Raw genomic sequence first — 142,088 nt, 5'->3', positions numbered from 1 at the left:
GGGGTGGGAGAAGACTCCAAACCTCCCTCCACCCGCTCATTGTAGTGTTGATGCATATGTGTTCTAAGGTGCAATTAAAACCCAGGAGGGCATGGAGCTACCTGCCAAGGAGCAGCAGGTAAGCGCATAGTCCCTCCTGCTTCCCTCCGACTTCATCATTTCTTCACTACCAGACACACTGGACCCACTACAGTTCGCTTACCGTCCAAATCGTTCCACAGACGATGCCATCTCTCATCTCCTCCACACATCACTCACTCACTTGGACACTAGAAGGGGGAATTATGTTAAAATGCTCTTCATACACTACAGCTCTGCATTTAACACCATAATTCCCTCCACACTCACCACCAAGCTGGAGCATCTGGGACTCAGCTCATCTATGTGTCAGTGGATCTCCAACTTCCTAACTGGCAGACCACAGGCAGTAAGGATGGGCGGACATGTCTCAGCCTCCACCACTCTCAGCACTGGAGCCCCCCAGGGGTGTGTTCTGAGCCCCCTGCTGTACTCTTTGTACACATATGACTGTGTGGCCACTACCAGCTCCACCACCATCATCAAGTTTGCTGACGACACCGTCGTGGTGGGCCTGATCTCTGATAACAACGAGACGGCCTACCTGAAGGAGATTAGGAATCTGGAGAACTGGTGCCAGAGGAACAACCTCCTTCTAAACGTCAGTAAGACAAAGGAGCTGATAGTGGACTTCAGCACTAAGCAGGAGAGGAACTACCAGACCCCCGTCATCAACGAGTGCCCAGTGGAGAGAGTGGACAGCTTCAAATACCTCGGAGTTCACATCACGCAGGACCTGTCATGGTCCTGTCACATCAACACCGTGGTGAAAAAGGCCCGACAGCGTCTCTACCACCTCAGACGCTTGAGAGACTTCCAACTGCCCTCCAAGGTGCTCAGGAACTTTTACTCGTGCACCATAGAGAGCATCCTGGCGGGAAACATCTTAACCTGGTTCGGGAACAGCACCATGCAGGACAGACGAGCTCTACAGAGGGTTGTGCGGTCAGCTGAGCGCACCATCCGCTCCGAGCTCCCTGACCTGCACTCAATCTACAGCAGGCGGTGCTGGACCAAGGCCAGGAAGATCGTGAAGGACCTCAGCCATTCCAACAACAGACTGTTCTCTCTGTTGAGGTCAGGAAAGCGATTCCGCTCCCTGAAGACCAACACAGAGAGACTGAGGAGGAGCTTCTTCCCGCAGGCGATACGGTCTCTCAATCACACCACCACACAGTACTGACCCACACATATGGTTCTTACACACACACTGGACTTTCTGGACATTGTTTTTGCACAACACTGGTCACTATATTCTTCATTTCCGGTTAATACTTGTACAGCTGCTGTTATTGTGTATATATTTATTTATATTTAGATTTCTTCATACATTCTTATATAGTTCTATATTGTGTATTGTGTATTTTGTTGTACAGTTATTTTATTTTCAACTTTAATTTATATATTTTATCTTATTCTCCCAGTTAAATTTACCCTTCATTCTAATTTGTGTTGTACAGTTATTTCATTTTTAACCTTAATTTATATTTTATTCCTTCCTAGTTAAATTTACCCTTTTTAATTTTTCATATTTATTTCCTATCTTATTCATAGCCTTTTCCTTTTTTGTTTTCTTTAGGTCACGAGCAGTTGTCCAAGCATTTCACTACATATTGTACTGTGTATGACTGTGTACGTGACAAATAAAATTTGAATTTGAATTTGATTTAGAACAAGCACTTTGCAATAATCTAGAGATCTCAGACCTTCCATTTATCAGCTCAAACATCCAATGACATGAATGCTTTAAAAGCATCAACATCAGCGCTTCTCTGACAGCATGGTGGGAGTTTCTAAAATTGACAGCGTCTTCATTAATCCCATGCAAACGTACACCTATCTGGAACAACCCTGATATATTACAAAACAATAATATGATAAACTTTTCAGATTGGAGTGGTAAAGGAATCAAATATTTAGAACATATACTAGAAGGAACAGAATTTATTTCATTTGACAGACTAGTTACACAATATGGGATCAACAAGAAAAGATTTTTAGAATATCAACAAATTAAATCCATAGTAAAAAAGAAATTTAAACCGGGTCAAGTTGAACTACAAACACCACCAAGTGTGGTTCAATTTCTTACTCTTAAAACCCCCAAATTACTATCCAAAATATACAGAATGCTTTCTAAAACAGATGAATCAATATCACTTCCTATTGCAAAATGGGAAGCGGATTTATCAGTTAACTTAGACCTAAACTTCTGGTCTCAGATTTGCTTAAAAACCTTTCATCTAATTAGAAATCCCAGTCTTCAATTAATTCAATACAAAATATTACATAGAGTGCACTATACAGGTCATCGGATGTTCAAGATGGGCTTTACGTCTACCAACAACTGCTCATACTGCCAAACCAATTCACCGGACAATTATATCCACGCTCTTTGGTTCTGTCCACCAGTTCAGAAGTTTTGGCGCGAGATATGTGAAGACTTATCAAAGTGTCTGAAATGTAACATTCCAACTTCCCCCTTAGTGTGTTTGTTGGGCAGCTTAGATAATGTCACTTCAGAAAAGAATATCGCCCATATGGTTTTCACTGCCCTATGCATAGCCAAGAAAACAGTCCTCATGAACTGGAAAAATAAAAATAATCTTAATTCTAACCAATATAGAAATTATCTATTAGATTACATTAGTCTTGATACAGCCTCTGCCACCACATCAGATCAATTGCTCTGGGCTCCTTTGATCAGCTCCATCACCTAGTGGGGGTGGGGGGTCATAGTTTGGTCCCGCCTTCACTGTTGTGATTGGTGTGGGGGTAGGGACAGGCTTAGGGTGTCGGGGGGTTCCCCGGAGGCATTTTCCTTGGGGGGCTCAACCCGGGGTAGCGGTCATGTCCGGTTAGGGGCTCTGTTGGCTCTCAGGTGACTGTTTCCTCGCGGCTGCGTGCAGCGGGACTAGGGGAGGGTCTGTGCTGACGGACGTGGGTTACTGACCTGGTAGCCTGGCTGCCCCTGGGTGGGTCCGGGATGGGCGTGAGGTTCTGGGGGCGCTCCGTCTCTGGGCTGGGGCCCGGGCCGGGCCTCGGGGGCTTGGGTCCTGGTTGGTGTGTTGCCGGGGTTGTGGGCGGGTGGGTGCATGGGGGCCCAGCCCTGGAGCAGGGTGCCGCCGGTGCATCGAGCCACCTGGGGGGCTCTTCAACTGGTGGGGAAGATTGTCACATCTTGCAGGAGCTTTCCTCTCCTCAGGGGCTCTCTCTACAGGAGGGGGAGATACAGGAGAGGTGGAGGAAGATCTCAGCCTGGGTGTTTACTGTCTTATGTAGTCTGGAAGAAGAGTGGATGGTGGGGTGGGTGCAGTTTTCTCTGTGGTGGGGTTGGGTGGACTGTCCTGGGCTCTGTGGGGCCGGGAGGCGCTGCTGCGCTGGGCCCCGGTCTGGATGGGCCTGGGTCCCCTTTCCCTGGTGGGTCGCGGAGTATGGGGGTGCCTACTGGGGTCAGCGGGGGAGCTGGCCCCAGGGAGGGGTCACTTGCCCCTCCCTTCCTTCCCTCCCCATCTCCAGCTGCCTCCCTCTTCCCGCTCCATCACAACCACCCACACATGCAGGACCTTGGAGTAGGGGTATGTCACCAGGGTGCAGAGGAGGCAACCCCCCCCCCCCCCCCCCCCGTCCCCTTCTGGCTGCCCCTGCCTCAATTTTATCCCACAACTTAGACATTCACATTACTCACACTCTCATTACACATACATATAGGATCTTGGGGGTGGGCACGATACACGGAATCCAAAGTACCATCAGGGTGTACACCCCACCCCTGGCGTCGTTGCCCACCTCTCAATGTTAAATACACGTAGACATTGCAGCAGGAGGGACCATGCGCTTACCTGCTGCTCTCTGGCAGGTAGCTCCATGCCCTCCTGGGTTTTAAATGCACCTTAGAACACACATGCATCAACACTACAATGAGCGGGTGGAGGGAGGTTTGGAGTCTTCTCTCACCCCCATTCTCTGCGACCTGCTGGAGCGGGGGGGCTAGGAGGAGGAGTTGGCCGTCCGACTGCGGTCTGGAGTGTGGGGCCTCCCTGCTGCTGCGGAGTCGGGGAGGTCTGCCTCCCCCCACCGCAGGGAAAAGGGTAACACCACCTGGGTCTGGGTGCAGTTCCCCCCCTCCAGGGGCAAGGGTACCTAGACCCGGGGCTTAGAGTACGCTTGGGGAGTGTGATCGTGTGTACAGCGTCTCTTTATGTCTGTCTCCACGTTGGTTGAGTGTGGAGTAAGTGTATATGAGAGCATGAGGGTGGGAATGGATGTTTGTATATGTGTGTGCCTGTATTTCTGTGTCTATATGTCAGGTTGGGTGTCAGGCGCCACCTCTCTGGGGACATCTTAGGCCCTCCAAGGTATGGAGGCCTATCTCCCCCTACCACCACTTCCCCTGCCAGTGGCGGACTCCCTCAGACGTCGGTGCGTTGGTGGTTCTTTGTGTCCGGGGATGGGTGTCCAGGTACACACCGGCTCACTCCTTGGCGGCCGCTTATCGGGGCCTGGAGCCTGGGGCTTGCTCGGGCCACTTCGGAGGTGGGGTGCCGTCGGCCTCTCGGCCTGGGGCTCGGTCACTCAGGCACGGCTGGCTGCCGGCGGAGCTCACGGGCGCGTCACTGCAACTCCCCCTGGCTTCTGCTCCACGGGTGCTGAGTGAGCCCTCATCTGGGACTCTCCTCAGCTCTTTCCGGGACAGTGGCGCAGCTGCCCCTCTGTTGGTCTTTCTTGGTCTCTTGTGTTCTGGGGGCCTCTGGATGTCTGGAGTTTTGATCTCCTCCATACCTGCTTCATGCCCTGGAGGACGGGGCTGTGGCCCCCCCACACCCTCTAGCAGATCATTACATGAAGGAACCTTTTAAAAAACAAAAAACAAGCGCGTCCATGCTCACAGGTGTACACACGGGTGATCACACCCACAAACTACACCCTTTTTGGCTCCTACCTCAAAGCACACTGTGTTCTGTTGATCTTATGTGCTGCACAATAATGTTTAATATTTAGTATTTACTGTCATATTCCCATATATCATTGTGATGTTGTTTATTCTATTACTCTTGTTCTCTTCTGCTTGTTTTCTTTTTTCTTTCTCAGCAGGTGACCCAGGTGATTGATATATGCATTTTTTTTCTTTTTTTCTTCTTTTTTTTCTTTTCCTGCTCATTCTGTTGGTTTTTGGTTTTTGCCCTTCTCCCCCGTCCCTCTTCTCAGCTGTTTCTCTTTCCCTCTTTCTTTCTCCCCTTCTTTCCCCCAGTCAAGTCTGTCCCATGTTCAGTAAGTGAAAATAAAATAAACAATAAAAGGTGAATCAAATGGACCATTATGGCAAGGCTGGGATGGTCAATTTGGTAAAGTAAATCCGTTGGGCATCTTTCTTTGCCTTTAGACAACAATTCTGATGGCAAAAGAGCCAAACGGGACAGGCAAAAAAAAAAAAAAAAAAATCTACATTTAATTACAAGTTATTATTAATCTGTGGCTCTCTTCCACGACATGGCTTTTGTCCTGTCTCCCTCCCCTAACCCCCACTTGGTTATGGCATATGGCCGCACCTCTCTGAACCTGGCTCTGTCATTGATTTCTTCTCGTTAAAAGGGTAATTTTCCTTACCACTTTCACCAAAGTGATTGCATGTGATTGTTGGGGTTACTCTGTATTATTATAGGTTTTTCATCTTACAATATCAAGTGGTTTGAAGAAACTGTTGTTGTGATTTGGGGCTATATAAATAAAACTGAATTAAAATGAATTGAAATATGCCCTCATAAACATGTATACAGTAATATATGAATGTGAAAGAAGAATGTATGTATGTGAGAGTGAGCAAATGAATTTAGACTCAAAATATTACATCTTCACTGTGAATATGGAGATGAATAAGTGACTGTGACTTGTTGTGTAAAGCTCTAAGAGTAGCCCAAAATATTGTATGAAATACAGTAAATAATATTTCAGTGCATCCACTTGTTAATTAAGATATTGACTTGATAAGAGAGTAAATATATGACCTTCATTGCCATATAAGAAGAGCTCAATGCACATTTCACATGCGCAAAAAAAATTTTGTGCATATTTATTTTTAAGAAGTTTTGCACTGTTACATATTTAAATGGGGATATGTGTGTATACTATTATTTTACATATATTAAACTACATTAAAATACAAATTAGGGCAGGTCCCTCCTTGTGCCCAACCCTGTAGGTCTATAGAGAATACACTGTTACTATTATATTATTTCTAATGTTGCACTGAAAGGTATAAATACCAGTACACTTTCATTTTCATCAAGATACTTTTAATGCCACTAAGTGGCTTAGCTCAAGAAATGACATCAACACAGAAATGGCCAGAGCAGGGATGGGCATTTCTACAACTGTTGTTGGTGGCATCTGTCTCTCATGCTGAGGAGCCAGTGTGCAGACAGAGAGGAGATCCTGAGAACCCAGTACTATCTAAGAATGGGGATATTATACTGGGGGGTATGTTCTCTTTTCACACAAGCTGGAAAGAGAGAAAGGATTCCTACATGAATAAACCTCTGCCACTACAATGCGCCAGGTAAATGACACCGCAGAAATTAATTTAGTTTAAAAGAATCTGCTTGAAATATGTAGATGCTAATAAGACTTGATAAATATTTTAATGTTCTCAGTTTTATAAATTGTTTGCATCAAATATTGTTGTTTGAAATGCTTATGTTGCTGTTTAATGATTTATACATAATTATTAGTCTCTGTTTTAAAGAACATGATGCAAAGCAAATTATTCACAAGTGTCTATTATCGTCTCAATTAAGTTTAAATTTCAGAGATTTGCAGTTTGCCCAGGCTATGCTTTTTGCCATTGAGGAGATTAATAAAAGTACAGACCTACTGCCAGGAATCTCTCTGGGTTATAAAATCTATGATACTTGTGACAATGTTGCAAGAAGTGTAGGAGTTACACTAGCTTTGGCTAATGGTAATGTGTCTGTACCGTCAAAGACACCATGTACCACATCTGCACATGTACAGGCCATAATAGGAGCAACCTCTTCTTCTACAACAATAGCGTTAGCTACTGTCACCGGACCTTTTTTTCTACCAGTGGTGTGTAGACTTCTTTCTTTATATCTAAAGACAGATAGATAGATTTTTTTGTCATTTCTATATATATATAAATTTTGTACTCTCTTAGATCAGCCATTTGGCCACATGTGCTTGTCTCAGTGACAAAACCAAGTACCCATCCTTCCTCAGAACAATACCCAGTGACTACTACCAGAGCAGAGCCCTGGCCCATTTGGTCAAGCATTTTGGATGGATTTGGGTTGGAGCTATCAGAACCAACAGTGATTATGGAAATAATGGCATGGCCACATTCACAGAAACTGCACAGCAGCTGGGCATCTGTTTGGAGTATTCAGTATCTTTCTTTAGAACAGATCCATCTGCCAAAATACAAAGGATAATTGAAATTATAAAGGCTTCAACCTCCAAGGTGATTGTTACTTTCCTTTCCCGTCCAGATTTGAATGTGCTTCTACATGAGTTCTTGTACCATAACTTGTCTGGGTATCAGTGGGTAGGCACTGAGTCTTGGATATTTGATTCACAAACTGCAGAAATGGACATACATCACATACTGGATGGTGCCATAGGTCTTTCCATTCCCATAGCACATGTCAGTGGCCTAAGAAATTTCATACTGACTGAGAAGCCACTGAATTCGTCTAATACCCAACTGTTTACCGAGTTCTGGGAGACACTATTTAGTTGTAAATTCAAGGACTTGAAGTCATCATCAGACATTCAGAGAGAGTGTACTGGACATGAAGACATGACTGGAGTTCAAAACAGCTTCATTGACATGTCTCTCATGCCTATCTTTAACAATGTCTACAAAGGAGTGTATGCAGTGGCCCATGCACTTCACAATATCCTGAGTTGTAACAAAACATGTAACAAAAATGTGCAGCTAGATCCATTCATGGTGAGCTTTTTACTAGCTTAAATTATATTTTTCATATTAAGTCACATTGGCAAGAAAATAGTTTTAATTTAAAGAAATGGTTTCTTTCATATTCTTCAGCCAGTCCGTTTTCAGCATATCTGTCAAAACTAATTTAGCTATGTCATATGTCTTAGATTCTACAACACATACGAAAGAGTCACTTCACAACAAAGGAAGGAGATGAGGTTTACTTTAATGAGAATGGAGATCCAGCAGCAAAGTATGACATTATAAACTGGCAGCCAAGAGAAAACGGAATTGTGGAGTTTGTAACAGTTGGTCTGTATGATACATCATTAGCTGTAGAAAAACAGCTACATCTGCAAAGCAAGGCTTTAATTTGGGCAAAAAACTCAAAGCAGGTATATGCTGCGATACATTTTCCCTTCTATTTTACTTTTAAGATATCAGTTTGTATTTAAATTATTTTGCATTATTATTGTCATTATTTTAATGCTTAAATTTTAATAAATTACTTAAAATTCATCCAGGTGCCTTTGTCAGTTTGCAGTGAAAAATGTCCCCCAGGAACACGCAAGGTTCTCCAGAAAGGAAGGCCTGTTTGCTGCTATGACTGCATAAGATGTGCAGAGGGAGAAATCAGCAACGTTACAGGTGTGGTGATATTTTTTTTAAGGCTTTTTGCATTTCATTGGCAAGTTATTGTCAGTTATAAATACTTCCAACACATGTTAGAAGCTCATTGGAGAATTTCTGAATCATTTTAAACTATGTTTTTAAAATTAAATAATTGGTTTATATTTACTGCAGATAACATCAGCATCCAGATCGCCATCTTAAACTATGAACAGTAAAGCCACATATAGAAATGTAAATTAAATCCCATCTTTACCATATATTTCATGTTGAATTTTTATTATGTTTATTTTCATTTGTAGAAAGATAAAGACATGATCAAGAACATTGCTCCAGTTTGTAGCTCTATGAACACAATAAGAAATGTTTGCGTGGTTTTCAGACCATTTCTGGTATTTTAACACACTTCATACCAGTAACCAATATAAAATAACAGGAGATACTTGTCATTTTATAAATGATGCTGCACTGTCAAAATAAGGACTGATGCCTTATTAATAATCCAATACAACCAAAATAATAAAAAAATCAATCAAAATTTATTTGTATAGCACATATTAAAAACAACAATGTTGACCATAGTGCTTCACAGACAGTAAAAGCATGAGAAAATTAAGACAAAACAATAAAACAGGACAACAAACAATAGGTAACAACACAACAAGTTAGAACAGCCAACTAGTTAGAATCAAAAGATGGGTTTTAAGATGAGATTTAAAAGACTGGATAGACTCGGCGGTATGAATATGAACAGGGAGGTTATTCCAGAGTCTAGGTGCCACGGTTGCAAAGGCCCGATCACTTCTTGACTTAAGTTGAGACCTAGGTTGAGCATGTGATTGGACGGTCCAAGTGCTCTGTTGGGATTGTATAAGTGGAGTAGTTCAGAAAGATGAACTACGTGAAGAAATCAAAAAGTAGTCTGTGCTAAATTGCATAAGTTCACTTTATTTTCTGTATTTATTTTGGCGGCTTACAAAATCATATTTATACATACAGTAGTCCACTTTCTTACTGTGACATGATAATTCTTGTTTAGGCCTCTCAATAGTAGCTGGTGTTTGTTGTTGATGGAAAATAATTGAGTTCATTGAGTTCATTTTTTTCTCCTCTCAATAACAGAAATGAGGTCCCAAAATAGTATTTGAGGTTGTTTTCATTGCCAATTTTTATATCCAAAAAACAGAGGTGTATGCAGAGCTTTATGAATTTGTATATGAACATTTCTACTTCTGTGCTCCTTGGAAAGAAATTATAACATTATGCACTTTGCTTTAAAATGTAAACAAAAAATATGCCATAATCACAAGAGCTATTGAACACTTTAAATGTCTCATTTATCCATCCTCACCTAACCACAAAACAGTGTAGCAGTCACTGAGTATATTTGTTGGTTATCATCTTCTGACTGTACAGTACCAGTAGAATATTACATGGATGTTGTTGTAGATGCAAATGCAGGCATAAACTATTATACTCAGTAAGAGTAACATTTACTTCCATATTCATTTCCAGATTCAGTCACCTGTGTGAGATGTCTACATGAGTTTTGGTCAAATGAAAGAAGAGATGCCTGTATAAAGAAGGAAGCAGTGTTTCTATCATATGAAGACATTATGGGAGCTCTGCTTACTGCAGCATCTTTATTCGGAGCATGCATGACGATTGGTGTGATACGTATTTTCTTCAAGTACAGGAAAACTCCTATTGTCAGGGCAAACAACTCTGAACTGAGCTTCCTGCTGCTCTTCTCCTTAATTCTGTGTTTTCTGTGTTCTCTGACCTTCATTGGTCAGCCCTCTGATTGGTCCTGCATGTTCCGCCATGTAGCATTTGGCATCACCTTTGTCCTCTGTATCTCTTGTCTTCTGGGAAAAACTATGGTTGTTTTAATGGCCTTCAGAGCTACACGTCCAGGTAGTAATGTTAAAAAATGGTTTGGGCAGACACAGCAGAGACTCTGTGTTACAGCATTCACTCTTATTCAAATTAACATATGTATCATCTGGCTAACAACTTCTCCTCCTTTTCCATTTAAGAATTTTAAAGAAATTAAAGACAAGATCACATTGGAGTGTGCTCTAGGCTCAGCTATAGGCTTTTGGGCTGTGCTTGGTTATATAGGAGTTTTGGCTATTTTATGTTTTATTTTTGCATTTTTAGCTCGAAAACTGCCCGATAATTTCAATGAGGCCAAGTTTATCACTTTCAGCATGTTGATATTCTGTGCAGTATGGATTACATTTGTCCCAGCATATGTCAGCTCTCCTGGGAAGTTCAGTGTTGCTGTAGAAATATTTGCTATACTTGCTTCCAGTTTTGGACTGCTAATTTGCATCTTCATACCCAAATGTTATATAATCCTAACGAAACCAGAGAAGAATACAAAGAAACACATGATGGGGAAGAAGGCACCAAATTCACTCTGAAAAATGAATGCGGTAAAATGGGATTTTAATTTGATCATTTGTACATAATTAGTTGGTCACCATCCTGTCAGAATAGAAAGGAGCTGTCAGCAGGATACACTCCAATTGATACTGTCTTTATAGAAACTACTTCTCCTTTGTGATGTGTTTTTATTACTTACTTTGCAACTTACCTAAACAACAGCAACAACAAAAACAACAAAAAAAAACCATACCAAGTGACTGATAGCTAAAGGTTATTGAGTCATTTACACATTCATCATGACATGCTTTTATTTTGTTCTGTCAAACTCGGGAAGGTTTTGATTTGAATAACATGCAATAAAATGCTGATAAAAACAGTAAGAGTATCTATTATTCCCTATCTTGTTCGTTCTCATTATCAACAGGCTTCCACGCATAACCATTGCTGACTGCAGCACAGTCTAACTTGATGACAGTAGTTGCTTTGCATTGTCTATGGATGTGTTTTATTCATGATTCTCAAAGAGCAGCTAGACATAGATACATAGCAAATGAAATCAGGAAAGATTAACTTTTTTTCTCTTAATATATTGGTAACAGTAATAACAGTCAAGCTCTTCATTGGTGTAAGATCAGAACGAAATACAATATATGGTACTTTAGAACATGAGTTGTTAGTGTAAACAAAAATTAGAGTTAACAAAAAAAAATGTGTTGGTGTTGAATGTCTAAAATACCTCTAAACTGCTGATCATGTACTCTTGCCTTTGCGCTGTGTTAGCTCTTCATCTCACATCTGGTACATTGTTGCTGATGCTGAATGGAATCTGTCTCCCAGGTAGATTGGCCCATTGTCAGTGACACAAAGTCTAGCTACTGAAGGTGGACATTAAACTCTACATGTATTAAGGGTAACTTACCCCAAGGAGCACTGCTCTAAAAAGAGTCATACTGCTCCTAGCAGCGGAAATGAGTTTTATGTTTTAAAAAAAAACAAGGATGCTGTCCACTTTCACCTTCCATGTTTTAAGCAATAGGTGTTTCTTTTTTCTTGCTTTTTTTTCATTTGATTTGATTTTATTGATTAGCATTCAAATATCTCAGTGAAGACAGAACAAAGATCTACCACAAAGCAAGAAAGCATGAGACAAGGCTAATCAAAAGGTATTGGCTGAAGCATTTGCTTATTACACCAACCCTTTTAACAAAAGATCTTTTTGCATGCAGCTCCTGTACACAGGGCTCGAAGCAAATAATAAAACAAAGCAAAAACAAAACAAACAAAACAAACAAACAAACAAACAAGAAAAAAAAAACTTTCCACCTTAGATAAGTAACTACATCAAAGCAAAAGAGTCAAGAGGTTATTTTGGGGGTTTTCTTTTTTTTTTTGCTCTTTTCATTCTTGATATATATATTTTTCTAATACTCTATTTTTAAACATATTTTTAAACAAGGAAAATGGACTACACCTTTTTAAATCACTGTCATAACTATTCCACAGGTTAACTCCTCTAACAGAAACACATCTCTGCTTTATACTTGTCCTTATCTTGTTTTTTGGTAAATGCTGTAAATGCTGCACTGAAATGGGAGAATCCACTTGTTAACTGTAATGCTGAGTGTTGTATAGTACTTTATATTAGAGATGGCACGATACCACTTTTTTATGTCCGATACCGATACCGATATCATAAATTTGGATATCTGCCGATACCGATATGAATCCGATATAGTGTTTTTTAATCAACAAAACTGTTTTTTTAAAAATATCTTGCTGCATTTTGTATAAGTTCATACTCAAGTTTAAAACAACAACTACACTAAAGCTATTCTGTTATACCTATATGCAAAAAAAAAAAAAAATTTCATAGTTCAGCAATACTGATCAATCTAATAAACTTAAACCTACACCATCCTCCCTATTCTGGTATTTTAAAGAGTACTTAGCGTAAATATTAAGCAACCTAACTAATAGGGTTCCAACTCCCAGCAACAACAAAAATAAATAAAAAATAGGGAACCACCCCTCACACTCCACCTCATGATGCTTAATCAACGTAATCAACCTTAATTTGATGCAGTGTGAAAAAAAAATGCACAGAAATCAATTATTTTTCAAGAAATATTAAATAGATTCAACATCTTTCTTCAACAAAATTGCAGACTGCACAGATGGTACCTTCTCAAAGGAAAAAGTACTATAGCTTACTAGGGTATATATATTAGACTTAATAGTCACTATATACAGTAATTGACTTCTATTCATTTTACATCAAATTAAAACTTTGGGTGTAAGATTCGGATAATTATTTATTAAAAGCTCGACATTTTAAATGAGAATAAGAAAGAAAAGTATGTCTTTGTGCCCCCTTTTCCCTGTTAATGCCCTATCGGCCCCCCTGGCTAAACTTTGCTAGATCCGCCCCTGCACAGTTACCAGCCGTCAGCTACGTAGAAAAAGATCCTCGAGTAGAAAGTAATAATAAATAAATTCTAACAACAGCTGATCAAGCTTAAACGTGCTGCTGTTGTTCAGCCGCTGGTTTCCTCTTTCTGGTGCAAAGTGGGCCAAAAACAAACCAGAGACACGGACTCGCGACAGAAAAGCCGATCAGCTGATCATTAAGCAGTTTCATGATTGAAGTAGCAGCCCGAGAGCGAGAGGCAGTCGCTTGTTAAGCTTAACGCAGGAATGCTTTACAAACATTCAGAGATGGACTTACACACTTGCTTTACTTCTCTCGGGGATAACTTTGTCGGAGATGAAATGCCGGGTTGCTAGCGAAGCTCCACATGCTATCCAGACCACAGGTCCCGCATGCCACAGCCGCTCTATCACGTGATGCATACTGCTCCGACGTGCTAACGTTCTGAGGTGAGTTACGGCGTGTTGCAAGTTTTGTGAGGTGCTTTCGTGATATTTAATGGATCGGATTACATTTTTTATTTTTCTCCGATATCCGATCCAGTAATTTAGGTCAGTATCGGACCGATACCGATACGTAATATCGGATCGGTCCATCTCTACTTTATGTATGAGGACTTTGTAGAGGAGAGGCTGTTTGTGTGGGTGAACCAGTGGTTCACTGGACCAACAGGCTAAAGCCAGATCTGATTTTTCCATGCTGGGTCAGTATACAGACCAAGCTGGCAGAGCAGATGTCCATTGGATGCAATCAGCAATATTTTATGCGATAAAATGCAGCTCATCCAAACAACATAACTGGTCATTTTACAGACTAATGAGAAAGTATCGAGTAGTGTAACAAATAACTTTAGCCTAGGTTACTCATTGAACATTAAGGACATCTGCACTGCCAGCTGATGTGACGCTTGGTTTTTCCACATGACTCAATGGCAAACACAGAACAGACAGTGTCAACTTCAACTTATGTGTCTGGTGAACCACCGATGTAACTGACTCAAGCAAGTACTTATCCACACAACTGTCATTTGCAAAGTGATCTACAAACCCAAACATTACGGCCCACAGGTGGATTACCCCATTTCAGTGCATCTAGCAAAAAGATGTAACACGAAACAACCAACCTAGTGACATCAGGTTCTGTACTGATACAAGATGGCGCTACACATGATGTAAAATCATTATACACTTTTTCTTAAACCACACTTCAAAGACATTGTTAAATCCACTACAGTTTCTGAGAGGAGGGTTCAATGGTGTAAATTTTCTTCAGCATGTCATGTAAACTTCAGAATGAAATTAGTATCATACTGATGACAGATCTTAATATCACATCTATTCATCACAGATGTGAAAGTGGAAGTGAATGGATGACCGTAACTTATTCTAAGAGTACTGTATAACCGTACTCTATAAAAGTATGTATTGGAAAAATATTTTTTCTACATATCCATTTGTAAGGAATTGTGATTTACATTGTTAATTCATATTTAAATGAACCTGTGTATATCCTTATTTTACCGATATGAACCTACATTAAATGTGTATGTGAGGGCGCTGTGCATGTGAGGGCGCTGCTCCTGTGGCGATCTGAAGCAGGTGTTTATTAGTGTTTTCTTTCTCTTTTTCTTTTTGCTTTTAACTTTGTTTTAACTCTGTTCTTAACCGTGGTTTTAACTTTTTGCCGAGATGGAGATCTTCTACACGTTAGTTTTATTGTTGTTGGCGATATTCACCTGGAGTCATTCACTCTCACTGACAATCACTTATACACGCGAGGAACTACTTGGATTACGGTGGTCCTGTTTGTCTATGTACGACTCTTCTAATGCTCGGACAGATGTGATTCTTGGTGGCGGCTTTGGGACCCCTGTCAGATTGGATCGGAACTGTGGAGTAACACGCAAATCTCACGGAGGAGGGGTTTGTTTGTATATTAACCAGGGCTGGTGTAATAATTTTACTGTGCGGGAACGGTTGTGTCTTCCTGACATCGAGCTCCTTTCAGTATCTGTCAGGCCTTTTTACTTACCGAGGGAGTTCCCTCAAATTTTTGTCACTGTTGTTTACATTCATCCTGAGGCTGACATTAAAGTTGCTGCCGATGCCATTTTTAAAGTGGTACACAATCTGCAGACTCTCTCACCGGATGCTCCTAATTTTATTCTTGGTGATTTTAACAATTGTAATCTTAAGAAATCACTGAACAATTTCTTTCAATATGTCACTTGTCCTACAAGGAATAACAAAATGCTGGATTTGTGTTATGGACCAATTAAGGGGGCATATAAGTCTGTGGCTGGACCTGCGCTAGATTCTTCGGATCACAATGTTATTCACCTCCTCCCTGCTTACAGATTTGTGATTAGGAGGGAGAAGGCCTGTGTGAAGCGGACTAATGTCTGGACAAAAGACAGTTGTGTTGCCCTTCAGGGGTGTTTTGATTGCACTGACTGGTCCTTGTTTCAAGAGAGCACTTCTGATTTGGATGAACTCACTGATGTGGTGTGTAGCTACATCTCATTTTGCAAAGACTCTGTGGTTCCAGTCAGAGAATTTAAGACTTTCCCTAATAACAAACCGTGGCTCTCTAAAGATACTAAGGATCTGATTCTTAAAAGTAAAATTGCTTTTAACGAGGGAGACGTTCCCACTATGAGAATATTGAGGAAGGAGGTGAGGGCTGCAATAAAGATCGCCAAGATGTTGTACAGAAATAAGATTGACGCAGAACTCAGCAGTAACAACCTCAAAAGAGCTTGGCTTGGTATGAAAACAATGGCAGGGCTACACACGAAAGGTAAAAGTAGCATTACCTTAGAGGGGTTTACCTCTGACAAACATCTGGCAGACAGTCTTAACAGTTTTTACCTTCGTTTTGAGAACTATGACTGTTCTAGGCAGACCAGCACACTGAGGGAAAAGACTATCACTCCCCCATCTATTTATATTGATGAGAGGGGGGTAGCTAATCTCTTTAGACACACCAAAAGCAAGAGTCCTGGACCTGACAACATCTGTGGACAGGTACTGAGAACTTGTGCTGATCAGCTGAGTGGGATTTTTCACTATATCTTCTCACTTTCTTTAGAGCTACAGAGAGTACCTAAGATTTAGAAACATGCTATTATTGTTCCTGTTGATAAGGGCAGTTCTACTAAAGCACTGAATGATTTTAGGCCTGTGGCTCTGACTTCTTTAGTGATGAAGACATTTGAGAAGATAATTAAGAAGGAGATTTTAATGCAGGTTGAACACCATCTTGACCCCTTCCACACTGTAAAAACGATAACTAGTAATTGTTGATTTGATTAAAGTTTTCAAATTAAACTGACTTAGAAATAAAACTTTCCATTTACAACCTGAAAAAGCATGTCTGCCCAACAAATTTCTTCCATTGTTGTCCTAACTAAGATTTTCTAGAGAGCATAACAAAGATTATCATCTTTTGAGTAGATTTTTCGAGTCAAGTTGGGAACCAGTGGGAAACCCCATAGATGACTGGCACACGTGGTCTGTGCCAAGTTTGAACTAGACCAAACGAGCCTGAGCAGACCTGAGCTGTGTGATAGATAGTGGTTTGTTAATGTGTTCTGGACTGAAAACCTGCTAAGAAAATTTGAAGACACGTGTCCAAAGTTGGATGGAAATTAAAATTTTTCGACCATTACAGATTTTACCTGGTCTGAAGTTGGAGTGTATTTTTTGAACAGGACAAGCTGACTATTTGCCCTAGCAGGTAAGCTAACGAGATCTATTATTAGGATTTTCTACAAGCGCCTAGGCTGCATCCTCCTCAGGACCCAGGAGGGTGGAATGAGTAAAACACTGAAAAAAAGCCAAACAATAACATATTTAAGTTATCTAAGTGACTTATATATCATGCTTAAGCTAGCGAAGGACCGCGTGGGGGGTTTGAAAATGATATACCAGCTAGCTACCATAGCCGGTGGTAACAGACGTCTCCGAAAACATAGAAGCATGTTTGCAAATATGTGTTATCTTAATAAACTGAGCAGATATTTGAAATGTACACAGCTACATTCTCGCCTGAAAATATCTTAAAAGTTTACTTTGTGACCCAGAAAGGGTAATAAGAGTAATATTAAAACTAAGTGGCTTCCGCCATTGTTGGAGACTAGAATCAGCTGGGCCGCGCTATGAATTCTGGCATAGGGTGGGCCACGAAGGATACACCTGACCCATCCTTCAAAGCTGTGGAAAGTATGGTATTGTTTTGAGAGCCTTTGTGTTGGTGGAGTATTGATTTTATGTACAATTCCACGGGTAGACGCGATCTGTACGGTCTGACTTCGCACATGCGCAGTAAGGATCAGGGAGTCCAATCCGTAACTCGTTTTTTTTTTCTGTTATATTGAAATGTTTCATTATTGCAAACATTTTCTCTCAGGCGGAGAGAGGTTGTAGAGTGTCAGCCTATGGTGTCCAGTGTGTGTGTCCAGGAGAGATGACCTGCACTGTTTTACTCTGAGGAGGTAAGACTGTCCTAATTTATTTATAATTTAATTATAAAGAAGAACCAAGTTGGCAGAACTTGTAAATCTTAGTTAAGTCAACAACAGTTGCAAAAGTTGAGAAAACTCAAAAATCTCTTGCATCATGTTGCCTTGAAATTTTACGTTTTCTCAACTTTTTCTTTTTTACAGTGCAGTTCGCCTATAGAGCAGGGAGAGGTGTGGAGGACGCTGTTGTCACACTCCTGCATCTCTTGTATAAGCATCTTGAGGCCCCCCACACCCATGCAAGATTATTATTTGCTGACTTTTCATCTGCATTTAATACAATTCAACCTCTCTTACTCGCTGACAGGCTTTACAATCATTTCAAGCTTGAATCAAAATCACCAAGAACTAGTCTGGTCGGCTGGGTGACAGACTTTCTGATCAATAGGTCACAATGTGTGAGGGTGAATTATGTATTTTCTGATGTGCTTTCCTCCTCTACTGGATCACCCCAGGGTTGTTGCCTCTCTCCCCTTCTGTTCATTCTGTACACAGAGTGTCGCAGCAATTTCACAAACAGACACATCCTGAAGTTTGCTGACGACACAGTAATCGTCAGTCTTCTAGTGGGGGATGAGTCAGGCCATGGACAGGTTGTAGATGATTTTGTGAATTGGTGTGATGAGTCCTTCCTTTCCCTTAATGTGTCAAAAACTAAAGACATGATTATTGATTTTAGGAAGTCCTCTTATAGCTCATCACCCACTATCATTAAAACTGCCGATATTGGGATCATTGAGAGTTATAAATATCTAGGTGTGGTACTTGACCATAAACTGTGTTTTGAATCTCATGCTGATGCCACTACTAAAAAAGTTAAACAAAGACTGTTCTTTTTAAGGAAAATTAGATCTTTTAATGTCTCATCTGAGATGTTGTCCTTGTTTTATAGAAGTTTTATCGAATCTGTGATGTCTTTTTGTATTGCTGCCTGGTTTGGTAACCTGACGGTGAAGAATAAGAATCGGTTGGGACTTCTGGTAAAAACTGCTAGCAAACTTTCAGGGCGCTGGCAAGATGGACTTTTGGCCATTTACAATAGAAATGTGCTTAGAAAGGCTCATTCTATTATTAATTGTGTGAACCATCCACAGTGAGTTTGAGTTGTTGCCTTCCGGCCGCCGTTTTAGAGTACCTCCGAGGAGGACTAAAAGACTCCAGGTCTCTTTTATCCCTACGGTGTCTTGTCTCCTTTATGGCAAATAATTGTCCTTGAACTTTCTATCATTATTCTTGTTATTATTATTTTATAGTATTGTTCTGTTTATTTTTATCCTCCTGCTGCTAAACTAATTTCCCCTTGTGGGACAATAAAGAAATTGAATTGAATTGAATAAATGGCAAAGTTGGGCATGTCCCTCATTTTGCTGACACTGGGAATGAACTCTCTCTATTCAGTTATTTCTTATGCTGCACCAAAAGGTATAAATACCAGAATAACTATTTCATCTTCATTACAGTACTCTAATGCCACTAAGTGGTTTAGCTCAAGTAATGGCATCAACACAAAGATGGCCTGAAAAGGGATGGGCACTTCTGCAACTGCTGTTAGTGGCATCTGCCTCTTCTGCTGAGGAGACAGTGTGCAGGCGTAGAGGAGATCCTGAGAAACCACTGCTATCTAAGAATGGAGATATTATACTGGGTGGGGTGTTCTCTTTTCACGCAAGCTGGAAAGACAGAACAGATACCTACATGATCAAACCTCTGGCACTACAATGTATCAGGTAAATGACAAGATACAAATCCATTTACATTTAAGGAATCTGTTGGGAATCAAAAGAAGAGTAAAATGTATTTTGATTTTCTCAGTTGTTTAAAGTCCTTTTCACACGAAATGGTTTTGTTTCTATTTAAACATTAATCCATAAATATTTGTGTCTGTTTTAAGGAACACAATGCAATGCTAATTATTCCTAAATGTTTGTCTCAATTAAGTTTAAATTTCAGAGATTTGCAGTTTGCCCAGGCTATGCTTTTTGCCATTGAGGAAATTAATAACAGCACAGACCTACTGCCGGTAGTCACTCTGGGCTATAAAATCTATGATGATTGTGGATCTGATGCCAGAAGTGCAGGAGTTACCCTGGCTTTAGCTAATGGTAATGAAATTGTGTCTGTACCGTCAAAGACACCGTGTACCAGACCTGCACATGTGCAGGCCATTATAGGAGCGACCTCTTCTTCTACAACCAGAGCAGTATCTACTGTCATCGGACCTTTTTTTATACCAGTGGTGGGTATTTTATATATTTAATCTTTTTTTTAAATCTTTGAATACTTTTAAAAATATTTTATTTTCTTAGATCAAAGCTTTGCCTGGTACATTTTATGTACTCAGTACTGAGGGGAATTGTCATTTTTGTATTTTTACAGTAATACAGAATCTTTTATTTTTAACCATTTCATTTTTTTTTCATCTTGTGTCTTTTTCATTTATAAGTTTTTCATTTTTTATTCTAGATCAGCTACTTTGCTACATGTGCTTGTCTCAGTGACAAAACCAAGTACCCATCCTTCCTCAGAACAATACCCAGTGACTACTACCAGAGCAGAGCCCTGGCCCATTTGGTCAAGTATTTTGGATGGACTTGGGTTGGAGCTATCAGAACCAACAGTGATTATGGAAATAATGGCATGGCCACATTCACAGAAACTGCACAGCAGCTGGGCATCTGTCTGGAGTATTCAGTATCTTTCTTTAGAACAGATCCATCTGCCAAGATACAAAGGATAATTGACATTATAAAGGCTTCAACCTCCAAGGTGATTGTTACATTCCTTGCCCGTGCAGATTTTCATGTGCTGCTACGAGAGTTTTCATACCATAACTTGTCTGGGTATCAGTGGATAGGCAGTGAGACTTGGATATTTGATTCACGAACTGCAGAAATGGACACACATCACATACTGGATGGTGCCATAGGTCTTTCCATTCCTAAAGCACATGTCACTGGCCTGAGAGAGTTCGTACTGAATGAGAAGCCGCTGAATTCATCAAACAATGAACTGTTCACTGAGTTCTGGGAGACATTATTTAGTTGTAAGTTTAAGGAGTTGAAGTCATCATCAGACATTCAGAGAGAGTGTACTGGACATGAAGATATGACTGGAGTTCAAAATAGCTTCATTGACATGTCTCTCATGCCTCTCTTTAACAATGTCTACAAAGGAGTGTATGCAGTGGCCCATGCACTTCACAATATCCTCAGCTGTAATAAAACATGTAACAAAAATGTGCAGCTAGATCCATTCACGGTGAGATTTTTAGTAATTTACATTACAATGTTCACATTAAGATACATTATTAAAAAGATATTTTAGTTAAAAATATTTTCAAGAACTTCATTTTGCAGTTCTTCTGTATATTTTTCAGTCAGTAGGTGTGCAAAATCTTTGTCACGCAATAAATTGAGTCATAACATATTTCTTAGGTTCTGCAACACATACGAAAGATCCATTTCACAACTAAGGAAGGAGATGAGGTTCACTTTGATGAGAATGGAGATCCAGCAGCAAAGTATGACATTATAAATTGGCAGCCAAAAGAAAACGGCGTTGTGGAGTTTGTCACAGTTGGTCTTTATAATCCATCATTAGTTCAAGAAAAACAGCTAAATCTGCAAAACAAGTATTTAATTTGGGCAAGAAACTCAAAGCAGGTAAGCTATCGTACAATTTCATTGTTTTTATGTTTTTGTTCTTTTTTTCATTTTATACATATTTACATACTTTGTTTATTTTGGTTTTGATGCATCAAGATTAAGAGGGGCTTTTTTGACTAAGAACATCAAAGAGACATTTTTTTCTATGTCTATACACATTTAAAATTTATTGATTATCCAGGTTCCTGTGTCAGTTTGCAGTGAGAAATGTCCCCCAGGAACACGCAAAGTTCTCCAGAAAGGAAGGCCTGTTTGCTGCTATGACTGTATAAGATGTGCAGAGGGAGAAATCAGCAACGTTACAGGTGTGGTTATATTTCATTTTAACTTTGGTGTGTTGCAAAGCAATGCTACATATGTAGGAAGGCCATACAAGAACTATTTAATCATTTTGATTAATGTTTTCATGCAGAGATAACCTCCATCTAGAATGCCTGATTAAAATATTTGAAAATATTTAACTCATTGCCACAGATTAGTATATCTCCTTGCACTTTCTATTACAGCTTGGTTATAAATTGATAACCACATAACATCAAAGTATTATCATTGTAGCAACACTGATTACAGTAAAGTAATATTATGCTGGAATTTATGTTATTGAATCATAAGGGCTCAAAAATTAGGTGTAATACTGTAGAAATACAGCTCAGTAATAGAGTGGTAATAGTAGGTTAACAGGGCAGTTTCCAAGTAATAACTGCTGAATTACTACTGAATTACTACCCTACTATTACCACTTTAGTACTGAGCTGTAATAAAACGTGCTACCTTATATACCAGCTAGTCCAACTTCGTGCTACCTCCTTCCCCTGTGGGTGGTCTATGCTTCAAGTTCGGGTCCTCTACAGGACGTGTGGGGCTTGAGAGTCCTGCGCAGTATCTTTGCTGTTCTTAGGACTGCGCTCTTCTGGACAGAGATCTCGGATGTTGTTCCTGGCATCTGCTGGAGCCACTCACCTAGCTTGGGAGTCACTGCACCTAACACTCCGATTACCACTGGGACCACTGTTACCTTCACCCTCCACATCTTCTTGAGCTCTTCTCTGATACCTTGGTCCAGTTTCTCATGTTCCTTACAATGCAATACAATACAATTTTATTTATATAGCACATTTAAAACCAAAGGTAGACCAAAGTGCTTCACAATAATGCAATAAATCATTGATATAAAACATTAACAAAACAAAACAAGTACAAAACAAGCACCAGTACTAATACTAACAGACAGGAAGCACTAATTAAACCAGGAGTGTGGGCAAAATAAAATAGATATCGGGCCTCAGTTCAGAGATAGGGTCAATTCAAAATATAAAATATTATCTAGGAGAATCAGGAATAATGCAGTAAAAGGTTAAAATAGATTAGATAAGAGCATTAGCTAGTGGGGAATGCCAAATTAATTAGGTACGTTTTCAACCATGTTTTGAAAGATTGAACAGAGTCCAAGGCACGAATAGTAACAGGAAGACTATTCCAGAGGCAGCTGAGACAAAAGCACCATCGCCCCTGGTCTTTAGGCAGGACCTAGGTTGGACCAGGAGTAGTTGACCAGATGATCTTAATGCTTGAGTATACAAGCTAAGAAGGTCGGCAAGATTGCTAGGAGCAACATTATTTAAAATTTTAAAGGTAAGCAACAAGATTTTAAAATCAATACGATATTTGATGGGTAGCCAATGTAAGTCAGCAAGAACTGGAGCAATGGAAGCAAATTTTTGGGTTCAGGTTGGAGACGAGCCCCAGCATTTTGAACAAGCTGAAGTCTATGAAGGTGTACGGATTGAAGACCAAAGTAAAGGGAATTGCAGTAGTTTAATCTGGAAGTCACAAAAATGTGTTTAAGTTTTTCAAGATTGTTGCACGGTATAAAATGTTTGGCTTTAGCGATTTGGCGCAATTGATAAAAGCCAGATTTGACTACTGGGGACACTTGTTTATCGAGCTTAAATGAACTGTCCAGGAAAACACCTAGATTGCTTACAGTGTCAGAGAGGAAGATGGCAAGTGGCCCAAATAGAAAGGCTAACTGGTCCTGAGGGATATGACTATCAAACACCACAATCTCAGTTTTCCTTTCATTCAAAATAAGAAAATTGGCTGACACTCAATCTTTGACCTCTTTCATGCAATCTAACAAGCAGTCCAGTGAAAATGACAAATCATCAGTCAATTGAAAATAAATTTGAATGTCGTCAGCATAATAGTGGTAAGCGATTTTATATCAAAAATAGAGCCCAGAGATAGCAGGTACAAAGAAAACAACAAAGAGCCCAGCACAGACCCCTGGGGCCACAACAAAGAGGAGCCATGGTGGATGAATAACATCCCATCTTCACAGAAAAAGACCTTAAACCAGTTAAGGGCAGAACCCTTAATGCCTAAAGCATATTCTAGCTTCTTTAAAAGAATATTATGGTCCACCATGTCAAAAGCTAAAGACAAGTCCAATAAAATTAAAAAAGCAGGGCAACCTGAGTCAGTAATTAAAAGAAGATTGTAGAAGACCCTCAGCAGAGCTGTTTCAGTACTGTAGCGTAGTTTAAAACCAGACTGAAATTTGTCACCAATATTTGTGTTTAAGTAGGCCTGTATTTGCAAAAAGACAATTTTCTCTAAAACTTTAGATAAGAACGGGAGTTTGGAGATCGGTCTATAGTTCGCAAGTTCATTGTGGTCAAGGCTGGGTTTTTTTTTAGAACAGGTTGCACTATTGTGTGTTTAAAAGCAGTTGGGAGACAGCCCACCAGTACTGATAGGTTCATCAAAGATAGAATATAAGGCCCAATTACATCAAAACCATCCTTAATAATGCAGAAAGGGGGGATGTCATGTACAGAATTAAAACTTCTCAAGTGTTCAATTAATCTCTTGAGGGTGGAGAGTGAAATTGGCTCAAACTGATTAAAATTTGACTGACATCTTAAAGTAGGAAGAGGTTTCACCACAGAAGGGTGTAAAAGTGAGGCCCATAACAATACAATTTTTCTTGTAAAATTATTTAAAAATTGCTCACAGAGAGCTGGGGAGGCCAAATCCAACATTCCAGGACAAGGATCGATCACAGAGTTAAAGATCTTGAACAGGATTCGGGGGTTATGACTATTAGTTATAATAATATCCAACAGGAAAAATGCTATAGCTGTCTTAACAGAGTCCTGGTATATAGAACGGTTCCTGCGTAGAGTGTCAAGGGATACTTGAAGATTGTCTTTTTTACAATTCCTCTCAGATGGACGAAAGACACATCGCAAGGCTTATATAGAGTCATTTAACTAAGGTTAAGATGAAGATCTGGGACTTTTCAACTTTACTGGGGCCACTGTGTCCAGAATAGAGGAGCAGGTGACAACATAGAATTAACAACATCATCAACCAAGGGGGGTGTATAACATGTAGTGCTATCAGCACGCTATGTCTATGACTACAGCTGTCTTCTTCTGCTTGTCTACCACTACAATGTCAGGTTGGTTAGCCATCTCCATTTTGTCCATCTGTATCTAAAAGCCCCACAGAATCTTAACTCGGTCATTCTCGAGGGGGTTTCTCCCAATTTGACCTTGGGACTTGCAGACCATACTCGGCACAGATGTTTCTGTATATTATGCCAGCCACTTGGTTACTGCGTTCCATGTATGCCCTGCCAGCTAGCAACATGCATCATGCTGTTATGTGCTGGATTGTCTCAGGAGCATCTTTACAACTTGCACCTGGGGTCTTGCCTGGTGTGATAGACCCCAGCCTCTATGGATCTTGTGCTCAGAGCTTGTTCCTCTGCTGCCATGGTTAGTGCCTCTGTACTGTCTTTCAATCCAGCTTTTTCCAGGCACTGGTAGAATTTCTGGATGTCAGCCACTTCCTCTGTTTGCCATCATACATATCGTGTAGGGGCCTATTCTTCTACGATGGTTCCTCCTCTTCCTCCTCTCTCTCTCTCTCTCTCTCTCTCTCTCTCTCTATATATATATATATATATATATATATATATATATATATGCATACTCCTTTATAATGCTGGGGAAAAGAGTACCACATTCATATTCTCTGATGATCACAAAACAGTGTAGCAGTCATTCAGTAATAATGTTGTTTTTCAACTTCTAATTCTAAAGCACCAGTTGAATATATCATGGCAGAGGCATACAAAACTGTACTGAGTAAATGTAACATCTGCTTCAATATTAATTTCCAGATTCTATCACCTGTGTGAGATGTCTCCCTGAGTTTTGGTCAAATGAAAGAAGAGATGCCTGTATAAAGAAGGAAGTGGTGTTTCTATCATATGAAGACATTATGGGTGCACTGCTGACTGCAGCATCTTTATTTGGGGCATGCATGACAATTGGTGTGATACTTATTTTCTTCAAGTACAGGAAAACTCCTATTGTCAGGGCAAACAACTCTGAACTGAGCTTCCTGCTGCTCTTCTCCTTAATTCTGTGCTTCCTGTGTTCTCTGACCTTCATTGGTCAGCCCTCTGATTGGTCCTGCATGTTCCGCCATGTAGCATTTGGCATCACCTTTGTCCTCTGTATCTCTTGTCTTCTGGGAAAAACTATGGTTGTTTTAATGGCCTTCAGAGCTACACGTCCAGGTAGTAATGTTAAAAAATGGTTTGGGCAGACACAGCAGAGACTCTGTGTTACAGCATTTACTCTTATACAAGTTAACATATGTATCATTTGGTTAACAACTTCTCCTCCTTTTCCATTTAAGAATTTTAAGGAAATCAAAGACAAGATCACATTGGAGTGTGCTCTTGGCTCAGTTGTGGGCTTTTGGGCTGTGCTTGGTTATATAGGACTTCTGGCTATTTTATGTTTTATTTTTGCATTTTTAGCTCGAAAGCTACCCGATAATTTCAACGAAGCCAAGTTTATCACTTTCAGCATGCTGATATTCTGTGCAGTATGGATTACATTTGTCCCATCATATGTCAGCTCCCCAGGGAAGTTCAGTGTTGCTGTAGAAATTTTTGCCATACTTGCTTCCAGTTTTGGACTGCTAATTTGCATCTTCATACCCAAATGTTATATAATCTTAATGAAACCTGAGAAGAATACAAAGAAATACATGATGGGGAAGAAGGCACCAAATTCACTCTGAAAAATGAATGTGGTAAAATGGGATTTTAATTTGATCATTTGTACATAATTAGTTTGTCACCATCCTGTCAGAATAGAAAGAAGCTGTCAGCAGGATACACTCCAATTGATACTGTCTTTATAGAAACTACTTCTCCTTTTTGATGCATTTTAATCACTTATTCAAACAAGAAACCATACCAAGTTAGTGATAGCTAAAGGTTATTGAGTCATTCACACATTCATCATGACATGCTTTTATATTGTTCTGTAAAACTCGGGAAGGTTTTGATTTGAATAATATGCAAATGAAGGTAAAATCAGTAAGAGTATCTATAATTCTCTATCTTGTTTGTTTTAATTTTCAAGAAGCCTCTATGTGTATCCATTGTTAAAATTTAGTGTGCAGCACAGTCTAAAAGATGACAATCGCTGGTTTGCGTTTTCCATGTGCCGTATTTGTCACGGCTAGACGGTCCTCATCGGTCGCCTTGCCAATTTTTGTTGTGTTTGTGTGTACTTTGTGGTGCTCTCCTCTCCATCCTGTGCATGTGTGTTTGTATGCTGGAACGTGTACTTCCGGAAGCCGTGGCACGGAACGGCAGCTGACCCGGGGGGAGTATCCTGAGCTGGAATCGTCGCACCTGTGCTTAATCACTTCGCCGGCTACTACTAATCCGAAGCAGACCTATTTAACGGTGCAGTCGAGTCACAACCAACGCTGGAACGTTGAGCTAAACCGGGTAGCGTAGTCGCGATTAGCATACCTAGTTTGTGAAGGAGAGAGAAATTTTTCGTTACCGTGCGTGTGTTTTTCTCATCTGCCTCCAGGATCCAGGGATCGAAGGAGGAGCGGGCACAAGGAGTTGTTTTGGGTTGTCACTGCACTGTCACCACGGGGAGAAGCAACCGTATCACTGCACTGCCCTTTTTGGATTACAGACTCGAACTGTTGCCTTATTTTTTCACTGTGAATAAATTCACTGTCACTCTGCAAGGAGTCTCGCACCTGAGTCCTTTAACCCAATTCACCATGACAGAATTTTTCTGACTATAAGGCACACTGTCGATGAACGGGTCTGTTTTCATACGTAACGTGCACCAAATTAAAAGGGGCATTAAGCAAAACAGTCAGATAGGTCAAACTTTACTCAAGTCATTCTTCTTGCTTCCTCCACTTCCGTACCATTGATTCATTAATGTTGAATTCTCTCGCAGCTGCTCTATTCCCATGTTATTACAGTATATTAATGACTAGCCTCATATTGTGGATGGATTATATGAGGTGTTCTCCTGACAGAAGTTTGGTCTGTTTACAGCATCCTGCCATGCGATTGCATTTGTCCCTCACCTTCGGAAGCCCTCACATTAATTTTTATCAAGTGGAACAAAGTTAGCATTCATCATCCAGCTTAACTGTTCTAATGTTATGCTAACATAACTGTCTCGAAGTTGGACTAGCTGGTATATAATGATGTGCTAAGTGCTAGCGATCACTTAGCACATCATTATATACCAGCTAATCCAACTTCATTAACCCTACAAACGTCACTGCTGTTTATTTTTCTGTCTTCATTTATGTTGGAAGTCATAGCAGCGCTGTATGTTTAAATTTTTTCACAAATTTCAAAACATGGTATATCATGTTTAGATGGAAACTAGCGAGCTAACTTCCTTCTAACTTCTAACTCTGGTAAGTTTAATTGTACTGCCTCTGCTATGGTTGGGCAGTCAGCTAAACTCCTTCCCCACATCAAGACTCTGATGACACGATTCCCAGTTCACAGGTTTATTGACACAGGGAAAGGTGAAACTGTAACAAACAGTACAAGGCATAATCACTGTACTTATTCACCATGTACATATATAATGATGAAAATATATTAACCCAGTTTTTTTAATATGTCAACATGCAACGTTCATATGAATTACTTCCCTTTTTAACTCAAATACAAACATCAAATTGTGATTTTAACAAGTCTTGCTATAATGAATGCCTCCAATTCGTTTGTCATTCCCCTTTAACTAGCTCCATAAGCGATTGCTAGCGTAAACTGCATAAGATTGGTTTTATCATTAAACTTACAGAAAAATTAACTTACTTAAAAGAAAGTGGTCTATACATGCACATAAAATATAAAACAAGTCCATACATACCTACAATGCTACCAAATGCATAGGATGTATGTGGATGCCACTGGATTTATCTGGCTAAGGCCACCATGCTGCACATGCCTTCTCCTTAATTCACAGACTTACTTCCTGTTTTCCAACGACATCATGTCCTATTACCGACTACATGTTTTAAGGTGGCACCAGAGAGTTACAATTGCATATTTAAACATTTACCAAATCTAAGAAAACAGTCTACCTTAAAAACTTTTGATATCAGAACATTAATAAATTCTGTTTTCATGGATGCCTGGCTGTTAATCTTAATTGTTACACCTGGTAAAGCAGCAACACTGATCATTTGATAGACAGTTTTTAACTCTCAGTGATGCCACATTGTTCTTTTGACTTTGGGACCTGAAGCGCAGTTTGGACGCAGATTACTCCGCAATGTTCCTGACTATAGTAGCCGTAATGCTCAGACAATCCATCAAGCGGTGCACCTTCGTAGCTTATCAAAGTTGTACTAAAACATTTTTTGACAGATCTTTGAGCGCCGTGTACCACATAAAATCTGTGCAAGGTCAGTAAGCACAACCAGAATTCATACATAATGCGCACTGGATTATAAGGCACACTGTTGATTTTTGGGAGAAGGATTTTAAGTGCGCCTCGTAGTCCGAAAAATATTGTATGCATTTCATGCATGATTCTCCTTTTTTTTTTTTTTTTCCCCGCCTGTCCCATTTGGTTCTTTAGCCATCAGAATTGTTGTCTGAAGACCAACAAGGATACCCAATGGATTTACTTTGCCAAATGGATCATCGTGGCATTGCCGTATTGGTCCATTTGGTCGATCTTTGTTTTTATTATTTATTATATTTTATTTCCAGATGTTACAGACGGGACAGACATGAGTGAGAGATAGGAAAGGGAGAAAGAAAGAGGAAGGAAAGGAAAAACAGAAGGGGAGAGGGACAGTGAGAAAGGGGGGGAGAAAAAAAAAATCTCCTGGATCACCTGTTGAGAGAAGAATAGAAAACAAGCAAAAAAACCAAAAAAACAAACAAACAAAGCAACATACTAAACACAACACCATCGCATTAATCTAGCTAAGTGTAAACAGCAGTAAATACTAAATATTCAATGTTGTTGTGCAGCACGCAGGACAGATGTGCTTCGAAGTAGCAGCCAAGAAAGGTGTAATTTGGGTCTACGAGCAGTGAACACCCGTGTGCATACCTGTGTGGATCAGCGCGCTTGTATTCCAAAGGTTTCTCCATGTAACGATCTGCAAGAGGAGTGTGGGGGGGCCGCAGCCCCATCCTCCAGGGTGTGAAGCAGGTATGGAGGAGATCAAAACTCCAGACATCCAGAGGCCCCCAGAACACAAGAAACCATGGAAGACCAACAGAGGGGTAGCCGCGCCACTGTTCCAGTAAGAGCTGAGGAGAGTCCCAGATGAGGGTTCACTCAGCAACCGCGGAGCAGAAGCCAGGGGGAGTTGCAGTGACGCGCCCATGAGCTCCGCCGGCCGCCAGCTGTGCCTGAGTGACCGAGCCCCAGGCCGAGAGGCCGGGGGCACCCCACCCCCGAAGGGGCCCGAGCGAGCCCCAGGCTCCAGGCCCCGATAAGCGGCCGCCAAGGAGTGAGCCGGTGTGTACCTGGAAGCCCACCCCCGGACACAAAGAACCACCAACGCACCGACACCTGAGGGAGTCCGCCACCGGCAGGGGAAGTGGTGGTAGGTGAAGATAGGCCTCCAAACCTTGGAGGGCCTGAGGTGTCCCCAGAGAGGTGGCGTCTGATACCCAACCTGACATATAGACACAGACATACAGGCACACACAGACACAAACATCCATTCCCCCCCTCATGCTCTCATATGCACTCACTCCACACTCAACCAACGTGGAGACAGACATAAAGAGACACTGTACACACGATCACACTCCCCAAGCGTACTCTACAAACCGGGTCTAGGTACCCTTGCCCCTGGAGGGGGGAACTGCACCCAGACCCAGGTGGTGTTACCCTTTTCCCTGCGGTGGGGGGAGGCAGACCGCCCCGACTCCGCAGCAGCAGGGAGGCCCCACACTCCAGACCGCAGTCGGACGGCCAACTCCTCCTCCTAGCCCCCCCGCTCCAGCAGGTCGCAGAGAATGGGGGTGGGAGAAGACTCCAAACCTCCCTCCACCCGCTCATTGTAGTGTTGATGCATGTGTGTTCTAAGGTGCAATTAAAACCCAGGAGGGCATGGAGCTACCTGCCAAGGAGCAGCAGGTAAGCGCATAGTCCCTCCTGATAGCCCTCAATGTCTAAGTGTATTTAAAATTGAGAGGTGGGCAACGACGCCAGGGGTGAGGTGTACACCCTGATGGTAATTTGGACTCTGTGATTGTGCCCACCCCCAAGATCCTATATGTATGTGTAATGAGAGTGTGAATAATGTGAATGTCTAAGTTGTGGGATAAAATTGAGGCAGAGGCAGCCAGAAGGGGACAGGGGGGGGGGGGGGGGGGGGGTAGCCTCCTCTGCACCCTGGTGACATACCCCTACTCCAAGGTCCTGCATGTGTGGGTGGTTGTGGTGGAGCGGCCCGCCAGGGAAAGGGGGCCCAGGTCCATCCAGACCGGGGCTCAGTGCAGCAGCGCCTCCCGGCCCCACACAGCCCGGGACAGTCCACCCAACCCCACCACAGAGAAAACTGCACCCACCCCACCATCCACTCATCTTCCAGACTACATAAGACAATAAACGCCCAGGCTGAGATCTTCCTCCACCTATCCTGTATCTCCCCCTCCTGCAGAGAGAGTTCCTGAAGAGAGGAAAGCTCCTGCAAGATGTGACCATCCCCCCCACCAGTTGAAGAGCCCCCCAGGTGGTTCGACGCACCGGCGGCACCCTGCTCCAGGGCCGGGCCCCCATGCACCCACCCGCCCACAACCCCGGCAACACACCAACCAGGATCCAAGCCCCCGAGGCCCGGCCCGGGCCACAGCCCAGAGACGGAGCGCTCCCAGAACCTCACGCCCATCCGGGACCCACCCAGGGCCAGCCAGGCTACCAGGTCAGTAACCCACGTCCGTCAGCGCAGACCCTCCCCTAGCCCCGCTGCACGCAGCCGCGAGGAAACAGTCACCTGAGAGCCAACAGAGCCCCCAACCGGACATGACCGCTACCCCGGGTTGAGCCCCCCAAGGAAGATGCCTCCGGGGAACCCCCCGACGCCCTAAGCCTGTCCCTACCCCCACACCAATCACAACAGTGAAGGTGGGACCAAATTATGACACCCCACCCCAACTAGGTGATGGAGCTGTTAAAAGGAGTCCAGAGCAATTGATCTGATGTGGTGGCAGAGGCTGTATCAAGACTAATGTAATCTAATAGGTAATTTCTATATTGGTAAGAATTAAGATTATTTTTATTTTTCCAGTTCATGAGGACTGTTTTCTTGGCTATGCATAGGGCAGTGAAAATCATATGGGCTATATTCTTTTCTGAAGTGACATTATCTAAGCTGCCCAGTAAACACACTAAGGGGGAGGTTGGAATGTTACATTTCAGACACTTTGATAAGTCTTCACATATCTCGCGCCAAAACTTTTGCACTGGTGGACAGAACCAAAGAGCGTGGATGTAATTGTCTGGTGTATTGCCTTGACAGTGTGAGCAGTTGTTGGAAGATGTAAAGCCCATCTTGAACATCCGATGACCTGTATAGTGCACTCTATGTAGTATTTTGTATTGTATTAATTGCAGACTGGGATTTTTAATTAATTTAAAGGTTTTTAAGCAAATCTGAGACCAGAAGTTTTGGTCTAAGCTGACTGATAAATCTGCTTCCCACTTTGCAATAGGAAGGGATATTGATTCATCTAATTTAGAAAGTGTTCTGTATATTTTAGATAATAATTTGGGGGATTTAAGAGTAAGAAAATGTGCCGCACTTAGTGGTGTTTGTAATTCAACTTGACTGAGGTTAAATTTCTTTTTTACTATGGATTTAATTTGTTGATATTCTAAAAATCTTGTCTTGTTGATCCCATATTGTGCAACTAGTCTGTCAAATGGAATAAATTCTGTTCCCTCTAATATATGTTCTAAGTATTTAATTCCTTTACAACTCCATTCTGGGAAATTAATCATATTATTGTTTTGTAATATGTCAGGGTTATTCCAGATAGGTGTACGTTTGCATGGGATTAATGAAGACTCCGTTATTTTTAGAAACTCCCACCATGCTGTCAGAGAAAAGCTGATGTTGATACTTTTAAAGCATTCATGTCTTTTGATGTTTGAGCTAATAAATGGTAGGTCTGAAATCTCTAGATCCTTACATAGTGCCTGTTCAACATCTAGCCAGGGCTCAACTAAGAAGGTATGTTTTAACCATTCTGAGATGAACTGAAGCCTGTTGGCTAAGAAGTATTGGTGAAAATTAGGCAGATCTAATCCTCCTCTATCCTTGGTTCTTTGTAGCGTTTTTAAGCTGATACGCGGGGGTTTATCTTTCCAAAGGAATTTGGAAATATATGAATCCAGAGATCTGAACCAATCTAGTGATGGTTTGTTAGGGATCATCAAAAATAAGTAATTTATTTTTGGCAAGATCATCATTTTTATAGTGGCGACCCTTCCCATAAGTGATATGGGTAAAGATTTCCATCTAGTCAGATCGCCTTCTACTTTCTTTAGAAGTGGGATGTGGTTTAATTTAGTTAAGTCTGAAAGCTTAGGAGAGACATTAATACCTAAATATTTAATATTTCCGGATTGCAGTGGGGCAGAGGAAGAATTATGGAAGGAGCAGTTAATGGGGAGAACTGTAGATTTTGGCCATTTAATTGAATAATCTGAAACTCTTGAAAACCAGTTTATTAAAGTAATTACCTCAGAGAGGTTGGTTTGTGTGTTTTGCAGAAAAAGCAACACATCATCCGCATAGAGACTGATTTTATGTTCTATGTTCTTACATTTTATGCCCTTAATTGTTGTAGCCTGTCTAAATGCTGCTGCTAGAGGTTCGATAAAAATTGCAAAAAGTGAAGGGGAGAGTGGGCATCCCTGTCTGGTGCCCCTCAGGAGATAGAAGCTGGAGGATGTCTGGTCATTTGTTCTGATACGAGCTGTTGGGGAATTGTATAGTATTCTTATCCAGTTTATGAAAGAGTTTCCAAAACCAAATTTGTGTAAAGTTGCGAATAACAATTTCCAGTTAACTCTGTCAAATGCTTTTTCTGCATCTAGAGATAATATTATGGTTTCGATGTTTTTATCGTATGAGTAGTCTATTAAATTAAGTAATCTATGAGTGTTTGTTGAGGAGTGCCGACCTTTTATGAAACCAGTTTGGTCAGGATGAATTAAGAGGGGGGTCATTTTCTCTAATCTCTTTGAGAGAGCTTTGCAGATTATTTTAAGGTCTACATTTAAAAGAGAAATTGGACGATAGCTTGAGGGAAATAAAGGGTCTTTGCCTGGTTTTAGCAGGAGACTAATGTTGGCAGAATTCATATTTGGTGGTAGTCTGCCATTTTCCTCGATTTCCTGCAACATGCCGTGGAATACTGGTGCCAAAATTATCCAGAATTCTTTGTAGAATTCTGCAGGGAAGCCGTCTGGACCTGGAGCCTTATTATTGGGCATACTTATCAGGGCTTCCTGGAGTTCACTTGGCGTCAGTGGCGAATCCAGTTCCATTGCTTGACTATCTAGTAATTTTGGAAGAGTTACGTTGTCAAGAAACAGATCAATTTCATTTTTAGATGGGTTTATTTGTGGTGAGTATAAAGTTTCATAGAAATCCCTAAAAATGTTGTTTATTCTTCCAGGATCATATATTATGTTCCCCGATAAATCTTTAGCAGCACATATAGTTGTTTTTTCTTTATTTATTTTTAGCTGGTTAGCTAGAAATCGACCTGATTTGTTACTGTGTTCAAAATTCTGCAAGCGAAGTCTTTGTATAAGGAATTGTATTTTTTTTATTAATAATTTCATTTAATTCTAGTTTTGTTTTGCATATTTTGTTCAATGTTTCCTGATCTTGGTCGCACGCGTAGGCTTCTTCTAGTGATTTGATGTTTTTTTCTAATTCCTGAATATTTTTGTTTTCTTCTTTCTTTTTGTGTGATGAGAAAGAAATTATTTTACCTCTCATCACAGCTTTCCCTGCTTCCCATAGAACAGAAGCAGATATTCCGGGAGTGTCATTAAAGTCTAAATATGAAGTCCATTCCTTTTTAAAATATTTAATAAAGTCTTCATCTTTAAGTAGTGATATATTAAATCTCCAGTTTTTTCTTGGCGTAGTGTTATTCTTGTGCATTAGTGTTAAAGATACAGGAGCATGATCGCTGACAGCTATAGGATGAATCTCAGTGTCTGAAATGTCACACAGCAGTGAGCTGCTGACCAAAAAATAATCCAGACGAGAGTAAGAGTGATGAACATGTGAGAAGAAAGTATATTCCTCACTGGTGGGGTGAAGAGAGCGCCATGCATCGCAAAGACCAAAGTCGCTCATATACTGTTTGATTATATTTGTGGACTGCCAATTGCGCTGAGTTCCTGTTGTGTTGAGCCTATCCATGTCTTCATTTAGTCCAAGGTTGAGGTCACCGCCAAGAATGAGTGTGCAATCAAGGTGTTCAGAGAGTGCACTAAAAAATCCGTGGAAGAATGAGGGTTCATCAACATTTGGACCGTATATACTTACAATACATAGTTTTTTGTTCAATATTGATAGTTTAATAATTAGAAATCTACCCTCTGGATCTATAACTGTATCGAGTACTGTAAAATTAACATTTTTATGTATTAAAATTGCTACTCCCCGTTGTCTAGAATTATAACAGGCTGCAAACACGTTAGGAAACTCAGGTGTTTTAAGTTCGTTTAAACCTGTGACAGGTCTGTGAGTTTCTTGTAATAAAACAACATCTGCCTGTAGTTTTTTAAGCTGGTTAAATATCTTTAACCTCTTTCCTCTGGAGCCAGCTCCATTTACATTCCATGTGACAAACCTCAGCATGCCCATAATTGTGTGTGTATGTCTAATGAAGTATGCTGGGTGTTTCGTTTAGACAGGTGGAGAGAATGTGGAAACATCCCTTGTTTGTAAATAGAAAGAGAAAAAGAAGTGTGGTGAGAGGCTCCATAAGTCTGACTATGTGTGTGAATATTCACTAATATGAACAAGCGTGGCTTGCTTATGTGTCCTGCAAGTCTGTGCGTGCTGTGAGGCTGTTGTGAATGTGCTGCCGTTGAGCTGATGTGTTTGCGTGATCGTGGTGTGAAAATATGGAGAAATAGAGGGTGTTGTTTGTAGGTGAGTGGGGAAGTAGGTGACCACAGCAGTGAAAGACAAGAGAAAGAAAGAAACCACATGAACTGTGAGCAACAACAACAAAAAAGAAACGAAACGGAAACATTCCAATTAAAGCAATGACGGAGGGTGACGGTGTTATATCTGCTATGACATCATATTGACATTACTAGGTTAAACCCATGTTAAAAGAGAAAGTGTGAATGAATAAGAAAAGAGTGTAGCAGGTTCTTATCTGGAGTGCAGTCAATATAACCATGGTGTGGTGCCGGGGTCGTGGTAGAGCTGTCCGTCCACGTAGAGCCGGTCCACGGCGATGACAGCACGGGAGCCTTTCTGGATGAAGCTACGTCGAACTGGGAACAGGACCTTGCGTCGTTCCAGGATCTCTTTGGGGAACTGGTCGTTCACGCTGAAGTCCGTTCCTTTCAGCTCTCTGCCGCGACTCTTCACCTGTTCCTTCTGTTTGAATTGACCGAATTTGGCCACAATAGGCCGTGGTCTCCCGGTCCGCGACCGCACGCCCCCCAAGCGATGTACTCTATCGAAGTTGATGTTCTTTACGGTGTCCTCCGGCAGCTTCAGGTGGATTTTAATGAAGCTTTTCACCGTTGCCTCTGCGTCCTCTCCAGCAGTTTCTGGAATACCAGAAAACACAAGATTATCTCTCATGCTACGGGCTTGTAGATCGATAACGGACTCTTTTATTTTTTTATTTTCAGTGTTTAGCTGGGTCACGTTATCGGTGAGAGATTTGACCGACTCCCGTAGTGTGGCATTTTCAGCGGCAAGCGTTTCCACCTGCTGCTGGCTGAATTCCAGGGATTCTCTCAGAGATTTAAATTCCCGGTGTAAAATCTCCACCAGGGACAGCCTCGCATCGAAACTGGACAATCGCTTGTCGATTGACTCCAGGATGTCTGCGATGTCTTTGCCGGCAGGCGATGTTGTACCGGGGGAGTCTGCCGGGCGACATCTCTTCGATGACGGCGTCTCAATTTTGGCCGGGGAAGATGCACTCTGGGCCTTATTCATTACTAAATCTTGAAAACAGCGGTCGATGTAATCTTGGAGAGCGTCTAAACTCTTCCCGTTGTCCTCCAGGGTGTTAGAAATGATAAAACAGATGTTGTTAGTTATATGACAGTTGATTAGTATATTTGGTAATACTGAAGCTTGAAAAACCTTTGTTAAACTCTATGCTACCATTTGCTTTTTCTCCGCCAAAATCTCCGGCGTCTGACGTCACCTACAACATGGGTCGCTTACCTTGTCCGTCACTTCCGTCACTTACCTCAGTTTCATGCATGATTCTCAAAGAGCAGCTAGACACAGATACAGAGCAAATGAAATCAGGAAAGTTTACCTTTATTCTCTTAATATATTGGTAACAGCAATAACAGTCAAGCTCTTCTTTCGTATAGAATTACAACAGAATATAATATATGGTATTTTAGAACATGAGTTTTTAGTGTAAACAAAAATTACAGTTAATAAAAAAAAATCTGTTGGTGTTGAATGTCTAAAATACCTCTAAACTGCTGATCATGTACTCTTGCCTTTGTGCTGTGTTTGTTCTTCATCTCACATCTGGTACGTTGTTGCTGATGCTGAATGGAATCTGTCATCTAAGTAGAACCAGTGGTTCACTGGACCAACAGGCTAAAGCCAGATTTGATTTCTCTTCGCTGGGTCAGTATACAGAACAAGCTGGCAGAGCAGATGCCCGTTGGATACAATCAGCAATATTTTATGTGATAAAATGCAGCTCATCTAAACAACATAACCGGTCATTTTACAAAGTTACCAGAAAGTATTGAGTAACATAACAAATAACTTTAGGCTAAGAGTATATAACATACTGTTTTACTTAAATGTAACACATAATGTGTAATACATTATTGTTCTTGAGTACTGACCCCCCACACTGGTTGCAAACTGGTGTAAACTGGTTGGAAGTGCTTGGTACTCATTGAAAAAGGATATTGCACTGCCAGCTGATTGCAACGCTTGGTTTTTCCACATCATGACTCAACAACACAGAGGGGACAGTGTCAGCTTCAACTTGTGGGTCTGTTGAACCACCTATGCAACTGACTCAAGCAAGTACTTATCCACACAACTGTCATTTGTAAACTTCAGAATGAAATTAGTATCATACTGATGACCAGAGATGGGCAGTAACGCGTTACTTGTAACGCGTTACTGTAATCTGATTACTTTTTTCAAGTAACGAGTAAAGTAAGGGATTACTATTGCAAAATCAGTAATTAGATTACCGTTACTTTCCCGTAGGAACGCTGCGTTACTGCGTTACTAAAACCGTGATTTTTTTTGCGAGAATGTCTCATGACAGTGACGTAAGCAAGTGCGACGTTGGTGACAGCAGCTGTGTGCAGATCAACAATGGATAATATATCGAGTGCGGGAGAGAGTATGAGCGTGCAGCGTTTAAAGTGTGGAAGTACTGACCTTACTTTGAGTTTGATTCCATAAAAAGTGACAAAAACATTAGCGTCCATCGTGCGTGGGAAGAAAACTTCTTTTTACAGCGAAAAAAACCCCTAAACTTCCGAGCAAGCACCGAGTAGCTACGACGTGATGGGAAACTCACAGAGACACTCGCGCGGATTCTTCAACTGACCGCAGCACACCTGCACCAGGGTAACCCTCCGCCTACCCTGCTCCTGCTTTACAGGTGAAAATAGAGCAAAAGGACCGCTGAGTCTTTGACTTTATTTATTTTCTGCTGTGTTTTACTTGCATCTGTTTGAAAGAGTGAGTGAAAACACAAAAAATATTTTATTTTATGTGCTGGAATGTGTAGAAAATAGGTTTAAATGTTAAACTAATTTATTCAAGTCAGAGAATGTTGCATATAATTAAATGTTTTGCTTGATGCATAAAGTTAAAAGATTAAAACTGATAAAACAAGTTAAAAAAAGAGACTTTTCCATTTGATTACATTTTGTATGATGGATTATGTAGAAAAAGTAGAATTGGGCTGAAAGATCTATCACTTTATCACCTCTTCAGGTTGTAAATCGTGTTTTTAAAAAGTAACTAAGTAACTAAGTAACTAAGTAATTAATTACTTTTGAAAATAAGTAATCAGTAAAGTAACGGGATTACTTTTTTGGGGGAGTAATCAGTAATTAGTTACTGATTACTTTTTTCAAGTAACTTGACCAACACTGCTGATGACAGATCTTAATATCACATCTATTCATCACAGATGTGAAAGTGGAAGTGAATGGATGACTGTAACTTGTTTCATAAAACTCTAAGAGTGCTGTAAAAATATACTCCATAAAAGTACTGTTTTGGAAAAAATTTTTTTTTTCTACATATTCATTTGTAATGAATTGTGATTTGCATTGTTAATTCATATTTAAATAAACCTGTGTATATCCTTATTTTACATATATGAAACTACATTAAATGGCAAAGTTGGGCATGTCCCTCATTTTGCTGAATTTGTACATCTACTGGGAATTAACTGTCTCTATTCGATTTTTATTTATGCTGCACCGAAAGGTATAAATACCAGTCTAAGTATTTCATCGTCATTACAGTACTTTAATGCTACTAAGGGTTTAGCTCAAGAAATGACATCAACACAAAGATGGCCAGAAAAGGGATGGGCACTTCTGCAACTGCTGTTAGTGGCATCTGCCTCTTCTGCTGAGGAGCCAGTGTGCAGGCGTAGAGGAGATCCTGAGAACCTGCTGCTATTTAAAGATGGAGAAATTATACTGGGTGGGGTGTTTTCTTTTCACACAGGCTGGAAAGACAGAACAGATACCTACATGATCAAACCTCTGCGACTACAATGTACCAGGTAAATGACAAGATACAAATCCATTTACATTTACGAAATCTGTTAGGAATCAAAAGTAGAATAAAATTTATTTTGATTTTTTCAGTCGTTTAAATTCCTTTCATTAGGGGTTTTTCTAATTTTTCTATGTAACTTTTCACTGTCCACTTTCTGCTGTAACAAAACAAATTTCCCATGTGTGGGACTAATAAATGTTATCTTATCATATCTTATCTTAAATGTTTTCATGAGAAATGCTTTTGTTTCTATTTAAACATTTATCCATAAATATTTGTGTCTGTTTTAAGGAACACAATTATTCATAATTGTTTGTCTCAATTAAGTTTAAATTTCAGAGATTTGCAGTTTGCCCAGGCTATGCTTTTTGCCATTGAGGAAATTAATAACAGCACAGACCTACTGCCAGGAATCTCTGTGGGCTATAAAATCTATGACATTTGTGGACCTGATACCAGAAGCATTGGAGCTACCCTGGCTTTAGCTAATGGTAATGAAATTGTGTCTGTACCGTCAAAGACAACGTGCACCAGACCTGCACATGTGCAGGCCATTATAGGAGCGACCTCTTCTTCTAAAAGCATAGCAGTAGCTACTGTCATCGGACCTTTTTTTATACCAGTGGTGGGTATTATACATATCTAATTTTTTTTTAAATCTTTGAATACTTTTAAAAATATTTTGTTTTCTTAGATCAAAGCTTTGCCTGGTACATTTTATGTACCTGTACTGAGTAGAATTGCTATTTTTGTATCTATGCATATGCATCACAGCTGTTAAAAAAAAAATTCAAATATTTTATTTTTAACAGCTTCATTTTTTTCATCTTGTGTCTTTTTCATTTATAAGTTTTTCATTTTTTATTCTAGATCAGCTACTTTGCTACATGTGCTTGTCTCAGTGACAAAACCAAGTACCCATCCTTCCTCAGAACAATACCCAGTGACTACTACCAGAGCAGAGCCCTGGCCCATTTGGTCAAGTATTTTGGATGGACTTGGGTTGGAGCTATCAGATCCAATGATGATTATGGAAATAATGGCATGGCCACATTCACTGAAACTGCACAGCAGCTGGGCATCTGTCTGGAGTATTCTGTACCTTTCTTTAGAACAGATCCATCTGCCAAGATACAAAGGATAATTGACATTATAAAGGCTTCAACCTCCAAGGTGATTGTTACATTCCTTACCCGTGCAGATTTGAATGTGCTGCTACCTGAGTTTTCATACCATAACTTGTCTGGGTATCAGTGGATAGGCAGTGAGACTTGGATATTTGATTCACGAACTGCAGAAATGGACACACATCACATACTGGATGGTGCCATAGGTCTTTCCATTCCTAAAGTACATGTCACTGGCCTGAGAGAGTTCATACTGAATGAGAAGCCACTCAATTCATCAAACAATGAACTGTTTATTGAGTTCTGGGAGACATTATTTAACTGTAGGTTTAGGCAGTCAGCGTCATCAGCAGACATTCAGAAAGAGTGTACTGGGCATGAAGATGTAACTGGAGTTCAAAATAGCTTCATTGACATGTCTCTCATGCCTCTCTTTAACAATGTCTACAAAGGAGTGTATGCAGTGGCCCATGCACTTCACAATATCCTCAGCTGTAATAAAACATGTAACAAAAATGTGCAGCTAGACCCACTCACGGTGAGCTTTTTACTAATTTACATTACAATGTTCACATTAAGATACATTATTAAAAAGATATTTTAGTTAAAAATATTTTCAAGAACTTCATTTTGCAGTTCTTCTGTATATTTTTCAGTCAGTAGGTGTGCAAAATCTTTGTCACGCAATAAATTGAGTCATAACATATTTCTTAGGTTCTGCAACACATACGAAAGATCCATTTCACAACTAAGGAAGGAGATGAGGTTCACTTTGATGAGAATGGAGATCCAGCAGCAAAGTATGACATTATAAATTGGCAGCCAAAAGAAAACGGCGTTGTGGAGTTTGTCACAGTTGGTCTTTATAATCCATCATTAGTTCAAGAAAAACAGCTAAATCTGCAAAACAAGTATTTAATTTGGGCAAGAAACTCAAAGCAGGTAAGCTATCGTACAATTTCATTGTTTTTATGTTTTTGTTCTATTTTTTAATTTTATACATATGTACATACTTTGTTTATTTTGGTTTTGATGCTTCAACATTAAGAGTTTTATTTATTTGTTTTTTAACAAAGAACATCACAGAGACATTTTTTTTCTCAATGTCTATAGACAGTTAAACGTTCTTGATCATGCAGGTTCCTGTGTCAGTTTGCAGTGAGAAATGTCCCCCAGGAACACGTAAGGTTCTCCAGAAAGGAAGGCCTGTTTGCTGCTATGACTGTATAAGATGTGCAGAAGGAGAAATCAGCAACGTTACCGGTGTGGTGATATTTCATTTAATTTTGGTGTGTTGCAAAGCAAAGTTATATATGTAGGAAGGCCATATGAGAACTATTTAATGATTTTGATTAATGCTTTTATGCAGAGATAATCTCCATCTAGAATGCCTGATTAAAATATTTGAAAATATTTAACTCACTGCCTCAGGTTAGTCTGTATGCCTGCACATTCTATTACAGCTTGTTTGTAAAGTGATAACCTTTCAACATCAAAGTAATATCATGGTAGCAACAGTGGTTATAGTTAAGAAATATTAAACTAACATTAATGTCATTGGACTAGGGAAACAAGGCAGAAACAAATATGTAATAATGTGGTAATTTCTAAGTTATTACCACTCAATTACTTGTCAAAGAGTCTGTGTAATAAGCAGGAAGCAGCGCTGCAAAACTGCCCATTTTTGTTTAATAACAAATTAATAACCAAACTTAAAAAGTAGTGATGACCACCAGGAAACACCTTTGGCATTTTCTGCTTAACCCTTTACAGCCGATCGGAGCGGGCACGCTCTGTTTTGCGTAACTATTTTTAAATCCCGGTAGCACTGCAACCACGTAAGCTAGCGCAAAATTTTTTTTTGCATATGAAACCGGAGGAGTTGTACTTACATCTTATGCCATCAGCTTGTCCTAGGTCACGGTTTCCTTCCACATAAAGCTTTGCAAAAACTGCATAAAAAGCGCTTGCAGGAACAAAAACATAATATTCCAGAAACACGCTTTACCGATCCAATCAGCTGGTCATAACACTTCCTACGTTGGAATAGACGTCAGCGCGAACTTTTGCATTTCCGCCATTACCTGCCCGAAACCGGAAGTGACGTCATTTTCGCGGAAATGTAGTCTTTTTTACTATCAGGGCCTAAGGCCCTATACTCGTCTTTTTAAAAGTTATCTTTGACTTTATGACTTTCTGTGTCGTTTCTGGGATGCTTAGGACTCATATTGCACTGCTGGAAATAGTTTATTTTGATGCATATGCTGCTTTTTTGCAAATTTGCAGTATAATATTTATTTTCGTTTTTCCTGCAGTGTATAAAAATTGGTGTATTTCAAAAATACAACTATGAAGACACTCAAAATAAATTTCCTGTGGTGGGAAACTATTTTGTGCAACTTTTTTGTATTTACAGTTTTGAGGGATAAGCCTCTTAAATTTCTCTAACTACAAATATATGTTAAAAAAGCAAAAACGATTTTCAATTTTTTTGTAGTTTATTGCACTTTTTTGCAATTTATGTAATTACTATGCACTTAATGAATACATATTATTAAAATCTGGGCTATAATGGTTGTATTGATGTATAGCAACTTGAAATGCTCCCAAAAATGGCTCCACAGCATGTAAAAATATGATATAAGCTCTGGCGGACTTGGTTCTATGGTAGGTCTTAAAGGGTTAATAAGCAGGAATTGAATTCCATGATCATTATAACTGAATGAAACAAGAACCAGGAAGTCTGTAATGAAGTGAAAAAACTTAGGTAAAATACTAATAATTAAGCTTAAAAGAATAATACATATGAATATATTAGGTGTGCATAGAAGTGTAAAGGACCCTCTTTCACAGCATAGTTTAAATATGGATGACAATGCATAGTATCGTAAAAATATTTCAGGTAGGAAAGGAAGTGGAACTAATTTTTAAAATGTCCAGTACACAAAAATAAGATGCCATCTATGTTCTCCCGTTTGTCCAATATACTGTTATAATCCATTGTTTTGTGCAAGCATCGCTCCAAGAAGCAAGCCAAAAAGACACACTACTTCTTCTTTGTTTTTATCCAGGGCTAAAATACAAATGACAGATTCCCAGTAGACAGCAGTCTGCCACCTACTGGCAGCCAGCTCTTTGTAGGTTGTTTCTATTTATGCTTATAACAGAAAAACTACCACAGGTGTTTCCAGGTAATCACAACGTTCTTACGTCTGCTTTAATAGTTGATTAATATGTTATTAAATAGAGAGGCAGATTTGCATTTTGCAGTTCTGTTTCCTGCTTATTACACAGAAACCACCAGTGGTAATTCAGTAGTTATTACTTGAAAACTGCATTTTTTACCCTACTATTACCACTCTTTTACCGAGCTGTATTTCTACAGTATTAAACTTAGTTTTTGGGTGCTTATTATGCATTAACATAAATGTCAGCATAATATTCCTTTCCTGTTACAAATGTTGCTACCATAATATTACTTGGTTATTAAGTGGTTATTACTTTGGTAATAGCATGGTAATAACTTAACTAATCCATCCATCCATCCATCGTCATCCGCTTTGTCCGGGGTCGGGTCGCGGGGGCAGCAGCCTAAGCAAAGAGGCCCAGACCTCCCTCTCCCCAGCCACCTCCTCCAGCTTGTCCGGGGGAATACCAAGGCGTTCCCAGGCCAGCCGAGAGATATAATCTCTCCAGCGTGTCCTGGGTCTGCCCCGGGGCCTCCTCCCGGTGGGACATGCCTGGAACACCTCACCCAGGAGGCGCCCAGGGGGCATCCTTGTCAGATGCCCGAACCACCTCAGCTGGCTCCTTTCCATGTGGAGCAGCAGCTGCTCTACTCTGAGCCCCTCCCGGATGGCCGAACTTCTCACCCTATCTCTAAGGGAGAGGCCAGCCACCCTTCGGAGGAAGCTCATTTCTGCCGCTTGTATCCGCGATCTCGTTCTTTCGGTCACTACCCACAGCTCGTGGCCATAGGTGAGGGTAGGGACGTAGATCGACCGGTAAATTGAGAGCTTCGCTTTTACACTCAGCTCCCTCTTCACCACGACGGACCGGTGCAACGTCCGCATTACTGCAGCTGCAGCCCCAATCCGTCTGTCGATCTCCGGCTCCCTTCTCCCATCACTCGCGAACAAGACCCCGAGATACTTGAACTCCTCCACTTGGGGCAGGAACTCATCCCCGACCCGGAGTGGGCACTCCACACTTTTCCGGCTGAGAACCATGGCCTCGGATTTGGAGGTGCTGATCCTCATTCCCGCTGCTTCACACTCGGCTGCGAACCGTTCCAGTGCGAGCTGGAGGCCTTCACCCGATGAAGCCAACAGAACCACATCATCTGCAAAAATCAGAGATGAGATTCTGAGGCCACCAAAGCGAAAGCCCTCCGCCACTTGGCTGCGCCTAGAAATCCTGTCCATAAAAATTATGAACAGAACCGGAGACAAAGGGCAGCCCTGGCGAAGCCCATCACCCACCGGGAACGAGTCCGACTTATTGCCGGCAATGCGAACCAAGCTCTTGCAACGGTTGTATAGGGATCGAATGGCCCGTAGCAATGGGCCAGACACCCCATATTCCCGCAACACCTCCCACAGGACACCCCGAGGGACACGGTCGAATGCCTTCTCCAAGTCCACAAAACACATGTAGACTGGTTGGGCAAACTCCCATGCACCCTCAAGTATCCTGGAGAGGATAAAGAGCTGGTCCAGTGTTCCGCGACCAGGACGAAAACCGCATTGTTCCTCCTGTATCCGAGGTTCGACTAACGGACGAACTCTCCTTTCCAGCACCCTGGCATAGACTTTCCCAGGCAGGCTGAGGAGTGTGATCCCCCTGTAGTTGGAACACACCCTCCGGTCCCCTTTCTTAAAGATGGGGACCACCACCCCGGTCTGCCAGTCCACAGGTACTGCCCCTGATCTCCACGCAACATTGCAGAGGCGTGTCAACCAGGACAGCCCTACAACGTCCAGAGCCTTCAGGAACTCGGGGCGGACCTCATCAACACCAGGGGGTCTGCCACCAAGGAGTTGTTTAACTGCCTCAGTGACCTCGCCCCCGGAAATTGGCGGGTCATTCCCCTCATCCCCAGACTCTGCTTCCTCCTTGGAAGACGTGTCAGTGGGATTAAGGAGGTCCTCGAAGTATTCCTTCCACCGCCTGACAATTTTCTCAGTCGACGTCAGCAGCGCTCCGCCAGCACTATACACAGTGCAGGTAGAGCACCGCTTTCCCCTCCTGAGACGTCTGACGGTTTGCCAGAATCTCTTCGAGGCAGTCCGAAAGTCTTTTTCCATGGCCTCTCCGAACTCCTCCCACACCCGAGTTTTTGCTTCAGCCACTGCCCGAGCCGCATTCCGCTTGGCCTGTCGATACCTGTCGGCTGCCTCCGGAGTCCCACAGGCTAACCAAGCCCGATAGGACTCCTTCTTCAGCCTGGTGGCTCCCTTCACCTCTGGTGTCCACCATTTGGTTCGGGGATTACCACCACGGCAGGCACCCACCACCTTGTGGCCGCAGCTCAATGCAGAAGCTTCGGCAATGGAGACGCTGAACATGGTCCATTCGGACTCAATGTCCCCAGTCTCCCTTGGAATGCTGTTGAAGCTCTGCCGGAGGTGTGCGTTGAAGATCTCGCGGACTGGGGCCTCTGCTAGACGTTCCCAGCACACCCTCACTACGCGTTTAGGTGCACCAGGTCTGTCCAGCGTCCTCCCCCGCCACCTGATCCAACTCACCACCAGGTGGTGATCAGTTGACAGCTCAGCCCCTCTCTTTACCCGAGTGTCCAGAACATATGGTCGCAGGTCTGCTGATACAAAATCGATCATCGACCTACGGCCAAGAGCGTCCTGGTGCCACGTGCACTTATGGACACTCTTATGTTCGAACAGGGTGTTCGTTATGGCCAAACTGTGGTTAGCACAGAAGTCCAATAACAGAGCACCGCTCGGGTTCAGATCAGGGAGGCCGTTCCTCCCAATCACGCCCCTCCAGGTCTCGCTGTCGTTACCCACGTGAGCATTGAAGTCTCCCAGCAGGACAACAGAGTCTCCAGGTGGGGCACCCTCCAGCACCCCCCCCCCCCCAGGGACTCTAAGAAGGCTGGGTACTCTGAACTGCCACTCGGCGCATAAGCGCAGATGACAGTCAGGACCCGTTCCCCGACCCTAAGGCGCAACTTAACTAATAATAATAATAATAATAATAATGGATTGGATTTATATAGCGCTTTTCTAGGCACCCAAAGCGCTTTACAATGCCGCTATTCATTCACTCTCACATTCATACACTGGTGGAGGCAAGCTACAGTTGTAGTCACAGCTGCCCTGGGGCAGGCTGACAGAAACGAGGCTGCCATATCGCGCCATCGGCCCCTCTGGCCAACACCAGAGGGGCCGATAACTGCATTACTACTTTGTTTCTGCCTTGTTACCTGACTATTACTATTTAAGTACTGAGCTGTAATAAAACGTGCTACCTTAGAAGAGTATACATATATATTTCAACAAACTCCCTCTTGCCCCTGTGGGTGGTCTGTCCTTCAAGTTCAGGTCCTTTACCAGAGGTTTGGGAACTTGTGGGTCCTGTGCAGTATATTTGCTGTTCCTAGGACTGCGCTCTTCTGGACAGAGATCTCAGATGTTGTTCCTGGTATCTGCTGGAGCCACTCACCTAGCTTGGGAGTCATTGCACCTAGCACTCCGATTACCACTGGGACCACTGTTACCTTCACCTTTCACGTCTTCTTGAGCTCTTTTCTGAGCCCTTGGTATTTCTCAAGCTTCTTGTGTTCCTTATTTCTGATGTTGCTGTCATTGGGAACCGCTACATCTATCACTACGGCTGTTGTCTTCTGTTTGTTTACCACCACTATGTCCGGTTGGTTAGCCATCTCCATTTTGTCCATCTGTATCTGAAAGCCTGTGACAAAGTGGTGAGAACACCATTTGTCCATATTTTTAGTTAACATTCTTGTTTTGATTTAGCCATATCTCATATGTAGTCTGCAATAACCAAACATCTACTATCCTGGGTTTGTTTATGTTTTGCACTTTTACAGATTGTGCAACATCTTGGTTTAACTCAATTCTGACAAGTTTGTTAAGTTAACATGTTATTTATTTCAACTGTTAATTGGTTTTGTTTGAACCCACCTTACCTACCTGTGTTCCAGGAACAAAAGGAGGAAATGTAGCTTAGTTTCCTGGTTAATCTGAGGTCACAGGAAGAGACCAGGTGAAGAAGGAGGAGACTCTTTGTAATTTAATAAAGCTGATTTTTAGAGTGTTAGTAGAGAAATGGATTTGTTTTAATATGTATTGACTATGCCGCACAGCAAGAAGGTCAATTCTACCATCAAGCCGGGGTCATTTTGTGTGGAGTTTGCATGTTCTCCCCGTGTTTGCGTGGGTTCCCTCCGGGTACTCCGGCTTCCTCCCACCATCCAAAGACATGCAACTTGTGGGGATAGGTTAATAGGATAATCCAAATAGCCACTAGGTGTGAATGTGAGTGCGGATGGTTGTCTGTCCCTGTGTGTTGGCCCTGCGACAGACTGGCGACCTGTCCACGGTGTACCCGCCTCTCGCCCTATGACAGCTGGGATAGGCTCCAGCCCCCCCGCGACCCTGAAAAGGATAAGCGGAAGCAAAGGGATGGATGGATGTAGTGACTATACCTTAGAGTTTTATTGCTAGGATAAGTAGTAGTACAGGTTTGAGTATAGAAATGTTTGCCATACCTACCCTAATGGAATAGTCCAGGGGTGAATGGACTATTTAAGCAGATGAAAGCAGGTGTTAAGGAAGGAAGGACCAGGGCAGTGTAGCTGTGTGCAGTTTGACCTTAATTTCCGTTGATTTAAGTTTAGTTATGTTTATTTGAACTGAGTTAATTTTGGAGTCGAGTTTTTTATTTATTTTTGTAAATATTGGTTGGTCACAAAATGGTGAATAAATCACTTGCTACACTGGACAGCATCTGTCTCCTGCACTTCTTTGTCAAGTCCTACCAAAAAGCCACACAGAATCTTAACTCGATCATTCTCGAGGGGGTTTCTCCCAATTTGACCTTGGGACTTGCAGACCATACTCGGCACAGATGATTCTGTATATTATGCCAGCCACTTGGTTATTGCGTTCCATGTATGCCCTGCCAGCTAGCAACATGCATCCTGCAGTTATGTGCTGGATTGTCTCAGGGGCATCTTTACACAGCTTGCTCCTGGGGTCTTGTCTGGTGTGACAGACCCCAGCTTCTATGGATCCTGTGCTCAGAGCTTTTTCCTCTGCTGTCATGATTAGTGCCTCTGTACTGTCTTTCAGCTTTTTCGAGGCACTGGTAGGATTTCTGGATGTCAGCCACTTCCTCTGTCTGCCAGCATACATACTGTGCAGAGGCCTATTCTTCATGATGGTTCCTCCTCTTTCTTGGGGATATATGTACATATATATATATATATATATATATATATATATATATATATACATATATATATATATATATACATATACATATATACATATATACATATATACATATACATATATATATATATATACACACATATACATATATATATACATATATACATATATATATACATATATACATATATACATATACACATATACACATATACATATATACATATACATATATACATATACACATATACATATATACATATACATATATACATATATATATATATATATGTATATATATATGTATATGTATATATGTATATGTATATATATAGATATATATACACACATGCACATGCATATACATATAAATAGATAGATATAGATATATAGATATAGATATCGTTAGGATAAAAGGGACATGTTTGATTTTCTAACAGGAGAATTATGTATCTTTCTGCCTGTGTATGCTCATGATTTTTTTTAAAATTATATGCATATTCCTTTAAAATTCTAGGGGAAAGTATACTACATTCACAATCTCTGATGAATGCTGTGTCAATCGTCATTTAATCACAAAACAGTGTAGCAGTCATTCAATAATAATGTTGTTTTTCAACTTCTAATTCTAAAGCACCAGTAGAATATATCATGGCAGAGGCATACACAACTGTACTGGGTAAAAGTAACGTCTGTTTTAATATTAATTTCCAGATTCAGTCACCTGTGTGAGATGTCTCCCTGAGTTTTGGTCAAATGAGAGAAGAGATGCTTGTATAAAGAAGGAAGCAGTGTTTCTATCATATGAAGAAATTATGGGAGCACTGCTGACTGCAGCATCTATATTTGGGGCCCACATGACGATTGGTGTGATACTTATTTTCTTCAAGTATAGGAAAACTCCTATTGTCAGGGCAAACAACTCTGAACTGAGCTTCCTGCTGCTCTTCTCCTTAATTCTGTGTTTTCTGTGTTCTCTGACCTTCATTGGTCAGCCCTCTGATTGGTCCTGTATGCTCCGACATGTAGCATTTGGCATCACCTTTGTCCTCTGTATCTCTTGTCTTCTGGGAAAAACTATGGTTGTTTTAATGGCCTTCAGAGCTACACGTCCAGGTAGTAATGTTAAAAAATGGTTTGGGCAGACACAGCAGAGACTCTGTGTTACAGCATTTACTCTTATACAAATTAACATATGTATCATCTGGCTAACAACTTCTCCTCCTTTTCCATTTAAGAATTTTAAGGAAATCAAAGACAAGATCACATTGGAGTGTGCCCTCGGCTCAGTTGTGGGCTTTTGGGCTGTGCTTGGTTATATAGGACTTCTGGCTATTTTATGTTTTATTTTTGCATTTTTAGCTCGAAAGCTACCCGATAATTTCAACGAAGCCAAATTTATCACTTTCAGCATGCTGATATTCTGTGCAGTATGGATTACATTTGTCCCAGCATATGTCAGCTCCCCTGGGAAGTTCAGTGTTGCTGTAGAAATTTTTGCTATACTTGCTTCCAGTTTTGGACTGCTAATTTGCATCTTCATACCCAAATGTTATATAATCTTAATGAAACCTGAGAAGAATACAAAGAAACACATGATGGGGAAGAAGGCACCAAATTCACTCTGAAAAATGAATGTGGTAAAATGGGATTTTAATTTGATCATTTGTACATAATTAGTTTGTCACCATCCTGTCAGAATAGAAAGAAGCTGTCAGCAGGATACACTCCAATTGATACTGTCTTTATAGAAACTACTTCTCCTTTTTTGATGCATTTTAATTACTTATTCAAACAAGAAAGATCTGCGAAAGCGCTCCTTCCTGCAGCGAGGGTGTTTCAGTCTCTGACTAAAAGAGCTGCTCAGCCCACTCATATACTCATGCAGTGGGTGATGTGGGTTGTTCCTGATGGATGTCAGCTAACTAACTAACATCCTCCTCTCGCCAACCACCTCCACAGACTCCAGGGGACATAACAGCACGGAGCTAGACCTCCACACCAGTTTGTCAATCCTGCTCCTTTCCCTGTCCGTGCATCCACTCCCCCAGTAGGCCACTGCATAGAAAAGGGCAGATGCTACCACAGTGTCATAGAATGTCCTTAACCCTTTACGACCTACCAAGTCCGCCAGAGCTTATATTATATTTTTACATGCTGTAGTGCCATTTTTGGGAGCATTTCAAGTTGCAATACAACCATTATAGCCCAAATTTTAATAATATGTCGGCATTAAGTGCATAGAAATTACAAAAATTGCAAGAAAGTGCAATAAACTACAAAAAAATTGAAAATCGTTTTTGTTTTTTTTAAACATATATTTCTAGTTAGACAAATTTAAGAGGCTTATCCCTCAAAACTGTAAATACAAAAAAGTTGCACAAAATAATTTCCCACCACAGAAAATTTATTTTGAGTGTCTTCATAGTTTTATTTTTGAAAAACAGCAAAACAGGAAAAACGAAAATAAATATTATAGTGCAAATTTGCACTATATTTTTTTTGGTGCATAAAAAAAATATACAAAAAAGCATATGCTGCTTTTTTGTTCAAAAAAGCAGCATATGCATCAAAATAAACTATTTCCAGCAGTGCAATTTTAGTTCTAAGCATCTCAGAAACGACACAGAAAGTCATAAAGTCAAACATATCTTTTAAAAACACCAGTATAGGCTCATGAAGCCCTGATGGTAAAAAAAAAAAAACTACATTTCCGCGAAAATGACATCACTTCCGGTTTCGGGCAGGTCATGGCGGACACGCGATAGTTCACGCTGATGTCTATTGTAACGTAGGAAGTGTTATGAACAGCTGATCGGATCGGCAAAGCGTGTTTCTGGAATATTATGTTTTGGTTGCTGCAAGTGCTTTTTATGCAGTTTTTGCAAAGCCATATGTGGAAGGAAACCGTTACCTAGGACAAGCTGATGGCATAAGATGTAAGTACAACTCCTCCGGTTTCATATGCAAAAAAATTATTGCGCTAGCTTATGTGGTTGCAGTTCTACAAGTATTTAAATGTAGTTGCACAAAACGGAGCGTGCCCGCTCTCACCGGTTTTAAAGGGTTAACAGAGTCCTGCAGACTCCGAAGGACCTCAGTCTCCTCAGCAGGTGGAGTCGACTCTGGCCCTTCTTATACAGGATGTCTGTATTTGTAGTCCAGTCCAGTTTATTGTTGAGGTGAACACCCAGGTACTTATAAGAGTCCACTATCTCAATGTCTTTCCCTTGGATGTTCACCGGTGTAGTAGTGGGTGACTTCCTCCTGAAGTCTATGATCATCTCCTTTGTCTTGCCGGCGTTGTTTTGGAGTACATTGGTCTCACACCAGCCAACAAAGTCACTGATGACCCCCCTGTATTCCTGATCATTCCCGTCTGATACGCATCCAATGATGGCTGTATCATCTGAGAACGTCTGTAGATGGCAATCATCCGAATTATAACAGAAGTCTGAAGTGTAAAGGCTGAACAGGAAAGGTGAGAGAACCGTGCCCTGTGGTGCTCCTGTGCTGCAGATTGCCACCTCGGATGCACAGTCATGGAGCCTCACATACTGTGGTCTGTTGGTAAGGTAGTCGATGGTCCATGCAGTCAGCTGTTTGCCTACTCCGGCTCTCTCCAGCTTCCCTCTCAGTAGTGCAGTTTGAATGGTGTTGAAAGCACTGGAGAAGTCAAAAAACATGATCGTCACAGTGCTCCCCGCCTGCTCTAGATGAGAGAGGGATCGGTGTACCAGGTAGATGACAGCGTCATCCACCCCAATTCCAGAACGGTAGGCGAACTGCAGGGGATCCATCACTGAGCCCACCAGTGGCCGAAGGTGGTGCAGGATGAGCCATTCCATAGTCTTCATCAGATGAGAAGTCAAGGCAACAGGCCTGAAGTGGTTGGACTACTTGGGGTGTGCGATTTTTGGCACCGGAACCACACAGGAAGTCTTCCACAGTTCAGGAACTCTCTCCAGGCTCAGGCTCAGTTTGAGGATGTACAGGGCCACCTGACAGAGCTGGTCTGCACAGTCCCTGAGCAGTCTGGAGCAGATTCCATCCGGATCTGCAGCCTTCCTTGCCTTCGTCCTCTTGAGCTGATTTTTCACCTGATCAGCTGTGAAGTAGATGTGAGGCTGAGCTGGAGGGGGGGGGGGCTGGCTTTGTTGTGGGTAGATGTGTGGATAGGGGTGAAGCAGGGTTGTGGTGAGAGTAGAGCTCAGGTGACAATGGCATTGCACCCGGAGGGGGGGGGGGGGGGCAACTGGAGGGGGGGGGGGGGGGGTTAATGGAACCTGGGGGGTGGGAGAGGTGATAAGTGGGCCATTGTCAAATCTGTTAAAAGACAGATTCAAGTCGTTAGCCCACCCCCGGCCAGCAGACACTGTGGCTCCTCCATTCAAGTAGATTGGGCTAAGTAGACTGGCCCATTGTCAGTGACACAAAGTTATTAAGGCAAACTTACTCCATGGAGCCCTGCTCTTAAAAAAACTGCTATAGTGCCCGTAGTAGCGGCAATAAGTCTTATGTTAACAAAACAAGGATGCACTTCCCACTTTCACCTTCTGTCTTTTAAGCAAAATGAGTGCATTAAAAAATTAAGGAAAAAGAAGGGAGATTTGTCCTTGTGAAAGGAAGACTAGAAGATGAAATGGCCACAGTGATTCATGTACTGTATATGCATAGCCCAACAGTGGAAAACATTTCTTTAAACCTTTTTTGATACCATAAGTCTGGAAATGGAAGGGATATTAATATGTGGTGACAACTTTAATATAGTTTTAGACAGTAAACTGGACACAACAAATAAGAAGAAAAATACTAACCTCATTACAAAAACAATTAAGACAAAGAATTTGGGATAGTTCACATCTGGAGGGCAGTACACCCCTAAAAGAGGGACTATACACTACTCAGGGACCAATAACAGCTACACAAAAATTGACTGTTTGTTTTTTTACACATAAGAAGGAACTATGGGTAAAGAAATGTGAAATTCAAGAAGCAGGTGTATAAGATCGCTGTGCAGTTTATCTGGAGGTCAAACTAAATGGGCAGAGGAAAAATACAAAGTAGTAACTCAAGAGTAAAAGAAAGATAAAAATTTTAACCAAGAAGAAAATAGCAATGGACAATTTGGACAAGTTTTCTCCCCAACAAACACAACAATGTCAACAAATCGTGCACCGTCAAAGGCACCTGCGGGTGCCATTGGTTTCTTTCTATAATACTGGACTTATTTTTCTACGAAGGTTGGAACTTTGAGAGTGTTTAAATGAGAGAAAAGTGTGAAATTGTTCATGCCTGTCTGAGAAAAGTGTGTAATGAGGGGTTTTAAAGCCTTAAAACATCTATAATAATAAAAAAAATTAAGTTGGCTACTTCGCGGATTTCAACTATCACAGGTTATTTTTATCCCGCGATAAACGAGGGACCACTGTATAGATATGAACCAGATCATTAACGAATCCAAGTGATCAGTAAATGTTGATGAGTGGTCATGACAATTTGCATATTAATGATCAAAGAACTGAACTCACAGCCCAGTGTTCATTCCTTATTTCTTTGTCCATTCACTAAAATAGACAAAGATAAGGAGTGACGTGGAAGGGTGGAACCTTCTTTCATTAGATATTGGTTCAAGAATAGAGACTATAAAAATAAGTATTTTTTCCCAGCTTCTCTACTTATTTAAATCACTGCCTATCTCAATAGGCAGTGATTTAAAACAACAATCCCAGAAAACAATATAGATTATGGGATAAAATCATCTCTAGATATCTATAGAATGGTCATAGATCAAGAATGAAGAATATTTTCATGCAAAACAAATTAGACCTATAATTTGTTGGTGTGACAGAGACTTTGTATCCAAATGGAACACTCTAGAACAATATATACAGGGAAGGGAAATTCAAAATCTCATTAGAGACCGAGAGGGAGCAATGAGTGTAATCGACCAAATGGGTAGTGTCACCAAGTTCACACTAAAGATGTGGTTTAATATAGTACACAAATATAAACTGGAGGAAGACCTTGAGATAACTTAGTGGATAGCTTATGACAGGCGCTTTACCCCCGGTTCTCTAACCAGAGATTTGAACAAAGGAGTAAAAATGACATAAGAAGTAAAACATACGCAGTGTTGGGAAGGTTACTTTTAAAATACATTCCACTACAGATTACGGAATACATGCCTCACAATGTATTTTGTAATGTATTCCGTTACGTTACGTTACTCAATGAGAGAAACGTTCTGAAAACTTTGGATTACTTAATATATTATCATGCTTTTTACAACTACATGACTGTACCATTACTGTGTGATTTATTGCTATTACTGAAGGTTAGTCGCAATACCAATACCAACTAGATTTCTACATCTTAATATAAAATGAGTAACAGTAGGGTGGACATTAGATAAGGCTGCACTTTTTGCAGCGATCTTGTATAGAAAACAATTTCACACGTATATAAAACAAGTCCGCGGCTCTGAACCGTAGTAAAGGGACCTCTGGCTAATAAGCTGGGTTCCGTTTCAGGCTCGTAGCTGAAAACTAGCTTTATTTTGTCTGGGTCAACTTTGCTAGTGAGAGACAGAGAGAGGAGTTGAAAGGCTGCTCCAACGGAAATTATTATTTTGGAGGAAAACCCGAACACAGTGTACAGTCGATTCTTAATAGCTTACTTTAGGGTGACCATATTTTGATTTCCAAAAAGTCAGGAAGAACTTTAACACTGGAAGTCCGAGGCAATACTGTTTGCTTAAAGAAAATTTTAACACATTTAAACGACGCCTTCTCTGTGCGGTTAATGAATGGTGAAGCAAAAAATGTCATATAGGCTTTTACAAGTCAACAAGGGCAAAAAATTTAAAAACCTCTGGAATAAAATAATGGTACAGAAATAAGGCCTCATCTGTATAAAAAAAAAAAAAATTACCAGTACCGGGACGGTACGAGGGAAATTTCTTTTACAGTTAGTCTGAAAAGCTGCAGTTGCGCTTTGGCATCTTTTAAACATCATCAGGTGTGCTACTGCGCGCTGTCTGTGTCGTCTGTGAGCGCAGAACAACAACTCACAAAGCAGCAGCTCGGGGATGACGTTACACAAATGGGTTCTCTGTAGGAAAACCCGGACATTTTCACCTCGAAAATCACCCCGGACAAAACGTGAAAAGTGGATATGTCCGGGGAAAAGAGGAAGGTTGGTCACCCTAGCTTACTTATAACTGGGCTCGTCAGGCGCTCTTGTTAGCTGCAGTGGTTATTATTATATTTACCTGCTTCCATCTCCCGTTTCTGGTCGGTGAAAACTTGTACTTTTTGACTCTCTTTTTTCTCCCTCCCTCACGCTCACAGACACACAACGGGTATTGCAGTCCATTATCCCTGCAGCAGGGATTACACTGCCCATGAGGCTACATTCCTTAGGTTTATGCCTGTAACACTCTGTGTTGGAGTCAAATTGCTAAATGTTGTCATAATGTTACTTAAATTTGTAAGTCTTGGTTCAAACTGTAGGATCAAAGACATTCCTTTGTTTCTGACTCCCTCCCCAGCCAGCCTGTTGGTGGGGGAGGCTATAGTGTTTTATTATAGGGACATCCTATGTGAGGGTTCTGTTTTCTTGTTTAGTAAGCTTCCTGCCTTTATGACCCTTTTGTGGGCCCCCAAACACAAACATGCGCCTACACACACACATACAGATGCTCGCACATACATGCACACACACACACAGTACCTTATCTTTTAGAACCATAGGGGTTTTTTTACAATGGGTGGTGCTTGTGTGTACTCTAACTGTTTTCAATAAAAGGCGGCAAGGAAGGCTGTTTATTTGAAGTTGGCTAGGAGACAGGTGAGGAGCGTTCAGCTCCAAGAGCCTGGTTCCGACCAGCCTCCCTTGCTAGCAAGTAAAATCGATCGATCGCTGATTGCCTTGCATCCTTGTCGTTAACGGGAATAAGTTTCTAAACCAGCGGGGCCTGTGGAAGCGCAGACCCAACACTCTGCTTATTGCCTTCATATTAAATTATGTTTTGAATAATAATTTTAAAAAACATTTCTTCATGTCATTATGCAGGCCGCAAGTAGTGGTGACATGGGCCGTGAGATTGAGACCCAGGCATTAGAGCCTCTTAATGTGTGTTTTGTTTGGGTTTCCACCAGCGTGGAATTAACAAAAATAGAGGCATAGCATAGCATATGAAACAGGAAAAGACTGCCATGTAATCCATTTATTTCAACAAAGTGACTGTATTCTGAAGACCAACTTTTTAACCCTTTAAGACTGCCTTAAGTCTGCCGGAGCTTATCTTTATATTTTTATGTGCTGCAGGAATAATGAAATTAAATATCATGGCATGGAGAGGAATCTTAGCAAAGAAGCTCTACAGAAGGTTGGAGCTTGTCTGTTCAACCCCAAGCTGGTAGGGGGAGCTCTTTATTAAACACTTGCCTATGCTACAATGTGCTTCAAGGGTCAATAACAGCATAACAGAACTCACTTATGGTACTGCATTCTTTCTATAAAACAATAATTGTCAGTGACTTTGTACCGTAGTACAAACACAATATTAAAGATAACAGTTAAAAGTAACGTAACCATAAACAATAAAATGAGAACATCTAAACAGCAGCACATGTCCCAAGCCTTGATGGGAGAGAACGAGCTGCTCCCCCAACACGCCACAATATTATCATGCAAATTTGCAAAAAAAAACAGCATGTGCATCAAAATAAACTATTTCCGGCAGTGCAATTTGAGTTCTTAGCATCCCAGAAACTATTCAGAAAAGCATAAAGTCAAACATGACTTTAAACACCAGTATAGGTTTATGAGGCCCTGAAGGTAAAAAACTACATTTTTCGCAAAAATGCTGTCACTTCTGGTTTCAGGCAGGGAATGGCGGACATGCGATAGTTCATTCTGACGTCTATTGCAACGTAGGAAGTTTTATGAACAGCTGATCAGATCGGCAAAGCGTTTTTCTGGAATATTATGTTTTTGTTGCTGCAAGTGTTTTTTATCCAGTTTTTGCAAAGCTATATGTGGAAGGAAACCGTGACCTAAGACGAGCTGATGGCATAAGAAGTACAACTCCTCCGGTTTCATTTGCAAAAAAAAAAAAAAAAAAAATACTGCGCTAGCTTATGTGCTTGCAGTTCTACAGGGATTTAAAAATAGTTATGCAAAATGGAGCGTGCCCGCTCTGACCAGTTTTAAAGGGCTAAACGGTATTTGTAGCAGAATTCAGTTACTCATATTTTGTATTTTAAATATGTAACGCTGGTACATGTATTCCGTTACTCGCCATCACTGAACATAAGGTCAACCTGGATATAAACTGACTCATTAGAATTGAAAGATACAAAGTTGAAACATACAATTAAAAAAGTATAGAATCCTATCTACAACTGTCGGACAGAAAAGGCAATACAACCATATATATAACACTGAAATGGGAACGAGAGCTAGGAGTAATCATACCAGAAAATGAATAGTTATAGTCCAGGATGACTGACTGTTGCCGCACAGCAAGAAGGTCCTGAGTTCAATTCCACCATCAGGCCGGGGTCTTTCTGTGTGGAGTTTGCATGTTCTCCCCGTGTTTGCGTGGGTTCCCTCCGGGTACTCCGGCTTCCTCCCACCGTCCAAAGACATGCAGCTTGTGGGGATAGGTTAATTGGATAATCCAAATTGCCACTAGGTGTAAATGTGCGAATGAATGTGAGTGCGAATGGTTGTCTGTCCCTGTGTGTTGGCCCTGCGACAGACTGGCGACCTGTCCAGGGTGTACCCCGCCTCTCGCCCTATGACAGCTGGGATAGTCTCCTGCGCCCCCCGCGACCCTGAAAAGGATAAGCGGAAGCGAATGGATGAATGGACATTTCGTTTCAGAGGTGCCACCTTATCTAAAATAGATTTACATTGATTGTTAAAAGACAAAATAAGTGAATCCATATGATTTTGAGCCATGCGAGGGACAAACATGCCAGAAAACCTTCTAGCAGCATCCTCGTTTAAAATCCGCCTTTGGATCATCAATTTAGGAGGGGAAGGATCCACGTAAAATGACAAATTAAAGAATATACAACTATGGTCACTCACATGGACATCTTCCACACATACATCATGTATATTTATACTCAGGGAGAAAACAAGATCAAAAGTGTGGCCCTTTGTAAAAAAAACATGCTGCTTAAAGTTAAAAGACTCAGTGATAGTGATGAGCACAGCAGCAGTGTTACAGGAAGCGTCATCAATATGAAGGTTTAAGTCTCCCAATATTACAACTTTCTCCAGTTTAATGATCGATGTCAGAAGGTCGTTAAATTCAGTTAGAAAGACCCCAGCAGGTCCAGGAGGTCGATAGATTAAAATACAGTAAAAGGTTTTCAAAGAACCGACCTTCATCATCTGTGACTCAAATGAAGAAAAGAAGTCCGAGGTCATCAGTTTGCATATGAGTCTGTCCTGGTAAACAGCAGCAAGTCCTCCACCATGTCCTAAAAGAAAATGTACAAGCTGTGATAACTGTTTCTGATAAAATGAAGAGTAGACTGATATATTGAATATTCCTTTATTGGGTGAGAAAATCAGACCATGTCATAACTGCTTTAAGTCATACAGAATAAATATCAGAGCCTTAAACAGGCTGACTTCTGCTAAATGGGTCAAACTGGGCAGAAAGTATACAAACACATAACATCCTTATAGAATATGATGTAACACTATAGATCAACTTACCTCAGAATATATAAAGCATATAAACAATTACAGCAATATGATGCAACAAACACAGCAGTGCTACTAATCCAAAATACTCAAAGCTTCATAGAACTGAAACAAATATTTTTTTTTAGCTCCATTCTGCTGCTGATACATACTTTAGGTTTCTGAATATTAAACTTGTTGCTGCCTTTCATAGGCCTTTGAACTTGAAGGCCCTGAGTACTTTCTCCCACACTGAAAACACTGGAATGATACAATTATTTGAACATTACCTAATAAGACTGATTCAGGACAGACAATTAGTTATGTTAAACTTTCCTAGCAGTCCTTCAAAAACAAGGAACAGTCTGTCTATTCTCTCCATCTGTCAGCTGCTGCTGGCTCTTCCTCCTCCTCTTCCTCACACACTGCTGAGTTTGTCCTGGTAGATCATCAGGGGTGCAAAGCCTCCCAGATGATGTGCAGCCAACCCGTTCTCACTCCCAAAGCGTAACATTTTACGCTAGGTGACAAATCGTCACCATATTACGTTTTCGGCTACCCACCACGTTCCTAAATGACGACCTCGGAAAAAGAGGAAATATGAGAACCGTCTGGACTGAACCTACACATGTTCGCTCTTTTTCTTCAAATCGCTTAGAAACACGCTATTTAACATCATTAAAGTCCTGGTTAAGGTCAGGAATAAGGTTATGGTCAGGGCTAGGGATAAGGTTAGGTTTAGGGCTGGAATACAGGGCTGGAACGTCTACTACCGCGGGAGCGTCATTGCACTGGATTCCAGCCATAACCCGCCGCGTACCATAAGAACGCCGAAGGTCTCCTTTCGCGTTCCTCAGGAACGCCGCGGGACGTGACAAAACGTCGACATGTTACGCCTCGGGAGTGAGAACGCTCTGGTGCAGCAGTGGGTCCCTCAGTCTGTCCTCACTCTGGACACTTGCAGTTGTCACACATGGAAATCAAATCTGTGATAAGCTGCAGGGTTCAAACACAAGTGTAACTTATAAATACATGTTCATACTTTTATTAGACAATCAGAGAGAAAGAAAAAGAGAGAGAGTGCAGGACAGACAGACAGGTGACAGTCTCAGGTGTATACACTGCTACAAAACAGCACAAAAGAAGGAGGATTTAATGTTTGTGTTATTACGAAACAAGAAGAGTTCCCAGATGGTACAGTGGACACATGTGTGACTCCTGTGATTAAAGCATCTTTCTTTCAGCTTAACGAGTGAACCGTCAGCTCGTTCAAACACACGTTAAAGTCCGTTTGGTTCGACACCACAGAACAGAGGCAGTAATATAACATAGCTAACATTAACAGTGCAGTGAATCCTGCTTGTGCCGTGATTTTCAGGACTGCAAACCGAGCAGCATCACTGACTTTCAGCTTGTTGTGTTTGTGGATATATGACTGACTTTAATTATCCATAAAATCATCACAATCTCTGTAAGTTCAACTATTGAACGGCATATATTTTGAAGTAAAGGCTTTAAAACCAAGTTAGTACAAACATCGCTAATGTCACATAACTTTCCCGACATGTGGCCAACAGTAATGTTTTAATGTTTTTCATTATAAAAACATTTGCGCATAAATAAGTGACATAATATTCAGTACTTACTTCTGAAAGTTTACTCTTCGGAGGCTCCGCTTTTTTTTCGGCAAAATTATCCACACCACCGCTGCACTATGAAATCTGGGATATGTTGGGCCATGAAGGCTACACTGACCCATCCTTAAAATTCAGGGAAATTAAGGACGCATTTGAGGGCCGCATTTCGAGCAGCCTTTGAATTGGGACAGCCTTCGTCGTGTCGCTGTGACGTAATCGGCCTTAAAATGCGGCCTTTAAGGCTGCAGACCCTGAATTGGGATGCAGCCCAAATCCGGTCATTGGTACTTCCTGGCTTGTGTAGTTACTAGGTAACAAAAGCTACACACTGCCCCTAGCGTCCTGGAGCACTTCCGTTGTGTTTTGGAATTTGCATGTGTTTTGGAGTTTGCAAGTGTTTTGGATTTTGTATGTGTTTTGGAGTTTGCAAGTGTTTTGGAGTTTGCAAGTGTTTTGGAGTTTGCAACTGTTTTGGAGTTTGCAACTGTTTTGGAGTTTGTACGTGCTTTGTCTCTAGGGGCCACCGTATGTGCAAACCTATGGACCTGCCGGGCAGGGCAGCGACTCCAGAGTTGGGAAAAACCTTGATCGATGAGCAGACGTAGCTGTCACCAGCAAAACGGAAAATGGATGACGGACACAGAGTGAGCAAACTGCTTTCGAGCCATGGGGCTCGGGTCCCAGGCGGCGGCGTATCATCCCCAGCAAACAACAGGAGAGGAACTGGTCGCAGGCACCCCACAGCCAAGCAGCTAGCCTCCGGTACCTTCTCCGTTTCACCTGGATGCTGGCCTTCGTTCCCCTTTTTCGTCTCTTGAGGGTGGAAATGCCGCGGGTTGTGCACAGTAGCACGCACTCAGGTGAGGAACACACCAGAGGAGGAGGAAAAGTTTTTCTGTAGCTGTCCCAGCGAAAAGTATATTGCAAACGACAAGCGACGACAGTGAAAAACTACACTGTCGCCTCCAACGAGCTGTAGCAGCGGCGGCAAAGCCAAACACAGGCGCCATTGTTGCTTCAAAGCTGTAAAGACTATTAACTGTTACCTTCTTCTATGCTGTGTTACTGGTACAGCCACCGGTACATTGCTGCTGATGTTAAATGAGAAAGAATAGCATCAGTCTACCCAAATCAAATCAAATCAAATCACTTTTATTGTCACATCACATGTGCAGGCACACTGGTACAGCACATGCGGGTGAAATTCTTGTGTGCGAGCTTCACAAGCAACAGAGTTGTGCAAAATACAATAACATAAAACAAGCAAAATATAAAAATGGCTAAATCTGACAGTAATAAATATATGTACAATATAAGAGTGTATGCATTACTGGATGTGTATACTAAATATGTTTTTCTACGTGTGTGTGTGTTACATATTTTACAAATTAAATAGAGTAAACAATAAAATAAAATATATAAAATATACAGAAGTTGGTAGTTGGACATGTGCAAAACAAGTGGCATAATGTTGAAGTTCCAGTAGTGAAGGTGAGGTGTCTATGAAGTGTTCAGCAGTCTGATGGCCTGGTGGAAAAAGCTGTCTCTCAGTCTGCTGGTACGGGACCGGATGCTGCAGAACCTCCTTCCTGATGGAAGTAGTCTGAACAGTTTATGGCTGGGGTGACTGGAGTCCTTGATGATCCTTCCCGCTTTCCTCAGGCACCGCTTCCTGTAGATGTCTTGGAGGAAGGGAAGCTCACCTCCAATTATCCGTTCAGAGCACCGGTAGATTCACCAACTGTCATTCACATCAGTGATGCACAGATGTGAATCTCAACATGAATGGTGACTGTGATATATTGTGTAAAGCTCTAAGAGTAGCCCACAATACTGTACAAAAAAATATAAATACAATTTTCAGTGCATCCACGTATTTAATAAGATATTGAATTACTAAGAAAGTACCGTAAATTCCAGACTATAAGCCGTTACTTTTTTCCCAGATTTTGAACACTGCGGCCTATACTAAGGTGCAGCTAATGCATTTTTTTTTTTTCAATGCTACCAAAAACATTTTGCCTTGTAACAGTAGACCAATAAAGTTGATAAGTAGTTCACAGAGGTCCAATGAAATTGTGTGATACATTAGCATACTTTCACAATTAAATTATTGTAAATCATCCTCATCAACATGGAAAACACTCGAAGAAAAGCATATGATGCAGCCCAAATTTTAACATTATGTATGCATTAAAGTTAAAGGCAATAAATCTGGCGGTTGAAGAAGGAAAACAACCCGCTGCATGTAATCTTGGCATAAATGAATTGATGATGAGACAGTGGAGATGCCAGTGTGAAAAACTGAGTCAATGCAAAAAGATGACAAAAGCTTTCAGAGGTAATCATAACAGATGGCCCGAACTTGAAAACTTTCTTGAAAACTGGATTAACACTCAGAGAGAAGGGGGCTGTGGTGTTTCCACCGTGCAGATCAGACTGAAGGCTAAAGCAATCGCCACCGAAATGAAAATTGAAGATTTTAGAAGTGGACCATTGCAGTGATTTAGATTTGTGAGATGAAAAGACCTGCTCATCAGGGCACAATTTTGTGTCAGCAGCTCCCTCCCAACTACGAGGAAAAACTCGCTAACTTCTGCACAGTCACTCAAACAAAGATAGTGGAAAACTCCATCGAGCCAGATGATATTATAAATGTGGATGAAATACATTTGATGTTTGACCTGCCTCTCACTCAGATTGTTAATAAAAAAGGTGACTTGTCCATCACACAGAAAACAAGTGACCATGAGAGAACGCATTTTACTTGTGTTCTGAGCTACACAGCATCCAGGCTAAAGCTTCCACCGACGGTGATTTTTTAGCGGCTGGGGGATTTTTTCACAGAAAAAAAGCATTGCTGTTATGGACAGCATGACGGCACATATAACAGATTCAGCAAAAACTGCTAACAAGAGTACAAACTCAATTCCAGCTGTGATTCCTTGGGGCAGCACTAAGTATTTGAAGTCACTGGACATTAGGGCTGCCACAAACGATTATTTTGATAGTCGACTAGTCACCGATTATTTATGCGATTAGTCGACTAATCAGATCATCATCCACTGGACGTAAAACTACAGCTTATTGCACCAGCAGCATCTACTCTTATATAACTATCATTAGCTTACAGCTTTAAGCTTTTAAGGTGCTAACTAAAAATAAAGACAAGATGATAGTTTATTCAATTTTAATGAAATTAGCAGATTGTCTCGGTGGAGTTTAATAAACTCCTTGCTATCTAAAATATAACAGGACACCGGAGTAAATTCTCCAGCATCTCACACTTCTGATGATCAGCTGTCTGCTTGACGTTTATTCAGCTGTGTAAAAACTATAACTTTAATCTCAGACAAACCGATTTACTCAGGAACAACGGTGGTGGGTTTGAAAACAATTTGCCGGGAGTCCGGTGTTCTCACAGCGCTAGTGACCTAGCCCCCGGCTAGCTATTGAGCTAGTGGGTAACAGATGTCTCCGAAAACGTCGGAGCGCTTTTGAAAATATGTGGTGTCCTGATAAACTGAGCCGATATTTGAGGTTTACACAGCTACATTCTCGCCTGAAAATATGTTAAACGTTTATTTTGTGACCCAGAAAGAATAATAAGAGTAATATTAAAACTAACTAGCTATCGCCATTGTTGGAAACTAAGCTGGGCCACGCTATGAATTCTGGGACAAAGCTGCTTCTTCTTCTTCTTCTTCTTCTTCGGGGTTTAACGGCAGCTGGCATCCTTGTACATGCAGTGCTGCCATCTTCTGTTTCAGTCCGTTATTACACTCTTAAATCCTGCTACTTATTCCTGGGTCTTTTGGGATCTTACAAAGCTTCAAACGACGCGTCGACTATTAAATCAGTCGTCGACGATTTTGATAGTCGACGTAATCGTGACTAGTCGACAAATCGTGGCAGCCCTACTGGACATCAGCGTGAACCAGGCATTTAAAGTGGCACTGCGCCTTGAGTGGGAGGCTTGGATGACAAGCGGCGAGAAATCATTTACCAAAACAGGCCGCATGCAAAGAGCATCTTTAACTAAAGTCTGCCAATGGATCCTAAATGTGTGGAGCTGTGTCAAAACATCCACCATCACCAACAGATTTCAAAAGGCTGGACTGCTGCGTGATGAAGAGCACCACCTGTGCTCAAGTGAGAGCGACAACAAAGAGACTGAAGTGTATGGCGAGAGCCTAAGGCTGTTCAATTTGGACACTGAAGAAGACGACTTTGATGGTTTTAGTGCTCAGGAGGAAGACGAAGAAGGCGATTAATTACTTTTCCTGGTAGGCTGTCGTATGTATACGGTATATATTTTTACCGGTCGTTAGAAAATATTGGAATGTTGTTCATTCACTGTTCAGTAAAAAAACATAAGCAACATAACTTGTGTGTTACCGATAAGTACAAAATAGATTTCCTGTCTAAAATTAGAGCATGTGGCTTTTACAGTTTTTTTCAATCGCTAACAAGCGCCTACCCATACTTCAGATACTTTTTCTAAACTCTTAACACAGACTCACACCTACAAAACACAATTGGCCAAATGGATAATTTTCTTCTCAAAAATACATTTTGTTAAATATATACTAACTCTTCATTTCAAAATAGAACACATCTTTCTCTGCACACACTAACTGTACAAAAACACTATAAATCTGACTCAAAATGAAATTAGTCTGTCAAAGAATAACACTTGTTTTCACTTCACAAGGTACATGCAGTCAATCAAAGTACACCAGGTTTCAAAATACTGGCTATTATTGACATTACAAAAACTGCATAGACTTTTATGTTTCAGTTTTACAGGTATTTGCATGCGAAACATGCAATCCACCATTTTGACACCAGAAATGTCTTGGTTGGTAACTGTATGTCCACATGTACAGTAATGTTCACATTCAAAAGCATTCCAGTAAAAAGCAAACAAGTTTATGTTTCTTTACTGTTTACTACAGGAGGTACAGTAGAAACACAGTATGATAGGACAGAGAAAGTTTTACAGTATTGCTTACAGTGAACAAAATATCCATGAAACACACAAGAGCATTCTGAACAAAAAAACAACAGCAAAAAGCCAAGATCAAAAGGGGGGGAGGGGGGCTAAAAAAAGGCAAAAACTTTGCATCTAATCTCTGCGATCTTCAGGGTTAGGCCACATGTTTTCATCAACATCACATCTGATGTTATCCAAGTCGATGCACCTGGGATAGAATCGCCTGGTATGTCGGATCCACCCTTGGCAATCGTCAACTGTGATGTCCCTGGAGCCAGCATCCATGGCTTCGAGGAGGGACATCTGGTCATGTGGCTGATGGTCATAAACCTTCCACCTCCATGCAGAAAAGAACTCCTCTATGGGGTTGAGGAAAGGTGAATAGGGTGGAAGGAAGAGACTTACCAGTCTTGGGTGGACTTCAAACCATGTTGTTATTGCTTGCGAGTGATGGAAAGCCACATTGTCCCAGGTAATTACAAAGGTCCTCATGTTTTCACCCTCCTGACCCTGCTCTGGAACCAGGCGCTGGTGGAGATCATTGAGAAAGGCAAGCAAGCGCTCTGTATTATAGGGTCCAACCTGACATCTGTGAAGGAGTAATCCTGCATTTGCAATTGCTGCACACATGGTAATGTTTGCCCCTCTCTGTCCTGGCACATCAACTGTGGCCCTTTTTCCAATTACATTTCGTCCACGTCGACGCCTTTTGGCCAGATTGAATCCTGCCTCATCGATGTATATGAATTTATGAGGGGCCTGGTTGGCCTCCAATTCCATAACTCTCTGAAACAAAGTTTATGTAAGTCATGTTATTACTGTATACCATACTGTACTGTAACCTAGTATTGTGTAGGTTACCTACTTGCAAAGTGCAAAGCTTATAGAACTGGACATTAGATTGAATATACACTATACCTGGACATATTGTCGTCGTAGCTCCTTGACCCTCTCACTGTTCCTCTCAAAGGGAACAGCGTAGAGCTGCTTCATCCGCACTCTGTGTTTGGACAATGTCCGCGTAATGGTTGTGAGGCTGATTCTATCGATATTGTCAAATATCTCATGGTCCGCCACAATTCTAGTTTGAATTTCACGCAGTTTTATTGCATTATTTGCAGTAACCATTTCTACAATGGCAAGCTCCTGATCATTACTGAGGAGCTTTCCTCTTCCCCCAGAGGGTGGAAGACATTGCATTCTTTAGAAAGACAAAAAATTCAACATATGCATTACTGTATGACCATATTGACATGTCAAGTGAGAATAGAAACAATCCATGTAAAATGCAATACTTACCTGTTGGTTTGTTGAAAGATGCGTATAATGGAGGCAACTGTTGACCGCCTCAAATTGGGCTGCACTCTTTCACCAGCCTCTCTTAGTGAAAGACCATGGTTGATTACATGGTCAATGATAGTGGCACGAATTTCATCACTGACTACTGTTCTTGCAGCCCTTGGAATGCCACCACCACGCATTCTTACACCTCTACCTTGCCCTCTCCTTGGGCCTGCTCTTCTCCCTGGGCCCCTTGCTCTTACTCTTCCTCGACCAGACATTACAGTGTTTGTCTTTTTTTTGTTTCCAAAAACATCACTCCTCAAGGTCTTGCCTTATAAACCCCACTGAGTCTAAGCCAGAATGGAAGAAGCTGTCGTTGGCCCAATTTACCCAACATAAATCAGCTGTGTGTCAATTATTCAATTGTTTGTTTATTATCAGCTGAGATATATTTTTGATATTGATATTGTTTTTGTACTGATATCATTGCAGAAGCAGAGGTTTTTATACTGTATCTACGGTTTGGAATATTGTTTTTGCTATTGTGGGATGTTGTGTGTTAACATTCGTAAATACTACAAAAACAGTCCATAATTTTGTTGGGAGGTATAGCTTGTCTGTTAAGAAAATGTAAGCATTGTGGAAATGTGTTCACTGACTGCATATTGGGTGAACACGACATGAAATGTAAGAATGGTATGGCCACAACAGACCGATCCTGTGCTAATTGTGTTTAGAGTTTTGCAAATGTGACAACTGTTTGGACAAACGCTTGTTAGCGACTGGAAAAAACTGTAATCAGGTGCACTCTGTAGTCTAGAATTTATGGTAAATATATGACCTTTATTGCCATAGAAGAAGAAATCACTGCAAATTTCCCATGGGAAAAATAATTTGCAAAGCATATGTATTTGTAGGGAGTTCTATTTTACACTGTGACTTCATATTTAAATGGGCATGGCTAAAGTGTATGTATGTATTTATTGTATTGTATATGTATGTATTTACTTGTATTCTATTGTACATATTGTATATCTTATTACTGTTCCTCTGTCTCTCTTGCTGCATTGAGCATGTGTATGACAAAATAATTTCCCTCGGGATAAATAAAGTTCTTATCTTATCTTATTTATCTATTTATTTTACACACTTTAACCTACATTAAATTGAAAATTAGGGCATGTCCCTCCTTTTGCCCAACCTTGTAGGTCTACTGAGAATGAACTGCCACTCTTCTATCATTTCTTATGTTTCACCAAAAGGTATAAATACCACTGTAAATTTCATTTTCAGTGCCACTAATTGATTTAGCTGAAAAATGACATCAACACAGGTATGGCCAGAGCAGGGATGGGCACTGCTGCAACTGCTGTTAGTGGCATCTGTCTCTCATGCTGAGGAGCCAGTGTGCAGGCAGAGAGGAGATCCTGGGAACCCACTGCTATGTAAGGATGGGGATATTATATTGGGGGGTATGTTTTCATTTCACACCAGCTGGAAAGACAGAAAGGATACCTACACGCACAAACCACTGCCACTTCAATGCACCAGGTAAGTCTCATCAACGAAATGCATTTAGATTAAAGGAATCTCCTAGAAGTCATTTGATACAAATAAAACTTGATAAATATTTTGTATTATGTATGTTTGGTTTCAGTTATATAAATCATTGACATTAAATGGTTTTGTTTGAAATACTTTTTCTCTCTATTTTATGAATTATTAATAATTGTCTCAATTAAGTTTAAATTTCAGAGATTTGCAGTTTGCCCAAGCTATGCTTTTTGCCATTGAGGAGATTAATAACAGTACAGACCTACTGCCGGGAGTCACTCTGGGCTATAAAATCTTTAATACTTGTGGCAATGTTGCCCGAAGTGTAGGACTTACACTGGCTTTGGCTAATGGTAATGAAATTGTGTCTGTACCCTCCAAGGCATCATGTACCAGACCTGCACACGTACAGGCCATAATGGGAGAGACCTCTTCCTCTCCAACAATAGCAATAGCCACTGTTATTGGACCATTTTATGTACCAGTAGTGAGTAGAACTGATATTTTATAAAATGAAATAAAGTAACTAAATCATTTTCCCAACTCCTCTGAGCAAATTTAATTAAGTGTTTGTCTTATTTTTAACATCTTAATCTTCTCTCATTCTGTGTCTTTTTCAAATATAAGTTCTTTATGTTTAATTCTAGATCAGCCACTTTGCCACATGTGCTTGTCTCAGTGACAAAACCAAGTACCCATCCTTCCTCAGAACAATACCCAGTGACTACTACCAGAGCAGAGCCCTGGCACATTTGGTCAAGCATTTTGGATGGACTTGGGTTGGAGCTATCAGAACTAATAATGATTATGGAAATAATGGCATGGCCACATTTACAGAAACTGCACAGCGCCTGGGCATCTGTCTGGAGTATTCTGTATCTTTTTTTAGAACAGATCCATCTGACAAAATAAGAGAAATAATTCGCACTATAAAGGCTTCAACCTCCAAGGTGATCATTGCCTTTCTGTCACACAAGGAGATGGATGTTCTGATACATGAGTTTTCATACCATAACTTGTCTGGGTATCAGTGGGTAGGCAGTGAGTCTTGGATATTTGATTCGCAAACAGCAAAAATGGATATACATCACATACTGAATGGTGCCATAGGCCTTTCCATTCCCAAAGCACATGTCACTGGCCTGAGAGAGTTCATACTGGATGTGAAGTCACTCAATTCATCTAACAATGAACTATTTACTGAGTTCTGGGAGACATTATTTAACTGTAAGTTTAGGCAGTCAACGTCATCAGCAAACATTCAGAGAGAGTGTACTGGACATGAAGATCTGAACGGAGTTCAAAACAGCTTCACTGATATGTCTCTCATGCCTATCTTTAACAATGTCTATAAAGGAGTGTATGCTGTGGCCCATGCCCTTCACAACATTGTCAGCTGTAATAAAGCATGTAGCAACAAAGTCCAGCTAGATCCATTCACGGTGAGCTTAAAACCAACTAATACTATTGTTAACACATTAAGTTCAATTAGAAAGAAAAATGATTTTAAGAAAAGAGCTAATGTCTTATATTCGCAAGTCAATAGGTGTGCAAGATCTCAGTCATGCAATATACTGAGTTATGACATATTTCTTAGATTTTACAACACATACGAAAGAGTCACTTCACAACTAAGGAAGGGGATGAGGTTTACTTTGATGAGAATGGAGATCCAGCAGCAAAGTATGAAATTATAAACTGGCAGCCAAAAGAAAACGGCGTTGTGGAGTTTGTGACAGTTGGTCTTTATGATATATCATTAGCTCCAGAAAAAAAGCTACATTTCCAAAACAAGTCTTTAATTTGGGCAAGAAACTCAAAGCTGGTAAGCTATAAAATATTCAAAAATTATATTATAACTGTACATATTTTATACATATTTTTATATAGTTTCACGCTATGTTTTTTGCTTATTGCTACATGTTGGAAAGATGACACCATGCAGTGTTTTTCATATTTTATATAAAGTTTTATGTAATTATTCATGCAGGTCCCTGTGTCAGTTTGCAGCGAGAAATGTCCGCCAGGAACACGCAAGGTTCTCCAGAAAGGAAGGCCTGTTTGCTGCTATGACTGTATACAATGTGCAGAGGGAGAAATCAGCAATGTTACAGGTTAGATCTCTTTTTTTTTTTAAGTTTCGCACATAGCAAAAATTTCACATGCCATCCAAAAATATGGACTAATTCCTCTGAAGAATTATTTAATAATTTTGATGAATTGTTTCCTACAAAATTTATAAATCCAAAACATTGTCTAAAGCAGGGGTGGCCAACCAGTCAGAGACCAAGAGCCACTCTTTTTTTTATTGTGTTACCGCAAAGAGCCACATCATACACATGGGCACACATGAACATCACCCATCCCTTCCTCCCTCTCTCTCTCACACACACTCACACACACACCTCTGCTCAGCCAGATTTATTGTAAATGTCACACACCAACATGATAATGACAGGAATGGACTCCTACAGTACTAAAACCACAGGCCAGTCATTTTCAACAATGAATATTGTGTGCACTGTCTCTCACACACAAACTCTAAGTCCACAAACAAAAATATAATAATCTACAATAGCATTTTTCTTTTACAATGCATGTTGTTTTGTGGGACTTCTGGCATTCCTTGCCTTGAACAATCCTCTTCAAATCTGGCTTGTATTCCGTTGTTACCACTCGAAGCAATGAGTGTCAGTCAGAACAGATCGATGCTTTGATTTCACATGTTTTAGGGTAGAAAACACAGACTTGCAGACGTATGTTGAACCAAACATTGACAGTATCTTAAGCGCAGCCCGTTTGACATTGCGGTATTTTTCCATTGGCACACCTTTCCAGAACTCAAGGGTCCCTTCCCTTAAAGCAGGTTTCAATTGGTCCTCCTTATAAAGATCGATCATCTCCAACTCAGCCGCAGCTTCATCTGTGACCAGCGGGACTTTCAAACAGTCTGTCTCTGCATTAAATGGGTCGACAATGAATGCAATCTGTGGCCTTTTCAATTGTAGATCATGGAACAGGGTCACAAAGCTTTTGTGCAAGTTTTCAACCAGCACTGCATATCTGTCTCTTTCCTTACTCAGGGTGGTGCTGGCGACTTAACCGCTGGCTTTTAGCAGAGTGGGAAAATGCGATAAATCTACCTTTTGAATATGTGCCTTTAACAGCTTCAGTTTGTTGACAAACGCAAACACACTTTCCACTAGGTCAGGCAGCATTTTCTAACTTACCCTGCAGGGTCAGTGTTAAGTCTAATTGTTGAATGTTGCCATTGTGTTTCTTAAATTTGTACAGTCTTAGTTTAAGCAGTAGGATCAAAGCCATTCCTTTGATTCTGACCACCTCTCCAGCCACTCTGTGCTGGGGGAGGTTTTATTGTAGATACATCCTATCTGAAAGATCTGTTTCTTTTGATGTAAGCTTCCTGGGTTTATGACCCTTTGGTCAGCAGGAGGTCTCACACACACACACACACACACACACACACACACACACACACACACACACACACACACACACACAGTGTATACATTTACATACAGTGCCTTGTCTTTGTAACCAAAGGGGGGTTGCAAGGGGAGGTGCTTTGTAAACTATTGTTTGAAGTTTGTCAATAAAAGGCAGCGAGAGGAGGCCACCATTTTGGGGTTCTTTGTCGTGCTGGACACAGACGAGGCCTCCCTTGTGCAAGTAATGGATCGATCGACTGTCTTGTTTTCTTCATGATGAATAAGTCTCTAGAATTAGCGGGGTTTGTGGAAACACAGACCCAACAGTCAGGTTCAGTCTATCCAAGTGACACAGCTTGTCGACCAAAAATGCCAGATCCATAATACACTTGATGTCTGAGAGCTCGGGATAGTCCTTGTCCTTCTCTTCCATAAACAGTTTCAGGGATTCCAAAAGCTCAAAGAAGTGAGAGAGTACCTAGCCTTTTGACAGCTACCTCACAGTGCAGTGGAGTGGCAGGTCACCTGGAAGCCCTTGGTCCAGCTCAGCGATGACATTGTTGAATTTCGCTATGGTTAAGCGCATGTGTGCGGATGTAGTTGGCGATTTCCATCAAAGGCTTCATGACGTTATCTAAATTCAATGATTTAGACACGAGTTGCTTCCAAAACTCAGGAAATGTTTGGTCAGCTTGCACAACCCCATGAGCACGTTCACAGATCCCATCATGGCTGGTGCTCCATCTGTGGTTATTGCAGTTAGTTTCGTTATAGGCAGATTCGATTTTTCAAATGCAGCCATCATGGTTTCTTTCACATCTATGGGTTCTCTCTTTTAATGGCACAATATCAAGGAGTTCTTCTTTGATCACACAATCGTTTGACACAGACCGTGCAAATATTGCCAACTGAGTCTTGTCTTGTATATCACAACTCTCATCCAATGCGACACTAAAATACTCACATGCTTGAAGGTCAGAATGCAACTGTAATTCAATAGCTGTGTTAATGTCTGATATTCTGTGTTAACAGTGTGGCGGGACAGTTGGACGTCCGACGATACCATGCGTTTTACTTTTGTCGTTTTCAGGAGAAAAGATTTCAACAACGTCACTGAGTCTGTGAAGGTTCTCAGTCATCCAGGTCGTTGTAGTCTAAGGAGCTTGGAAAGAAAAGCATCTGGACTTCTTTAAGTTGCTTGAAGACGTTTCACCTCTCATCCGAGAAGCTTCTTGAACCTTCTTGAAGAACTGCAGAAGCTTCTCGGATGAGAGGTGAAAGGTCTTCAAGCAACTTAAAGAAGTCCAGACACTTTTCTTTCCAAGCTCCTTAGACAACGTCACTGAGGCATTTTTTTTAACAAACTCCCCTTCATTGTATGGCTTTTTAGCCCGTGCAATGTTCCAATCCAGCATATTTTTGTTTAGCTGTGCATTTTTCCCCTGCCATTTTGAGAGTGAACTTGCCCCTACTGGAAAACTTTGCGGTATTTTCATCTCACACACATGCGCATTCGATGAAAATACCATATTGAACTCAAGCAAAGCGAATGCGCACATTTTAAAAAACCAATAACAACAAACTAGAAAGCGAAAATTTCAGAAGAAATTTAAAGTGTGCCTATGCCGCCGATAATCAGTGTAGTTTGCCATTCATACGGCTACAGAGAGCAAAACTCAGCAGAGCAGCCATTCTCCACCATGAACTATGGTAAAAAAAAAACACCACTCGCGCCTCACAGATGACAGCTTACAGTTTTGTGTAAAGATGAGGTGACTTCGTACAGCCCCGATTTGCAGACACTGTGCACAGAGGTTAATGAGCAGAAGTCCCATTGTACCACGGCAGACCCGACAATGTTTGCATGAACACGCTTTGAAGCATTACGTTATGGACCACTTTTCACACATGGTTGGTGTACCCAAACAGCCGGCTGTAGCTTTTCAACTCACAGCTCGACACACACCAAAAAGAAAAAAAAAAAACAGTCGAGAGAGCACAGACTTTACGCCTGAGAGGCGTGATTGCAGATGCCGCTGAGGTGGGTCCACCTCCCCTGCAGCGGCACTGTAGACCACGGCCTGCCACACACATCAAACACGTAAAATAAATATTTATGCACTTTTGCATTCACTTTTTGTTTTTTGTTATTTTTACACAGTGTTCTGAATGATTAACAATGGTCTACAGCCAATCTTGTGTATTATTATACAAACGTTGGTTGTAAGATTCAGATAACTATTTAATAAAAGCTAAATATTTTATATGAGAGCAAGAAAGAAAAGTATATCTTTGTGTCCCCCTTTCCCTGTTAATGCCCTACCTGGCCCCCTGCCAAAAGCTTTGCTAGATCCGCCCCTGCACAGTTACCAGCTGTCAGCTACACAAAAAAAGGAGCTTGGTGTTATTTGTCTCTCAGAAACAGTTCATAACTTCCCTTCAACTCATTCATGTCACCTAAAAGGTACCTGTAAACCTGTTTCTCCATCACCAGTTCAGCTCTGATGATTCAGTAAGGACATCTCCTGGTTTCGACCAGCCCTTTTTTACAGCTGTGGCTCCAGCAAACATCAGCTGATACTAGAAACTAAAATCAAATGAATTCTAACAACAGCTGATCAAGCTTAAACGTGCAGCTGCTGTTGTTTAGCGCAATAAACAAACGAGAGAAAAGCCGATCATTGATCAGTTTCATGATTGAAGTTTCAACAGGCGAGAGAATGACAGGAAAGGTTGTCATAAAGTTCAACATCAGTAACTTAGCACGCACACAGCTGTATAGAAACTCCGTCGTGCTAGCTAGCACGCAGTACGAGTTATTGTAACTGTCAGCACAACAAAAATAAACTACACCTAAACTCGGTTTATATCTGACCCAGATAGAGTGCAGTTCATAACTTCTTACCTGAAATTCAGTTCACCTCACGCTCCTGCCTTTGGTTTCCCTTATTCATGATTGAGCTCCGCGTTAGCCACCACCGGTCGATCGGCGGTCGCCTCGCATGTCTCTTTTCCCGCATGTCCTTTCTGTCAGGGCTAGCTGCCCTTTGTTGGAGCTCTGCGTTAGCCACCACCAAAAACTCAGTTATTTTTCCCACATCGACCAGCATCTGGACAACCACCTTTCACTGTTTATACCGTTACTAAAATGAATAAATGAATTATCGGCCCATATAAACGAAAAATACTGTAAATCCAGCTGAGAAACAGTCTCTTGGCGAGTGATCGGGTGGTGAAACGAGTGTCAGCCGCCTCACTGTAAGCCAAGCCCGGGTGCTTTTTAGCGAAGAGACGCTAGCCATGCTAGCCATGCTAGCTAGCTAGCCGTGCTAGCAGCAATATCGTAAGAGCACTGTTCCTAATATGTTTTGACAAACGAGCAGATATTTGACGTTTACACACCTACATTCTCGCCTGAAAATATCTTAAAAGTTTATTTTGTGACCTAGAAACAGTAATAAAAGCAATATATTAAACGAAGTGGTGGCCGCCATTGTTTGAGTCGGTAAAGGTGTGCTATGAATTGTGGGATATGGAGTGTTCCACCAAGCATACACCCTTGCGGTTACCGTAACTATTCAATGGTTCGCGCAACCTTAAAAATTCAAATGGTTCCTGAAAGCAGCGACGCTGTGCGCGCCATTGATATTGTCGTCATTACGGTAATCCAAATACGGGTAGACAGGCCATACCACTCCCGACATACCACTAGAGAGAGCCAACACACCACAAATTAAGTTTGAAATCTGTTTCTAGGGGGCCAAAAGTTGAATCTTTCTCATGGGCCTACAAATGGGCCAAAATTTGCACTAAAATCTAAATATTTAAAAAACTATAAAAGTCATAAGCACCAAAAGTCATAGCATACTAGTCCAGACCCAGCCGCACAAAATGATATAACATATGTAACCCTTGTGTCAAAACTGTAGGAAAATAATAATAAGAATAATAAATCCGACGAATAGTAATAAGTGTGCCTCTTGGCATAGGCACACTTAAAAAACTTCAAAACACAAACACAAACTTTGATATGTATGTAAGAGCTGCATTAAACCAGGCAAAGAGCCGCACCCTGGCCACCCCGGCCTAAAATATACAGAAAAGCAGAATGCATTTATTTGCACATCTCATAAAGCAATATTTTGATTATTATTTCCAGGTTTTTTTTGTTTTTGTTTTTGCTGTTGTCGTTGTTTGTTTGCTCATTTTTCTGTGTAAATGTCTGAAAGAAGAATATTGTCCTATTCTTGTCTGATACAGGATTCTAGCTGCTCATCAGAGTGGGTCTTGTCAAGTTTTTATTTTAATTATGTGCCAAATTCTTTAAAAATATTGAAAGTTATGGCCTGCAGAAAGGCCAGTTCGGGACTGGTTTCTTGATGCCAAAATTTTGCTGTTGTGATCAGTGCAGTATGCCTTTTACCATCAGCTTGAATGTCAAACCTTTTTCACAGTAAATACTGCTTGTAAGAGAGAAAGCACGTGCATGTCTTCAGAAATCTTTGTATACACATTTCTTCCTTGGAGCAGTTACAGAAATAACTTTACTCAACAACTGTAAAATCTGCTTCAATATAAAATTTTCAGATTCTGCCACCTGTGTGAGATGTCTCCCTGAGTTTTGGTCAAATGAAAGACGAGATGCCTGTATAAAGAAGGAAGCAGTGTTTTTGTCATATGAAGAAATTATGGGAGCACTGCTCACTGCAGCATCTTTATTTGGGACATGCATGACTGCTAGTGTGATACTCATTTTCTTCAAATATAGGAAAACTTCCATTGTCAGAGCAAACAATTCTGAGCTGAGTTTCCTGCTGCTCTTCTCGTTAATTCTGTGCTTCCTGTGTTCTCTGACCTTCATTGGTAAGCCATCTGACTGGTCTTGTATGCTGCGACACACAGCATTTGGCATCACCTTTGTCCTCTGTATCTCTTGTCTTCTGGGAAAAACAATGGTTGTGTTAATGGCCTTCAGGGCTACAGGTCCAGGTATTAATGTTAAAAAGTGGTTTGGACATGTACAGCAAAGACTCTGTGTTCTGGGTTTCACTCTGATACAAGTTATCATATGCATCATTTGGTTAACAACTTCACCTCCTTTCCCATCTCAGAATTTTAAGGAATTCAAAGATAAAATCATCTTAGAGTGTGCCCTTGGCTCAGCTGTAGGGTATTGGGCTGTGATAGGATACATTGGAATACTGGCCATTTTGTGTTTCATTTTTGCATTTCTAGCTCGGAAACTGCCTGATAATTTTAATGAAGCCAAATTGATCACTTTCAGCATGCTAATATTCTGTGCAGTATGGATTACATTTATCCCAGCATATGTCAGCTCCCCTGGGAAATTCAGTGTTGCTGTAGAAATATTTGCAATACTTGCATCTAGTTTTGGACTGCTAATTTGCATCTTTATACCCAAATGTTATATCATCTTACTGAAACCAGAAAAGAATACCAAGAAGAACATGATGGGGAAGAAGTCACCACATTTATTTTGAGAAATATAAAAAATGTTTTTTTGGCATGCTATATAAAAAGTATATTTGCATTACACTTGCATGGCAGGACTTTGCATAACAATGAATAATAATAAATAGCTTAAATAACTGTAATTAAATAAAGTCACTGTCAGAAGAAAATTGTACGTTTTTTTTATTGATCACTAAGCAATCCACATGTCTACGTGACTTTTCACATGAACTCTTGTGTGATAAACTTATTTAGCAACTAACAGCTTCCTCTTTTCTAAGAACATACAGACTTAGAAAAGGGGAACCTCAGCTCTGAGTTCTTGGAATAACTTTGTTATCTTTGTACACACATGTGACCAGCTTGTATAAATAAAGAACGCAGACAGTGACAGAGTGCGAGTGCCCTCCTGCAAGGACGAGCGCTCTGTGACTGCCCTTGCGAGTAAAGACGACTGGAGTGTTTGTGTTTTCTAACTCAGGTGTCTTAGCTGAAGAACTGTGGGGCGATTCTTAGAAATCCCCTGTCAGTCACTCAACTAATCATTTCTTCACATCTGACAGTAAATGCTTTAATTTAGATTTTTTTCTAAAATGTATTTAGCATTGCTTAGTGTTAAAGCATGCCTTGAAGTGGTGTCTCCTGAAGTAAAACAAATGAAATCAATAATATCATAGATCACTGATTCTAAAAGTGAGGTCTACAGTTTTTGATTTGGTTTAATCTAATCAACCTAATTAAGCTAATAATTTGTAGCCGTCAGAGTGCAGAAGTTAAGATTTCATTGAAAATGAAAATACATGAAAATATCTTGTCTTAGGCTTAAATTATTATCAAGTATTATTTTAGGTTTGGCTAACTGAAGTACTACCCATGGCACGCAGTGTTGTGTGTTGAGTGACATGTTTTTTTAATGCTTTAGTGCACAGTGTAGACTGGTGTCTCGAACTCCGGTGCTTGAGGGCCGCTGTCCTGAGAATTTTCCATGAGTCCCTGTTGCAACACACCTGAAAACAATTAGTAGGTCATTAGCAAGACTATAGAACTTGACTGCATGCTGAGGTGGCAATTCAACCATTTGATTCATTTTACAGCAGCTCATGAGTGAATGAACATGGTTCAATAAAAGTACATTTTTACAAACACTTACATTTACTTAAATTTAATTGGGTAGAGTTATGGGTGGCCACTTTCGCAGGGAGTAAAGTCCTATACTCTTGCTAACGACCTACTAATTCTATTCAGGTCAATCAATCAATCAATCAATCAAAATTTATTTCTATAGTAGCACATATTAAAAACCAAAGTGCTTCACAGTCAGACAGAGCAATAGAATGAGACAATGAGAGCGAAACAGTTAAGAAGGAACAGGGCAAGAAACAATAAAGGTGACAACACAACAAGCCAGATAATAGTCTGCTAGTTTGAATCAAAAGCCAAAGTAAAGAGATAAGTTTTCAGATGCAATTAAAAAAAACTGGATAGACTTGGAGGTACGAATATGAGCAGGGAGGTTATTCCAGAGTCTAGGTGCTATGGTTGCAAAGGCCCGGTCACCTCTGGACTTCAGACAAGACCTCAGTTGCGTTAGGAGCATCTGATTGGAAGATCTTAGTGTTCTATTGGGATTGTACAAATACAGGAGTTTGGATAGTTAGCTGGGCGCTAAATTGTTTAGAATTTTAAAAGTAAACAAAATAATTTTAAAATCTATATGATATTTAACAGGGAGCCAATGTAAGTTGGCTAAAACTGGAGAGATGTGATCATAGGTTCTAGTATCTGTTAAGAGACATGCAGCTACATTTTGAACTAATTGGTAAAGAGAAGAGTGTTGGAGGCCCAAGCAGAGGGAGTTACAGTAGTCCAGTCTGGACGTGATAAATGCGTGGATAAGCTTTTCAAGGTCCTTTAAAGGAAGGAATGGTTTTGCTTGAGATATCTGGCGCAACTGGTAAAAGCTGCTTTTTACCACTGTGGAGACCTGGTTCTCTAGATTAAAAGAGCTAATCAGGAACACTCTGAGGTTTCTTACAGTGAGCAAGAGATGGCTAGCAAGAGGACCTAAGAGGACGTACCTCATGAAGACAGCTGAACAGAGGTTGCAAAGAAGCAGAGACATCAGAATTAATTAAAGGCGAATAAATTTGGATATCAATGGCATAACAGTGGAAGGAGATGTTATATATATATATATATATTTTTTTTTTTTTTTATTAATCCCAACGGCAGCATGTACAAGGAGAAAATAACTGGACCGAGCACAGACCCCTGAGGCACACCACTGTAAATTGGGGCAGAGGCCAAGGTGTGTTCCCCTATAGCAACGGAGAACGGTCTGTCTGAGAGATAAGATTTAAACCACACTCAAAAAAATCAACTAGGGCATGTGTTTGATTAGCAAAGCAGTAATATGTTTACATTACATGAAGAAATCATTTTTATGGGTATTAAATGATTCATTCTTTTTTGTTGAATATGAGTCAAAGAAAATTCTGATGAGTTAAATTCATTCATGGCAATCCAATGAGAATGAGGTCCATCAAACCAACGACTCAGATAGCGTCATGCATTGCGCATGCTCTACGCCCACCGGATGCGGAAGAGTCCGTTGAGAGTTGACGAGCGCATGTGGAGTTACTCCTTTGGTATACTTGACAGTAAGGTAAGTTATTCACATATCTCTTTATATATTTATTTAGGTTAGGAGTGTGAGAGATAAATACTATTGGTTAAATGTTTTACCTCTAAGTGGTAACTTAGAGGAGCTTTATATATCAAGGAGTGTGTGGAGCCAAACACTTTTCACATGTAAGTCGTGAATTTGAATTTTCTTTCCAACTTAACCGGAGTGGCTAATTGTTGCAACAGAGCAAAAACTGATGAGGCTATTTTGGTAAGTTCGGTTTTTGTGTCTGTTGACTTTGAATGAGGTGTGTTTCATGGTTATCTGCATGGTTAGCACTGTTTTTTCTCTGGAGTTAGCTAACTTTGAAGAGTGTCATGTCGGCGGGAAAGCCGCGTAGAGTAATGTCTTCGCATATAACTCCTTGAATGAAGGGTTACTTTCTCCTTAACCGGAGTTGGTGATTGTTGGTAGCAGTGGTAAGACTGACTGAAGTAGTTTTGGTGATTTTTATGATGCTGTACTTAAAATTGCTGTTTTTGTCAGTGGAGTTTAGTAAGGGAACAACCGCATTAACTGGATAGATGAAGGGTTGAATTCAACTATACCAGTGTTTTGCGGAATTAATAACAAGGAGAAAGAGAAAATCTGTCACAATAATTGCATGTGTATTTTCTGTTTTTTTGTAATATCTTCAATTAGTTTTTGAATTCAGAATGATTTAGGTGGATCATTGTTCGGGTCATAGTTTCTCTGCTCTCTGCATTAAGGCTGACTAACAGTCTTCACATTTCACAGTATGTAGATATTAACACAAATTCATCAAGAGTAATAATTTTATTTTAATTAAATAATTTCTCTCCCGAGAAATACGTTGAAAAATAAAGCCACATTCCCGTGTTCTGAGATTCTTATACCTCCTCAACAATATCAGGTTAGTTTCATAAGTTTGACATATTATTAATATTATAATTATTATTATTATTAGTAGTAGTAGTAGTAGTAGTAGTATTGTTGTTGTTATTATTAATCTGTTTTTCAGATTGACAAGGAATTCCTGCCCATATCGACAGTACCGCTGCTATCTACATTCTTTTTTGAGCTAGACTTGTACACTCCATGCATGATGGAGATCTTTAGAAGCAAAGGTGGAGGGCTGGAAGAAAAATTATGGGGACCATCTCCAAGGTGTGTGCTAAAATGGTTAAACCTGTGTTTAAGAACTTTTTATGCCCATAACATGACAATTTTATGAGCAAAAGTATCTATACATATGGTAGGCAAAAGTCCTAAGTTGTTTTCATAACCTAGTCAGTTTTGAAGATTAACAATGGCTAACACTGAGCAGTGCTGATTTTCTAACACTGGAAAATAACTCAAAATGTTAGAAATATTCCAGTGTTAGAAAATCAACACTACTCAGTGTTAGCCATTGTTAATCTTCAAAACTGACTAGGTTACTTTTAAACATATAACACTGTCAAAAGTGTTAATTTAACACTCAACAGTGTTGTATTTAACACTCAGAGGTGTGGACCCATATAGACACTCTCTAGTGTTAATTTAACACTGGAGATTTTGCTGTGTATGTCAGATTCATTGATGCATGAGGGAGGAATTACTTTTCTGCAAACAAGTTCCTACCAGAGCCACTGCAGAAGAACTGTTTAAAATCATAGACTCTTACTTAAAAGAGGTCGAGCTGAAATGGGAGGACTGTGTGGGGATTTGCACTGCAAGCGCTGCAAGCACTCATCAAGCGCGTCTCCCCCAATGTGCAGTGGACGCACTGTATGATACACCGCGAAGCACTGGCGTCTAAACAGCTCAGACCTGAGCTGAGTAACGTAATGACTGATGTACGGTGTACATTTTAGGACATCGTCAGGTATCAGACAAAAAATTGTCAGGTGTCAGTTGTCAAAAAAAAAATTGTCAGTTGTCAAAAAAAAAATTGTCAGGTGTCAGTTGTCAAAAAAAAATTGTCAGGTATCAGACAAAAAATTGTCAGGTGTCAGTTGTCAAAAAAAAAAAAAAAGTCAGGTATCAGAAAAAAAATTGTCAGGTGTCAGAAAAAAAATTGTCAGGTGTCAGAAAAAAAAATGTCAGGTATCAGAAAAAAAATTGTCAGGTGTCAGACAAAAAAGTTGTCAGGTGTCAGAAAAAAAATTGTCAGGTGTCAGACAAAAAAGTTGTCAGGTGTCAGAAAAAAAATTGTCAGGTGTCAGTTGTCAAAAAAAAAATTGTCAGGTATCAGAACACAAGGTACCAGAGAGAAAATCTTCCTGCAGGTGGCGCTGTTGTCATTTCCCACCCGAATTGATTTCCAAATACGTCATCAACGTGTGACCGTGGGAGAGCGTAAGGTCATTGACCTCACCGGAGTTTTACCGTGGTTCAGGCTCCTAACGACACAAGGTAAGTTTAACTTTTTCTCCCTTTTGTTCATATTTTTGCCACAGTTGTGTTATATTAAGTTGCAGTTATGTTGTGAAAGTTACATATCAGAGACGGAAAGCCAGTTTTGTACGAAACCAAATCAGTACTATTTTTGTCTGGCTAATTCATTCTAGCTAGCGACAGTGGTGAAACGTGATTCAAATTTAAACTGTTCAGTAATTGTTTTGTATACATTTCAGCAAATGGACAAGCTGAAAGCTTACGAGCAGCTTAAAAAAGACCTTGAAAATGGTAATCCAACACTTTATTAAATTTTTTGGTAATGTTTGCAAGTTAATTTTTTTAACTGCAAAGAAAATAGAGGTTCTTTTCATGGTACTCCAGCAGCTGTTAAAAGGATCATGTGTGGCCAACAAGGGATGGAGGACAGCGACATTCATCATGAGATAAATGTTTCACTGTAAGAACTTTGACACACTTTTTTTTTTTTCATTGTCAAAATCGATTCTTCCTCAAGCTGTAACATAATATGCCTCTATTTTGTTTTTTTTATTCGGACATGTTTCTGTTTTATTAGGAGACTGTCTAACCCCAACATCGTCAGACTCATGGCAGTTGCCCGCACTGAGTCCTGCTTTTTGTTGGCAGCTGAATACATTCATGGCGCAACCCTGCAGCAAGTGCTTCACACAGACAGCTGCTTGGTGAAGGTACCAATACTCATAATTTTATGTTTAATACATTTAGGTAGATGTGAATAATCTTAATACCCTCATATTAAAAAAGAACTTTTTATTGCTGGCATTTGTTTAAATATGTACTTGAAACCATCTTTGTGTACAACATATAAAAAGACTGACATGTTAGATTGTCACACCTGGCTACGCATTGTTTTATTAATATTATATATTGTCTTGATAGCTTGAAGGGGATGATGCCGGTTTCATATCACTGGACTTATCCATGGCAGTAGAGTACATCCATGCACAGAGAATCATTCACCAGGATATAAAGCCAGCAAATGTCATGGTAAGCCATATTGTATTTTTCTTTTTCTCCACTTTGTTTTTGAAGATCAAAATAAAAATAGTATATTATTTATTTAACTTTATTCTCTTCAGTCTATTAAACACTACATTTGAACAATGAGAAACTTTTCTGGCATATTCATATAAAGGATTTTTAAGTAAGAAGCCTTACATTGTTTCTTTAATAGTCCAATTTTTCTTTAATATGTTGGTTCTTGCACACCTACAAAATTCCCAAACATGTTGTAAGTTTAGGCTTTACAAACTGAAAGTTTCTATTATTTTATTAGTCTGTACCACTTGCTTAAGTGGAATGGGGATTAAAAAATGCACAGGACTATAAAACCGGGTTGGATCATTAACCAATCTGTTAATTTTAATGTTGGGTATAATAAACAATCTCAGAATAAATCTGCAGTGATTGGGTGATCTGGGTGCTAAAAGCTTTGAGGGTTTTTTTTTTTTTCCCCAATTATGAGCTGTGGTCTTTGGAATGACATTTTTGATAACATTTGTGAAATTTTAGACAACCTGGTAAGTTCTCATATGTATACCTTATAGGTTCACCACCCTTCTAAGAAGGCAGTCCTGACAGACTGGGGCATGGCAAACATAAGAGACACTGTGATGCTTCGTCAAGGGAGTAAGTTCACTGCCCAGGCTACTGGTCCAGCTGGTGGCACATATCTTTACATGGCCCCTGAATGCATACTGATGTTTGAAGAGGCCTCGTTCCAGACAGACATGTGGTCCCTCGGAGCCACATATCTGGAGATCCTGACGGGTTCCGCTCCGTGGATGGTTAAAAAACAAAGAGAACTGGCTGCACTAATGGCCACCAAAACCCCACCACATGCCCTATCACATCTCAGTGACAAAAACAGTTTTCTTGGTGGTTTGGTGAGCTATGACCCAGACTCAAGGCCTTCCGCATCTGATGTTGTTAAGTTTCTCAAGTCAGGCCTTGATCTTACGAGCTGATATGGCTACAAGTGGTAATGTTGCTACAGTCTGCAGTTCAAAAGTCTTTCAATGTGAATTATGTTCTACATTATTGTTAACAAAAGTTGTGGTAAATGAAACACTGAATCATTATGAAAGATGGCACCTTGTCAATTGTATTTCAACATTTTATTGTACATTTTGTTGGTCAGACAGTTTTCAAATTACCTGTTGATTTTAAACAAGGATAAATAAATGTTAACAAACACTGTTGTATGATTTTATTGGTCATTGGAAATGTTTACTGGTGCACCTTCCATCCTCTCTCTCTTCAGAAAGATGTATATGTCATTTGCCTCGGCAAACGTAGAAAGTGTAGGAACTGCATTTCTGTTCATGGCAGTTGTGAGCTCTTGGACTAGCATGAGGTATGCAGCAAGGCAACCATCAGGTGTGCAGGGAAACTGGCTGTTTTCTAAAATGTTCTGGCACATGTCTCTGAATTCCTGGTTTGCTACCAGTGAAGGCTCTTCCCTCTCACAGATTAATTGCTTGGCATAGTCTAAAAGGTCTGGGTCAACAATGTGCAGCACATTGCCATATCCTGCGAATGAAAGACAATATTGAAAAGATGTTCACTTTGAATGTTAAAAATAAATGAATAATGACAAAGCTGTTCTAGAACCTGTATAAGAAGCAGTCAGTGTTTACAGATGTTATTACAGAAACTTAAAGATGGAAATATCACTCAAACATTTAGATAAATTTTTAGTTAAAGGTGTCAATATGAAGCCATTTTAGTATTGACAGTAGAAATTCAGAAATCTCTTATTGTACTACAAGTAGGCTTCTTCGGAAGACACAAAAGAGAAAGCACATTATAACAGTTTTACGCTCATTACACTGGCTTCCAGTATATTTTAGAAAATTCATTTTAAAATTTTAGTAATGACTTTCAATGCTCCGAATCGTGAAGCTCCTGCCTTAATTTCTGATCTTATAGAACCCCACGCTCCCTCTCCCAGCCTGTGATCATCTAATCAATGGCTGTTAGTAGTCCCACCAGAAGACCAGAGGCAATAGATCTTCCAAAGCGGTGGCTCCCAGGTCATGGAATGCTCTGCCTCCATCATTACGTTTCCTTGATTGCATTTATTCTGTATGTTCGATTGTGCTGTTTTATGTTTATCTGTTTTATATTATTGTGAAGCCACTTTGTGGTTTTTATCCTGTGAAGAGTGCTATATCAAAGTAAAAGTAAACTAATGAAAGTTAAAAAACAAACAAAAAAATAAAACCCCACAGGCTTTCAAATGACATACCAGGAGGTGGTGAGGTAAACAGAAGGTCGGGTTTCCCAAATGGACCAGGTGCATTGCGTTGCTTGCGGATGTCATGGGTGTTCCAAACTGTTTGCTCCGTTTTTAAGTCTCTTTGAAGCAGTGGCAAGTGTGAGTACTGCAAGCAGTTGCTATGAAAAAGGAGAATTAAAAAATTAATATGTTCATCTGCTTCTTTGAGGTAGAATAAGTAAAAGCTAAATTTTAATCAGTACTCAAAAAACAAAGGCATTCCTAGACCACATACTTTCATACTGCTGCTTGATTATTTTTCATGTCTAAAAATATTGACTTACATGTGCACAGGATTGTCCAGTTCAAGGATCCCAGACTCCATCATGGCCTACGCATGTTGTTTTGAAAAAGACATAAGTTGTGAAGGTGAGAATTTCATTAGTGAAAAGGTACAGATGTACATAAACACAGATTCTGGCCTTGTGTTTTCAGATAAACTAATCCATCGTATGTTTAACGAAATTTGGATGGCTAGTCTTTGTTAATAGGTTTTACAGGTGAAAGATTTGCTTTACCTCAAATGTTGTCAGCCATTTCTTAATCCATGTCTGCTTTAAAATACTGTTGAAACATTCAGCTCTCTAAACAACAGAAACATGACATTATCAGTTTTGTTGTCAGGTTGTTACTTTAGAAATAGTCATTTACCAGCTTAAAGACATACCTGGTTGTGCACTGATGTCCCCATTCTGAAGCACCTCCATGCCTGATTCCCAAGATCTCGCATGTGAAATGCCATCTGCATTTGACCCACAACAAGGTTCTCCTTTCCTCTGTCCCCCCGAATCATTTGAGGACAGCCTAAAGACACAAACTGAAGATAATTAGTGAATGATGAAAAAATCAATTTATTAACAAAATGTAATCTTTTTTAACCCCCCATTTTTTAGTATATTGCATACCACCCTGTTCTTGAACAGCCTCAAAGAAGTATCTGGCCACAAAGTTTTGCTTGCGGTTGGATGTGCCCACCTTTAGCCATAGAACCTTCCTGGAAAATCTGAAAAGAAAGAAACAGAAAAGTGGCCACTTGTACATATGATTTAATCATGTTTTGGCACTATGTTTGGTTTTTGTTACATTCCCCAAGAGTATGCTGGTTTTCCATTGTATTATGTCTAGGCGTTGTATCTGGTTCCTCCGGCCATTTTGACTGCCATAGTTGTGTAGGCTTACATGCCTTTGGAATTGAATGTGACTCTTGACTGTGTTCAGACTGACGCGAGGGGAGAGCTGCCTTTTGTTTTGTAATCCCTTGTATTCTCCTGTTTATGTGTTGGTTAGGTAGGTTATCGTAAATTGTACGTTTTATTTTCTTTGGAGTTAAATTCTGTTTACTTTATATCAGGGATGTTTTGTTTGTTGTGTTGGTCTTGGCCCTCCCTGAAATTAACTGCCAGTCTGAAATGGAACTTTAAGACTAGCAGGAAATAAGCCTTTTTAAAACCGCCATCTTGAATCCTCCTTCACTATTCATACTTTATCTTGGTCCCTTAGACCAGGCTTGGCCAAATCCAGACCTCGAGGGCCAGTGTCCTGCATGTTTTAGATATCACCCTGGGTAAACACACTTGAATAAAATGATTAGTTCATTACCAGGCCTCTGGAGAACTACAAAACATGTTGTGAGGGTAATTTAGCCATTTGAATCAGCTGTGGATCAAGGACACATCTAAAACCTGCAGGACACCGGCCCTCGAGGCCTGGACTTGCCCATCCCTGCCCTAGACTACTCAGGAGAGATAACACCTCAGTTTACCGCACATCCTTATCTTGAAGCAACTTTGTACTATCACTGAATATAATAAATTAAGTAGCGAATGCCATATTCAAACCTACCCATCAATCCCCAAATGTATCCACATTCCAAAAAACTTCAGTTTATCATTGCCTATATGAAACAACAAATAATAATTACAATTTGTTTCAACAGAAGTACCATCAAAACATGTTTGGAAGGTTAATTGAAAAGATAAAATAAATACCATCAATGTGCCATGTGTCATTTGGACCACGGCTGATGTAATTCCGACGGGGAATTTTCTTCTTTCCAGGAGATCTCCTCTGAAGACCACTTGCATCCATATATCTCATTATATTAGCAACATCGTCTCTACAGTAACAATAGATTTTACTCTGAGCTCAACAGTAAAACAAGAGAATACTTGATTATATACACACTATTTAACCAACCTGTAACAAGGCCGCACTCCTCTGACATCCCTTACCCGCTTTACCATTGCCCTGATTCCTTGTTCAGGAGACCACTGTTTCATCTCACTCTAAAAAACAAACAAACAGACAATTGAATGTTTTTTTTTTAAATCACTACAGAAAATAACATTTATTGTTTCTACAATAGCTCATGACACAGACTTCAGGAAAATATATATTTTTTGCACTGATGTTTTAACGCTTACAGTGGGGCAAAAAAGTATTTAGTCAGCCACCGATTGTGCAAGTTCCCCCACTTAAAATGATGACAGAGGTCAGTAATTTGCACCAGAGGTACACTTCAACTGTGAGAGACCGAATGTGAAAAAAAAATCCATGAATTCACATGGTAGGATTTGTAAAGAATTTATTCGTAAATCAGGGTGGAAAATAAGTATTTGGTCACCTCAAACAAGGAAGATCTCTGGCTCTCACAGACCTGTAACGTCTTCTGTAAGAAGCTTTTCTGTCCCCCACTCGTTACCTGTATGTATGGCACCTGTTTGAACTCATCATCTGTATAAAAGACAACTGTCCACAGCCTCAAACAGTCAGACTCCAAACTCCGCCATGGCCAAGACCAAAGAGCTTTCGAAGGACACCAGGAAAAGTATTGTAGACATGCACCAGACTGGGAAGAGTGAATCTACAATAGGCAAGCAGCTTGGTGTGAAAAAATCAACTGTGGGAGCAATCATCAGAAAATGGAAGACATACAAGACCACTGATAATCTCCCTCGATCTGGGGCTCCACGCAAGATCTCATCCCGTGGGGTCAAAATGATCATGAGAACGGTGAGCAAAGATCCCAGAACCACACGGGGGGACCTGGTGAATGACCTGCAGAGAGCTGGGACCAAAGTAACAAAGGTCACCATCAGTAACACACTACAACGGCAGGGAATCAAATCCCGCAGTGCCAGACGTGTTCCGCTGCTGAAGCCAGTGCATGTCCAGGCCCGTCTGAAGTTTGCCAGAGAGCACATGGATGATACAGCAGAGGATTGGGAGAATGTCATGTGGTCAGATGAAACCAAAGTAGAACTTTTTGGTATAAACTCAACTCGTCGTGTTTGGAGGAAGAAGAATACTGAGTTGCATCCCAAGAACACCATACCTACTGTGAAGCATGGGGGTGGAAACATCATGCTATGGGGCTGTTTTTCTGCCAAGGGGACAGGACGACTGATCCGTGTTAAGGACAGAATGAATGGGGCCATGTATCGTGAGATTTTGAGCCAAAACCTCCTTCCATCAGTGAGAACTTTGAAGATGAAACGAGGCTGGGTCTTCCAACATGACAATGATCCAAAACACACCGCCCGGGCAACAAAGGAGTGGCTCCGTAAGAAGCATTTGAAAGTCCTGGAGTGGCCTAGCCAGTCTCCAGACCTCAACCCCATAGAAAATCTGTGGCGGGAGTTGAAAGTCCGTGTTGCTCGGCGACAGCCCCAAAACATCACTGCTCTCGAGAAGATCTGCATGGAGGAATGGGTCAAAATACCAGCTACTGTGTGTGCAAACCTGGTAAAGACCTATAGTAAACGTTTGACCTCTGTTATTGCCAACAAAGGTTATGTTGCAAAGTATTGAGTTGTATTTTTGGTATTGACCAAATACTTATTTTCCACCCTGATTTACGAATAAATTCTTTACAAATCCCACCATGTGAATTCATGGATTTTTTTTTCACATTCTGTCTCTCACAGTTGAAGTGTACCTCTGGTGCAAATTACTGACCTCTGTCATCATTTTAGGTGGGGGAACTTGCACAATCGGTGGCTGACTAAATACTTTTTTGCCCCACTGTACCTCCACAGCTTTGTGGATTTCAGTAAAAGGTCGTTGGGGGCATCTTCGCTTCAACCCTAGAAGTTTTAAAACTCGTCTCAGATGCCTCTCACTGTTAAAAGACAACACAGACTTACATTATATTAAATGCAAACTGCATGTTTTGTCATTTTAGAGAGTTGTCACGGAAACTGTTGAAATGCAGACTTACCTTATTTTATGCCCATATGAATTCAGTGCACAGCTGATTTCCTTTTGTTTTAAGCCTTTGTTGAACAATGTTATTATCATCATATCTTGAAAGGTTAAGTGTAACAACAACAGTCTAATTGATCACCCACGTCTTACACTGAACATAAGTAATTAACCAGTAAAGTACTAAATCTTTTTATGTGGCAATTACACTAAAAGCATCGTCTATTCAGTGCCCACAAATAAAACATGTGTAGCAAAAAATACACTTCTTTGATATGAAAGAGGTGAACAGTAGTTAATAAATAAGTTGTACTTTAGTCATTTATTTTTAATGCTCTTTTTTTAATTTAAAAAAAAAAAAGTATTTTTGGTACAGTCATGGGAACCAGCCAGAGTCGGATACTCCTTTCATCATCGTCAGATGACATATTGCAGCAAAGTCTAAAAACAACAACAGAAAAAAACATATCGGGATCAAAACATATCCCGACAGTAGCAATATAGAAAAGAGAAATAAAGAAAAAGAGCGACAGAAAGGATGCAGGCTGCTCGTGAGCTTTCAGCTTGTCCATTTGCTGAAATGTATACAAAACAATTACTGAACAGTTTAAATTTGAATCACGTTTCACCACTGTCGCTAGCTAGAATGAATTAGCCAGACAAAAATAGTACTGATTTGGTTTCGTACAAAACTGGCTTTCCGTCTCTGATATGTAACTTTCACAACATAACTGCAACTTAATATAACACAACTGTGGCAAAAATATGAACAAAAGGGAGAAAAAGTTAAACTTACCTTGTGTCGTTAGGAGCCTGAACCACGGTAAAACTCCGGTGAGGTCAATGACCTTACGCTCTCCCACGGTCACACGTTGATGACGTATTTGGAAATCAATTCGGGTGGGAAATGACAACAGCGCCACCTGCAGGAAGATTTTCTCTCTGGTACCTTGTGTTCTGACACCTGACAACTTTTTTTCTGACACCTGACAATTTTTTTTCTGACACCTGACAACTTTTTTTCTGACACCTGACAACTTTTTTTCTGACACCTGACAATTTTTTTTCTGACACCTGACAACTTTTTTTCTGACACCTGACAACTTTTTTTCTGACACCTGACAATTTTTTGTCTGATACCTGACTTTTTTTTTTTTGACAACTGACACCTGACAATTTTTTTTCTGATACCTGACAATTTTTTTTCTGATACCTGACAATTTTTTTTTGACAACTGACACCTGACAATTTTTTTTCTGATACCTGACAATTTTTTTTTTGACAACTGACACCTGACAATTTTTTGTCTGATACCTGACGATGTCCTAAAATGTACACCGTACTGATGTCATCACCACAGTCAACTACATCAAAACACGACCTGTGAAAGCCCGGATTTTTTCGGCACTGTGTGAAGAAATGGGCTCCGACCACACAGCCGTTTTGTATCACAGCAAGTCCCGATGGCTGTCACGTGGGAAGATGCTATCCAGGGTCTTTGAACTGCGAGATGAGATCCGCATCTTTTTGAAGGAAGAGGGCAGTGATCTTACCAACAAATTTAACTGTAACAACTTTCTCATGAAACTGGCATACCTCAGTGACATGTTCCTGAAACTCAATGAACTAAATTTGCAGATGCAGAGCACAAACACTCACCTCCCACATCTGACAGATAAAGTCACATCATTTGTCAGAAAACTTGAAATGTGGAAGCAGCGAGTGAAAGATGGAAACGTGGACTCGTTTGAGAATTTGAAATCATTCATTGAAGACAACAAGCTGCAGAATACAGTGATCCCATGCATAAAAGAACACATGTCTGCCCTTCAGAAACATTTCCAGAGATATTTCCTGGTGCAAGATTCCAAAGAATGACTGGATCCGTGACCCCTTCAGTGCAACACCCCCTGCTGACACACATCTGAGGAGGAACAGTTCATTGATCTTACCTCTGATTCAATTAAGAGGCTGCAGTTTAATTCAAAGACCCTGGCTGCATTTTGGATTGGAGTGGACAAAGAGAGCCCTGGCAATACTTCTTCCTTTTACCACATCCTACTTATGTGAGGTAGGCTTTTCTGCTGTGGCTTCAATCAAGACAAAATACAAATCTAAGCTGGACATTGAAAATGAAGTCAAAGTGGCAGTCTCGAAACTGCAACCCAGGTTTGAGAGGATCTGCAGCAACAAACAGGCTCACACCAGTCACTGAAAAGATGTGAGAATTAAATGTGGGGTTATTTTTGCAACAAACCTTTAATTTATTTTTTTATTTTTCCTCTCAGGAAGTTGTTCATGTTTGTAAACCCATTTTGCACAGAGAGGCATTTAAAAAAATATGAGGCAATTTTGAATATTCTTGCACAGGAAAAGATACGAATACTGGATTTCAGGAAAGCAAACTGATTTTGTTAGGAATTGATGGTTTATTTCCTGAGTCAGTCGATTTAGACCTCCATTAGCATTCCTTTGAATTTATTACAAAGAAGTACAAAACTGTCCTTTCTTTCATTTCATTTTGTATTTTCAAACTCCTGAAGGCATTCTTAGATATGTAATTTAACCTCTTAAGTCCCGAACTCTTCCATGGCATGCATTTCTAATTTCTCTTTGATATTTGGGCTGATTGGGACCCGATGAATGTAAAACCAAGATTCACCAGAGGGACCATCTCTAGTGGAAAGTTACTGAGACACTGTTGTTTAGACTAGAATGAGAGAGCTTCTGTAATAAACCTGTTAGGGGCACACCACCATTTTGAGATCCACGGCAACGTGTCATGCACAACAGACACTAATGTTTTTGTCACTTTTTATGGAATCAAATTCAAAATAAGGTCGGTACTTCCACGCTTTAAACGCTGTACGCTCATACTCTCTCCCGCACTTGATATATTATCCATTGTTGATCTGCACACAGCTTTTGTCACAAACATCGCACTCGCTTGTGTCACTGTCATGAGACATTCTCGCAAAAAAATCACGGTTTTAGTAACGTAGTAACGCAGTAACGTAGTAACGCAGTAACGCAGCGTGCTTACGGGAAAGTAACGGTAATCTAATTACCGTTTTTGCAACAGCAATCCCTTACTATACTCGTTACTTGAAAAAAAGTAATCGGATTACAGTAACGCGTCACAAGTAATGCGTTACTGCCCATCTCTGCTCAGGCCACTCCTACACCAACCCTATTCAGACTAAGTGTCTTGTTTGCATTACCTCTGAGCAATTTGCAACCATTTTGTTCTCCAATGTGTGCCTTTTTCTTGTATATATTTCTCTTATTTTGTATATATCCCTCTTGGTTGTATTTATTGATTGTATATATTTCTCCTGTCTAATATTTATATTTTAATCTGGCACAGTTGGTGTGGAGCACCTACAATTTAATTGTAGGTGTTGAAATAAGCAACTAAGTACATACAAAATATAATCATGAATGAAACCCAAAAAACTATGAGGAAAAGACCAAAGAACATAAACATAAAGAAACCAACAGAGAAATATCCCCAAAAAGGTTAAAAAAAAATACAAAACTCCAAGACAGTATGAGTGCAATGAAATTCCAATAACTCCACGTTTACTTTCATTTCGACGTTTGCAAATATATTTTATCATTTTCATTGGAAATTTGAAATGTAAAATAACCCAGTGCAATTTAATATTTGTGTTTTAACCTCCTATGACCTGGCGTCCACATATGTGGACATCACATTTTGGGTTGTCTAGACCAAAATACTAAGTTTAGCTCCACAAGGGCCTGATATCCACTTACGAGGACATTATACTGCCTTTGTTTTATCAAAATTTAAAATTAATGTCTTTATATGTGGCTCTCATTTTTCTAAGAAACAAAAATCGGGTAAAAAAAAAAAAATCTGGTGAATCTTGGTTTTACATTCATCGGGTCCCAATCAGCCCAAATATCAAAGAGAAATTAGAAATGCATGCCATGGAAGAGTTTGGGACTTAGGAGGTTAAATTACATATGTAAGAATGCCTTCAGGAGTTTGAAAATACAAAATGAAATGAAAGAAAGGACAGTTTTGTACTTCTTTGTAATAAATTCAAAGGAATGCTAATGGAGGTCTAAATCGACTGACTCAGGAAATAAACCATCAATTCCTAACAAAATCAGTTTGCTTTCCTGAAATTCAGTATTCGTATCTTTTCATACATTAACCTTCATTTGGCTTTCACCGTTTTCTACTGTTACAAATCTATGTTTAAATACATGTTTAAAAACAAATGTCCAAGACAACATGATGTTTCAGTGAGATAAACTATGTATATATTTTAGAGGTTTGCAAAGCAGGCTACAAATGAAAACCCTTTTTTGTTTGCTTTTTTTCATTTGGGTATGTCTCTCTTCTTGCTCCACCTATAGGTTGACAGAAATGAGTCATCACTACTCCATTATTTCTCATGTTACTCCAAAAATGCATAAATACCAGTTTAAGATTCAAATGTATCTAAAGGCACATGTGATGCAATCCAGTGTTTTATTTCTCACTGACAGCATGACATCAACGCATAGCTGGCCACAGCAGGGTTGGGCAATTTTACAAGTGTTATTGGTGGTGTCTTTCTCTCAGGCTGATGAACAAGTATGCAGGCAAATGGGGGATCCTGAAAACCCCCAACTATCTCAGGATGGTAATATGGTATTAGGGGGGATCTTCTCATTTTACAGCAGTTGGAAAGACAGAATGGACACCTACTTGCATAAACCACTGCCACTGCAATGTACCAGGTATGTGAAATACTGAGTATTAAGATAATCGTATATCGTTAGCTTCATAGCATAATTGCCTAAGTCATTTGACTAAGTCAAATGACTTAGGCACTTATGCTATGAAGCTAACGATATGCTTTTGTCATTCCACTGTTTCTGGTTTAAACGTCATTTGGTTTTAATTCCATATTTCAAATTGAATCAAGTTTGAATTTCAGAGGCTTCCAGTTTGCTCAGGCTATGCTTTTTGCCATTGAGGAGATTAATAATAGTACAGACCTACTGCCAGGAGTCTCTCTAGGCTACAAAATCTATGATGAATGTGGCTCCATTGCAAGAAGTGTAAAAGTTGCATTGGCATTGACTACCGATAATACAGTTGTTGCTGCACTATCCAAGACGGCATGTACCAGACCTTCACAAGTGCAGGCCATAATTGGAGAGACATCTTCCTCTCCTTGCATGGCAATAGCTACTGTCCTTGGACCATTTTATATACCAATGGTGGGTGAGATAGCTAATAATAAATATTTGTGGCAAAAAATGCAAGTGTGAATGTTCTACTTAGGACTTTTTCTTTTAGATCAGCCACTTTGCCACATGTGCTTGTCTCAGTGACAAAACCAAGTACCCATCCTTCCTCAGAACAATACCCAGTGACTACTACCAGAGCAGAGCCCTGGCCCATTTGGTCAAGTATTTTGGATGGACTTGGGTTGGAGCTATTAGAAATAATGATGATTATGGAAATAATGGCATGGCTACATTCACAGAAACTGCACAGCAGCTGGGCATCTGTCTGGAGTATTCTGTATCTTTTTTCAGGACAGATCCATCAGACAAAATACAAGAGATAATTGACATTGTCAAAACTTCAACTTCCAAGGTGATTGTTGCCTTTATGTCACACATGGATATGGATGTGCTAATACATGTATTATCCCAGCATAATTTGACTGAATACCAGTGGGTAGGTAGCGAGGGCTGGATAGTTGATTCTCAAATAGCTGCAATGGATATACATCACATACTGGATGGTGCCATAGGCCTTTCTATTCCAAAAGCACATATCAGCGGCCTGAGAGAGTTCATGCTGGATGTGAAGCCACTCAATTCATCTAATAATGGACTGTTTACTGAGTTCTGGGAGGCATTATTTAACTGTAAATTTAGGCAGTCAGCATCATCAGCAAACATTCAAAGAGAGTGTACTGGAGATGAAGACCTGACAGGAGTACAAAACAGCTACACTGATATGTCTCTCATGCCTGTCTTTAACAACGTCTATAAAGGAGTGTATACTGTGGCCCATGCACTTCACAATATCCTCAAATGTAATAAAACATGTAACAAAGCTGTTCCGCTAGACCCATTCACGGTGAGCTTTTTAATAACTTAAAGTATAGTTTTAACATTACACAATAACAATCAATAAAAAAAAAATGTTTTTATATATATTTTTAAAGTACATTAAATTGATATTTTTTGTTCTTTTGCCAGTTACATCTCATCTTTTTGCCAAATTACTGATGGGTAATTAAATAAATTAATGCCTTTTTATAGATTTTACAGCACATAAAAAACATTTACTTCAAAACAAAAGAAGGAGAGGAGGTTTACTTTGATGAGAATGGAGATCCAGCAGCAAAATATGAAATTATAAACTGGCAGCCAAGAGAAAATGGCGTTGTGGAATTTGTAACAGTTGGTCTTTATGATGCATCTTTAGCTCCAGAAAAACAGCTGCATCTGCAAAACAAGTCTTTAATTTGGGCAAGAAACTCAAAGCAGGTAAGGTATCAGTGTAACTAATTTTAATAATCAGTAATTCCATTTTAATAAAATAATTTGGCACAAGGCTTTTAAACTGTAAATATCAACACTTCACCGAGTTCTTTCGATTCCTCAGAGGCATCCAATGGAAGACAAAACACTGCTCAGTAGACCATTTAACACTTTATTACTTCTAGATGGGAGATGCGTCCTGCATGACACGTTGCCGTGGATCTCAAAATGGTGGTGTGCCCCTAACAGGTTTATTACAGAAGCTCTCTCATTCTAGTCTAAACAACAGTGTCTCAGTAACTTTCCACTAGAGATGGTCCCCTCTTATCTACATTTTGCCAGGCAAGCGTGAGCGAGTCTACAGCTTTCTACTCCCCAAGGACACATGGTCTAATGCCTTTATTTTTCAGGGCTGTGTCCACTTAATACTATACTATATAACTTCATAACCCTTATTAATAAAAAGTATGGCATTATTGAGGCACTGCAAATTATTTAATCACAGCAAAACCTATATGAGCTTTAATGTTCCATAATTCATCAAAATTAACAATTTATGGTTGCAAGGGCAATATTATACATACAGTTGTTGCTGCACTATCCATGACGGCATGGGTCATCTTTTCTTCTTCTTCCTTTTTGTTTTTTGTTTTTTTCCCTTCACCTGGAGGAGACCGTCACACCCGCCCACACCAGGACCTCGTGAAAAACCTCAAATATTTCCTCCCCCGTGATTCGACCCAAACTTCTGACGCTCGGCGTTTTTCGGTGCTGAACTTAAAAAAACAAAAAACAAAAAAAAAATAAATTAAGAAAAAAAAATAATAATTTTTTTTCTCATAATGCTTCTGTTCATGCAGGTTCCTGTGTCAGTTTGCAGTGAAAAATGTCCTCCAGGAACACGTAAAGTTCTCCAGAAAGGAAGGCCTGTTTGTTGCTATGACTGTATAAGATGTGCAGAAGGAGAGATCAGCAACATTACAGGTTTACTATAATATTTAATGTAATCTTTTGCATTTTTGTTACTAGCTTTGCCACAAAACATAAATGTCATGGTTTGACATTTGGCCATGTTAAATCTTTGTTTTTCTTCTTGATTAAATATAAGTAATTAAATTAAAAGTATATGCAACCAGACATAACCTTAATAATTTGCATATCGATAGAAATTTTAATCAACATTAATGTCCTGACATAATGCTTTCAAGAACATTCGTCATGTGCTCAATGGTATTCTTATGAGTTTATTTAATAGTTAACCAAACTAAATTATGACTGAATCATAGTACTGTTGAATGATCATGTAGTTGTCATACTGTTGTGATATCTTTGTGGCACTGTCCATCAATTATCTGTTATTCAGGTCGAGCTATAAATATATATATATATATATATATATATATATATATATATATATATATATATATATATATGAATTTCATTTTATTTTTTGGCAGATTCTGTCACCTGTGTGAGATGTCTCCCTGAATATTGGTCAAATGAGAGAAGAGATGCTTGTATAAAGAAGGAAGCAGTGTATCTATCATATGAAGAAATTATGGGAGCACTGCTCACTGCAGCATCTGTATTTGGAACATGCACAACTGCTGGTGTGGCGCAAATTTTCTTCAAACACAGAAAAACTCCTATTGTCAGGGCAAACAACTCTGAACTGAGCTTCCTGCTGCTCTTCTCCTTAATTCTGTGCTTCCTGTGTTCTCTGACCTTCATTGGTCAGCCCTCTGATTGGTCCTGCATGCTCCGACATGTAGCATTTGGCATCACCTTTGTCCTCTGTATCTCTTGTGTTTTGGGAAAAACAATACTTGTTTTAATGGCCTTCAGAGCTACACGTCCAGATAGCAATATGAAATTGTTTGGACACACACAACAAAGGCTGTGTGTTTTGGGATTCACTCTTATACAAGTTGTCATTTGTATCATTTGGTTAACAAGTTCTCCTCCATTTCCATTTAAGAATTTTAAGGAATTCAAAGATAAAATCATCTTAGAGTGTGCTCTGGGATCAGCTGTAGGGTACTGGGCTGTGCTTGGATATATAGGAATCTTGGCCATTTTATGTTTCATTTTTGCTTTTCTGGCTCGGAAACTACCCGATAATTTCAACGAAGCCAAGTTTATTACTTTTAGCATGCTGATATTCTGTGCAGTATGGATTACATTTATCCCAGCATATGTCAGCTCCCCTGGGAAGTTTAGTGTTGCTGTAGAAATATTTGCTATACTTGCTTCCAGTTTTGGACTGCTATTTTGCATTTTCATTCCAAAATGTTATATAATTTTACTGAAACCAGAGAAGAATACTAAGAAGAACATGATGGGAAAGAAGGCACCCCATTAATTTGAAATTTGTTGTGTTTCATTTTGGTAATACTATATAAACAGCACAATTGCGCTACAGTTGCCTTGGGGGATATTGCAAAATAATGAGTCATATGATAATTTTTCTGGCCGTTGATATTTACATGTGCATAAGTCATAATGGCAATGTGTACTGATTTCAGCAAACTGGGAAATAATTATTGGGCTTGATTGCTCAGTATGTATCATCAAAGGCCTGCCTAAACCAGTTACTTGAGTATGAACACACAGCACATAAGAAGAGAGCCTATAGGAAACAGCTGATATTCATGGTCAGATGCAGACAGAGTGGGATTAAACCCAAAAGCCTACAAATGAAATCATCTGCTAGGGCCACCAAGCAAGAAAAATCCCACAAAACAATGGCACACTCCAGTGTTTAGTTCCTAAGGCCCAAACTAAGCAATTTTGTGTGAGAGGATGGGTGTGAATTAGACATTAAAGACAGTAGACAAATTCTGGCTAAACAAATAACACAAAACAGAAGAGGTTCTTCATCAAGCCAGGACTGTGCAGTCTACTTTAGCCTATTTGCCAGTAGTCACTCTTTTAATGATGAAGATGTGTATATCCTAGAGATGAATTTGAGTGAGGAGTTAAGGAGTTAATTTATGTAAAACGGAAATATCCATCTCTGAACCAAGGAGAAGGCCTAATATTAAATCTTTCACTGTTTTACAATGCTGTGATTGCAGCCATTCCCAACCCTATGGTAGCTATGAATAAGGGACATTACTTATCACCAATCATGAAACTGATCATGTGGATCATTGTTATGTGATGGTGTTAATTGTCATGTAAATGTACTGTTCATAAAGTTGGGGAACTAGCAAGCAATGGGGACTGGGGGAGTCAGGATGAGAGTCAGGATGAGTGTTGAAATGTTTCTCCCAATTATAACATTGCGTAAAGATGAACAGAATCACCTTTCTGGGATTTTTCATAAAAATTATCCCAACTCAGGACCTTCAAAGACTCTTGAGGCAAATTTGTGATTTGTTGAGTGGCTTAAAAAAAATATGACCCCATCTTGATTTTTGTTTTTTTACATATTCTTCACACCTCTGGGTTTAAAAAAATATATAAAATGTAAACAATGATTTCATTTATTAAGGTAAAAAAGAACCCAAACCTACGTGACCTTACATGAAAAACTAATCCCCCCTCCAAAAACACTTTATCTCATGTAAATGTTGTAATTAAAGTCATGATTTGGGGCTTGTGTGAGTTGCAATAAATATCAGATTTCAAAATGAGCCAGAAGTTCAAAATTTTAGAACGAATGCTTTAGATTTTTTTTTGAAAATTGACTGTATGACTATGGTGAAATTTTACTGACTCTAATGTTAATTTCCATTATGGTTAAGTAAATTTAACAGTTAACGTTTTAATATTTGATTGAAAATATATTTTCTGATATTAATTGTATGTCTATAATCTAAAAAATCTATGTAAAAAATAAAATTTCACTGTTCAATTTCTGATTGTTGTCAATTATAAACTAACCTTGTATATAATAGTGAATATACTAAAATTTCCCCAGGAGTTGGTGAAATAAAAAAATAAAAATAAAAAGGAAGGACAAAGCAAAGCAGATTAGATAAGAAAAACGTACTATTTTTTTCATTTGGGTATGTCTCTCTTCTTCCTCCACCTATAGGTTGACAGAAATGAGTCATCACTACTCCATTATTTCTCATGTTACTCCAAAAATGCATAAATACCAGTTTAAGATTCAAATGTATCTAAAGGCACATGTGATGCAATCCAGTGTTTTATTTCTCACTGACAGCATGACATCAACGCATAGCTGGCCACAGCAGGGTTGGGCAATTTTACAAGTGTTATTGGTGGTGTCTTTCTCTCAGGCTGATGAACAAGTATGCAGGCAAATGGGGGATCCTGAAAACCCCCAACTATCTCAGGATGGTAATATTATATTAGGGGGGATCTTCTCATTTCACAGCAGTTGGAAAGACAGAATGGACACCTACTTGCATAAACCACTGCCACTGCAATGTACCAGGTATGTGAAATACTGAGTATTGAGATAATACATACTTGCTTTTGTAATACCACTGTTTCTGGTTTAAAGATAATTTGGTTTTAATTCCATATTTCAAATTGAATCAAGTTTGAGTTTCAGAGGCTTCCAGTTTGCTCAGGCTATGCTTTTTGCCATTGAGGAGATTAATAATAGTACAGACCTACTGCCAGGAGTCTCTCTAGGCTACAAAATCTATGATGCTTGTGGCTCCATGGCAAGAAGTGTAAAAGTTGCACTGACGCTGACCAATGGTAATGAAATTGTTGCTGGGCAATCTGAAAGACCATGTACCAGACCTTCACAAGTGCAGGCCATAATTGGAGAGACATCTTCCTCCCCTTGCATGGCAATAGCTACTGTCCTTGGGCCATTTTATATATCAATGGTAGGTAGAATAGCTAATAAAAATATTTGCAACCATGCACATTCAACTGTCAATGTTTGACTTTTTTTTCTACTTAATTTCTTCACCGTTTGTGGCAAAAAATGGAAGTGTGAATGTTATATTTTGGACTTTTTCTCTATTAGATCAGTCACTTTGCCACATGTGCTTGTCTCAGTGACAAAACCAAGTACCCATCCTTCCTCAGAACAATACCCAGTGACTACTACCAGAGCAGAGCCCTGGCCCATTTGGTCAAGCATTTTGGATGGACTTGGGTTGGAGCTATTCGAACCAATGATGATTATGGAAATAATGGCATGGCTACATTCACAGAAACTGCACAGCAGCTGGGCATCTGTCTGGAGTATTCTGTATCGTTTTTCAGGACAGATCCAGCAGACAAAATACAAAAGATAATTGACATTATAAAGGCTTCAACCTCCAAGGTGATTGTTGCCTTTCTGTCACACATGGATATGGATGTGCTAATGTATGGGATGTCCCAGCACAATTTGACTGAATACCAGTGGGTAGGTAGTGAGGGATGGATAGTTGATTCTGAAATAGCAGCACTGGATATACATCACATACTGAATGGTGCCATAGGCCTTTCCATTCCAAAAGCACATGTCAGTGGCCTGAGAGAGTTCATGCTTAATCTGAAGCCACTCAATTCATCTAATAATGAATTGTTTATTGAGTTCTGGGAGGCATTATTTAACTGTAGGTTTAGGCAGTCAATATCATCATCAGACATTCAGAGAGAGTGTACTGGACATGAAGATGTGACTGGAGTTCAAAACAGCTACACTGACATGTCTCTCATGCCTATCTTTAACAATGTCTACAAAGGAGTGTATGCAGTGGCACATGCACTTCACAACATCCTCAGCTGTAATAAAACATGTAACAAAACTGTGCAGCTAGACCCATTCACGGTGAGCTTTTTAATAATTTCAATTATAAGTTATCACATTACACAATAACAATCACTGATAAAAAAAAAAATGTTTTCACAGTTTGAAAAAATAATTAATTATCCATGTCCTATAGCCAGTTAGTTTGCAAAGTTTTTCTCAGGTAATTAAATAAATTAATGTTGTTTTATAGATTTTACAGCACATAAAAAACATTTACTTCAAAACAAAGGAAGGAGAGGAGGTTTACTTTAATGAGAATGGAGACCCAGCCGCAAAATATGAAATTATAAACTGGCAGCCAAGAGAAAATGGTATTGTGGAGTTTGTCACAGTTGGTCTTTATGATATATCATTAGCTGCAGAAAAACAGCTATATCTGCAAAACAAGTCTTTAATTTGGGCAAGAAACTCAAAGCAGGTAAGGTATCAGTCTAATTAATTACAATAATTACAAATTCAATTTTAACAAAATAGTTTGGCACAGGAGATATAAACATCTATTGGCTCTAGTATTAAATACATTTCATTAACATGGCTGTAAGGGCAATATTATACATGTTTTTCTCATAATGCCTTTGTTCGTGCAGGTTCCTGTGTCAGTTTGTAGTGAGAAATGTCCTCCAGGAACACGCAAGGTTCTCCAGAAAGGAAGGCCTGTTTGCTGCTATGACTGTATAAGATGTGCAGAAGGTGATATCAGCAACATTACAGGTTATGTTACAAGTGTTATATTCAGTGTACACTTTTGTATTTCTTTTGCTCACTGTGCCTCAAAACAAAGATTTTATCATTGCTTGGTTATGTTAAGTTCTTGCTTTACTGTTTGGGTTTTACTTTCAGGACTATCTGTCATGTAAGACTGGAACTGTTTTGAATTTATTTAATAATTAAGCAAAGTTATTGTATGGTGCCTATGTCTAGAGAAGTAGAGGTGTACACTGGAGAGATGAGGAATGAAAGCCAGTGGAAGCAAGTAAATGAAAGAGGGATGGGTGTAAAAATGAAAATTCAAGGAGTAGAGATAGTGAAGGCAGATGAATTGAAATACCTGGGATCAACTTTCCAAAGCAAAAGACGGTGCAGAAGAGAGGTGAAGAAGAGTGAAGAGCCTGTATGCAGTGGTTGGAGATGAGTGTCGGGGTGATTTGTAATATGTTGATATTTTTTTGGCAGATTCTGTCACCTGTGTGAGATGTCTCCCTGAATATTGGTCAAATGAGAGAAGAGATGCGTGTATAAAGAAGGAAGCAGTGTTTCTATCATATGAAGAAATTATGGGAGCACTGCTCACTGCAGCATCTGTATTTGGAACATGCACAACTGCTGGTGTGGTGTTAATTTTCTTCAAACACAGAAAAACTCCTATTGTGAGAGCAAACAACTCTGAATTGAGCTTCCTGCTGCTCTTCTCCTTAATTCTGTGCTTCCTGTGTTCTCTGACCTTCATCGGTCAGCCCTCTGAATGGTCCTGCATGCTACGGCACACAGCGTTTGGCATCACCTTTGTCCTCTGTATCTCTTGTGTTTTGGGAAAAACAATAGTGGTTTTAATGGCCTTCAGAGCTAAACTTCCTGGTAGTAATATGATGAAATGGTTTGGGCAGACACAACAAAGGCTCTGTGTTCTTGTATTCACTCTTGTACAAGTTATCATATGCATTGTCTGGTTAACAATTTGTCCTCCGTTTCCATTTAAGAATTTTAAAACATTTAAGGACAAAATTATTTTAGAATGTGCTCTTGGCTCAGCTGTAGGGTATTGGGCTGTTCTTGGCTACATTGGACTTTTGTCTGTCTTATGTTTCATTTTTGCTTTTCTGGCTCGAAAACTGCCTGATAATTTCAATGAAGCCAAGTTTATCACCTTTAGCATGTTGATATTCTGTGCAGTGTGGATCACATTTATTCCAGCATATGTCAGCTCTCCAGGAAAGTTCAGTGTTGCTGTAGAAGTATTTGCTATACTTGCTTCCAGTTTTGGTCTACTGATTTGCATTTTCATGCCCAAATGTTATATCATCTTACTGAAACCAGAAAAGAATACTAAGAAGAACATGATGGGGAAGAAGGCAACCCATTTATTTTGAAAAATGAAAACAATGTTTTCTTTGTATTTGTAACATTTCTACATAATTGTTAACCAAACTGAATAGATGGTTCTCTGAAGTTACTGAAATACCTGTCCAGTCATAGCATGAATGCAGTATATCGTTGAAAACAACTGTGATTAGATCATATAAATATATTAGCCTTATATTGTATGCCATATGAATTATACAATATACTATAATGCTAATAAAACTGTGATCAAAACATCTTTTGCCTAAGGTGTGCATATGTCTCTAGAGGCTACATTGAGCCATGACAACTTAAAAAGTGTATAAAGCTCCAGTATGAACTGTAAAGCTGATTGGGGTAATGTTCAGGCAACAGCAGAGATATGGTATTATTGAGACTGCTACTCTTCATTCTATTACTGGAGAAAGGAAATTCTGCATGTCAGCTGCAAGGCTTGGCACAACCACCTGAACTAACCCAGGATGGGGATCTTATTATTGGAGGCATTTTTTCATTTCGCACAGGCCAGGATTCTGTAACTAACACATTCCAGACAATGCCAGAATTTCGAAAATGCAAAAAGTATGTATTATTTATCCTATATCCTACTTTATACGAGAAATGTGTTAAATTTACATTTCATTTGAAATAGTTTATGCTTGTGTGTATTTTGTTCTGCATTGGAACCTTTAACATAAAGTTTTTGTTACTTTTATTAATAATTACAGCTTTAATTTTAGAGAATTTCAATTTGCTCAAACAATGATCTTTGCCATAAATGAAATCAACAAAAATCCCCACATGCTGTCTAATATTAAACTTGGCTATAAGATTTATGATAACTGTGGAACCATGGACATACTGAGAGCAGCACTGACACTGCTGAGTGGGTTAAATAGACAACTCCGTGAGGACACCTGCACTGAGACGGTGCAAGCAATCTTGGGACATTCTGGATCAAGCCCAACTATTGCATTTGCACAGGTTGTTGGAAGGTTTCAGATACCTGTGGTAAGTCAAAGAAAACAAGTCATTGAAGTATAATTTCGCTTTTCATATTGCACTTTTGCACCTCTACAGTTCTCTTGCAAAATTGGAAGAGTAAAATTATAGCTACAGGTAATGCATAAGCCTAAAATGGCAATATTTAATGTTTGCTCTGCCAATGCTATTCAGATATTTGTATATTTCAATGCAGATCAGCCATTTTGCCACCTGTGCCTGTCTGAGCAACAGGAAAGAGTACCCTACCTTTTTCAGAACTATTCCCAGTGACTACTACCAGAGCAGAGCTCTTGCCAAGCTTGTCAAGCACTTTGGATGGTCCTGGGTTGGGGCGTTAGCTGTGGATAATGAATATGGCTTCAATGGCATAGCAGCATTTATCCAAGCTGCAAAAGAATATGGAGTGTGTATTGAGTATTCTGAAGCATTTTCATCATCAGATCCACCAAACAGACTACAGAGAATAATAGAAATCATTAAGCAGTCCACTTCCAAAGTTATTATGGCTTTTATGTCTCACAGAGAAATTAAATTGCTGGCTACTGAGCTGTACACGCATAGCATTACAGGACTCCAGTGGATTGGCAGTGATGCATGGATCACAGATCACTCTCTGACTGACAGTGAGGGACACAAAATCCTGGTGGGCTCATTAGGCTTCACCAGCCCTAAAGCTAAGATCTCAGGGCTAGAGGAGTATCTAAAGCAGCTCTACCCCTCACAGTTCCCCGATAGTCAGTTTGTTAGGGAATTCTGGGAAGAAGTGTTTAACTGCTCTCTCAATAGAACTGTGAACACTCAAAAACAGCCATGTAGTGGCCATGAGAGCTTGCAAAACATTGAATCACAGTTCACTGATGTGTCTGAGCTCAGATTTACTGATAATGTCTACAAGTCAGTTTACGCAGTGGCTCATGCTCTCGACATGCTGATCAAATGTGATAATGATCAACTGTCCTTTTCTAATGAGAGCTGCATTGACCCCAAACACATTAAACCATGGCAAGTGAGTGACTGTCAGTTCATTCTGACAATATGATAAGAGTTGAAATGCTTAATTTAATTTCTATGGAATTTCATTTTTAGGTCTTACAGTATCTTAACACTGTAAATTTTACAACAAAAAAAGGGGAAAGGGTGTATTTTAACAAAAATGGTGACACCCCAGCAAGATATGAACTTGTTAATTTACAGTTTACAATTCGAGGAACAATGGAGGGAAGAACCATTGGCATTTTTGATGCGTCTCTTCCAGAGAGAAATCAATTTGTCATGAACAACATCCCAGTTGTCTGGGGCAATGGGTTGACTGAGGTAACATAGAAACTGAAGTTTGAAATCTTCATATAAATATTAACTTTTATGTTTTTTAAATTCTTATTTAACTATAGAGATAGTACAAAATGAATATGATTGTTTTTATGCCTGTAGGAGGTGCCTGTGTCAGTGTGCAGTGAGATGTGTCTCCCTGGAACACATAAGGTCCTTCAGAAAGGAAAGCCAGTCTGCTGTTATGACTGCATACCCTGCCCAGAAGGAGAGATCAGTAATGTGACAGGTGAATAAATAGCAAAAGAAACAAAGAAAATTAAGCAGCTGGATACTGTATTGGTAAGACTACACACCTTTGGAGTGGGAATTGCAAGTTCAATTCCCACCCACTATCCAGTAAGGGTCCTGGCTAGACCATCCATGCTGGAATGGCGCGGCTATGTCTGTAGTCTGACCGTAGCTCGGACACAAGCATTTCACTACATGTTGTACTCTGTATGATTGTGTATGTGACAAATAAAGGTTGTTTGTTTGATAATTCCCTACTTTATTTTTAATTTTGCAGATTCAATACACTGTGCGAAATGCCCACCAGAGTACTGGTCAAACAAACAACGAGACGCCTGCATCCCCAAAGAAGTAGAATTCCTGGCATATGATGAAATTCTAGGGTTGGTGTTAGTGTTATTTTCATTGCTGGGAGTTTTTCTAACTATGGTTACGACATTAGTCTTCTACTGTCACAGAGAAACCCCAGTAGTAAGGGCAAACAACTCTGAGCTGAGCTTCTTGCTGCTCTTCTCCTTAACTCTGTGTTTCCTGTGCTCTCTGACCTTCATCGGACGGCCAACCAAATTGTCCTGCATGCTGCGACACACAGCATTTGGCATCACCTTTGTCCTCTGCATCTCTTGTGTTCTTGGTAAAACAATAGTAGTTTTAATGGCCTTCAGAGCTACACTTCCAGGGACAAATGTGATGAAATGGTTTGGCCCTCTACAGCAGAGACTCACTGTTCTGGTCTTTACTTTTATACAGGTTTTGATATGCATACTTTGGTTAACAATAAACCCACCTTTTCCTTTTAGGAATTTACTACTGTATAAGGACAGAATCATTTTAGAGTGTGATACAGGCACAGCTGTAGGGTTCTGCGCTGTTCTAGGATATATAGGATTTCTGGCTATATCATGTTTTGCAATTGCATTTTTGGCTCGAAAGCTGCCTGATAATTTTAATGAAGCAAAATTTATAACCTTTAGCATGCTGATATTCTGTGCAGTTTGGATCACATTTATCCCCGCCTATATCAGCTCACCGGGAAAGTTTATTGTGGCTGTAGAAATATTTGCTATTTTGGCTTCCAGCTTTGGACTACTTTTCTGCATTTTTATACCAAAATGTTATATAATCCTGTTTAGGCCAGAACAAAATACTAAGAAACACATAATGGGAAAGACATCAAATTATGATATACAATATTAAGAGTTTAAATTCCAGGGCTGGGTTGACACTACACAATCTTCCTATAATGATTGTTAATGTGAATAAATGTCATATGTTGTGACCAGTCTGGCAAGTGAAAGACAGTAGAGTTACATTTGTGATGATTAGTCCAACCATGATGTTGCGAAATACACATTTTGTATTAAACTTACACTTAATTCTATTTGTTTGTTTTTAATTTATTTCGATCATCTAAACAATATACAAAGTTCATTTAGCAAAGTAAAGAAGAGAAAAAAATGCTATACAAAATAAAGGTAATAGATTTCAATATTGCTTCACCGTTCTGATTCAGTTACATATCAAAAAGGAGCGAGAAAAAGTGCAAACTTATTTAATCCCATCTCCACATTTTATGTGACATAACAAAATATATTGAATAAAGTACCCCTAATTCCCTCAAATATAAATCATGTGCTTCACCTTCACACAACATTGAGTGGTGTACCTCTATCTGAACTTTTGCTGGCATCTGCCTTCTCTTTCCCCATTCCTTGTTTAGGCCCATGTTATACTGCTCATTTAGATTGAACAGTACCTAATTGAAACATTAAGTTTTTTGATGGGCTGGATATCGATTGTTATATGCCTTACTTCACAAATATGTGCATTCATTCATACTTGTTAAACCTTGAAAATAATTTAACTTAAAAATCTAACATAATGCTAATCTAATACTCTCTCTACTAGTAAAACTGATAATGGCTACCCATACTTAGTTCATAAAAAATGTTAATAGGAATTGTTTAAGATTTATGTTGCTATCAACTTTCGAGAACGTTTTTATTAGGAATTGTTTTCGTTAATGGGGTTCAGTAATGACCAAACTTCTATGCTGAAGTTCAAATGAACAATGATGCAATATAAAATAAAAGATTGCACATACAAAAAAAACAACAACAAACAAGAAAAACTGAGGAAGGCAAATAAGTGCACATCTGTTTCAGGCATGACTTTATTACCCAATAGATTTATTCCAATGGGACAGCTGCACCAGAGTCCAATAAAGGAGCCGCATGGGATTAAAAACAGAAACAGATTGCTTCATCCTTTAACACAACAACAAGAGCAACAGGTGGCATATTCCATCAAGCAGAAAATAATAAGGTCTAATTTAGTTAACATCTGTGTCACAACATGTAACTGTTACATGTTTATTAAATTAAGTCTTTGTTTTGATCTCTTGCTCTCTTGCCTCCTTTCTTTCCTCTGTTTGTTTATTTAAGGTATTATCTCAGTGCTACTGAACTGTGCTGTTCCTTGATCCATAAGTAATTTAATTAAATTTTATTTCAAACTCTTTTTCAAGTTTGAAAGTTTTTATTGCATTGTACAATATTAACATAGGTATAATGAAAAAGCTTTTGATTAATAAGAGAGTTCTGTCTTTGTGCTGGGAATAAGTTTGTGTCTTTAAGAGCTTAAATCAAAAGATTTTATAATATTATACCATACATTTTGAATTCACTGACAAATGTACTATAGTCAGTTTGTAGTACAGTACACACACACATACATACAATAGTAACAGCTGCATTTGACATCTTGCAGTGCCTTTACACCAAAAGAATACAAACTAAACAATCTATTTACTAAAAGAGTAAAATAAATGACAGCTTATGCTAATTCCAAAGTTACGAAACGTTATCCAACTGGTAAATATAATAATTGCTGCAAAATATGGGGCAGTGGAATTGTATTTGGCAATTTTCATGGGTATTTTTTTAAGGATAATCTAATACCAACAGGGCCTGTGTGAACAGAGGTTTCTTAGTTACTAAGTTAAAATAAATAAATAAAAATAACTTTTAAACTACAATGATAACCTGTTGCAATCCCATTCAATCAAATTATAAAAATACAAAAGTATTTTCTTGAGTTTCTTGAGTTGATTACATGGGATTGCACAGTAACAAATTTCAGTCCCTCTAAATTCTTTTACCACTTTTCGGTCACAACCCTAGAATGGGCAGTAGTTTCTATATTCCTTTGAAACAAACTCAGTCCCATGATAATTTTACCAAAGGGCCCTCGGAATCTCTTTATTTCTTTATATTTTTGCAGACATTTTTGATCTCCAAAGATGGAGATTTAGCAAGGCATGAACGCATACATTTAACTCACATACGTTCAAGGATCGTGCAGATCATGCATTTTTAAGCAGCAGGTGTCTCTTTAAATTAAAATGTCACTTTAAATTTCAGTCAAAATTTCATATATGCGCAGAACTTCCACATCCACCATAGTAACATGAAGCAAATATTTAAGCACAGTTTAAAGTACATATAACTCTTCCATATTGTCATGCACACTGTTCCTGTGTTACTTCTTGAGCAATCGTGGCTCAAGAGTTGGGAGTTCGCCTTGTAATCGGAAGGTTGCCGGTTCGAGCCCCGGCTTGGACAGTCTCGGTCGTTGTGTCCTTGGGCAAGACACTTCACCCGTTGCCTACTGGTGGTGGTCAGAGGGCCCGGTGGCGCCAGTGACCGGCAACCTTGCCTCTGCCAGGGTGGCTGTGTAGCTTGCCATCACCAGTGTGTGAATGGGTGAATGACTGAACGTGTAAAGCGCTTTGGGGTCCTTAGGGACTAGTAAAGCGCTATACAAATACAGGCCATTTACCATTTTACCATTTACTTTACAGCCATGGTTGCCCTCCATTCCAGGGACTGTTGAAGGTAATACATGATTGCTTTTATGACAACATTCTTTGTGCACAACAAACATTAAGAACATTCCAAATTAAATTTTGGCCTTTGCTATATCTATAATATGCTTTGTCTTTTTCCTTATTAGCATATTAATTTATCAGTAAATTTTGTCTCTTTCTAAAAATAGGTTGGCTTGGTGGGGATTTTCAACTGTCAGACTGATTACTAGCTAATTGTGAGAAAATACTAATAAATATAGAGACTTGCATTCTTGAAGGCAGAAACTACTTTTTTTTGTGCAGAGCTCCCGTCGATCTATTTAACATCATTAATAGGCCTGATCAAGTAGTGACCAAGACCTCTGCTGAGCTTCCTGCATGGTGCCATACACAAAAATTCGAATCACATTTATATTCTTTATTGAAAACAATAATTGATTTAATGGCCTTCAAGACAAAACTCTTAAGGAGTAATTGATACTCTTGCTAAAAATCAAACCTATTTTTTGTCATTATTAATTTATAGACAATATTTTATATAAGCTAATAATCATTAATGACTAATCTGTAAGCATATTTAATAATGATTTTAGCAACTGTGTTTCCTAGAACACATTCCTAATAAAAGAACTTCAACATATTCTACTCTATTAACAAACAAATTATATATATTAATAAAATTGTTATTATTATTTTGGTTATCATCATCATCATCATTATTATTATTATTATTATTATTATTGTTGTTGTTGTTGTTGTTGTCCAGTGGTGAAGGTCCTGGGTTTCAGTATACTGACTGGCTGATGTCTTTCTGTGTGGAGTTTGCATAGTTTTCCTGGGCTTGTGAGGTTTCTTTCTGGGTGTTCCAACTTCCTCAAATTGTCTAAAGACTCCTGTATTTGACATAGATGTGAGTGTGAATAGCTGTCTGTCTCTTTGTGTTAGCCCTGCCATAGACTGGCAAACAACTGAGGGTGTCCTCTGCCTTTCACCCTATTACAGCTGTGATAGATCCAAAATTCCTGTCACTCCAAACTGAGTGAGCAATGAAGAAAGTGGATGGATATAAGAGCTGATTTACAGGAACAGCTGTAAAAACTTACAGGCCCTTATTGTGTTGGTCTCAGTAAACAGTCGAAGACATTTTTTAGTAAACATTTTTAGGAAACCGGACACATGTGTTATAGCTGATATTCCTAATTTTAAAAAAAAAGATTACAACAGCAACAACAGTTATTCCATGTACCAATGAGAGTGGCCCATTGTTTTGGCTACACTTTTTTTTTGCTACAGAGAAGAAGCTATAAAACACGTCCCTCTAAGAAGCATGCATGCCAAAGGCAAGGCTCTGAGATGACAACAGTCACATTTGTTTTCCTAACACTGTTCATTTGGGTGTTGTCATGTGAGACATGGCGCAACCTGGACCTGCATGAGCATTATGAAGAAACAAAGGCCTTTGCAGCATTGTGTAAAAATGTTGCCATTCATGACAATGACAGCACAAAACTAATACAGACATGTTACAGGTGAGTAAATTACAACCTGACTGGTGATCTGTGTGTACATGGTTAGCCGGTGTGGTTTTCCCAGAAATTTGGGAGTCTAAATACCATAAATGATAATATGTTTTGATTTCAAATATGTTACAATTTCAAGTCATTAGTATATTACTGTAATTATAGGCAAAGTAACAGGCTCAGTGCTGTGTTATGATACTTTTTTTAGTTTTGCATTTCATATTTAAAAATGGTTTACCATAATTTTATCCTTCCATCTTATTTAAATGAAATTAAGTCATTTTTATGTGCCTACAAATAATGAATAAATGGAAATTCAAGCAATTTGACTGTAAATAAGTGTAATGAATTCATGAAGACTTCTAAAATGCTATTTAAAAATGTTTATAATTCTTTTCTCATTTTTTTAGGACTTCTGAAATTACTGTTGGCTCTAATAATATTTTCACACAAGAGAGGATCAAAACAGACTATACAGTTTTTGTGGATCTGCCTTTGAACTGCATGGTCTCCAATGGGTGTGTACACCTGCTTCAAGAATATAAGTACACTGTGAATGAAGATAAGGGAAGCAAGCATGTACATAAATGTAGAATTCTACAGTTCTTGGTATATTTGCTGTCCAAGACCAACTGTGTTCCCCACATGACACAGGTAACTGCCGGATTTATGATAGAAAAATAAAATGAATCCTACTGTATAAAAATGAGATGTGAATTTAGAGCACTGAAACATTTTTGCTCATGCCAATTCAATACAAATTGTAATCCTATGTATTATCTGTAATTAGCCTTCATCCAGATATATTCTAATCATTAAAGGATACATTTAAATTACAGAAATACCAGCCCATCTGTTCTTCTGAGATCTCTGGCACATTGAACCCACATTATTACTCTTGTCCTGGTGTACCACCAGAAAAAAAAATGGATTGTATATGCATCTGTAATGTGTACTTTAAGGGCAAACTCATTCTCGTTCCTGTATATAAAGACCCCAAATTCCACAGTGTGTTAATATTTTAATGTTGCTGACAACAAAATGAGCCAAGAATCCTTTGAAAAACTGAAGAGCTTATGTCAAGATTAGCTGCAATAAGATATGTGTGCAATTAATATGTCAAATTGTGTGTTTTGAGATTTTCGTTTTGTCCATCTCCATTTGTTTTGTCTATGATGACGATCCAATAACAGATTATTTTTTTTATTTCATCAGCAGATGTCATCCAAGGTCTATTCAACACACTACCCAAAAGAAGTGTTTCTAACACCAGCAGGTAATAAACAAATAAATACACAAGTTCTTTAATACCGTGCCTGAACAGTTGTATAAAAAAGCGTAACTTTCTTTTCATACAGATGGCGTCAGAGTTACTGTTTACATGGGCAAAATTGTGCAGCCAACAGATTCCAGTAAATGGGTGGGCAAAATTTTTCAGGCAGCTCTGTTGCTGTTTGCAATGCACATGACAAGAATAGAAATGTCATCAAACAGAGACAGCCTGCATCATAACTGCAACTTTTCTGCATCAGTCAACATCTACCAGCCATCTCAGTGGTATATAATACTTGCATGCTTGACCTGTGTAGTGGGGAGAACTTTTCATGTATTAATTATCTTCAAGGCAGCTCATCCTGTCATGAAATTGTTTTTTTCAACACGCTATCGATTAAATGCCCAACTTGTTGCTGTGTTGCTCATCTGGCTGACCTTTAGTATTTTTCTCCTCAATAATAACATGAAACACATGTCAAAAGACCTACTTATTGAGGGAACTGATGGATCAGCACTGAGATCCTGGGGTGTGTTAAGGCAGATAGAACTATTAGCTACTTTGTGCTGTGTGTTAGTTTCCCTTTCAAGTTTGCGACAATCCATCCTAACAAAAGTCAGTTTCTTGAGTGTCCTTTTTCATGTGCAACTGGTCACCTGCCACCAGAATTCTAGGATTCCAACAAAGTATCTCTTAATTGTCAAGATCAATAGGTTAATATGAAGGTCATTTTCAAGCATCCATCTCTCTCCACTACAGCTGTCATATGAAATGTGAAAACAAAATGAACATTTGTATTAATGCAGATCAAAGATGTATAATAAAAGCATCCATCTGTGTCCTCTTGTACGCCATTTTCCTGTTCTTTTTTTTTTGCCTGTTTGCTCCTTGTGGAAAGAAACATTACTCAGAAGAGTGCGTAGAGCACGTCCCATTAATATTGGTCCAAGAAGTATTGCTTTTATGTTTTTTTAAACACAATTCCATTTTTTTTCACATGAATACAAATATTGTTGTTTGTATATAAACAAAGCACCATCATCAGATAAGAAAAAAGCACAATTTGATGCCAGAAACAATAATAAACAGATAGAATATCTGGCCAGTTAAAAATGAAATACTGATTAGATTACATAATCAAATGTACTTCAGAATATCACACATAATATAGAGTTAATATTAAACCAATATACCATGAAGTATTGTTTAGATTCTCAAAGAACATTTTAATTGCTTGTCTTTTACAAGTCAAATAGCAGAAGTAGAGATAGAAGTAGTTTCAGTGATGCAAAATAACAAAATAATCTTTTGAGAATGGGGAAAGTGCTCACAATCGATGGAGACATTTCTCTGATGATTGAAGAAAAACTATAAAGGTCAGCTCCGAGCACACAACTACTTCAGTGAAGGGGAGGGCAGCTCATGATGAGTATGATCACTTTGATTTTATTCACTCTGCTGGCAAGGATAAAGTCTGACAACCATACATGCAGACTGATTGGACAGACAGGATTCATGGAGTTTTCTAAAGAAGGTGATTTAATTATAGGAGGACTTTTCTCTATGTCTAGTACAAGGACACTTATAGATAATAACTACCAAGCACTTCCATACACATACTGCACAAAGTAAGTGAATATGATTAAAATAAATAAATAACAGCTGTATGTTATGCTAGTAGAATACTTCATGTCTTTCTGATATAGTGCATTATGATAATGTGAAATATTTTTTTTATGTGTATAGCATCAACAGTTGACACTTTCTTTACAGATGGAATGACAGGGAACTGAAATTTGCCAGGACAATGATTTTTACTGTGGAGGAGATCAATAGAGATGCTATACTGCTTCCTGGAGTGAGTCTGAGTTATAGGGTGTATAATGGCTGCGGGAGTGAAAACCTAATACGGGCAGCTGTAGAGGCTATAAGTGGAGAGAATTCAAAAAGCTGCAGTGATCAGGTCCAGGCTCTAGTTGGCCATTCTTCATCAGGAGTAAGTGGAGACATAAACTTCATATTAAGTTCACTATCAGTTCCACAGGTGAGCAGAAATGACTGGGAGGGATAACTTTTGAATACTGTTTATTGAGTTTGTCTATCTTTAAAACATAAAAAGGATTGTTGTGTTTGCTTTTTTTTTTTTGAAGGTGAGTCACCTTTCAACCTGTGCTTGCTTAAGTGACAGAAGACTTTACCCCACCTTCTTCAGAACAGTGCCAAGTGACCGCTACCAAATCAGTGGTCTAGCACAGCTTATGAAATATTTTGACTGGCGCTGGGTGGGAGTTATTTATTCAATAGGCATGTACTCAGAGGATGGTACAGCTGACTTTGTTAAGGAAGCAAAGAAAGAAGGCATATGTATTGAATACAGTCTGCCCTACTCACAAACAAGCAAAAAACTTTTCAGTGTTATTCTAGACACACTACTGGAGTCCTCATCAAATGTGATCCTCTTGTTTATGTCCTTGTCTTATGCCAAATCATTCCTGTCAGAAATTGAAACTTATAAAATAACTGGAAAGCAGTGGATTGGCACAGAGTCATGGATAATGCAACCAGACCTGGCTTCTGCTGATAGAAAGCACATTTTACATGGGGCAATGGGCTTTGCGCTCCCTCAGGCATCCATACCAGGTCTTGGAGAATTCTTACTTGGTTTGAAGCCTTCTGATGAGCCACAGAGTGCATTAATTAAAGCTTTCTGGGAGGAATTCTTTGACTGCAGCTACTCTCCATCAAACACTTCTACTATGTGTACTGGTGCAGAGGACCTGCGAACAGTCTCAAATGATTACACAGATGTGGCATATTTCAGGGAAGAGAATAATGTATATAAAGCGGTGTATTCAGTAGCATATGCCCTACACACTCTACTGCAATGTCAGAATGGCTCAAATCCTACAACAGGGAAGCTTTGTGTGAACAAAAATGAGGTTCAACCTAAGTTGGTAAGTCCTAATATATCGAAATTATTTGATCTTTGTCTCTAATCATTAAATTTATTGTTGTTTTCTGTTTGTTTTCTGTTAAATTCTGACTATTTAATGATTTTATATATGACAAAATGTGCTAATTGTCTTTCTGTAGGTGCTCGAACACATTAAGTATGTGAACTTCACAACTAAGAATGGGGTCAGGGTTTTATTTGATGAATATGGGCAATCAGTTGCCCTCTATGACTTAGTAAACTGGCAGATGAAAGAGGACGGCTCTGCTGAAATTAGTATTATTGGTCAATATGATGCCTCTTTTCCAAAGGAGGAAAGATTCAGACTAAAAGAAGATGTCATCATAGTTTGGGGAGGAAACAGTAGTGAGGTAATTTCCCTCAACACTATGGACATTTCATAGATTTAAAAATAATATTTTCTTCACAGCAGTTTTAGAAACATTTTAATGTTATTAAGAAAACATATTTTGTGTTTCAGTATTGAGTTTTAACATGTTGAATTTTGCCGAATCAGGTTCCCAGGTCTGTCTGCAGAGAACCATGTCTGCCAGGGACTCGAAAGGCTATAAACAAGAATAAGCCTGTTTGCTGCTTTGACTGCTTTAAATGCCCCGAGGGAACAATTAGTAATCAGACAAGTGAGTAAGGATACCTATTTAAAATCAGTTCTAGTGTCCTGAATGAATATATATCAAAAACATTTAAATATTTGAACCACCGAATGTTTCAATTGATTATATATCTTGGATATACTATACTTATATTTTCTGTCATTTACATCTGTCACAGATTCTCCTGACTGTTTGCTCTGTCCACCTGAATTTTGGCCAAATGAAAACAGAGACAAGTGTCTTCCAAAACCTACTGAATACCTTTCCTACAAAGAGATCATGGGGGCACTTTTAACTGCATTTAGTTGTATTGGTGTGTTTTTAGCACTAATGATATCAGCAATATTTTTGACTCATAAAGAGACTCCTGTTGTAAGAGCAAACAACTCTGAGCTGAGCTTCCTGCTGTTATTCTCACTGAAACTGTGTTTCCTGTGTTCTCTGACGTTCATCGGGCGTCCCTCCGAGTGGTCCTGCATGCTACGACACACAGCATTTGGCATTACCTTCGTTCTCTGTATCTCTTGCGTTCTGGGGAAAACAATAGTGGTTTTAATGGCCTTCAGAGCTACACTTCCAAGCAGTAATGTCATGAAGTGGTTTGGGCCTGTACAACAGAGGCTCACTGTTCTGATATTTACTCTGATTCAGGTTATGATATGTATACTTTGGCTAACAATAAACCCCCCATTCCCAAACATGAACATTGACTACTATAAAGAAAAGATCATCTTAGAGTGTGCTCTGGGTTCAGCTGTTGGATTCTGGGCTGTCCTGGGTTATATTGGACTTCTTGCTATCTTGTGTTTTATACTTGCTTTTCTTGCTAGAAAACTGCCAGATAGCTTTAATGAGGCCAAACTGATCACTTTCAGTATGCTGATATTCTGTGCAGTATGGATCACATTTATCCCTGCATATGTCAGCTCTCCAGGGAAATTCACTGTAGCTGTGGAAATATTTGCCATTCTGGCATCAAGTTTTGGTTTGTTGGTGTGCATTTTTGTTCCAAAATGTTATATAATCATATTTAGGCCAGAACAAAATTCTAAAAAGCATTTGATGGGAAAAATACCACTAAGAACGATGTAATTTGTAATTTATTTGGTCCTGGTGTATGAATCATAGAAATAATTTCACTGTATCTGTGTAGTCTGTTTTAATTTTTTTAGCTGTGAGATGCTGAATAAACTGAAAACATAGATTAAAGGTTTTTTTCCTCTTTTCTGTTTATCCGGGAGGCTGTTGAGTAAAGGAATATAAAATTCGAACTTAACTACTACATATATTTGACACAAGCTTCATTTGTAATATGTTTCAAACCTTCTTTGATACATTTTCACACAGAGTGTGTGAATGTGTGTGTGAATGGGTGAATGACTGAATATAGTGTAAAGCGCTTTGGGGTCCTTAGGGAATAACTAAAGCACTATACAAATACAGGCCATTTACCATTTACCAGAGAAGCTTTTTCCAATGTTCTTTCTTTTTTTTCATTATGTTCTTTTTCAGTGAGAATGTAATAATTTAGATGGTTTAGCGGTTTGTTTTCTTTAGCTATTTGTTACCCTTTGTTTATTGGCACATTCTTCTGTATTTTAACTTTACAGCCTGCAAAGAAAATATCTAAATCATCTTTAAAAACAAATAAACTGCCTAAAAATTCTACTTGTTTTGTCAAATCTTACTTAAAAATGCCATTATTGCAGGGCAGAATTACCCCCTTGTGCAGTTCTGGGGCGTACTAGTGTTACTTGAAAAGTAATTAATTATATTATATATATTACTTTACGAAGTTATGAAGTATCATAATATATATATTATACATATTCCACTCTCGCCCCTGTGGGCAGTCTCTCCTTTAAGCTCAGGTCCTCTGCCAGAGGCCTGGGAGCTTGAGGGTCCTGCACAGTATCTTAGCTGTTCCTAGGACTGAACTCTTCTGGACAGAGATCTCGGATGTTGTTCGGTATCGCTATGTCTAGCACTACGGCCGTCTTCTTCTGCTTGTCTACCACTACAACATCCGGTTGGTTAGTCACCACCATCTTATCTGTCTGTATCTGGAAGTCCCACACGAACTTAGTTCGGTCATTCTCAACCACCCTTAGGATTGTCTCCCATTCTGACCTCGGGACTCTAGGCCATACTCAGCACAGACATCTTATACTATGTTACTAAAATTAGCTACATCTAAATCAGGTTGGGATTTTAACTGCTCCCTTCACATTTTCAGGCAAATAGAGCTAGCACTGCTTAGTGAGATTTTGAATTGCATTTCATATTGAAGGCGTGACATGCTTTTTGTATGTATTTAGTAGAATTGTTGTTGAGATTTGGCTATATAAATAATTTGGCTATATTTTCAAAGCAATAAAAATAGTTAAATTCCTAAAAACTTTACTTTGTTTTAGTAAAGACCAATGTTCCGTCTAATTTTTCATGTGTCGGAGCGAACACACAAACTCCCTAAGCGGTCCCTTGGACCACTGTGAGCAACATTAGACGAGAGCACTGTGGTCACGCCAGCATCGACTCCATCCATGGTTTATTAAGATAATCAAATTACAGCATTTACATTTATGTTAGACTACTTTTAATTAACTGCTTTATCCCACTTACAATGAAAATTAAAAAAGAAAATCTTGTTCATGACCTGTGTGTTAACACTATTGGAAGTAAAAACAACTTGAACTCCAATTTTGAAAACACAAATTTCTTTCTTTCTTTCTTTCTTTCTTTCTTTCTTTCTTTCTTTCTTTCTTTCTTTCTTTCTTTCTTTCTTTCTTTCTTAATAAAGCTCTGACTTGTATTGTGAGTATGAGTCTGTGGTCTGGGAGAGAGTCCTGTAACTCTCTGTCTGCAAAATACAGTATATAATGACCAGTGCTGGGCAATTAATTATATGGTTACTTCTTTAAAAGAGTAACTGAGTTATGCAAACAACAAAGTTTTTTGCAGCTGTTTACCTAAAAATGCAGCCAAGGCGTTTTTTTAAATAAACATTTCAAACTATTTACAGAACAATCAGCTGTTCTGCATTAAATTTGATGCCACATAAATTATTTGTGCCACTCCAAAAAATAATTTCTGTCCACTATGAGATAAAGGAGAACAACAGCCTGATACCTGCAGGCCTGACAACAGGAGATGTATCACTCCTGTAAAACCTGTAACATTCAGCAATGGCCTCATTGTTCTGACACACACAGCAAAACTATTGACTACACTACACACTAACTACACAAGATTTACGCTAAACGTCGAAAATCTCTCACATCTCAAAACACCGCCGTCACTCCTAAAACTTCCCCCCTTCCTAAACAACTAAATGCCATGTTGCCATATCATTTTTTGATTGGTCGACATGGTACTTTTTTCGACGAATAGGAATGGGTGGGGTTTTTAGTTTTGTCTTTGCTCACAGGCAGAGAGTGCTTTTGAGCGTTTTCCTTATAAAACGCCGTTTTTACCATTTCTTCCCGCAGTAAATATAAACAATGATAGTATTCAGGAAGAAAACCAAACATTGCATATATTTTTATCACAACTCTGGTTTTACGTGGCCTATCAACACAATTTAAAAACTGGTACAAAGTCCACACTTTTTCCGTCAATTGTTCCGTCTGTCCTGCTCACATCTCCAATGGTTGTACACGTTGTCATTAACGTGGCTTCACTCCACATCAGCCACGACAGTTTGCTAGCTAAAACACTGGTGTCGGCACGTAAGGGCGCTGTCATAGCCTGTCAACGACGTTGATTAGCTGCGTATATACGAATGTGAATCGCATTATTGGCTGGACTATGGGATTGGGGGGCATCGTTCTAATCCCATACGGGAGCAGCCAGTCACTCACTGACTAACACTGCAAAACAGAATTGTTAAAGTATTAATTTTAATTTCAATTCAGGTTAGATTTTTTTCTGTGCGCAACACAGATTTTCTGTGAGCAGAGACCATGCCAGCAGTGCGCAATTGCGCACTGCTGGCACAGCTTAGAGGGAACATTGGTGAAGACATAGTCTATCCTTTGTTAAGCACAACCTGCAAAATTGAAACAGTTATTACAGTTTTTCTCGATTGCTAAAACACATTTCTTGAAACTACGCCTCATATCCTCACAACAGTAAACACAAATCCATAACATCTCACTCAATTTCCCAAACATCCTATTTCCAGGTCAAAATGAAGCTCTACACCCAAAACTATTCACTCCTGCTGAAAAACCAACCTTTGCCCTCAGACATCAAACACAAGCCCTCAAAAACACATACACTACAACAGAGTTTTGCACACTGGTACAATTAATTCAAAACAATAGTTCCAAAACAAATAGGTTGCTTATGGTTCTCCCCTTCAAAACCCTTGTCACATGATAAACACAAAAGACGCAACCAATGTATGTACAGTGGCACATTGTCATTCATGTACTATACAGTACAACACACACCAGAAACATTATCCCACCTCAGCATCTTGTCTTTGGTCTGGGTCAGGCCAGAGAATCTCATCCACATCACAGGCTATATTGGCCCCAGCCAGGCAGCGGGGGTAAAATCCTCTTGCATGCCTGATCCACCCCTGTCATGCATCTACTGATATGTCTAGGCAGGCCTCTTCCATGGCCTGAAGGAGTTGAACACGGACATAAGGTTCTCGGTCATACACTTTCCACCGCCATGCCGAAAATAACTCCTCTATCGGGTTTAGAAAGGGAGAGTATGCAGTCAGAAAGATATTAGAAAACCTTGGGTAAACCAGTCACGAACCAGAGCAGCGCGATGGAAGCTGACGTTATCCCACACAACAACGTAGTGAGGCTGCTCTGGCTGTGCTGGTTCCCTGTAGTCCAGCTGGAACATATGTTGTCTTAAACCATCAAGAAAAGCAAGGAGAAGCATAGTGTTATAGGGTCCTAGTACGGCATGGCGGTGGAGTACCCCTCGTTGGCTGATGGCTGCGCACATAGTGACATTCCCCCCACGCTGACCAGGGACATTTACAATAGCCCGATGGCCAATTATGTTCCTCCCCCTTTTCCTTCTTTTGGTCAGGTTAAAACCTGCCTCATCCACAAAGATTATTTCATGGGGAACAGGCCGTCCTTCAATCTCAAAGATTCTCTGCAAAACACATAACACAGTAGAGTCAATCGGTACCCTGAACCACAGTTCAAGAGTGCTGAAATGGCAGCATAAACTGCCATGCTGTGATGGTACACAATACTTTATACAGTATCAAAACTCATACCTGAACATATTCCACACGTTGGTTTTTCACTCTGTCAGAGTTTCGTTCGAAAGGGACTCGGTATGCCTGTTTCATCCGGAATTGATTCTTTTGGAGGATGCGGTCAATTGTGGAGAGGCTGATGGCATTTATGCCTCGAAAAAGATGATCATCCTCAATCACTCTCCTTTGAATCTCTTGCAGGCGGATTACATTATTTGCAATTACCATGTTTACAAGTTCCCTCTCTTGCTCCTCCGACAAAAGCCTTAACCTGCCTCCACCAGGTGGTTGTCTCTGTGTCCTACAAAAATAGAAGCACTCATTACTGTAACTGTCACACATTCATTTTACAGGCAAATAATGGAAACTCAAGACACATAAGTTCAGTAACTTAAACGTTACTGTACAAAGCAGTCTTACTGCAAGTACACCTACCTGTTTTCCTCCCTGAAGGTTCTGATGATGGAGGCAACAGTGAAGCGACTCAAATTTGGTTGTACTCGTTGCCCAGCCTCCCTCATAGTCATCCCATGGACAAGGACATGGTCAACTAAAGTGGCTCGAATTTCATCCGAGACTGACTGTCTTCTTGCCCTTGCTCTTCCCCTTCCTTGTCGCTGTCGTTCTCCACCTCCACCTCCTTCACCACGTCCTCCTCCTCCTCCACCTCTCCCTCCTCCTCCACCACCTTCCTGTTGTCCTAGACCACCTCCTCCTCCTCTTCCACCACGTCCTCCTCTTTCACCACACCCTCCTCTTTCACCATGTCCTCTTCCTCCACCACGTCCTCCTCCTTCACCACGTCCTCCTCCTTCACCACGTCCTCTTTCTCCACCACGTCCTCTTCCTTTGCATCTCTTTGGATCCATTGTTTCAAACCTGAATGAGCTGACTTTGGCCCTTTTATCTATCCATCGCAGGTTCTGATTGGTGTGTGCTAAATTTTGACTCCTAGTGTTTCCACCTGGTTAATTGTGTGGTAATTGAGCTCAAGCTATGCTGACTTAAGTTAACATTATTGCATGCTAGTGCTTTCTAAATGACTACATGGTGTAAGCACTGTAAAATGTAGGTATTTGTGTGTAGAGTTTTGCAGTAACAGTTCACCAAATTTGAGTCATGTGTCAAAGCAGGGAATAGTGTTTATAGTTCAGGGAAATGGGTGAGCTTTTTGAACAATAGCGTTACGGTTTTGAAATTTTAGTTTAGAGGCCTGGTTATAGTGTTTAAGCAATCGAGAAAAACTGTAATAACTTTAACCTCAGATAATCCCAGTTTCATGTAAAATGATGATCTGAGATGTTCAGGTAATATAATGTATACTTTATTAATCCCCGTGGGGAAATTGCTTCAGTTTAAGACATTGCAGATATCCCTACAATAGATATCAATAATACAATAATAATTGTAGGGTCTACCTTATAATACAAAGTGCCATGAGGTGACTGTTGTTGTGATTTAGCACTGTATAAATGAAACTGAATAAAATTGAATAGATACTTAGTTACTATTCAGTACATTATTTGCATTTGACACTCTTTGAATTATCAGTGTGTTGAATAAACTGCTTTATCTGTAGGGAATTGATTACATGTGGACATGTCTGTTACGTTACATGCAGCACTGGATATGTGAACCTTCTTTTGAGCAGTCACCTTTTCTTGTTGTGCTCAGATTGCTGCCTTGGGATATTTGCCTTTGTCCAGCTCATTATAAAAGCTCTAGCCTCATTTGATTTTAGAAGTGCAGTGTAAACATGCAGAGAACTGTTTTTGTTTTTCTTTCCATACAGTACTTGAGCATAGTTTCTGGCTGTGAGCTGCTTGGCAAATTTAACATGCCAAGTTTGTTTGAGCAGGGTGACATAATGATCGGTGGGATTTTTCCAGTTTTTAACAAAGAGGTCAGCAGCACTTATACTTTTGAGAGTGAGCCTCCTGGAGTGAATTGTGCAGTGTAAGTCTTGATACATTAGACTTCTCCATACATGCTTCTTTACGCTTGCATCTTTAATGTTATGTTACATAGAATTGTTCAGCAGCAATTCTATAATTGTGATTTTTTGTAATGACACATTTTAGGTTTGACCTACGAGCTTTTCGATGGACACAGGCGATGATGTTTGCTGTTGCAGAAATAAACAATGATCCTGCTTTCCTTCCAAATATATCTCTTGGTTATAGGATCCTTAACTCATGCTCATCTCCTACTAACACTTTACGTGCTGCACTAACACTAGCTAGCAGACCACAGGGGATAAAAGCTACTGCTTGTTCTCCAACAATATCTTCAGTCATAGCAGAGGCAGGATCATCTCAGTCCTTAGCTGTCGCTGGAACTCTTGGACCATTTCAAGTGCCAATAGTAAGAGATAAAGTTGTTTATTAAGCGATGTTAAGGCTTTGTTATGCTTTATTAGGCAATTTCTTAGAATATTTTCATCACATTTTGTTGGTGTTGCTTTTTTCTTCCACTACAGATAAGTTACTTCTCAACGTGTGCTTGTCTGAGTGACAGAACTAAATATCCTACATTTTTTAGAACAATCCCCAGCGACTACTTCCAGGCAAAGGCATTGGCTGCACTGGTCAAACATTTTGGATGGCAGTGGATTGGAGCCATACAGTCAGATAATGATTATGGACGTAATGCAATTCTTGCTTTTAAGCAGGAGGTTGAAAAGCTTGGGGTTTGCATTGCTTTTGTTGGGTCAGTTCTACGTACATATACAAGGGATAAAATTCTAGACGCTGTAGAAATGATTAAACAGTCAACTGTCAAAGTAATTCTAGCTTTTGCTCCTGAGGGTGACTTTTCTCCTTTGATGAAGGAAGTAGTAAAACAAAACATTACAGGGATCCAGTGGCTTGGTAGTGAGGCTTGGATAACAGCACCTCAGCCCTCCACACCTGAAATATACACAGCTTTTGGTGGCGCCCTGGGATTTGTAATGCAGAAGATGGCTATTCCTAAACTTAAACACTTTCTTACAAGTAATAGTCCTTATAAAGATCCACATGCACCTTTTGTGAAGGAGTTCTGGCAGATAATGGTGGGCTGCACACCTGTTTTGCCAGGGGTACATGCAGATACTGAGGACACAACCAAAAGATGTACAGGCAATGAAACATTAATGAATTCCGAGCATGATTTCTTCAATGTCACAGAGCTCAGAGTGACCTATAATGTCTATAAAGCAGTTTATGCTATTGCACATGCTCTGCATCAGCTGGTATTTTGCCAACCAGTTGGAGCAAAAACAGTAAATCCATGTTTGAATCTTTCAGAAATTCAGCCCAAGGAGGTGAGAAATAATCAACTGAAATTTTTCTGAATTATTAGATAAATTATAATAATAATTAATAATAATAATAATTAGTCATTTATAAACTTATAAAAATCTAATGAATAATCACTCTGTTTTTTCAGGTCAGTAATAGCTTGCAAAAAGTGAATTTCATAAATCAGTTTGGAGATAAGGTGTTTTTTGATGAGAATGGCGATCCTCCTGCTTCTTATGAAATTATTAACTGGCAGTTGACAAATGGAAAAGTGCAACATGTGACACTTGGTAATTTTACATCTGCTGCAAATGGTGATTACAAGCTCAACATTGAAGAGGAGAAAGTAGTGTGGAGGACAGGAAAAATGGTAATTATACTGTAATTTTCCATTGCAGTATTGAATTTGACAACTGTATGTTCTCCTGAATGTTAATGTGACATGTCTTTTGCCACAGGTCCCCACATCGGTGTGTTCTAATGGTTGTCCAGCAGGAACCAGGAAAGCTCAAATTAAGGGAAAACCTATATGTTGTTTTGACTGTGTTCCCTGTGCTGAGGGAACTATAGCCAACTCAACAGGTATACTATACCGCCCCCCAGTCCCACTCATCCTGCCAAAAAGAAGGAAACAAAAGACATAGTGTGATGTACTCAGTGTTTGTTTATGTTTCAGGTTTAAAAAAATATATGCACATCTAGATACACAACACAGCCTTTCTATTTATTCTCAACAGGTGCAGCAGACTGCACACCTTGTCCAAAGGAATACTGGTCCAATGAGAGAAAAGATGATTGCATTCCTAGAACAATTGAGTTCCTGAAATATCATGAGCCTATGGGAATAGCTCTAACACTTGTATCCCTGTTAGGGGCCTCTCTCTCCTTGGCGACAATGGTGGTTTTTATCAACTACAGAGAAACTCCTGTGATAAAAGCCAGCAACTTTGAGCTGAGCTCTTTCTTATTGTTTTCTCTTTTTCTGTGTTTTCTCTGTCCTCTCACTTTTCTTGGTCAACCAACAGTCTGGACATGCATGCTGCGTCACACCGCTTTTGGTGTGACATTTGCTCTTTGCATTTCCTGTGTCTTGGGAAAAACCATTGTTGTTGTCACAGCCTTCAAAGCCACATTTCCTGGCAACAAAGTTGCTGGAAAGTTTGGTCACGCACAACAAAGAATTATTGTTTGCTCCTGCACTTTGATTCAAATAGTAATATGTGTGTTGTGGCTGACTTTAAGCCCACCTTACCCACATAAGTTGTTTACATACAGCAATAGAATGATTGCTCTGGAATGTAACACAGGCTCTGAGTTTGCTTTTTATGCAGTGTTGGGATACATAGGGATCCTTGCAATCATTTGTTTGATCCTGGCATTTATGGCAAGAAAACTTCCTGATAATTTCAATGAAGCCAAATTGATCACATTCAGCCTGCTGATATTCTGTGCTGTGTGGATTACCTTCATCCCAGCATACATCAGCTCTCCTGGAAAGTTCACTGTAGCTGTAGAAATATTTGCAATTTTGTCTTCAGCTTTTGGCTTATTAATTTGTACTTTTGCACCCAAGTGTTACATAATAATTCTTAAGCCAGAAAAAAATACCAAGAAACATGTTATAGGAAAAAGTATTAAGTAAAAAAATATATAATTCCTCAATTTTAAAACACCAGTTTTATGTTTCTAAATGCAAGTTGTATGGGCGCTGGAGCTTATCCCAGCCATCATAGGGCAAGCCAGGGGGATAATTTCCAGGTGGGTTAGGGGGTTACGACCCCCCCCCAATAATCGGACCCAACCAATGTAACCCCCCCCCCCCCCCCCCCCCCCCAATAAAGTTATGTATCGTTTTGCATAAATAGGCTGTTGATTTTCTTTACTCATTTCAGGTATCACCAGCAAAATAGTTGCATGTTGAATCATCTGGGAATTTACCCAGATTTATTTATTTATTTATTCAGACAGAGATCTTGACCTCCCCAATGTTCAGCACAAAATTATGCCAATGGGGCAAGAGGAGGGGTACACCCTGGACAGACTGCCAGTCTTTTGGAAGGCTAACACATAGGCACGTGGCTGCATGTGGTCTTTGGACTGTGGGCAGAAGCCAAAGTACGTGGACAGAACCCATGTAAACACGGGGAGAACATGCGAACTCCACACAGAAAGGTCCCAGCCAGACATTGGTGTCAAACAGTGCTAACCACCATGCCATCATGCTGCCTTTGAAATATATGTATATTTCAATAATAGATATTGAGCCACTTAATATTGTAAATACTTTATGTACAAAATTACAGTACACTGCAAAACATTAAATATGCTGCAGAAAGAAATGGATGTGAGTAATTATTTGCATACCTGTATACAGTGTCAATCTATTTACATTTTATTTTCACACAACATTTAGGGAGCTTCAGTTGGATGTTTACACAGTTTAAATAATGATGGCTGGCAGAAGGAACTTTAATGACTTTTCTGTTTTACTCTTCCAGTGGCTGTTCTCATCTTTACTTAGAAAATGCCCATTTAAAAATTTTCCAGCTGCCTATAGAGCTACTATTAATGGAGGACCTACAGCTAAATTCAGAATGACAGAAAGAATAGGAAAAAGCTTTATTCAATTAGATTCATAGAATTTGTTTGAGGTTCAGTGCAATTACAGGCAGATCTAACTATTTTAACAGGCAGAGATCATTTGGAAGAACTGAACATGTATTATTGTAGGGTCTACCTTGAAGTGTTGTTATGATTTGGTACTGTAAAACGTATTTTTCGGACCATAAGGTGCACTGTCGATGAACGGGTCTGTTTTCATACATAACGTGCACGGATTATAAGGCGCATTAAGCAAAACAAAACAGTCAGCTCAATCAAATTTTACTTGACTCATTCTTATTGCTTCCTCCACTTCTGTACCATTGATTTGAATTCTCTCGCAGCTGCTGTATTCCCATGTTTTTGCAGTATATTAATGACTAACCTCATATTGTGGATGGATTATCACAGTTGTTCTCGTGACTGAAGTTTGGTCCGTTTACAGCATCCTGCCATGCGATTGCATTTGTCCCTCACCATCTGGAACACTCACATTAACTTTTATCGAGTGGAAAAAAAGCTAGCATTCATCCTCCAGCTTCACTGTGTTTATGTTATGCTAACATAGCTGTGTCGCAAGCGATCACATAGCACATCATTATATACCAGCTAGTCCAACTTCAGTAACCCTACAAATGTCATTGCTGTTTAGTTTTCTGTCTTCATTTATGTTGGAAGTGATAGCAGAGCTGTACCTTCTAATCTCTCAGTCAGAACATAGTATATCATGTTTAGGTTGAAGCTAGCGAGCTAACTTCTAACTGAAATTTAATAAATTCTGTTTTCATTGATGCCTGGATGTTAAACTCAATTGTTACACCTGGCAAAGCAGCAACGTTCATCATTTTATCAAAGATGAAAGAATTTAGAGTTTTTAACTCTCAGTGATACTGCAGTGTACGTTTGACTTTGGGCCTGAAGTGGATGGAGTTTTGGACCCAGATTACTCCGCGAGGCTCTTGACTACGGTAGACGTAATGCTCCGACAATCCATCAAGCGGTGTGGTTCGTAGCTTACCAAAGTTGTACTAAAACATTTTTTGACATATTTTTGAGCGCCATGTACCACAAAAAATCAGTTCGAGATCAGTAAGCACAACCAGAATTCATACATAAGGCGCACCGGATTATAAGGCGCACTGTCAATTTTTGAAAAAAATTAAAGGATTTTAAGTGCGCCTTATAGTGCGGAAAATACAGTAAATAAAATTGAACTGAATTGAAGTTTATTGAAATTAATTGAATTGGGTGATTAGACTCAGATGACCCATCGTGGTAGAAGTAAATTAAAGTAAGTAAAGTAAAATGTTATTTTTAAAGCACCTTTCTAGATAAAACGATCACAAAGTGCTCCACAACGGGATGACAGAGTATAAAACAGAAATAGACAAAAGTTAACAAAATGCAATTCTAAAAAGATGCGTTTTTAGTTGTTTTTAAATGAGTCCACAGATCTTAAACTCAGACGAAGAGAGTTCCACAGTCTGGGGGCTACAGTGGCAATAGCTCTATCTCCCTTGGTTCTCAGCCTTGTATGCTGAATAACAAGTAGGCACTGATCACATGATCTCAGGGACCTCCTAGGGACATAGGGCTGTAAAAGTTTAGTAATGTAGGCTGGTGATTGTCCATGAAGAGCTTTAAAGCTCAGAACCAGAATCTTAAAATGCACTCTGAATTCAACGGGGAGCCAATGGAGCTGTAGTAGCAACAGTGTCACATGAGAGTACTTAGATGTTTTGGTCAGAAGCCTTTCTGCAGCATTTTGGACACTTTGCAGACGCTCCAGGGAGCCCTTGCTTAGACAAGTGAACAATGAGTTACAGTAGTCCAAACTAGTACAAACTGAAATGAATGAATATGCAATAACAATGTCCATACAATAGGACTTAATTTAGAAATGTTTCTTAAATGATAGAAGCAAGACCAAACCAGAGATTTGAGTGAACATCCAAAGTAAGAGCAGAGTCACAAATTACCCCTAGGTTCCCGATAGATGATTTCACAAATGTTGAAAGAGGACCAAGAGCATTCATTATCATAGGTACATGTCTGTCAGGACCACATACAAGGACTTCAGTCTTTTCTTCATTAAGTTGGAGGAAGTTGTCAGCCATCCAACCTTTGATGGATTCTAAGCACTCATTTAGAATCTGCAGCTTTGACACATCTTGGGGTTTAACAGAACAGAATCCTAGCAGCAATAGGATATAGGGCATGATCTTCTGGAGTTTGAACACTGGTGATGGTAAAGATGTAGACTTGATGGAGCTCTGAATGACTCAGTTGAGGTGGAGATGGGAAGGGGGTGGGTTGCACGAATGAGAGTCTGAAAAGGAGAATGACAGAGCACTGACATGGCCATGCCATCATATTAGATTCTTCTTCATTAGCCATCTTCTTGATGGGACCTGCAAAAAGACTAAAGGCCCCAACTTACAACGTATATAATACAAAACTCTCTATAAACACTATACAGGACAAAGCATGTTCCAAATGGGGGTTACACTCAAACATATGCATCCACTGTAGTGATGGGATTTCCGGCTCTTTTTAGAGAACCGGCTCTTTCAGCTCGGCTCACTAAAAAGAGCCGGCTCTTTCGGCTCCCAACCGGCTCTTCAGGTTGTTTTGTTGCTTTAATTAATTTATTATTAACAACAATCATCATCATCATCATCAACTTTATTTATAAAGCACTTTAAAACAACCACAGCTGACACAAAATGCTGTACATTGGAACTGTAAAATAAAATTACATGAGATATAAATAAAAAACAAATAAAAGAAGAGTGAAATCATTAATTAAATAACTACTTCAATTAAAAGAGAAAACTAACTCTCACTGAGGTTAAAAGCCAAGGAATAAAAGTGGGTTTTAAGACGTGATTTAAAAGTGGACAGTGAAGGGGCCTCTCTAACATGCATGGGCAAATTATTCCATAATTTTGGAGCCACAATAGAGAAGGCCCTGTCCCCTCTGAGCTTCCTCCTGGATCTCGGTACCTCCAGGAGCAGCTGGTCAGCTGACCTGAGAGACCGACAGGGTATGTGGGGATGAAGAAGCTCAGAGAGGTAAGGCGGGGCAAGACTGTGAAGGCATTTAAAAACAAACATAAGAATTTTAAAATTGACTCTAAAAGACACAGGCAGCCAGTGCAGAGAGGCTAGCACGTGGGTTATATGCTCTCTTTTTCGAGTTCCTGTTAGGAGTCGTGCAGCTGCATTTTGAACCAGCTGCAGACGTGAGAGCAATGACTGACTGACCCCCACATAAAGTGAGTTACAGTAGTCCAGGCGGGAAGAAATAAAAGCATGGATCAGTGTTTCAAGGTGCTGCCTCAAAAGAAAAGATTTTACTCTTGCCAGTCGCCTTAAATGATAAAAACTGGACTTCACCACTGCTCTGGACTTCACCAATTTAAAATCACTGTCCAACTTAAAACCAAGGTCAGTAACAACAGATTTAAAATAGAATTCCAGGGATCCTAAAACAACAGAGGAGGACTCACAGGGACCACTGGGTCCAGACACCAACACGTCTGTTTTCTTTTCATTAAAATTTAAAAAGTTTAAAGCCAACCAAGCTTTAATGTCATCTAGACATATCAAGAGAGGTTTTATGGAGATGCCATCCTTGTGTTTTAGTGGCAAATAAATTTGGCAGTCATTGGCATAACAATGAAATGAGATCCCATGCCTTCTAAGGATAGAACCCAGAGGCAGTAGATACAGTGAAAAGAGCAGTGGCCCTAAAATTGAGCCCTGTGGGACGCCGCATGACAGAGGAGCAGAAGACGATTCGTAACCGAGAAGGCTGACAGAGAAAGTTCTATCTGACAAATAAGACCTAAACCAATTAAGTGCAGTGCCACCAATACCCACTACATCATGTAATCGAGAAATTAGAATATTGTGGTCTACGGTGTCAAAGGCAGCAGTTAGGTCAAGCAAGACAAGAACAACATGGTTACCAGAATCACATGCCAGAAGGATGTCATTAAAAACCCTTTTAATTGAGTCTCAAAGCAAAGCCAATGAGAATCAATAAGAGAATTGGTAAGGAATCCAGCCGACAAATTATATCAATAATGTAATCAGAATCATTAAATTCTAATCAATTCCCATCCCTATTAATGTATCGTGATGAGAAATGTCTCTAAAAGTGGTCAAAATTTTCTAAAGAAGGGTAGATCTAACGAACAAGTAAGGCCGCACAACACAGCCATGTGTCGTACTGTAAAAATTAAAATTAGAAATGAGTTTTTTCAAAGTTTTTTCAGCACCCAACACAAACAACAAGAGTGTAGAAATGAAAAGTGTTGTATCACACAGTCAAGAATATAAACAAATGCAGACATTCTTGCAATGGAATCACATGCGTGGCTACAGTCATCAACATGATCATCTTGTTAAAAAAATTCAGGATACTATATAATAATTTTAGCAGGCCTGTTTTTAAAGTAATGAATATGCATAATTAGTTTAATCATGCATGCAGTGTTATGCAGCAATTAATATCTTAATTACTGAAAAGCCAGTGCTGTGCTTTGCAGGCATTTCACATCAATAGCTTCCACAATAAACTGTTGTGGAAGAAATGACTGTCACTTTCTTGAGGAGACACAACATATATTATTCTCACCAACCTCAAATGTATACTGTAGTCCTAAACACAAAACTCTTGACATCAAACTCTTGGTCATCTACAGGTTATATGTGGAAGTCTGTATAGAAGAAATGTGAATTTTTACTGACAACAGACAAAATAGATTACTGACATTTGAAAATATATAATGAGTAGAGCAATTATTTTCCTTGTTGTTTCAAGCTTACCAATCTGAAATCACTGTGCCCTTTGGGAAATGAGAGAATGTCTGACTATATCTAATACTGTCGTTATAAGAACTGTGCTCTCATGCATATATGATAATAGAGCACAAACATGAAAACAGGTATCATCTTATTCCTCTGTATCCTCACCATGAACACTGGCTGTGAACCGTTTGGCAGGTTTGATGTGCCAAGTTTTTTTAAGGAAGGTGACATAATGATCGGAGGAATCTTCCCAATTTTGATCAAAGAAATACTCAGCACTTCTACATTTGATAAGGAGCTGCCTAAAGTGCAGTGTGAAGGGTATGATTTAACACAAACATTTTTGTTCATTTGTCATGCATGTATGTTTATTTGTGTTTTAATTCTTGAGATTGTAGTGTACATACATGTAAAGCAAAAGCTTGGTTACTTTATGACTTGTATCAATCACTGAAATGTCTTTAGGTTTGACCTGAGAGTTTTTCGATGGACACAGGCAATGATATTTGCCATTGAAGAAATCAACAACGATCCTGCTCTGCTTCCAAACATATCTCTTGGCTATAGGATCCTTAACTCTTGTGCATCTCCAACAAATGCTTTACGTGCTGCACTAACACTGGCTAGTGGAGTAGAGGAGGTAGATGTATCTTCTCATTGCCCTCCAGCTATATCTGCTCTCATAGCAGAATCTGGGTCATCTCAGTCAATAGCTGTGGCTGGAATTCTTGGACCATTTCATATGCCAATAGTAAGAGATAACTAGACAATAAGATACAATTATATGTTTTATGATGCTGCGTGCAAATAGTAAAAGAGATAAAACTGTATGTTTTATGCCATGTGATATATGTGATATTTTGGCATTGTATGATGTATTGTTGCATGCACACTGTTTCAGTGTTCTTTTCTCTTTTATAGATCAGCTACTTCTCAACGTGTGCTTGTCTGAGTGACAGAACTAAATATCCTACATTTTTTAGAACAATCCCCAGCGACTATTTCCAGGCAAAAGCTTTGGCCGCACTGGTCAAACATTTTGGATGGCAGTGGATTGGAGCCATACAGTCAGACAATGATTATGGACGTAATGGAATTCTTGCTTTTAAAGAGGAGGTTGAAAAATTTGGGATTTGCATTGCTTTTGTGGGTACAATTCTACGTACATACACTAAAGACAGATTTTTGAAAGTTGTGGAAATAATAAAACAGTCAACTGTCAAAGTAATTTTGGCTTTTGTACCTGAAGGTGACTTTTATCCTTTGATGAAAGAAATTGTGAACCAGAACATTACAGGAATTCAGTGGATCGCAAGTGAGGCCTGGATAACAGCATCTCGACCATCCACACCTGAAATATACACAGCTTTTGGTGGCGCCCTCGGATTTGTTGTGCAGAAGATGGCTATTCCAAATTTCAAACACTTTCTTACAAGTATTAGTCCTTATACAGATCCACATGCACCTTTCGTGAAGGATTTCTGGGAGATTATCGTGGGTTGCATGCCCGTTTTACCAGGAGCACGCACAAGTACTGATGACACAACCAAAAGATGTACAGGAAATGAAACATTAATGAATTCCGAGCATGTTTTCTTCAATGTCACAGAGCTCAGAGTGACCTATAATGTCTATAAAGCAGTTTATGCTATTGCACATGCTCTGCATCAGCTGGTATTTTGCCAACCAGTTGGAGCACAAACAATAAAGCGATGTTTGAATCTTTCAGAAATTCAGCCCAAGGATGTGAGAAATGGTGCAATTGAAAGTTACAATTCTTCTGACTGAAGAAGAAGCTCATAAAAAGCTGATAAATAATCCTTTCCTTTCTAGGTCAGTAAAAGCTTACAAAGGGTGAATTTCACAAATCAGTTTGGGGATGAGGTGTTTTTTGATGAGAATGGCGATCCTCCTGCTTCTTATGATATCATTAACTGGCAGTTGATAAATGGAAAAGTGCAACATGTGACACTTGGTCATTTTGCATCTGCTGCAAACGGCAATTACAAACTCAATGTCCAGGAGGAGAAGATCGTGTGGAGGACAGGAAAAACAGTAATTCTGATGTCTCTTTTTTTCCCATGCAGTACACTTTTAGTATCTCAACTTTATTTGAATTGTGGCAGTAAGATCATTTCAACACTTATTTATCATTGCTACAATACTTAAACATTTCTTTTGCCACAGGTCCCCACATCACTGTGTTCTAATATTTGCCCATCTGGTACCAGAAAAGCTCAGATTAATGGAAAACCAATTTGTTGTTTTCACTGTGTATCCTGTGCTGATGGAACTATAGCCAACTCAACAGGTAGACAAGTAGACCAATATATGAAGTGTATATGTCTTATCAAATCGAGCATACTCAGTATAATATCACATATTTAGTGTATACAAATAAGTAATATTTAAAATATTAATGTGGTAGGGCATCATCTTGATTTCTAATTAATTTCACTGCTTTTTCTGTCAAGGAAGTTAAATCTTTGACTAACACGGTCTCTCAATTCATTATTCACCCTTTCTGTTTATCATCAACAGGTGCAGCAGACTGCACACCTTGTCCAAAGGAATACTGGTCCAATGAGAGAAAAGATGATTGCATTCCTAGAACAATTGAGTTCCTGAAATATCATGAGCCCATGGGAATAGCTCTAACACTTGTATCCCTGTTAGGGGCCTCTCTCTCCTTGGCGACAATGGTGGTTTTTATTAACTACAGAGAAACTCCTGTGATAAAAGCCAGCAACTTTGAGCTGAGCTCTTTCTTATTGTTTTCTCTTTTTCTGTGTTTTCTCTGTCCTCTCACTTTCATTGGTATGCCAACAGTCTGGACATGCATGCTGCGCCACACCACTTTTGGTGTGACATTTGCTCTTTGCATTTCCTGTGTCTTGGGAAAAACCATTGTTGTTGTCACAGCCTTCAAAGCCACATTTCCTGGCAATAAAATTACTGGAAAGTTTGGTCACGCACAACAAAGAATCATTGTTTGCTCCTGCACTTTGATTCAACTAATAACATGTGTGTTGTGGCTGACTTTAAGCCCACCTTACCCACATACGTTGTTCACATACAGCAATAGGATGATTGTTCTGGAATGCAACACAGGCTCTGAGTTTGCTTTTTATGCAGTGTTGGGATACATAGGGATCCTTGCAATCATTTGTTTGATCCTGGCATTTATGGCAAGAAAACTTCCTGATAATTTCAATGAAGCCAAATTGATCACATTCAGCCTGCTGATATTCTGTGCTGTGTGGATTACCTTCATCCCAGCATACATCAGCTCTCCTGGAAAGTTCACTGTAGCTGTGGAAATATTTGCAATTTTGTCTTCAGCATTTGGCTTATTAATTTGTATTTTTGCACCCAAGTGTTACATAATATTTCTTAAGCCAGAAAAAAATACCAAGAAATGGGTTATGGGAAAAATTATAAAGTAAAGAAACATGATATTGTTCTATGTTAAACCTTTATAAACCAAGTATCCTACAGGCCGCCTGGAGTTGTCTTCTAATTTTGGGTGTAAAATTACAAAATAATTCAGAGCACGGTGGCATTGTGTTTATCATTGTTGCCTCACAGCAAGATGATCCTTCAATTCTACCATCAGGACAGGGTGTTTCTGTGTGGAGTTGCATGTTCTCCCCGTGGGTTCTCCCCAGGTGCACCGGCTTCCTCCCACAGTCCAAAGACATGCACTTTGTGGGGATAGGTTAATTGGAAAATCTAAATAGCCACTAGGTGTGAATGCAGGAGTAAATGTAAGGTACACCCTGTCCAGGGTGTACCTTGCCTCTCGCCCTATGACAGCTGGGATAGGCTCCAGCACCCCCCGCGACCCTGAAAAGGATAAGTGGAAGCGAGTGGATGGATGACTTGATAGCATAAGTGGTTAACAAGTCATTTTAATGTAAAGCACACATGGTAAAATCTAGGCAGAGCTAATTTTGTTGTCTGTGTTTGGACAACAATACCTTGTGTATGCTTTGTACTAACACGAAACACCACATATGTTTTTTATTAAAAAGCTTGTTTTCTTTTTTTAATGAAATCATTTCAATTTTGTCTCTAGCACAAACAGTAGCAAAGTTACTTCATTTAAAAGCACCTCTAAAAAAAATGGAACCACAGCTGGGTCAGTGGTGAAAAAAGGGTCAGTGATGTTGCCATTTATGTTTTGATTTACATAAGCTATATTTCACTAGTACAGCTATAAGTATTTCAATGTCCTGTAACTTAGTAACACTATCAATGTAGCAATATATGTAACATATATGTTGTATATACGGCCTTTCGTTAAATATATACATTGGGGATATTTTAGACACATCTAGATCATGGCCAGTTTTAAAGAGAAGAAAGATTGATTGAGAGCTCAGACATTGCAATGCATTCTTCATAGTCCCCACCATAATGCACAAATTTCCCCGCCATCGGATCAATAAAGTCTCATCTTATCTTATCGTGCTGTTTTTCATGTAATATAGACATACACCCCCCTCCACAAACACATGTATGGATGTATATAAATAGATAGATAAATAGATAGCTTGTGATGGAGAGAAATAGGCTTTTGTGTACAACATTAAAAATGTAATGCAATGTAACTTTGAAAAATCAGATGGAAAAAGAATAAATCATAATTTAAAGCAAGATTACTCCACTTATACTATCAATAATTGTATATCCCCTGTCTGTGACCTTGAAAAGTGAAAAACTGTGGTAATTTAAACACCATGGAGCTAAAGCGTTTTTTTTGTTGTTGTTGTTGTTGTTGTTTTTAGAGGTTGTTTTTCCCTGAAATGAAATGAAACTAGAAAAATTTGCATTTCCTGCGAAAATGCAGTGTGGATGCTTAAAGCTGAAGCTGTATGCAAAAAGTAGCTGAAAAAGCTGAAAAGTTGCAGAAATTGTAAAAACTTTGCAGAAGCAAAAGAAGTTTGCTAAAATGGAATAACTTAGCAGAACTGCAATATCTTAGAGGAAACATAATACTTGGCAGAAATACAATAGCATAGCAGAATTTAGCAGAAATATTGTAACTTACCAGAAACATGATAACTTCTCAAAAATACAAGAATTTAGGAGAAATAGTATAAGATAACAGAAAGAATATATTTAGCCAAAAATACTTAAACATTACAGAAACACTATGATTTAGAAAAATAGTACAACAGAGCAGAAATATTGTGATTTACCAGAGACACTGTGATGAACTATGAATATTGTAATTTTAAATTAAGACTATGTTTTAGCACAAATATTATAATTTGGCAGAAATACTATAATTTAGCAGAAATACTATATTAAGCACAAATCCTATAAAAAGCAGAAATGGTATGATTAAGCATAAATACTACATTTAGTAGAAATACTTTGTTTTAGCACAAATCCCATAAAAAGCAGAAATACTATATTAAGCACAAATACTATGAAAAGCAGAAATAGTATATTAAGCACAAATCTTATAAAATAGCAGAAATAGTGTGATTTAGCACAATAGTAATAAGTTAAAAAGAAAAATTGGAAAATCAAAATGGACAGCTGAAAAAATGCTGAACATGCTGAGGTTCCCTCAAATATACTTGTTAAATGACAAAAATCAGCAAAAAAATTTATGACTGCCACACAATTACAAATATGTACACATGAGGAAACACACATGCACAGAGAGACACACACACAAGATCCAATTCAGTCAACCAGTCTAAATATATTGAATTTGAATCTTACAATGGGATCATCCCATTAAAAGGCTTTCTCTCTCTCTCTGTCTCACACACACACACACACACACACACACACACACACACACACACACACACAGGGAGAGAGAAGTAAGTTTCTAGGTCAGCCTGGGAGCTGGTGAATTTGAATCCACCAATCAGAGAGGCTGTGCACTTTTCCCCACCAAAACAGGTGCATCTGTTTACACACGCAGCAGCACAGAGAGACACTGGATTTTTGCAGTCTATTTCTCATAGTGAGGACTCCCCTCAAACAAATGACCGTAATTTCCTAACTGTAGGGGCTAGAACGGTCATTCTTACACCGTTTTGTTCAGAAGAGATGGGAGAATCTTCAAGTGTTGACAATTTAATATTAAAATATGAATTTTTAGAGATATACGACATGGATGACTTGTTGACTTAGAAGCCACGAATTCCCCAATATGCAAATTTGAATGCCTGAGACCACATATGTGATTGGCTGGCTGGGAAGCCGTGCAGGCCCTGATTTGTGGATTTGAATTCCTCAGCCCTCAGATATGATTGGCTGGCTTAGAAGCCACGAAGGCCCCAATATGCAAATTTGAATGCCTCAGGACACTTATTTGATTGGCTGGGAAACTGTGCAGGCCCTGATTTGAAAATTTGAATGTCTCAGTCCTCACAGAGGATTGGCTGCCTGGGGACTGGCAGAAATATATAGAAATACTATTATTAAGCATAAATACTACATTTAGTAGAAATACTATGTTTTACACAAAATATTATAAAAAGAAGAAAACTATAATTTAGCAGAAATACTATATTAAGCACAAATCCTATGAAAAGCAGAATAGTATAATTTAGCAGAAATACTGTATTTAGCACAAGTACCGAAAGTACCAGAAAATTTAGCACAAATAGTATAAAAAGCAGAAATAATATAATTTAGCACAAATAGTATAAAAAGCAGAAATATTATAATTTAGCACAAATAGTATAAAAGCAGAAATACTACATTTAGTAGAGAAATACTATGTTTTAGCACAAATAGTATAAAAGCAGAAATATTATAATTTAGCCAAATAGTATAAAAGCAGAATATTTATAATTTAGCACAAATAGTATAAAAAGCAGAAATATATAATTTAGCACAAATAGTATAAAAAGCAGAAATATTATAATTTAGCACAAATAGTATAAAAGCAGAAATATTATAATTTAGCACAAATAGTATAAAAAGCAGAAATACTACATTTAGTAGAAATACTATGTTTAGCACAAATAGTATTAATAAAGCAGAATACTATAATTTAGCAGAATAGCAATAACTTACAAAATACAAATTAGGAGGCATATTGAAACAGAAATGCAAGAGGGACACACAAACACAGGCTCTTAATCCGTCAATCAGTCTAACTATATTCAATTTAAATCCCACAATGACATGCTGCCAAATAAGGGCAGGGTCCTCTTCTCTCCACTAACACACACACACACACACACACACACACACACACGCACACACACACACAGAGGAGAGAGCTGCCTAATTTAAATCCACCAATCCAGGGTGGCTGTTTACGTTTTCCCGCCAAAAAAGGTGCATCTTTTTACACACGCAGCAGAAGAGCACAGGATTATTGCAGCCTTTCTCATAGTGAGGACTCCCCTCAAACAACATGACCATAATTTCCAAACCGTAGGGGCTAGAGCGGTCATTCTTACACCGTTTTGTTCAGAAGAGATGGGGGAATCTTCCAGTGTTTACAATTATTATTAAAATATGAATTATTAAAGATATTTGACTTGTAATGCACCATAACTGAGTAGAGCGAAGCAAAAACTGCTTGATTTGCCCTCAAACAACGCTTTCTAACTCGAATCTATTTTGAGTATCGATATCATCTTTCACCGTAAGAGACAGCAGGCTTTGGTGAACAATCATGGAAATTTTCAGGTCTCTGTGGAAATCCAACAAAAAGTTATGACGAGAGAAAAAAGTGGTTCATTTCCACAGTTTGAAATCTGAAGAAATCTGAGCGAAGGACGAATTTCCTACCCTCAAACAAGTCC

The 142,088-nt window shown here is 39.5% G+C and overlaps 13 protein-coding genes across 14 annotated transcripts; 11 read left to right on the top strand and 2 right to left on the bottom strand.

Annotated features, from left to right (window-relative positions):
* Nucleotides 1-6,482: 6,482 nt before the first annotated feature.
* LOC113036632 (extracellular calcium-sensing receptor-like) lies at nucleotides 6,483-11,094 on the top strand. Its single transcript, XM_026193048.1, has 6 exons — nucleotides 6,483-6,634; nucleotides 6,873-7,164; nucleotides 7,253-8,047; nucleotides 8,203-8,430; nucleotides 8,560-8,683; nucleotides 10,181-11,094. The coding sequence occupies exons 1-6, from the start codon at nucleotides 6,558-6,560 to the stop codon at nucleotides 11,092-11,094; spliced, it is 2,430 nt and encodes an 809-aa protein (XP_026048833.1). The 5' UTR covers nucleotides 6,483-6,557.
* An 8,541-nt stretch (nucleotides 11,095-19,635) lies between these two features.
* On the top strand, nucleotides 19,636-26,780 carry LOC113036287 (extracellular calcium-sensing receptor-like). Its single transcript, XM_026192518.1, has 6 exons — nucleotides 19,636-19,736; nucleotides 19,948-20,245; nucleotides 20,473-21,267; nucleotides 21,444-21,671; nucleotides 21,856-21,979; nucleotides 25,867-26,780. The coding sequence occupies exons 1-6, from the start codon at nucleotides 19,705-19,707 to the stop codon at nucleotides 26,778-26,780; spliced, it is 2,391 nt and encodes a 796-aa protein (XP_026048303.1). The 5' UTR covers nucleotides 19,636-19,704.
* A 13,214-nt stretch (nucleotides 26,781-39,994) lies between these two features.
* Nucleotides 39,995-51,230, top strand: LOC113036255 (extracellular calcium-sensing receptor-like). The gene is made up of 6 exons (XM_026192469.1): nucleotides 39,995-40,041; nucleotides 40,365-40,662; nucleotides 40,908-41,702; nucleotides 41,879-42,106; nucleotides 42,304-42,427; nucleotides 50,317-51,230. Exons 1-6 carry the CDS (start codon nucleotides 40,010-40,012, stop codon nucleotides 51,228-51,230), a joined length of 2,391 nt encoding a protein of 796 aa, XP_026048254.1. The 5' UTR covers nucleotides 39,995-40,009.
* Nucleotides 51,231-67,046: 15,816 nt separating this feature from the next.
* Nucleotides 67,047-68,940, bottom strand: LOC113036447 (uncharacterized). Its single transcript, XM_026192814.1, has 2 exons — nucleotides 67,864-68,940; nucleotides 67,047-67,731 (listed from the first exon to the last, which is right to left on the bottom strand). The coding sequence occupies exons 1-2, from the start codon at nucleotides 68,143-68,145 to the stop codon at nucleotides 67,078-67,080; spliced, it is 936 nt and encodes a 311-aa protein (XP_026048599.1). The 5' UTR covers nucleotides 68,146-68,940; the 3' UTR covers nucleotides 67,047-67,077.
* Nucleotides 68,941-69,574: 634 nt separating this feature from the next.
* On the top strand, nucleotides 69,575-78,733 carry LOC113036215 (extracellular calcium-sensing receptor-like). Its single transcript, XM_026192396.1, has 6 exons — nucleotides 69,575-69,780; nucleotides 69,973-70,270; nucleotides 70,431-71,225; nucleotides 71,381-71,608; nucleotides 71,774-71,897; nucleotides 77,820-78,733. Exons 1-6 carry the CDS (start codon nucleotides 69,704-69,706, stop codon nucleotides 78,731-78,733), a joined length of 2,436 nt encoding a protein of 811 aa, XP_026048181.1. The 5' UTR covers nucleotides 69,575-69,703.
* Nucleotides 78,734-83,646: 4,913 nt separating this feature from the next.
* Nucleotides 83,647-85,969, top strand: LOC113036761 (mitogen-activated protein kinase kinase kinase 2-like). 2 transcript variants are annotated; one of them, XM_026193226.1, is made up of 6 exons: nucleotides 83,647-83,748; nucleotides 83,970-84,021; nucleotides 84,115-84,190; nucleotides 84,308-84,440; nucleotides 84,652-84,759; nucleotides 85,320-85,969. In XM_026193226.1, the coding sequence occupies exons 2-6, from the start codon at nucleotides 83,973-83,975 to the stop codon at nucleotides 85,737-85,739; spliced, it is 786 nt and encodes a 261-aa protein (XP_026049011.1). In that variant the 5' UTR covers nucleotides 83,647-83,748; nucleotides 83,970-83,972; the 3' UTR covers nucleotides 85,740-85,969. The 2 variants fall into 2 exon arrangements, with proteins under 2 accessions (XP_026049011.1, XP_026049012.1); XM_026193227.1 differs by having other exon boundaries at nucleotides 83,647-84,021; nucleotides 84,118-84,190.
* A 1,675-nt stretch (nucleotides 85,970-87,644) lies between these two features.
* Nucleotides 87,645-92,153, bottom strand: LOC113036760 (uncharacterized). Its single transcript, XM_026193224.1, has 9 exons — nucleotides 92,052-92,153; nucleotides 91,659-91,696; nucleotides 91,272-91,356; nucleotides 91,082-91,172; nucleotides 89,249-89,337; nucleotides 89,041-89,168; nucleotides 88,895-88,946; nucleotides 87,958-88,055; nucleotides 87,645-87,856 (listed from the first exon to the last, which is right to left on the bottom strand). Exons 2-9 carry the CDS (start codon nucleotides 91,681-91,683, stop codon nucleotides 87,708-87,710), a joined length of 717 nt encoding a protein of 238 aa, XP_026049009.1. The 5' UTR covers nucleotides 91,684-91,696; nucleotides 92,052-92,153; the 3' UTR covers nucleotides 87,645-87,707.
* Nucleotides 90,239-100,139, top strand: LOC113036759 (extracellular calcium-sensing receptor-like). Its single transcript, XM_026193223.1, has 7 exons — nucleotides 90,239-90,526; nucleotides 95,910-96,010; nucleotides 96,199-96,496; nucleotides 96,576-97,370; nucleotides 97,556-97,783; nucleotides 98,638-98,761; nucleotides 99,235-100,139. The coding sequence occupies exons 1-7, from the start codon at nucleotides 90,254-90,256 to the stop codon at nucleotides 100,137-100,139; spliced, it is 2,724 nt and encodes a 907-aa protein (XP_026049008.1). The 5' UTR covers nucleotides 90,239-90,253.
* A 2,128-nt stretch (nucleotides 100,140-102,267) lies between these two features.
* LOC113036631 (extracellular calcium-sensing receptor-like) lies at nucleotides 102,268-105,598 on the top strand. The gene is made up of 5 exons (XM_026193047.1): nucleotides 102,268-102,591; nucleotides 102,735-103,529; nucleotides 103,702-103,929; nucleotides 104,099-104,222; nucleotides 104,685-105,598. The coding sequence occupies exons 1-5, from the start codon at nucleotides 102,328-102,330 to the stop codon at nucleotides 105,596-105,598; spliced, it is 2,325 nt and encodes a 774-aa protein (XP_026048832.1). The 5' UTR covers nucleotides 102,268-102,327.
* Nucleotides 105,599-106,125: 527 nt separating this feature from the next.
* Nucleotides 106,126-109,331, top strand: LOC113036630 (extracellular calcium-sensing receptor-like). The gene is made up of 7 exons (XM_026193045.1): nucleotides 106,126-106,151; nucleotides 106,298-106,580; nucleotides 106,768-106,981; nucleotides 107,015-107,580; nucleotides 107,661-107,888; nucleotides 108,006-108,132; nucleotides 108,412-109,331. The coding sequence occupies exons 1-7, from the start codon at nucleotides 106,126-106,128 to the stop codon at nucleotides 109,329-109,331; spliced, it is 2,364 nt and encodes a 787-aa protein (XP_026048830.1).
* Nucleotides 109,332-116,584: 7,253 nt separating this feature from the next.
* Nucleotides 116,585-119,454, top strand: LOC113036285 (extracellular calcium-sensing receptor-like). The gene is made up of 5 exons (XM_026192516.1): nucleotides 116,585-116,839; nucleotides 116,946-117,749; nucleotides 117,889-118,119; nucleotides 118,266-118,389; nucleotides 118,541-119,454. Exons 1-5 carry the CDS (start codon nucleotides 116,603-116,605, stop codon nucleotides 119,452-119,454), a joined length of 2,310 nt encoding a protein of 769 aa, XP_026048301.1. The 5' UTR covers nucleotides 116,585-116,602.
* Nucleotides 119,455-125,450: 5,996 nt separating this feature from the next.
* On the top strand, nucleotides 125,451-128,521 carry LOC113036441 (extracellular calcium-sensing receptor-like). Its single transcript, XM_026192804.1, has 6 exons — nucleotides 125,451-125,554; nucleotides 125,680-125,962; nucleotides 126,078-126,902; nucleotides 127,028-127,249; nucleotides 127,338-127,461; nucleotides 127,617-128,521. Exons 1-6 carry the CDS (start codon nucleotides 125,466-125,468, stop codon nucleotides 128,519-128,521), a joined length of 2,448 nt encoding a protein of 815 aa, XP_026048589.1. The 5' UTR covers nucleotides 125,451-125,465.
* Nucleotides 128,522-134,530: 6,009 nt separating this feature from the next.
* Nucleotides 134,531-137,744, top strand: LOC113036481 (extracellular calcium-sensing receptor-like). Its single transcript, XM_026192869.1, has 6 exons — nucleotides 134,531-134,619; nucleotides 134,764-135,049; nucleotides 135,220-135,792; nucleotides 136,132-136,254; nucleotides 136,486-136,609; nucleotides 136,846-137,744. Exons 1-6 carry the CDS (start codon nucleotides 134,531-134,533, stop codon nucleotides 137,742-137,744), a joined length of 2,094 nt encoding a protein of 697 aa, XP_026048654.1.
* Nucleotides 137,745-142,088: the final 4,344 nt, after the last annotated feature.

Source organism: Astatotilapia calliptera, chromosome 14 (genome assembly GCF_900246225.1).
Source record: "Astatotilapia calliptera chromosome 14, fAstCal1.2, whole genome shotgun sequence".
NCBI lineage: Eukaryota > Metazoa > Chordata > Actinopteri > Cichliformes > Cichlidae > Astatotilapia > Astatotilapia calliptera.
The sequence above is the reverse complement of the archived record's forward strand: the minus strand, read 5'-3'. Positions and strand labels throughout refer to the sequence as shown.

Coding starts and splice junctions, on each gene's coding strand:
- LOC113036481 (XM_026192869.1), top strand. CDS start 134,531: ATGATCGGAGGAATCTTCCCAATTTTGATCAAAGAAATACTCAGCACT. Junction 136,255..136,485: donor GGCAGTTGATAAATGGAAAA/GTGCAACATGTG, acceptor CTTTTGCCACAG/GTCCCCACATCACTGTGTTC. Junction 136,610..136,845: donor AACTATAGCCAACTCAACAG/GTAGACAAGTAG, acceptor CAACAGGTGCAG/CAGACTGCACACCTTGTCCA.
- LOC113036287 (XM_026192518.1), top strand. CDS start 19,705: ATGATCAAACCTCTGGCACTACAATGTATCAG. Junction 20,246..20,472: donor GACCTTTTTTTATACCAGTG/GTGGGTATTTTA, acceptor TTTTTATTCTAG/ATCAGCTACTTTGCTACATG. Junction 21,980..25,866: donor AGAAATCAGCAACGTTACAG/GTGTGGTTATAT, acceptor ATTAATTTCCAG/ATTCTATCACCTGTGTGAGA.
- LOC113036760 (XM_026193224.1), bottom strand. CDS start 91,683: ATGTCATCTGACGATGATGAAAGGA. Junction 89,169..89,248: donor GGAGTGCGGCCTTGTTACAG/GTTGGTTAAATA, acceptor TTGTTACTGTAG/AGACGATGTTGCTAATATAA. Junction 88,947..89,040: donor TGACACATGGCACATTGATG/GTATTTATTTTA, acceptor TGTTTCATATAG/GCAATGATAAACTGAAGTTT.
- LOC113036631 (XM_026193047.1), top strand. CDS start 102,328: ATGCTTTTTGCCATTGAGGAGATTAATAATAGTACAGACCTACTGCCA. Junction 102,592..102,734: donor GGCCATTTTATATATCAATG/GTAGGTAGAATA, acceptor TTTCTCTATTAG/ATCAGTCACTTTGCCACATG. Junction 103,930..104,098: donor GGGCAAGAAACTCAAAGCAG/GTAAGGTATCAG, acceptor TTGTTCGTGCAG/GTTCCTGTGTCAGTTTGTAG.
- LOC113036285 (XM_026192516.1), top strand. CDS start 116,603: ATGATTTTTACTGTGGAGGAGATCAATAGAGATGCTATACTGCTTCCT. Junction 117,750..117,888: donor ATGAGGTTCAACCTAAGTTG/GTAAGTCCTAAT, acceptor GTCTTTCTGTAG/GTGCTCGAACACATTAAGTA. Junction 118,120..118,265: donor GGGGAGGAAACAGTAGTGAG/GTAATTTCCCTC, acceptor TTGCCGAATCAG/GTTCCCAGGTCTGTCTGCAG.
- LOC113036630 (XM_026193045.1), top strand. CDS start 106,126: ATGCCAGAATTTCGAAAATGCAAAAA. Junction 106,982..107,014: donor TGCAAAAGAATATGGAGTGT/GTATTGAGTATT, acceptor TTTCATCATCAG/ATCCACCAAACAGACTACAG. Junction 107,889..108,005: donor GGGGCAATGGGTTGACTGAG/GTAACATAGAAA, acceptor TTATGCCTGTAG/GAGGTGCCTGTGTCAGTGTG.
- LOC113036759 (XM_026193223.1), top strand. CDS start 90,254: ATGGATGATACAGCAGAGGATTGGGAGAATGTCATGTGGTCAGATGAA. Junction 96,011..96,198: donor CTGCCACTGCAATGTACCAG/GTATGTGAAATA, acceptor AATTGAATCAAG/TTTGAATTTCAGAGGCTTCC. Junction 96,497..96,575: donor GACCATTTTATATACCAATG/GTGGGTGAGATA, acceptor TTTTTCTTTTAG/ATCAGCCACTTTGCCACATG.
- LOC113036441 (XM_026192804.1), top strand. CDS start 125,466: ATGATCGGTGGGATTTTTCCAGTTTTTAACAAAGAGGTCAGCAGCACT. Junction 125,555..125,679: donor CCTGGAGTGAATTGTGCAGT/GTAAGTCTTGAT, acceptor GACACATTTTAG/GTTTGACCTACGAGCTTTTC. Junction 125,963..126,077: donor GACCATTTCAAGTGCCAATA/GTAAGAGATAAA, acceptor CTTCCACTACAG/ATAAGTTACTTCTCAACGTG.
- LOC113036215 (XM_026192396.1), top strand. CDS start 69,704: ATGTTTTCATTTCACACCAGCTGGAAAGACAGAAAGGATACCTACACG. Junction 71,609..71,773: donor GGGCAAGAAACTCAAAGCTG/GTAAGCTATAAA, acceptor TTATTCATGCAG/GTCCCTGTGTCAGTTTGCAG. Junction 71,898..77,819: donor AGAAATCAGCAATGTTACAG/GTTAGATCTCTT, acceptor TAAAATTTTCAG/ATTCTGCCACCTGTGTGAGA.
- LOC113036255 (XM_026192469.1), top strand. CDS start 40,010: ATGATCAAACCTCTGCGACTACAATGTACCAG. Junction 40,042..40,364: donor CTGCGACTACAATGTACCAG/GTAAATGACAAG, acceptor GTCTCAATTAAG/TTTAAATTTCAGAGATTTGC. Junction 42,107..42,303: donor GGGCAAGAAACTCAAAGCAG/GTAAGCTATCGT, acceptor TTGATCATGCAG/GTTCCTGTGTCAGTTTGCAG.
- LOC113036447 (XM_026192814.1), bottom strand. CDS start 68,145: ATGCAATGTCTTCCACCCTCTGGGGGAAGAGGAAAGCTCCTCAGTAAT. Junction 67,732..67,863: donor TACGACGACAATATGTCCAG/GTATAGTGTATA, acceptor ACTTTGTTTCAG/AGAGTTATGGAATTGGAGGC.
- LOC113036761 (XM_026193226.1), top strand. CDS start 83,973: ATGGACAAGCTGAAAGCTTACGAGCAGCTTAAAAAAGACCTTGAAAAT. Junction 84,022..84,114: donor TAAAAAAGACCTTGAAAATG/GTAATCCAACAC, acceptor ATGGTACTCCAG/CAGCTGTTAAAAGGATCATG. Junction 84,441..84,651: donor CAGACAGCTGCTTGGTGAAG/GTACCAATACTC, acceptor TTGTCTTGATAG/CTTGAAGGGGATGATGCCGG.
- LOC113036632 (XM_026193048.1), top strand. CDS start 6,558: ATGTTCTCTTTTCACACAAGCTGGAAAGAGAGAAAGGATTCCTACATG. Junction 7,165..7,252: donor GACCTTTTTTTCTACCAGTG/GTGTGTAGACTT, acceptor GTACTCTCTTAG/ATCAGCCATTTGGCCACATG. Junction 8,431..8,559: donor GGGCAAAAAACTCAAAGCAG/GTATATGCTGCG, acceptor AAATTCATCCAG/GTGCCTTTGTCAGTTTGCAG.